This window comes from Phocoena sinus, chromosome 12, assembly GCF_008692025.1.
Source record: "Phocoena sinus isolate mPhoSin1 chromosome 12, mPhoSin1.pri, whole genome shotgun sequence".
NCBI classification, from domain to species: Eukaryota; Metazoa; Chordata; class Mammalia; order Artiodactyla; family Phocoenidae; genus Phocoena; species Phocoena sinus.
The window spans coordinates 2,944,138-3,088,316 of NC_045774.1; the positions used below are offsets into that span (position 1 = coordinate 2,944,138).

General features: G+C 45.0%; 1 protein-coding gene across 3 annotated transcripts in view; it reads left to right on the forward strand.

Moving 5' to 3' along the window:
- Positions 1-975, forward strand: part of TBXT (T-box transcription factor T) — an 8,228-nt gene extending 7,253 nt beyond the window's left edge. For all 3 annotated transcript variants that reach the window (XM_032651548.1, XM_032651550.1, XM_032651551.1), the window contains one exon: positions 702-975. In XM_032651548.1, coding sequence (XP_032507439.1) covers positions 702-975 — 274 coding nt within the window. The remainder of the gene's footprint in view (positions 1-701) is intronic.
- The last annotated feature ends 143,204 nt before the right edge of the window (positions 976-144,179 follow it).

Consider the following 144,179-nt stretch of genomic DNA (forward strand, 5'->3'; position numbering starts at 1 on the left):
ACATTTTCCTGAAACAAAATTGTAGCCTAATGTAATGCTCTGCAAGCCTGTGTTCCCAGACTGGGGGTTTCATACCCATTTCCAATTCCTTCTTTCAGAGATGGGGAAACAGAGCCTCAGAGGTGGTCACAGAACAAGCCTAACGTGATAAAGCTAATTAATTGGGGTTTGCTTCCGGGTCTCACTGCTGGTGCACTTCTTTCTGCCGTGGGTCAGGCTAACTAACGCGTGCTGAGACGTGCTGCCCGTACAGCATCCACTGGATGCTCACCACTCGGTGTTTGAGAAGCCTGTGGTCTCCCTCGAAGGAATCACTGCAGGGAGGGGGGCGTGCTAGTTAACAGATACTTAAACACATCCTCTGAAACATCTGATTCAGTATATGTGAGAATTTTGGATTCTGAACGTGAGCAAAGCTGGAGTGTTTTGCTCTGCCAGGAGCTATGTCTACGTCAGCAGCCTTTGTGACTATTGATTTTGTCCTGATGATTTTGTTCATTGTTAATACGTGAGACAATAACTTCTATGCACGTCAGAGTGTGCTTTAGTAACACAGAGGAAGTGGCCCGTTTGAAAGAAAGCTGCCATATAACCCACTTACCAGGAGTGGGATTTGGGGGGCTTGTTTTCCCCTCCTGCAGCTGATCTGGAGCCCCTTCCCAGGTCTCTGACTTGTCTGTTTTTCCATTTTTCCATTTCAGTCAGTACCCCAGCCTGTGGTCCGTGAGCAGCGGCACCATCACCCCCGGTGCCCAGGCGGCAGGGATATCCAACGGGCTGGGAGCCCAGTTCTTTCGAGGCTCTTCTGCCCACTCTGCCTCTCTCGCCCATCCAGTCTCCGCTCCCTCCTCCTCGGGATCCCCACTGTACGAAGGGGCCTCCTCGGCCACAGATATTGCTGACAGCCAGTACGATGCCTCCGCCCAGGCCCGCCTCCTAGCCTCATGGACGCCCGTGTCACCTCCGTCCATGTGAGCCGGAGCCTGTGTCTTAAAGATGCAATGACTTTCTCGTGGCAGCAAGTCTTGGCTTGATTGGTAGGCTCACGGGGAGGGGGAAGGGAATAAGGCCTTAAAATAAATAAGAGGAGAATACACGTTCGTTCGAGAGCCGCACTGACACCACCTTTGTTCACCCTCGGTGGTGGCAGTGCCGTCCCGGGTCCTCGTGTGCTGCAGGTGACTTCAAGTGTGCAAGCAATGCAGTTGGTCTAACTCGCCGTGATTCACAGTAAAAATGACTTGCTAGCATGCAGAAATTTTGTTTCTCGTACAGCACGTAGGTGACTCTGGCACATCCATATGTAAACTCCACTGGTCCTACTCTAGTGAGATAAAAAGCACACTTTTAATTCTCTTCCCTGTTGCTTTCCAGTAGCCTTCAGGTCCCGTTTGCGGCAGGGGTCACAGTTGGAGCTGAGCTGTGAAAGACAATTAAATCATAGTTGAGGACAGCAGATTGTAGTCAAAATGGAAATGTCCAGCTCTGCCCACTAGAATGTGTTTATTTTACGCATATGTAGCTAATCTCTTGTGCTGTTAAACCTACAACTGTTTATATTTTTCTCCTGATAATGTAGCCAAAGACAATCAGCAGAAAGCATTTTCTGCACAATAAAGGCAATGTGCAAAATTTGGTTGGTCTAGTTATTGTTCAGACTTCTCTTTCGGAATGAGATTTTGCTGTTCGTTATAGCTGGCGGTTAAGACTGTCCTGGAGAAGCGCTTTCAATCTGTTCCAGAGTTTAATATTTGACCTAATCAGTTGCAGGACTGGAAGTGAAATTTGCGTGTATTTATTTCCTCAATGCTAAGCGCCACAAAATGCAAACAATGTTAAAAGATTTTCGAGAGAGTTAAATAGTCGGCACTGAATCATGAATATGGTAATGGCAGAATGTAGAACATACAGATGCCATAAAGATTAATATGGGATGTCTACCCCATTCAAGCAAAAATACATAAAATGAATTGACAAAATGTTACAGCTTATAAATTTAAGGTGTAGTTGCCACAGTCATTTAAACAATATGGCACCTGTAAATATCTTTCCTGCAGGTAAGATTTCCCAGCAGTGAGCCAGAACCGCGCTTGTGCTAGACTGGAGCAATTTCTCCATCTAGTGGCAGAATCCTTACTTTAATCCTACTGGTTCAAGCTTGATATTCTGAACCCTCTGCTTTCTAACTTAGAATGAAAGTGCAAAGGGCTGTATTTTTACTGTGTGTGTGCCTGCTTTCCAAGTGGGACGTGCTTCTTGTAAACGGTTTGCCACTTAAAGTTTTTCTGGGGTTTATTCCTACTAGGTTTTATTGCAACTCGTAGAAATACCCCAGATCAGAAGATTTCCTGATATAAAAGTATTGGAAGAATATTTTTAAAAAAACCAGTGCCCAAGTAGGACTGGGAAGTAAACTGGCCTCAGTGGTCTGGTCCCAGGCGTAAGGTCTACTGGAGAAGGGTGAGGGGCCTTAGGGAAGGAGGTGAGGGGTGGATGGTACACGCTGCGATCCCGGGATCCTGTAGTGCAGGTGTTTCCCAGGAAGCTTGTCTGTCTCCTCCATCACCCTGACTGCTCTCTGAAGGCTGGGACTATATTCCGAGGACCTTCCTCAGCCCCCGTCCCTTCCCGGGCCTTACAGAGCGCTAATGAGCAATGACTGACCTGTAGACCAAGAGGAGCCTGGGTCCACTGAGCCTCGGATGCTGCGGCTTATTGAGGAGCTGTTCCCAGGAGCACCGCCGGGGGACGTGGCCCTGCCCCACGCTGGGGTCTGCGGGGAGACGGAGTCACACAGTCCTGACCCCAGGGACCTTCTACTTAGGGCTTTGACATGGTGGAGTTTCTAAAGGTGACCCAGAGTTCAAATTCAAGGAGTTCATATTTTAATATACCAAATAGCATCTTTTCAGCTACGCAGTGGGGCAGTGGCAGCCGCATGGCACCAGGAGTCTGCAACTTGGTACAAAAGGCCTGGATATGAGCGTCCATTTGCCTCCCTTGCTGTGGGACACCAGGGAAGTTAGCTACCACTCCAGAAGTTCAAGTTCCTTATCTGTCAAGGGGGAGAAAGAAAAAACTGGGTGGTGTTAAAATGGATCTGTTTTATCCTGAGCACACATCAGGGCCTCAGTTTGTCCCATCGGCCAATTGAAAAATGCTGTGAAATCGATACAAGAAGAGACTTAACCTATAAGATACCAGGAATTTTCATCAACAGCATACAAAGGAAAAGGATTGTGTCACACAAGAGGAGGGAAAGAGGCCACCAGGGAAAGGAGAAGTAGAAGTTATTGGAATGACAGCATCTGAAGAGGATTTCACGTTGTTGGGAGGGGCGCTGCATCTGAGCCTGGGTGACAGTAGAGACAGCAGAAGATGGCCACAAATAGATAGAGGACAGCTTACCCCCCTTTTATCCTTCCCTGCATTTTAACCTGTAATTACTGTCTACCACGGACGGACAGAAGACCTGTGTTAGCAAACATTATTCTTAAAATTTGGCTTTAAAAACAAGAAAGGGGGCTTCCCTTGTGGCGCAGTGGTTAAGAATCCGCCTGCCAATGCAGGGGACACGGGTTCGATCCCTGCTCGGGGAAGATGCCACGTGCCGCGGAGCAACCAAGCCCGTGCGCCACAACTACTGAGCCTGTGCTCTAGAGCCCCGCAAGCCACAACTGAGCTGGTGTGCCACAACTACTGAAGCCCATGCGCTTACAGCCCGTGCTCCGCAACGAAGAGTAGCCCCCCGCTCACCGCAACTAGAGAAAGCCAGCGTGCAGCGACAAAGACCCCGTGCAGCCCAAAATAAATAAAATATTTATTTAAAAAATAAACATAAAAACAAGAAAGCACTGTAATTACAAAGACATTTATTAACGGGAATAGCAAAATCCCCGAGAAAACCAAAAGTACAAGTAAAGCAGACAAAACCTACAGCTGGACACTTCCATGTGAGAAGGTGCAATGTCCCATGGCTGAATGCATGGAAAGGGGCCGTGTAAGACGTCCGATCCATGGTATAAGGGCTGCAAAGGGGCATCCACACCTGTTTTCTCTGCAGAGCGTCTTTCTCTGGTGAAAGTTTGTATGGACACATTTTCCCAGATCCTCAATCCCATATTTCCTCTTTCCTAAAGCCGGTCTGCTTGAGAAGGGCCTTGAGGTGGAGGGTCCCCCTTCCCAACCTTTCACTACTGCCCTTTTTCCACTTAGAAGAAAGGTTTACGGCCCACTCACCAGGATCTTCATTGACTCAGGTGTAAAAACCTCCGGACATCAAACGAAAAGGCAATTGTTCAATTCTAAGGCCTCATAAAGGTTCCCAAACTCCCCTCCCCAGTAGATCCCACTAAGAATCCACATGGTAGAGGGTGCTCGCTTCCCGCACCCAAACACACATCGCTTCTGGCTCCCAGTTTTAAATTCCCGGGAGAGGATAACAGCTATCATTTTGGGTGCTTATTATGTTCCTACCACTGTTCTAAGTACATTGCTTGTGTCACTTTGACCTCCTAAGAAACCCCTCCTCTTTTCACAGAAAAGCAGGTGGAGGTACAGAGAAGTATAATATCTTGTCCAAGGTCAGGTCATACAGCCAGCGAGTGGAGGGATAAGAGATGCTCCCGGGAAATCTGAGTGTGGAGCCCCTACTTGCTCCCCGTGTGCTTGGCCCAGCAAAGCAAGTCAGGCGCGCTTCCCTGGTCTAATCACGTGGGACCACGGAGGGTCAAGCGGGGTGCACAGAGGTGCCTGCCATAGTACTAGGAGAAAGGTCTGGTGAGCTGTTAGAATCCCAAGAGGCAGCGTGCGACAGAGACGTGGCTTACCCTGCCTTACGAGGACCTGAGACTGGATGCTGAGGTGTAGGTGGGGATAGGGCGCAGCGACCAAGATGCTGAGGTGTGAATGGACCGTGAAAGAGTAAGAGCTGCCCATGGGCCTGCAGAGCGTCCACAGCGAGTTAGTGGGTCACCCCGAACCTCCACGCGCTGCTGTTGCCCAGCCCACCCCCGGCCCTCCCTCCCTCCCTTCACAAGTCTGTGCTGAACACACCTTATGTGCCAGGCCTGGGCATGGCTGTCGGAGGTGGTGAGGGAGTTTGTTACTTTACCCAAAATTGTGAAGATATTCTCCAAGTTTTCTAGAATTTGTGTGGTTCTTAGTTTTATACTTAGGTTTGCTCTGTACCACACATTTTTTTTTTCTCAGTATGGAATGGGGTAGGGGGTTACTTTTCATTTTTTTTCCATGGAGATGTCTAGTTGTTCCACCTACGGTCGTTAAAAAAAAATGTTCCCTTCTACATTGGTTAACGAGTAACTGGCCATACAGGTATGGGTCTATGCTTGACTTTCTATCCTGTTCCAGTGATCTGTTTTCCTATCTTTATACCAGTGTTTCACTGTCTTGCTTTTCAATTAATTAATTATTTTTTGGCTGCGTTGGGTCTTTGTTGCTGCGCGTGGGTTTTCTCTAGTTGCGGCAAGCGGGGGCTACTCTTTGCTGTGGTGCGCGGGCTTCTTATTGCGGTGACTTCGTTTGTTGCAGAGCACGGGCTCTAGGCGTGGGGGCTTCAGTAGTTGTGGCTCGCGGGCTCTAGAGCGCAGGCTCAGTAGTTGTGGCGCACGGGCATAGTTGCTCCGCGGCATGTGGGATCTTCCCGGACCAGGGCTTGAGCCCATGTCCTCTGCAATGGCAGGCAGATTCTTAACCACTGCGCCACCAGGGAAGCCCCTCACCACCTTGTTTTATAATAATTCTTGAATTTAAAGAGTGTAAGCTCTCCAACTTTATTCTTCTTTATCACTTTATAATATATATATACACATACATATATATATCTCTTACAAATGGTTATTATTTTTGGTTTAAACCATCAACGCATGATGTAATATTTACCCTTTCTGGTAATCTTCACCTTTTCCTTCAGATCTGGAGTTCCATCTGGGAAATTTCTATTCGCATTTCTCATAGGATGGGTTTGCTGGAAAGGAATCCTTTCAGTTTTGGTCAGTGACTATCTTTAGTTCACTTTCGAATTGAATAATATTTTTACCAGGTATAGAATTCTAGTTTGTTTGTTTGTTTATATACTGTGGGTGTTTTTTGGTCATTCCCTTGTCTTCTGGCCTCCACTTTTTCTGGTGAGAAGCTGGACGTCATTCACATGACTATTATATATTGTGCTATACCTATACCTTTTTTCTCTGATGCTTTTAAGGTCTGTTATTTATCTTTTGTTTTCAGCAGTTTTACTACGACGTTCCTAAGTTTATTTTTCTCTGCATTAATCCTGCTTAGGGTTTGCTGAGGATTTTGTATCTACGAGTTAGTGTTTTTCACCGATTTTGGGAAGTTCTTAGCTATTGTCCCTTGATAGGTTTCCTCTGTTGCATTATCTCCTCTTCCTCTGGGACTCCAATTATTTGCATGTCTGATGTTGTCCCACAAATATTGTTTGCTCCTGCCTGATTTTTCTCTACTTTTTTCTCTTTTTATTCAGTTAGGATGCCTTTCATTGACCTGTCTTCGATTCACTGATTCTTTCCTTTGCAGCATCCAATCTACTATGAAACTTATCTAATGAATTCTTTATTATTAATTGTTTTGTTTCTAACATCTAGCATTGTAGATACTGGTTCTCATTTCTAGTGTTCGCGTGTTCGCGTGTCCGCTGAGTTTAGCTGTCTCTTATACGTGCTATCTTTTCCCACTGGATTCCTTAGCATTTTTAACATAGCCATTTAAAAGTCTCTGAAAAAAAATAAATAAAAGCCTCTGACTCTTAAAAACTCTCTAAAACTTCTGAGTTTATTGACAATTTCCTTTTTTAAAAAACATGGGTCTGTTTTCCTTACTTTTTCATGTGTCTTGTAATTTTCCATTTTCTGCTGGATATTTTTGTAGAAAAGAATAGTAGAGACTAAAGTAAATAATATTTACCTCCAGACAGAGGCAAGATCTTATTTGGTCAGGCTGAAGTGAGGGGATGAGCCAGTCTGATCTGTAATTCAGTGCAGTGTGGGTTTTGTTGCTGTCTCACTTTGATTCAGTTCACTGCTGGCTTACATATTTTGATGGATGGGTCGGCAGAGCCTGGGATTTGAACACTGGCGTGGTTCCAGGGGCTGTCTCAGCTGTTTCACATCTGAGCTGTTGCCCTGCAGTCTTGAAAGTCTCAGGACACCTAAGAAGGGATGCTCGCAGCTCTCTTGTGCACCTCTGGCCTTCTGAAAGTGATTCCCTGTACCTGGGTGAGACCCACCTGACTGGAGTCACTCTCAGCTCTCATTCCCTGATCAGCTTTTGCTCTCAGCGCCCAGTGAAGTGCTCGGTGGAGGCCTATGGAGAATGGCTGGCAGTTGGGAGCAGAATTGATTCAAGACTCCGGCTACTCAGGATTCTATGTAGCCCATCCAGCTCACGTGCAGATGTAAAAAATTTGACTATTTCTTCTTACCTTCAGCCATGGTAGATTCATCCTAGTGTTGCCATTCTGTCACGGATGCGAGCATTCTTGGGTGTCTTCCCTTCTGTGAATGGCTTGTCACTTTCTAGACTTTAGTTCATTTGCATATCTTTGTGTCCTCAGAAATCTGAACAAATTTTGTGATTTTGTAGCTTATCTCCTTTTTCTTATTAAGTTAAAATCAGTGGTCTCAGGCAACTTGTTTTTTATTCAAAACAGAAGCAAAAACTCCCCTGATGTGTCAATGTGTTATTCCCCTATCAAATGCTTTCCTCTGACTTTTTTTTTTTTTTTTTTTTTGAGATTTAAATGTCTAGGTATTGAGCTGGTTACGTTTTCATTGCTCATCTTTACATAAAATGAGATTTTTTTCCCGGCCAGCTATTGAAAGGAAAGTGTAAGATGACCATGCTTTACACTAGCAGGAATTTGCCTGGTTCCCCAGATGTGTGTGTGTACACGTGTGTGTGTGTGCACGTGTGTGTGTGAGCGTGCATGTCTCTAATGGAGACAGGTGAAAAAATGTATTGTGCTTATGATGTGGTGTCACTCTTCTGTCTCTATGACACACTTATTCCTTCCAATATAACCTGTCTCTGGATATCCTCACTTGCAGTTTAACTTCTTGACTTTTAAATTCCTAATTGAAGTCTGAAGTTCCTGAGCACTTCTTTTTGAAGCATATAATTTAGCATGTAATTAAATGTATAGTGATTTGTATCGCAGTCTGACTTTCATGGGTTACGTTAACCATGTAATCTGAGTTTCTGGGGCTTCATCCGAGTAGTAACCCAGCTACTATTGACTCTCATCCTCAGGCACTGAGGCAGTGTTCTGGATTCCTCAAGATTTCCGTCTCGTAATTTTGCAAGTCCTTGGGACAGTGCTCTTTCTCCACTGAACGGTGTCGTCAGAGCTGGCTTTAGCCCATATGGAATCCTTGTCATATCGGAGTGAAGACCTGCTCTGGACTGATGCAGCCACGTTGGGTGGGCAGCATGGGGTGCAAGCTGGCTTTTGGCCACAACTCCTCTCTCCCTGGTGCACTCAGACAGACACATCCTGCACTGTTATATACAGTACCTGCCTCACCTGGAGACTCCTGTAGTTTTAAAAATCTGGGTGTGCTGCCGTTTGTCAAATATTACATCTCTGGCTGAACACCGAGGGCTTTCACTGAAGCTGTCCTTGCCTGGGGGCCACCAGGTTTACCTTGGAACCCTTGCGGTGCCAAAGGTAAAAGATGACTGGCATATTTGGGGAAAGCGTGCCCCTCTCACTTTTGTATTTCACTCTGTAAGAGGAGCTCCAAAATTTTTTTTTTGTTTGTCCCTTAGGGATTAATAGAATTTTTAGGGAAATGTTTTCTTTTTTTTCTAATTCGAAAAACCCTTACAACTGTCTTCTGCCTAAAGAGACATTCACTGCAGCACACAAAATGACAGTTAACACCTTGTTCCTGGGTCAAGCCCATCACACCGGGCTCTTCAGCCGTCATAGAAACCAGCTTCTACCAGATCCTTGGCTAAACAGGTGCAGGTATGTGTGCATGCAATTAGGTACAACTTAGTACCTCAACACTGGGCCGTGCAGCAGTATCGCTCCAAAATCCACTGAAAGCAGGTTGCATGTAGGGGGCATATACCTACATGCCTTTCACTCTTGATTCTTCCTTGCAGCCCACCAAAATTCTAAGTCCACGTGGCTCAACGAATATTTTTACTTGATTTAATGTATATGGGATCTGAAGCTCTGATTAGAATTTATTTATACCCAAGAAGGGTATGAGTTTTGCAAAAACCACATGGCCCCAAATAGTCCTGGGTAAAGTTGGGCCTTCTTTTTGCATCACATAATGAGAAACTGGCGAGGGGTAGTCCAGGATTTACGATAAGGCTTCATGTTGCTAACAGGAGCCCAGATTCTTTTCTCTGCTCCACAGTCTTTGCCACGTTGAATTTAACCCTTATGTTTTCGCCTTGTTCGGGGGGGCTGCTACATTTCCAGGCCTCCAGTGTGGGAGGCTGAGAAAAGCTCTACAGACAGCTTTTATAATCTCTGTGGTAACAACAAACAAAGTAAAAGAGGGCTGAGTAAGCTAAGAAAATGTGCAGATTCCTGAAGCTTCTCTAGGAGATGGAGCTTCCAATATGACACAGGTGTTGAAATGTTGACAAGTGATAGTGGTGGCCAAGGGAGTATCTTTCGGGTCCTTCACGAATGATACCACCATCTATATAAGCTTTTGTCCAGCTCCTTCTCAGATGGTACTACATATTGTAGCTTCATCCTCATCCCTTTTCATTGCTTTGAATTTATGCCTAATTTTCTAGAAGCAAGAATTCTGCCTTATTTTCTACTTAGTAATGTTGCTTAATAATATACTAGAAGACAGACCAAAAATGGTTTGAAAAATTACAAGAAGTGTAGAACAGATTTCTTTCATGACCTTGCTCTTCAAATAATCTCCTCCAGCCCAGATAGGGCTTCCAGAGTACTTCTGACTATATCACGTTCTTTTAGGCAACTTCCCTCAGAACGTGGACACACCATTTCTACGGCAATACTTGGACATGCTATTTTCCTGTCAAAGACCAAGATTTTGTTAAAATCACTTTTGTTGATTCATTTTACAGAGACAAGAAAGCACTCCCCCGACACAGAGCTACGACGTCTCTCTGGTAGGAATCGGGGCTACCCTGAGGCCAGCACACGCAGGGACAGGGGGTGCGTAGCTCCGATCTCCCACTGCAGGCTGCATCTCCATCCAAGTTTTGTGTGTGTGCTCTGCTCTTAGAGGCCCAGTGTGTAAATGAATGCCATTCCTCACCTATGTAGGAGAATTTTCTCATCAGGAAAAACACATAGTTCAGACAGCGTTGAGGAAAATTCCTTGGGTTTGAGTGATTGATGGAAGGTGGGCTGAAAACCAGGAGGTGGTGCGTATTCCAGTTAAATGGTACATGTTTTTGAAGAAAGTGGCACATCTTCAGAGTGTCTAAAGGGCTCGTTTTTGACACAGATAACTAGCTATAGTTGAACCATGACTTATATCTGACTTTTTAAATAAAGTGTCTCATAAAAACCATTGGCATTCGTGTGACTTGTTTTTAACACGTATTTTCATATTAGGGGAAATGAATACCCTGAGGGACATACCCAGAGAACAGTATTTCGTGAACTAAGAGTGTTTCTGAGATGCTTTACATTGTTATTCGATATATTGAGATGAGATTAAAGAACGAGCACACAAATTATTTTAGAATTAGAAATAACCTAGTTTTGCTGTTTTCAAAAGAATGCTATGTTGAGAGTATTCAAAAGCAAGAAGGGACTGCATTTTTAAGAATCTTGTATTAGAAACATTGTAAGCACTCATGAAATATGAATTATTTGTTTGCAAGTTTTAGTTTACTGTACTACCAGAAATAAACTGTTTTGTTGTGTTACTTAATTCTGGACTTCAATTTTGGGTTTTGAAAATGTGTCCACTATACCTGTGTAAGTTTTGCAAGGAATAGATTAGCATAATGGCCTTAGTCTTAATGAATAGTTTCATGTATCTTGTTTCATTTCTGCATGAACACCGTTATGGAGAAGAACACTGAGTATAGTAAGATAAATTCTATTTTTGAATATGGTTATTCCCCTCATGTCTTCTACCTTGGTCGGAATTAGCTGCTTTCCATAACATGGATGGTTTTTCCCTCTGTTCTTCCCTTACTAACTTCTCACCTTCTGCTCCTTTCATAGCATCTCTTCCATAGTTTCATTTTCTGTTTCTAGTACAGATATTAACCTTTCAAAAAGTCAGACAGAACCTTGAAAAAGCGTCGTCATCATAGCTCACAGACTCACTCACTCTGTAGACTCACTTACCCTGTACCAGGAATTATACCTAGTAATGTGTTCTTTTTCTCTCCACACTAACCCGTTGGGGCAAGCGCCGTTCCTACATGCAGTTTATACGGCAGAGCCCTGGGACCTCAGAATACAGCACATTCCCAAATTCAGATGTGAACTACAGAAAACCAGAGGAGGGCAAAGGGAAAGCAACATGTCAGTCTTATGCTGGACAGTGAAATGCCCTGCCATAGCTATGTGTCACCACAACAACTTTGATGGGGTAGGGGTTACATAACTACTTTTATAACCCTACCGCATCTTGGAGTTTTCAGACTCTAGGCCAAGCTTACTTACTTAATGGGTCGCTGAAAGCGAAACCCAGGTCTGTGTCTGTCTCTAAAGCCCGTGACCTTTCTACTACTTCTTGCCCAGGATGCTTGCAGGCACAAGATAGTTACCATGGGACGTGGTAATGTAACTCACCTAATGTAACTAAGTTAAACTTAGATGGTTGGATTAGTCATTTTAAAAGTCATTCTACATAACCCTTTAAGGATGACAGTGTATGCTTCAAACGGGCTGACACTTGGCTCAATTGTTCAAAATTTCTTACCGTCTAAGTTTAAAGTACTATTGTGAAATCTGTTTAGTTCTTTTCTTTATCGTGGTAAATTAATGCCATGGATAATGCATTTGAAAACAAGTTCCAGTGGATAACATTGAACGTCACAGAAAAGATTTAAAAAATCCTGAAGATGTGATGGAACCATATTTACTGAGATGGTTTTCTAGCTTCCTGTAGGTAAAGCCACAGGGGTTTTTACCCCTGGTGTCCATGTGTTCTCGGGCGAGGTGATCAGTACAGCAGAGTGGCTGCACGTCCCAGAGTGGTGGCTGAGTTACCTTCTGTGGATGACGAGGCGGCCAGGGTGTCTAAATGTTGCTTTCTGTCCCGCTAACTGAAAGTTGGGTGGGCAGAAGATTCTCCCAGGGTGCATCTGGCACTGGTGTGGATATTTTCTTCACGTCGTGGCGACGACTCATGAAAAAGTTTCTGATGCAACTTTTAGGACGAGAACATGTTGAGTTAGAATTCTTTTTTTAAAAAAATTTTTAAATTTTATTTAAAAATATTTTTTATACAGCAGGTTCTCATTAGTTACCTATTTGAGTTAGAATTCTTTAAGATGGATTTCTCATTTGTTTCCAAAACATCTTTTAGGCCCCATAACTTTTAATTAGACGTGGCTGGCAGTGTAGAGTCGTCCTTCTGTGTGTGGGTGGGGTGGCAGTGGATCAAAAACGTCAAGGGGAGGAGGGTGATATACGCCTCTGCCTATTGCAGTCCTGACTGTGAGAACATTCGCTCCAGATGAGGCAGACAGAGCCCATGTGTGTTCTTGAACGCGTGGTTATTCAGGAGGGTAAACAGCTCTGACTGCAGGGCTCCTCAGGCTGGTTGAGTGACTTGCAGAGGTAACTGTGTACAAGTTAATAGTGGGCCCTTGTTCTGGAGGCTTTACTAGGTTGAAGGAAAGTCTTACAGTTCTGAATCCAAGGACAGTGGGGGCAGAGGTGCAGTGGGAGGGAGATGAGTTGGGGCCTGGGGCGTGGAGAGAGAATGACCGCCAGCACCCGGGGCTGAGACCTGGCCTTTGCCTGACTCGGTCCTAAGGATAAACGTTGCGATATGCAGCATTGCCCTCAACATTTCACATATCTTACTGTACTTGGCCGAAGCCAAATAGCATAGCTGTTGTGAATGTGGGTAGTAATTGGTTGGGATTGAATCCACGCTCATCCAGCTCCAAAGCTGGTGATTTTCTGTGACTCTAGGTGGTCTCTCTTTCAAGTGCAAAGCACGGGGGCAGATAAGGAAGTAATAATATGAAGCTCACAGAGCCATGGGACAGACATGAATTGAACTTCAGTGACTACACGCTGAGCCTCTCTGCTCACCCTCCGCACAGCCCACCACTGCTACGGCCTGACCTGCTCCTTCTTGGTCCTGCTGGCTCTCCCACAAGCCCCTCACAGACTGACCCCTTCAGAACTCTCTCCCGCCCCCCGTCACTCCAACAGTAATTTGACTTCCTTACTTTACCTCTTATGTAAAGATTTTTTTTCCTTTGAGTAAAACTACCAGGATCAGAGACTCTTGTCCTGTGTGTCTGACCTGCAGAAGCATTTCGTTTGGTCACCTAGTTTTAAAAATAATTTGAATTTAAATGCCTTTTCCAGGTAGGTCCCATCAATGCCTGTTATTCTGTTCTGCTGTTTTAATTAATTAGCTGTATCTTCCCGGTTCTTGCAAACACTGAATTGAGACCCTTTTATATACAGTGTCATCTGTGGAAAAGAAAAAGTCATTGTCTCACTTCAGATGGTGGTCCCATTTCTCAGGTGAGACCATTACCAGCTTCTTGCTCAGTTGTACTTCGTTTTTGGTGGTTTTTAAATTTTTTTCAGTATTGCATATGTTAGGTTTTGCCCTTTGATTCGATTTGAGAGTCTATATTTTACAAATGAGATTAGTTCCATTGCACTGATTGTTATGGAGGATGTTTTTAGTATTTTGTCATGATTTTTACGTTACATTTACTATTTTTATTGCTTATTTAAAACATGTTTTCCACTAAATCGATCTGTGTTTGTTTTTGTGGTTGTTTTGTTTTACTTGTGTACTACTAGTAAGCTGGACGTTTGTATTTTGTTCTAGCAGTTACTTTTTTTTTTTTTTTTTTTTTTGGTACGTGGGCCTCTCACTGCTGCGGCCCCTCCCACTGCAGAGCACAGGCTCCGGACGCGCAGGCTCAGCGGCCATGGCTCACGGGCCCAGCCGCTCTGCGGCATGTGGGATCTTCCCGGACCGGGGCACGAACCCATGTCCCCTGCATCGGCAGGTGGACTCTCAACCACTGCGCCGCCAGGGAAGCCCTAGCAGTTACTTTTATTACTATCCATTTATATTTCCTGTTCTATCCTTTTATATTTAAGTGACGATTTGGCTTGGTAGAAAATTTATCGGTCACATTCTTTCTTAGAAAACCCGCATACAGTTTTCCCCAGATGGATGGAACGTTTCTCGGAATTACTCTGGAGCCAGTCTGATACTTTCCTCTGACAGGTGACTTAGTCTTTTTTGTCTGGATGTTTAAAGGTTTCTTCTTTACGTTGCTTTTCAGTCACTTGTGAAATGTTCGGTGCCTGTTTTTCAGTGGCTGCTGTGGGCTTTTCAACCTAAAGAATATATTTTAAAAATTTCTTCTAACTTGTTGTGTATTTCTGTGTAATTTATAGCTTGACACTTGTCCTGTTCTTTTGGTTCCCTGTTTTGGGGCATTTGTCAGGCATTATATGCATGTCATTTGCACTCATCACTTTTACCTTGACTTCTTCGAATCGTTAATTCACTTCCCACTCTATTCCGCTTGCTTCTGAATTGTGTCCTAAACCTCACTCCTGTGTCTTAAGCAGTTTTCCATCCGCTGCCATCCCCATCTGAATTTCTGTATGTATTACAGACACACTGACTGTAGCTCCAGCAGTCTCTTTGACCTTAGATGGGAGCCTTGTGACAACAATGATAGAGAAGAAATCTAGAAGGACCTGGGCCTCTAAGACATCATGGACTTTCAGTACAAGCCTTGAATTGCCGCCTTCGAGATTTATACGTTAGAGAAAATTAAACTTCAATCTTTTCAATCTACTGTAATTTGAGTTTTCTATTTTGCCTAGTAAAACTTGTCTCTTACCTGATATGACATGGATGCATTGCAAATTACCGAATTATGGACATTTATCTTATCTGTAATATCTTGCTGTAAAACATTGCTGAGAAAAATAAAAGAAGATCTAGGTAAATGGAGAGATACACTATGTTAACGGCTTAGACTAGAAGCCGATATTGTTAAGACGCTGGTTCTCCTTAATTTGATCTATAGATTCAAGGCAAAATTTCAATTAAATCCCAGCAGGCCTTTTCTGTTAGGTGTTGAAAAGCTAATTGTAAATTTTAAATGGAAATGAAAATGACCTAATATAGTCAAAGTAACATTGAAAAAGGACAAAATCCGAAATGATTTCAAGACATATCATAAAACTACATTAATCAAAGCTGTGTGTTACTGGCATAAAGATAAAAAAAGATAATTAAATAAGAACTACAAAAATAGATCCACATATCTATAATCAGTTGACAAGGGTGCAACCGCAATTCAAGGATCATCTCCTCAACAAATGGTCCTGGGGCAATTGGTAGCCATAAAAACAAAAACAAAAGTGTAAACACCTACTTCTCACCATTTAAAGCATCAACTTGAAATAGGCCCCAGGCCCAAATGCAACAGATAAAACCATAAAACTTGTAGAAGAAAACAGAGGAGACAAGCTTAGTGACCTTGAGTTTGGCAAAAATTTAAAGAAATTTAAACCCCAACGCCACAAATTGTAAAAGACAAAAAAATCAATAAGTTTGGCTTCCTCAAAGCGAAAATGTTTTCTGTTTAAAATACCAATACGTTGTTATGAAAATGAAAAAGCAAGTCACAGCCTGGGAGAAAATATATATCCAGCAAAGGACTTGTACATATACAGACCTCTTACTGCTAAATTATATGAAAACAAACAACTCATTTAAAATGGACAGAAGATTTGGACGGACACTTCACAAAATAAGATATATAGATAAAAAATAAAAATATACTGTATATAATTATTATGGAAATGCAAATTGAAACTACAATGAGAAACCACCACACACCTGCTATCATGGCTAAAATTTAAAAGACTGACTGTAATAAGTATTGACAAAGATTTGGGAACTCTCACACACTGGTGGTAGCAATGTAAAAGTGTACACCTACTCTGGAAAATGTTTGGTAGTTTCTTTAAAAATTAAAGACATATCTATATGTGGTCCAGCTTTTCCACTCCTAGATATTTGTCCAAGAGAAATGGAAGTTTTGTTCCACAGAAATACTGGTGTACAATGCTTACAGAAGCTTTATTTGTACTACCTAGCAATTGAAAACAGCCCCAATGTCCATCAACAGGTGAATGGATAAGCATAATTTGGGTGTAGCCACACAATGGAATACCACTCAGTAATAGCAAAGAATAAACTATCTATACATGAAATAACACCGAAGAATCTAAGTATAATTATGTTGCATAAAAGCAGACAGACAACAAAAAGGACAAAGTATATTTTTCCATTTATATAAAATTATATAAAATACAGTTACAGAGAACACATCTGTGGTTGCTGCAGGGTGGAAGTTGGGAGGGAGAGATGGCTCACAAAGAGGAAATGTTTCGGTGTAATGGACATGCTCATGACCTTGATCGTGGCGATGACCTCACAGGAGCACACACATGTCACAACTCATCAAACTGCACAAATTGAACACGTACAGCTTATTATGTGTTACTTATATACCAGTAAAGCTGTACAAATTTGAAACAAAAAGAGCTTTCAGATGTGCAGTGGAAGGGTTTGGGAGTGCACAGAGCAGAGGAGAGGGTCTGGGTGAGGACGATCTGGGTGACAGAGTGACTTGGTGTGACGATCTCTTGGAGGAGTCAGCTCAAGCTGGACGGTCCTGGGGATACTGGCCACACCTTTGTCCTGCAGAGGCTGGTGTGGCACCCCCCCCCCCAGGATGCAGGAGGGCAAAGCCACCGCAGGGCACTGCTCTCAGGCAGGAGGGGGGCTCTGGGACCTGGGGTGGTGTGGGTGCAGGCAGGCGGCTTGGCCTACCTGGGGCAGGGGTCAAGGAGGTAATCCTGTGATGGTCACTTTACATACCACATACATACTCATATACGTATATACATACTCATTTAGACATACACACATATCCATATCCATACACATAGGTACATATTTATATAGGCTTACATGCACACATATATATTCATATAATGTACATATACTTATCTTATACATATACATAATGTACATGTTAATACACATATACATATTCATAAACATATATACATATCCACACACACATATTTTAATTTTTATTTTGTTTTACGTTTTCCCAACCAAAAGCTTTATTTCGGCAAGGGTGAAATTAAAAGGAAAATAGCGATAAAGGTCCTTTAACTGTGAATAGTATATACAAGTGCACAAAGAATAACACAAAGAATAAAATGTTTCTTGCTATTTTAAAAGTTCATCTGTCAGGAAAACCCAGTTAGGAAAAACTTAATCATTGCATTTTTAATCTTTATTACAATTAATGAAGTGGTTCTCTCCTCATTCTGCCATTCTGAGCAAAATACATTTTGGAGATAGGAGGGAATTTGCACAGTAAAATTCATAATTAATACTATGTAATTAATAATGAACACATGCAGTCCTGATCGCCCCCTTGCCTGAGTCTAGAAGGGGGGAGGCACTTCCTCAGCAGCAGTCCTGTGAGCCTGGCCCCGTGCCCTTGACCCTTGACCCTGTACCGGCCTGGCTCAGCCGAGGCTGATGAAGCTCACTGCCCACAAAGGACCCTCCTAACCGGGCTGCGGGCTGAGCCTTCCCCATGCTGCCGGCACTCTCGTTGTCCCCACGCCTCCAGACGGCCCGTCCCCTCCACTGCAGACCTGGCATCTGTCACGTACACCGTCCTCCGAGCCGTGACTCAGCTTCTGTACGTGCCCCACGGTGCCCCTTGGAATTCGGGGGTGACACCTTGCCAGGGTATCCCACGCGCTCTCACTGCGGCGCTGCTCAGATGGACGGGACAAGAAGCTTATGTGTCTGAGAAGCAGGTTGGCTTCATGGAGACGTGCACAAACAAACTGTTATGTGTTGTTTCTAAGTTGTTTGCCCTCCTCCAGGCCTACGAGGCCTTGGGGTGATGGGAGGGGAAGTCGGCTGTTTCAGGAACTTGCTGATTTTCACACAGCTGTCATACTCTGGGAACACTTTTTACCTGGGGGAGGGGGCAGAAAGTTGATCCCAGTAACTGGAAAAATGACGCATCACTCTCTCGCAGGCTTCCCAGGTGCAGCCTCGCAGCAGCAGGGACAGAGCTGTGCTCGGTGGGTGACACTCCCAAGTCTCCCACCTGCTGCAGGAATCCTGGCTCCCCTGCTCCCATATTCCCTCACCTCCAAGGAAGCACTGTGGAGGGAAGTCTCAGCCCAGCGTGCCCCCGGCCCCGGCCCCGGGCAGTCATCACCTGTCGCTGCTCTGGCCCCAGGACTGAGTACTGTCACCACCGTCACCGCGCCCTGTCCTCCATAAAGTGACGCTGGTGGAAACGCAGCCGCCCGAGACCTCTGTGGGGTGTCAGAAGGGATGTTGCCTCCCCTGCTGCCCCAAGGCACTTGCACTCCAGCCCCAAGAGGGAGATTTCCCTGGAAGAGTGAACAAGATTCGATGCAGCTGAGGCGCCAGGGGCAGGGCGACGGCGGTTGGGGGGGGGGGGTAAGCGTGTTGCTCAGCTAGGTCAGTTTGCCCCACATGCAGCAAAGCCAACACTGAGATGCAGAGGTTTGCTGCGGAAAAAGGGTTGAAACTCGAGGCAACCATACGAGGAGATGGGAGAACAAATCTCAAATCACTTTCCCCCAAGCTCCCCGGGCCTCAGACCACCCTTTTTCTTTTTCCCATAAGTATCCGGAGCCCTTTGCCTTCAGGAGGAATATTTGAGATCTGCGCAGATGCAACCACGCTACAGACTTCTTCATGGGATGCGTGCTCAGAAAATGGCAGCGTTAGCCAGCTCTGAGGGTGGATTTTCTGGCTCTCTGACATCAAATGGCCACCTGTTGGACACTCGACACGCCCAGTTGGAGGGTTGATGGGTCCCAACCAGTCTTAACCAGCTTGAACTGGAACTGGACACAGCTGACTCCAAGCTCCAGAAAAATAACTCAAGCAAACATCTTAATGTTTAGGCTACATGCCTCTTGGAGGACATGCAAGTTTTTGTGAAAACAGAGCTCAATCAGTGAAGGCAGGTTCATTATTTATTAAACCAATTACAGTTTAATGGATCTAATTGATGACTACCCTCACTTTCAAGAGTGACACCCAAGTCAGTTACGAGGGAGAAGGGAGATGATGGCAGGATTAGCGGAGGTAGTGAACACTGGGGGAGAGCACATCAGGTGGGAAACAGACGAGTGTAGACATATCGTTTGATGCAGCTGTGAGGTTTTCACATGGATTTGTCAAATACCATTTTAGAAAGTCTGAGCTGGGTATATAAATCTGGGAGTCGCTGTGCACGCGTGGATCATGAGGTCAAAGAATGGATGAGGTTTCTTAGCAGACTTTGAGGTGAGGCACAGAAGAGGGTTCTGCATGGAAATTGGAGGGACTTTTTTTTTTTTTTTTAACCAAATTGTGCGGCTTGCAGGATCTTAGTTCCCTGACCAGGGATTGAACCCTGGCCACGGCAGCGAGAACACCGTGGAGTCCTAACCACTGAACCGCCAGGGAATTCCCCAAGGAGGGACTGTCATTTACAGATCAGAAAGGGCAAGGAGCTGGCAAAGACCACAGGATGGTGACATGGAAGGACTAAAACAGCACTGATGCACTGACAGATGAGGGAAGAGAACTTCAACGGGGACTTAAGCCCTGCCCAGTATGATGAGGACTAAAATGTGGAAGCAAATCCTAAGAACCAGGTTTAAAAGAAGAATTGCTAGAAAAACAGCTCAATTTTCCTCCTGTTTATTCTTATCCGTCTGCAAATCTGCCGTGGCTATTCACCTTGCTCTCTGCAGTGTTATTGGATGCTCGATAGCAGTACCCAGAATCAGGATGCCATATGAACCTTGTGTGTCTGGTCCAGGGTCCATCCCGCCCCGGAGGCCAAGAAGCAGTTAGTAAAAGCCAAGAGGAAGCTGAGATGACTCCTCGTAGCTGTCCCTCAGGGTTGAAAAAAATACGAAGGCAGTCTGGCGGTTTGAGGGATTTGGGTTCACTACTGTTTCTTTCCTCTCGTTTTGGCTCAATCCACATCTACTCCTGCCGATAAGAAAGCATAAAAGCCGGGAAGATTTTGCTTGTGTCACACAAAGATTAAAGCAAGAAGAAAATAATGGTCTCCATAGGAATCTAGAGAAGTAGGAAACGTCTGGGGGGGAAAATGGTGCATGGTTGCTAGGGGCTGGCTACTGTTCTCTGTTGAAGCTATGAGTTATCAATTCCGACAAAAATAGTTCACAGGAGCCTGCTGAGCCCGGGCAGAGAATCTCACTGCACCCTCCTGGATGGGCAGATGGCGTCTCTCTGTGAACACAAGACAGCTCTAGGCACGGAAATCATGGTTTTTGAAGGATTTTCCCTCCTTCTCCATCTGATTCCACTTTCTTGCATCGCAGGGACACAGGGCATCCCTCAGAAACACTCTTTTCCTTGGAGGCAACCTGCAGTGGAGAAAAAAGTACCACCGCAAAGCAAAGGTATTTGCTGACCCTGTCAAGTTTTTCAAACCAGAAGCTTGAATCCTGGATCCTGTGGGAAGTTCCCAGGACATTCGTGGACTCATGACATTGATTGCAACCATTTTGTATTGTCTTTTTTCTGTGCACCTTCTTTTTCTTTTTAAAATTTTTATCGGAGTATAATTGCTTTACAATGTTGTGTTAGTTTCTACTGTACAGCAAAGTGAATCAGCTATATGATACATATATCCCCTCTTTTTTGGATTTTCTTCCCATTTAAGTCACCACAGAACATTGAGTTCCCTGTGCTATACAGCAGGTTCTCATTAGTTGTCTATTTTATACATAGTATCAACAGTGTATATATGTCAATCCCCCTCTCCCAATTCATCCCACCCCACCCCTTTCCCCCTTGGTATCCATATGTTTGTTCTCTGCATCTGTCTCTATTTCTGCTTTGTAAGTAAGATCGTCTATACCAATTTTTGTGCACTTTCCTTTTAATAATTTGTTATAAAAACATATACTAAAATTTCAAAGAATAATGCAGTTAGCACCTAATATCTACCATGCAAAATAAAGTCACCTCTCTAAACATCTTTCTGATCATATTCTCCACAATCCTGACTGCAGGGAACTGTTCTGAATTGTGTTCATTTCCAAATAAACACTTATTTTTTGGCTATTATGAATAATGCTACTATAAACATTTATATATATTTTGTGTAGACATATGTTTTCATTTCTCTTGAGTATGTTCCTAGGAGTAGTATTGCTGGGCCATACGGTCACACTATATTTAATGTTTATTTAATTGAAATATAGTTGATATTATGTTATAAGTGTACTACATATTGCTTTGACATTTACATACATTAAGAAATGATTACCAAGTCTAGTAACCATCTGTCCCCAACCAAGTTATTACAATATTATTGACCATCTTCCTTATGCTGTATATTACATTCCCACGGCTTATTTATTTTAGTTTATTATTATTTTAATTTTTATTTATTTTGGCTGTGTTGGGTCTTCGTTGCTGCGCGTGGATTTTCTCTAGTTGCGGTTAGCAGGGGCTGCTCTTTGTTGCGGTGTGCGGGCCTCTCATTGCGGTGGCTTCTCTTGTTGTGGAGCATGGGCTCCAGGCGTGCAGGCTCAGTAGTTGTGGCACACGGACTTAGTTGCTCCATGGCATGTGGGATGTTCCTGGACCAGGGCTCGAACCCATGTCCCCTACATTGGCAGGCTGATAATTAACCACTGCGCCACCAGGGAAGCCCTGGCTTATTTATTTTAAAGCTGGACGTTTGAACGTCTTAATCTCCTTTACCTATTTTGCCCAACACCACCCCCCCACCAGCAACCCACTGTTTGTCTTCTATTTCTAGTCATCTGCTTTCACTTTGTTTGCTTGCTTTGGTTTTTGACTTCCACATATAAACGAGGTCGTGTGGTATTTTCTAGAACATATGGCAGTTTGTTGTCTTTCTGTTGATAATCATTCTGACAGGTGTGACGTGGTATCTCATTGTGGTTTTGATTTGCGTTCCCCTGATGATTATTGATGTTGAGTACCTTTTCATGTGTCTGTTGGCCATCTGTATGTCTTTTTTGGAACAATGTCTACTTAGGCCCTCCACCCATTTTTAATTTTTTTTTTTTTTGATGTGCAGTAGTAAGGATTCTTTGTATATTTTAGAAATTAACCCTTATTAGACATATCATTTGCAAATATCTTCTCCCATTCAGTAGGCTGTCTTTTTGTTTTGTTGCTACTTTCCTTCACTGTGCAAAAGATTTTTAGTTTGATGTAGTCCCATTTGTTTATTTTTGCTTTTGTTTCTCTTGCCTGAGGAGGCAAATGCAAAATATATTACTAAGACCAATGTGACAGAGTATACTGCTTATGTTTTCCTTTAGAAGTTTTATGGTTTTATGTAAGTCTTTAATGGTCTTACATTTAAGTCTTTAATCCATTTTGACTTTATTTTAGTATATGGTGTGAGAAAGTGGTCCAGTTTGAGTCTTTTGCATGTAGCTGTCCAGTTTCCCAGCACCGTATTGAAGAAGCTGTCATTTCTCCATTGTATATTCTTATCTCCTTTGTCATAAATTAATTGACCATATAAGTGTGGGTTTATTTCTGGGCTCCATATTCTTTTCTATGGATCTGTGTGTGTGTTTTTGTGCCAATACCATACTGTTTTGATTATTGTACCTTTGTAGTATAGTCTGAAGTCAGGGAGTGTGATTCCTCCAACTCTGTTTGTCTCTCTCAAGATTGTTTTGGCTATTCAGGGTCTTCTGTGTTTCCATACAAATTTAAAAACTATATGTTTTAGTTCTGAGAAAAATGTCATTGGTGTTTTGATAGCAATTGCATTGAATCTGTGGGTTGCCCTGGGTAGTATGGTAATTTGAGCAATATTAATTCTTTCAACTCATGAGCATGGTATATCTTCCCATTTGTTTGTATCATCTTGAATTTCATTCATCCATCAGTGTCTTATAGTTTCCTGAGTACACGTTTTTTACCTCCTTGGTTAGATTTATTCTTAGGTATTTTATTGTTTTTGATGAAACTGTAAGTGGGAATCTTTTCTTTTCTTTTTTTCTCTTTGGCCGTGCTGTGTGGCTTGTGGGATCTTTAGTTCCCTGACCAGGGATTGAACCCAGGCTCTCAGCAGTGAAAATGCAGAGTCCCAACCACTGGACTACCAGGGAATTCCAAATGGGATTGTTTTCTTAATTTCTCTTTCTTATAGTTCATTGTGAGTGCATAGAAATGCAACAGATTTCTGTGTATTAATTTTGTATCCTGTAACCTTGCTGATTCATTTATTAGTTCTAATAGTTTTCTGGTGACATCTTTAGGATTTTCTCTATATAGAATCATGTCATCTGCAAACAGTGACAGTTTTACTTCTTCCTTTCCAATTTAGATTTCCTTTATTTCTTTTTCTTCTCTGATTGCTGTGGTTAGGGCTTCCAATACTATATTGAATAAAAGTGGTAAGAGTGGACATTTTTGTCTTATTCCTGATCTGAGAGGAAATGCTTTCAGCTTTTTACCATTGAGTATGTTGTTAGCTGTGTGTCTGTTATATATGGCTTTTATTGATGTATGCTCCCTATATTCTTGAGAGTTTTTATCATAAATAAATGTTGAGTTTTGTCAAAATCTTTTTCTGCATCTACTGGGATGATCATATAATTTTTATTCTTCAATTTGTTACTGTGGTGTATCATGTTGATGGATTTGTGGATATTGAACCATCCTTGGGATAAATCCCATTTGATCACAGTGTATGATCCTTTTAATGTATAGTTGGCTTCAGCTTGCTAATATTTTGTTGTGGAATTTTGTACCTACGCTCATCGGTGATATTGGCCTGTAATATTTTCTGTACTGTCTTTTTCTGGTTTTGGTATCAGGATGATGCTGGTCTGAAAGAATGAGTTTGGAAATGTTCCTTTGCAACTTTTTGGAATAGTTCATGAAGGCTATACTAACTCTTATTTAAATATTTGGTATAATTCACGTTTGAAGCCATCTGCTCCTGGACTTTTGTTTGTTAGTAATTTTTAAAATTACTGATTCAATTTTGTTACTGGTAATTTGTCTGTTCATATTTTCTATTCTTCCTGATTCAGTCTTGTGAGATTGTATATTTCTAAGAATTTATCCATTTCTTCTAGGTTGTCCATTTTATTGACATATAATTTTCCATGGTAATCTTTTATGATCTTTTGGATTTCAGTTGTGTTGGCTGTAATTTCTCCTCTTTCATTTCTGATTTTATTTATTTGAGACCTCTTTTTTTCTTAATGAGTCTGGTTAAAGGTTTATCAATTTTGTTTATCTTTTAAAAAAAGAGTTCTTAGCTTTGTTGAACTTTTCTACTGTTTTTCTACTCTTTATTTCATTTATTTCTGCTCTGATACTTTTTATTTTAGGCTTAGTTTGTTCTTCTTTTTCTAGTTTTTTTTTTAGGTGTAAGGTTACATTGTTTATTTAAGATTGTTCTTGTTTCCTGTGGCAGACTTCTATCGCTAAACTTTCCTTTTAGAACTGCTTTTGCTGTGTCCCATAGATTTTGGATCATTGTGTTTCCATTTTCATTTGTCCCCAAGTATTTTTTGATTTCCTCTTAGATTTCTTCAGTGACCCACTTGTTGTTTAGTAGTGTATTGTTTAGCTTCCATGTGTTTGTGGGTTTTTTTCTTGTAGTTAACTTCTATTCTTATACTGCTGTGGTCAGAAAAATGCTTGATATTATTTCAATTTTCTTAAATGTACTGAGACTTGTTTTGTGGCCTAGCATGTGATCTATCCTGGAGAATGTTCCATGTGCACTTGAAAAGAATGTGTATTCTGCTGCTTTTGGATGGAATGCTCCATATGTTTCTATTAACTCCATCTGGTCTAATGTGTCTACTGTTTCTTCATGGATTTCCTGTCTGGATGATCTGTCCATTGATGTAAGTGAGGTGTTAAAGTCCCCTACTATTATTGTGTTACTGTCAATTTCTCTCTAATGTCTGTTAATATTTGCTTTATGTATTTAGGTGCTCCTATGTTGAGTGCATATGTTTACAATTGTTATATCTTCTTCTTGGATTGATCTCTTGATCATTATGTAATGTCTTTCTTGTCTCTTGTAACAGTCTTTATTTTAAAGTCAATTTTGTCTGATATAAGTATTGCTACGCCAGCTTTCTTCTGATTTCCATTTGCATGGAATACCTTTTTCCATCCCCTCACTTTCAGTCTGTATGTGTTTTTAGATCCGAAGTGAATCTCTTTTAGGCAGCATACAGATGGATTTTGTTTTTAAATCCATTCAGCCACTCTATATCTTTTTATTCTTTTTTAACATATCTATTGGAGTATAATTGCTTTACGATGTTGTATGAGTTTCTGCTGTATAACAAAGTGAATCAGCTATACGTATACATATATCTCCATATTCCCTCCCTCTTGCGTCTCCCTCCCACCCTCCCTATCCCACCCTCCCTATCCCACCCCTCTAAGTGGTCACAAAACACCGAGTTGATCTCCCTGTGCTATGCAGCTGCTTCCCACCAGCTATCTATTTTACATTTTGTAGTGTATATATGTCCGTGCTACTCTCTCACTTCATCCCAGCTTACCCTTCCCCCTCCCCATGTCCTCAAGTCCATTCTCTATGTCTGCATCTTTATTCCTGTTCTGACCCTAGGTACTTCAGAACCTTTTTTTTTTAGATTCCATATATATGTGTTAGCATATGGTATTTGTTTTTCTCTTTCTGACTTACTTCACTTTGTATGGCAGACTCTAGGTCCATCCACCTCACTACAAATAACTCAATTTCAGTTCTTTTTACGGCTGAGTAATATTCCATTGTATATATGTACCACATCTTCTTTATCCATTCATCTGTCAATGGACACTTAGGTTGCTTCCATGTCCTGGCTATTGTAAATAGAGCTACAGTGAACATTTTGGTACATGACTCTTTTTGGATTATGGTTTTCTCAGGGTATATGTCCAGTAGTGGGATTGCTGGGTCATATGGTAGTTCTGTTTTTAGTTTTTTAAGTACCCTCCATACTGTTCTCCATAGTGGCTGTATCAATTTACGTTCCCACCAATGGTGCAAGAGGGTTCCCTTTTCTCCACACCCTCTCTGGCATTTATGGTTTGTAGGTTTTTTGTTGATGGCCATTCTGACTGGTGTGAGGTGACACCTCATTGTAGTTTTGATTTGCATTTCTCTAATGATTAGTGATGTTGAGCATCCTTTCATGTGTTTGTTGGCAGTCTGTATATCTTCTTTGGAGAAATGTCTGTTTAGGTCTTCTGCCCATGTTTGGATTGGGTTGTTTGTTGTTTTGATATTGAGCTGCATGAACATTTCTTGTAAAGGCAGTTTAGTGGTGCTGAACTCTTTTAGCTTTTGCTTGTCTGTAACTCGTTATCTCTCCTTCAAATCTGAATGATAGCTTTGCAGGATGGAGGTATAGAGGGTGCAATAGGTCTTCAAGTCTGTGGGACAATATAACTCTAGGTCAAATGTGAAAAGTTAGGTATGTATATTTTAATCCATAGGACAGCCACTATAAACACAAGGGATATAGCTGAAAAGACCATAGACAAATTAAAATAGAAAAAAAATCAGATTATCTAAAAGAAAGGAGGATCAGAGGAGCAAAACAAGAAAATAATAATAAAATGGAAGACAAAGACCCCACTATTTCAATGCTTACATTAAATGTTGATGGTCTAAACATGGTAATTAAAAATCAGAGATTGTCAGACCAAACTATATGCTGGCGACAAGAGACATACTTTAAATATAAAGACAAAGATAGCTTGAAAGAAATGGAACAAAAAGCATACACCACGAGCAAGAATAAGTACGATATAAGAAAGCTTGAGTGGTTGTTGTAATAGCAGAGTATTACCAGAGACATTTTATCATCATAATAAAAAGTAACCATTCGTCAGGAAGACTTAGCAATTAAATATGTATATATGCTTAACAACAGAGCGTCAGACACATAAAGCAAAAATGGACAGAATTCGGACATATAGACAATTCTGCAATTATGGCTAAGAGTTATTATGCCTCTTTCTGCAACTGGTAGAACAGACTGACAAAAAATTAGTAAAGACACAGATGATTGAACAAGACTATCTACCACCTTTATCGAATTGATATCTATAGAATACTGCATTGAATAAGTGCAGAATACAAATTCTTTACCAGTGCACATAATACATTCACTAAGATGGGCAATATGTCGGCACATAAAGCAAGTCTCAATAAATTGAAAAAGACCAAAATCTTGCAAAATGTATTTCTGAACACAATGGAATTCAGTTATAAATCACTAACAATAAAATATCTAGAAAACATCCCCCCCAAATATCTAAACAATACAGTTCTAAATAATTCATGGGCCAAAGACAAAATCAAGGGGAAATTAGAAACCAATTTGAACTGCATGAGAACAAAAGAAAGAAGCTTATATCTGTGAATGCTTAAATGAGGAGTCTGAGGTCAATGGATGAGATATGGAATTAGCGGTCATTAGCATGCAGGTGTAATGGGCCAACACACACTTCCCAAGGAGAAAGGCAGAGGCTGCACATGGACCTCAGCGAACACTGACTCTAAGGGATGTGCACAGACACAGACAGAAAGGGAGGTAAGAGAGAAGCAGGTGAGCATAGGAGATCTGATTAGCTTCTGACCTAGTTCCACCAGCCCATGGGCCAGCGCAACAAGAATTATCCTCATCTGGAAAACAGCTGTGAAAATGCAGTTCCGCTGTGTCTTCCGCTGCAATAGCCGAAAAGGCCACACGATGGCGGAACAACATCGGCAGTGCTTCCCAGGGCCCAGCGTCATAGAATGCTTGTGTGTTAGCGCACCCTCTTCTGTTGTGTGACCACACACTCAGCCACTTACTACGTCGCTTATTGTTCTGACAAATATTTATGGAGTCGTTGCTATGTGTTAGGTACAAGCCCTACTACTGAGAACAAGACAGTTTACTCCCCACGTGTGGGATTGGGGTGCAGACAAAAAACTGTAAGTCAAACAGGATAATTTCAGAGAGCAGTAGATGTCTGAGAATAATAGAAATCCACCTTCTGGACAGCAAGTAGTGCTGGTGGAGAAGCAGAGCTGTAGGCGAGACTTGGCTATCACTGTATGGTCAGGACCTGCCGATCACACACTGACGCACAAATGTCCAGGGCAAGCAACACACACACATCTGACTATCGAGGCTCGTGCTCACCCTTACTGCTCTTGTCACCCTTCGACACTGAAATAAACAGCTTTTATTTTGCCTAGCTGTGTTTGACTTTCCTTCTGATGTATGAATCCAGTTTACCTGTCTGTCTATCTATCTACCTACCTATCATCTTCTATCCATCTGTCTGTTCCCGTCTGCCCATCCATCCATCCATTTAAGACCCCATTCCACTATCGACCCCTCACTCCACACACACACTTTAGATGCCACTTGCATCTTCTTGGGGAGCGTCCCTCTATGTGCTGCTCAGATCCTCTCAGGCAAGCAAAATTCAGAGTTTAAATCTACATAAATTGGGACAGGCTCAGTGACAGGAGAGTGGAAAATAAGAAATCATATCTTGAGTTGCAGTTGAAGAAACTTGGGCTGTTATCTAGAGAAAAGAAATCTCAGAGTTTTGGGGCAAAGTCAGGGCAAGATGAGAGCCTTCTGTATCTGCAGTGATTGTGTGAAGGGCAGGGATGGGGTTTGCCCTTGGTGACCTCAAGTGCAGAAGTGAAAACGGCTGTCAGAAGCCGGTTTTGATGGGATACGTGATAGATCTCTCCACAGTGTTCGGTAGGCAGAGGTGCACTGCCCTGCGTGTGGGCATTTAGAGAGGGATATGGGGGGTGGGAGAGGTCAAACAGTGGATGGCAGTTCAACCAGGTAACTTTTGAGATGTCTTATCATCCTGAAATTATCTGATTTTTAAGAGAAAATGAAAAAGTCAGGAGTAACTAGAAAGAGGTCAGGAAAAGCAGTCAGACAAGATGACAAAGTTGGAGAAAAGCAAGAAGGTACAAGATGGGGTCAGGAAGCCAAGGGGAGGGGCTTGCACATATGTACTAGTAGCCAGATTGCAAAGGGCCAAAGAGAGGGGACGACACAGGGGCTAAAGAGCAGACAACATCTTATAAATGTGTGCCCTGGAGGGAAGGCAGGAAGGAGAAAGGGGTTTTTGTCTCTTGGTTTGTTTAAGGATTTTGTGAGCAGAGCAGATTTACCAGCAGAGAAGATGGACAGGGAACCGCTGAAGACAAGTGATCATGCAAATACTCAGTTTATCAAGGAAGAGACCTGTTGGTGTTATGGGGTATTCTTGGCAAAGGTCAGTGCTGTCTGTGAGGTCACCACGGTAAGACAGTGTGAGAAAGGCGGCCAGGAAGCACGGCAAGAGGAAGGACTAGGGATTGAAAACAGAACTGAACCTGGATTTGAACCCTAGCTCAACCTCCTCAAATTGTTGGGATCTTGGGCGAGTCATGTAACTAGAGCAATCTTGGGTTCCCATCAAGTAATATTCAAATGATTGCTGTGATTTATTGAATGTTTACTGAGACCCAGCCCTATGCCAAGTGAGCGCTCCCCATGTGTCAGCTCACGGAATTCTTAACACTGCACATCCGGTAAAACGATTTCCCAAGGTCGCAAAGCTGACCCCGAGCACTATGGGATATGGGGCCTCCCTAGCTGTCTGCCTCAGAGTTGTTCTAAGGGTTAAAAAAATCTTTAATATTCAGAGTAGTTGTGATTACTGTGGTGGGGTAAATATGCTTTATTTTATATTACTTACTGTTTCTTATATTACTATATAGCCCAGTGTTTTGTTTTTTTTTTTGCAGTACGCGGGCCTCTCACTGCTGCGGCCTCTCCCGTTGCGGAGCACAGGCTCCGGACGCGCAGGCTCAGCGGCCATGGCTCACGGGCCCAGCCGTTCCGCGGTGTGTGGGATCCTCCCGGACTGGGGCACGAACCTGTGTCCCCTGCATCGGCAGGTGGACCCCCACCCACTGCGCCACCAGGGAAGCCCTGTTACATCTTTTTGAATGACCTTGAAAAGATCCTGCTGCTTGTTAGCAGTTTACCAGCTGGAGCCACACTATGTCCACACACAAGCATCATGCAATATGCCGGGGAAACACAGGGTCTCAAGCTCCCAAATCCAGGGCTTTACCTGTTTCACCTTTTCTCACAGTGAAACATACTCTTATGGTTCTGGTGTTTCCTCCAGTGCTGTCTCAGAGGGATGGCAATAACTAGGTATCTGTCAAGAAAATAAATAGTGAGTAGTTTATTGCTTTAAAATATGCAACCAAAGCAAAGAGAATAAAATGCAATCTTAGGATGAGTAGGTAACTTAAGATGTGTTTCACAACCCGATAAGTGCTATAGTTATTAAAAAATGTTATGCTACAGTGCTTTTATGCAATTTTTCAAACATATTTTTTGAGCCCATAATGTATGTCAGTGGCCTTGCTACATGACAAGGGTAGAATGATGAGCAGGTAAAAGGGTGTATGTCTTCATGAAGCTTGAAGTCCAGTGGGGCAGGCCATATTGGTCACGTAATCAATCAACACAATGTCACACTTTAACGGTGACAAGTGACATGGAGAAGAATGCCCAGGTCAGTGATGGCTTCAGAGTGAGGTGTGACCTCATCCAGGAGACCAAGCACTCAGGGAACCAGTAAGTGAACTAAAATCTGTTGGATGAGCACAGCTGATTCTTTTAGAAGCTCTGAACCTCATTTTAGGGCTGATTTCGCTCGTTTATTCCCCACTGGTCTTTTGCAGATTACGATTTGCGATCTTGAAGGAAGGGGAGTAAAACCCAGAATTCATCCAGGTCGTTGAATTTCCCTAAAATTGCCAACCTTCCCTCCAGTTTCCCATAGAACTTGCCCTTCCTCCACATATTTAAAGAGTGCTTTATAAAAATCGCACTGTCTTTTTAACGCAACGTAAACAACTATATTGCCAATTATATAGATAGCACATCTATATGAAGAAAATTCAAATGAAACAGAAAATTAAAAAGAATAAATTGAAAATCATTTAACAACTCGTAGCCACTAAGATTTCAGTAAACTTTCTTTCCAGATCTGTCTCTGTACAAGAACAGACATGCTATTTTTTTAAACTTTATTGAAGAAAATTGACAGACACAGTTTTATATATGCAGTGTACAATGTGATGATTTGATATACATACACAATGTAGAATGCGTACCCAGATCAAGACAATTCACACATCCATCACCTCACATAGTCAACTGTGTGTGTGTGTGTGTGTGAATGCTTAAGATCTACTCCCAGCCACTGTCAAATCTGTAATACAGAATTATTAACCATGGTCACTAGGCTGTACATTGGATCCTCAGAACTTATTCTTGTAACTGAACAATTATATCCCTTGAGCTACATCACCCAATTTCCCCTCCCCCAGCCCCTGCTAACCACCATTCTATTCTGTTTCTATGAAATTTTATTTTTTTAGTTTCCACATATAACTGATACCACCCAGTATTTGCCTTTCCCTGTCTGGCTTATTTCACTGAGCATAATGTCCTCCAGATTCATCCATGTTGTTGGAAATGGCAGAATTTCCTTTTTTTTTTTTAATTCCAGTGTGTGTGTGTGTGTGTGTGTGTAAATATATTAAATTTTCTTTATCCAGTCATCCATTGAAAGACGTTTAGATTGTTTCTGTGTCTTGCCTACTGTGAATAATGCTGCAACAAACATGGGATTACAGATGTATCTTTGAGATCCTGATTTCACTTCTTTCAGATTTATACCCAGAAGTGGAACTGCTGGATCATATGACAATTCTAGTTTTTATTTTTTGAGGGCCTCCATACTGTTTTCCATAGTGGCTGCACCAATGTACATTCCCACCAGTAGTGCACAAGAGCGTTCCCTTTTCCAGCACTTATCACCAGCACTTGTTATCTCTTGTCTTCTCGATGATGGCCATTTTAACAGGTGTGAGGTGATACCTCACTGTGGTTCTGATTTGCATTTCCCTGGTGGTTAGTGGGGTTATGCACCTTCTCACGTACTTGCCGGCCGTCTGCGTGTCTTCTTTGGAAATGTAGGTATGGACGTGTTGATATCAATTGTGGCTCCATGCTGGGCAGCCTTCTTCGTGGTACAACATGCTAGGTCGGTGTTACTGATGGGTGTCACTCTCTCCATGGCTGTGTCATGGTCCACGGGCAGGGAGGCAGTCCCACACTGAGGACATGAATTCACTGACCCTTTGCCGCATACAAGGGCTGCATTTCTCAAGATACCTTCTCACCCTCCGGAAGGTTAAAAATCTGGTGCCCTGGGACCTTCTTATTCCTGGGAACTCATTTTTCTTGTCCCTTCTCTCTCTAAGGTACTGCAGATAAAGAATTTCACTGAGAGGAATCATGGGAGAAAAAGAGGAGACTTGGGTGAGGACACCCCAGCAGGATGAGAACGGCGCTGGTAGGAATCCTGCAGGCTGGCCGGCTTCCCTCACTGGAGCGCACAGCAGCCCTGGGGCTCCAGGTAGAACACGAAAGCCCACGCTGTCGCTGCCTTTCACTGCAACATAGACTTGGTAAGTTGTATCTTTCCATTGCAGTAAAACGATTGGTTTTGTAGAAAGGCGTTGCACGGGTAATTCGGTTTCAAGAGGAAGTGGGTGAAGACGGATGGGGTTTGCTGGCTTGTACTCTGTTAGCCTGCGGGACGTGCCTTCACGTGTGAGAAATCACATTCCCTTTGCTTTAGGAGGAAGCTTTTAGCCAGGGTTTTTTTAACAGGATCCCACCCAGGTTCCAGTGCTAACTCTGCAGCACACTTGGTCAGAATAAAATGGGGTATTTCCCTCCCACTCACGTGTTACTGGTTAAGAGCAGTCCTATAGATGTCATTAGTTTTGTTTCTTTTTAAAAAATTTTTGTGTTATATTGGAGTATAGTTGATTCACAATGCTGTGTTAGTGTCAGGTGTACAGCAAAGCGGTTCAGTCATGTATATACATGTATCTATTATTTTTCAGGTTCTTTTTCCATATAGGTTATTACAGAGTATTGAGTCTAGATCCCTGTGCTATACATTCGGTCCTTGTTGATTATCTATCTTATATATAGTAGTGTGTATATGTTAATCCCAACCTCCTAATTTATCCCTGCCCTCCCTTTCCCCTTTGGTAACCATACATTTGTTTTCTAAGTCTGTGAGTCTTTCTGTTTTGTAACGAAGGTCACTTGTATCATTTTTCTGGATTCCACATATAAGTGATATCATATGATATTTGTCTTTCTCTGTCTGACTTACTTCACTTAGATAAGTTTGGTTTCTGAGTTATAGAAAACTTCCCTTCTGGGGAGTGAAAATGTGTTTTCTGTTTATCCTCTGAATCTCTCCTGAGAGATGTTTGGTGATTTCCAGCGCAGGGCGGTAAGCTCAGAGCCCAAGGTCCCAGTGACGCACGGCACCATCTGTAGCACCACTTCAAGTTAGTTCATAATAGGAGTCACGTAAAGCCTCCCAGCTTTGGAACTCTTTGGTCTTTTTTTTAAACTTTTATTTTATTAAAAATTTTGCATACGGTAAAATTCACCTTTTTTTGGGGGGGAGTACTGTCCTATGGGTTTTCACACATAATGATGTCTGTCACCACGACACAGACAGGATACAGAGCAATTCTCACACCCATGAATTCTCCCCCGCTGCCCCTAATCGCTGGCAATCCCTGACTTGTTCTCTGACCCTAGGGTTTTGCCTTTTCCCGAGAGTCGTATGAATGGAACGGTGGGGTGTGTGTGACACGGCTCCTTCTGTTCTCAGCAGAATACACTTGAGGCAGGCCCGTGCCATTCTCTGTATCAACAGCTCATTCATTTTTACCACTGAGTGGTGTCCTTGGCATGGACGGACCACAGTGTGTTCACCCTTTCACCCACTGAAGGCCATTTGTGTTGCTTCCAGTTTCTGGTGATTATGAATAGTAGTGCTATAATTATTCATGTATAAATTTTAGGTTTTTGTTTCTCCAGGAGAGATACCTAAGACAAGCTGGGCCGCGTGGTCAGCAAGTACTCACCTCTGTGGGAGACGGGCCTTTCTAGCCACTGTCCCTTCCGCATCTGCGCCTTCCTCGGGTGACCTCGTTCATTCCATCTACACACGAGAAGGCTCAGATCATGTCTCCATCTTTTGAAATGCAGGTCTGATTATTCCACTGTCTTATTCATGTCTCTTCTTGACCACTCGAACGTGACCTGTCCACACGGAGCTCTCCCGTCTTCCTCCCAAACTGTGTTCTCCCTGCCTCGGTAAACGGCACTGCCGTTACCCAGTTCCTCAGGCCAGAAGGTCCCCCTGGACCCTCCCTTCCAATCTGCCTCATCTTCACATCTGCCATCCTGTCCACACCACCATCGTCTGGAGCTGGATTATCACAACAGCTTCCTGATAAGTTTACCTGTTTCCATCCTTGCTTTGCTTACCAATCCAGGCTCCAAACATCAGCCAGAAAGAATTTGTAAAGGTATAAATCAACCACACTATGAGATGCCCCAGCTTCAAGCTCCCAGTGGCCTCCAGTGCAATGTTAGGCTCCCGCCCTCCTGTCTGCCTGCAGCTCCTAGTATCTCTGCTCCCCTCACTGAGCCCAGCACTCCGGACTCTGTCAGGTTCTAGAACCGCTGCGTTCCTGCAGAAGGGCATGGCAAGGGGTGGGACCCCGTCTCATTGCATGGCTTGCCTTACTCATCCTTCAGGCCTTCCATAGCCACCCCGGGCCACACTCCCAGCAAAGATCGCCCTGCCATTCTCTATTGGAACCTACTTATTTACTTCTCTGGACTAAAAACAATCTGTCACTACTCGATTCTCTTCATTTTTGTTTGTTAGAATCGCTAGACTCTGTGCTCTGTAATGTGCATTTACTTCTGAGGGTATTCAATTCTACTCTAAAAGATGAGTAAGTTCGTGAACCATAGGTAAAAACTTTTAAGGTATTTTAAGAATGGAAAAGGAGCTAGTTAAGTACAAATTTGTATACGTGGGCAGAGTTCATAGGTTGTGCTAAGTATAGATAAGTCGTTAGTAGCATGAGAGTGTTAGATAGCAAGTAGACAGCCCATATTCGTGAGTAGCCTGGGTACTGAATACTCATAATACATCAAACATACAAAGGTCTTAAATATTCATAATATCCTGAACCATTATATGCAGAATATGCATGACGCTGAATGCCTACGTCACTAAATACTTAAGAAACACTAAACATACATGAGCACTTAATATGAATGAGCCCATGTATCAGTGATTCCATGTGCCCTCTTCCCAAGGAGCACAAATTAAACCCATAGCTGTTCCTTAGGCTAACTGGTAAATCACAGCCAGGCACGCTTGCCCCCGAACTTACCTAATGGAACGACTGTGTGTTATTGGCCTGAGGCACCTTCTTAGTGTGGGCTCCCTTGCTCAAAATTCAACTCTGGTCCTTATAATGGCATCATTAGTGGGAAAGTCTGACGCAGCAGAGTGGGCGAAAGGGAGAGAGAGAGAGAGATGTATAGAAATACAGATGATAGACAGATAGATAGATAGATAGATAAACGGGACGGAGGGAGAGAGAGAGAGATAGACAGAGAGATGTATAGTTATACAGCTGATAGATAAATGGGATGGGGGGAGAGAGAGAGACAGACAGACAGATAAACAGGAGAGAGAGAGACCACCATGTACCCAGGTTTCAGGTGGTGCGACCCACCTGCTTGCACCTTATCCTAACTAATGCTAACTTTCCCCAACTCTTTCCATTTACTTCTTGCCCTGTGTTTGTAACTGACGTTAGTAACCTGTGTGACTTGAGCGTTTTATTCTGCCTGTGACCTCCGGTATAGCTTACCCAGTAGTGTGCCTGGAGGCTGCCATTGCGTCCGGGTGATTTCCTACATGACCTGCTCTCTGGGGGCGGGATGGTCAGCTGTCTTCCCCTCTGTTGCATCCCTAGCAGAGTTGTAAGAGTCGCTGTGGTTGAATCCCCAACAAACAGCCATTCTCCCCCCAAATACTGGGCATGAGCTGGTGGTGGCAGTCTCGCGCTCTTTAGGGATGGGCTGTCGCCCCAACGGGATGGGAGTCTGCTCCATTGCTTTGGGAAAGGTATCTTCGTTCTCAAGAAAGACACGTGCTCCTTTGGTTTCCAGGGTTGCCATGGCAAGATCTGACCCATGGAACTGCTTTGGTCATTTTGTGACCAAGCTAAGAAGAAAGCCAATAGCAAGGTGTAATAGAAAAATTTTGCACCGGACACTTATTACAAACAGCAAGACGGATTTTATTTGAGCTCCTGACTTTAGTACAGAACTGAGCTCAACTCTGAATGCAGCAAAGACAACTGGGGACTGATAGCCTAAGAGCAGAGTGAGGGGCTCCGTGGATGGGAATTTACTAAGAGGAGCTTGACTAGACATCAGGGTGGGGATTCTCAATAAACTGACTTAGCAGGAGTCTTTGATAAAATTGGGTTCAGCAGGCCAAGGGCAGGCAGGCCACGGGCAAGGCTGGTCAAGACGAGAGCTCAGAGGAGACTGACCGCAACTGGTCAAGGAGACGGTCTTTGTCAAAGGACAGCAGAGTGGAAAGATCTTTCCATCTGGGACCTTGGGTCTCAGACGACATCCCTAAGAGATTGTGGGCTAATCCCGGTGTACAATTAACCTCTGGTGTTCTTGTCATATGAGATTATAAATTCCTTATATTTTAAGTCACCTTGAGTCATGTTATTGTTATTATTATTTTGGTTGTAGTTTTGTTTGTTACTTGTAGCCAGAAACATCCTAACTGATGAAACACGGCTTGCCACAGAGTAGGTTGTTAAATATAATTTGGGGTGAATAAAAGAATTCTCCCACGTAAACGGCGTGGGTATTTAAAATTAATTTGCTGGAGAGAATTTTAAAAAATCAACATGTGTATTCTTGTAAAAAATTTCAATGGTTTTTATTATTATGGGATTAGACATCTTATATATTAAAAATTTACCAGTATATAGGCATAGAAGGTAAAGACCTAATATACTTACTTAAATTGTTTTACAAAGTATTTTCCAATAACGTGGTTTAATTAGATTTGCCTACTCCTGAAGTATGCAGCATGAGTTTTATTATTAAGGATAATGATTTTCACTCACTCTTCAAATATTTATTAAGTGCTTGCTGTACATGAACGTGTTGTGCTGGGTGCTGGAATGGAAGGTTGAATTGGACATTCTGACCCAGCGCTCATGGCATGATGCTCTAGAATGGTATGTGTGGGCGGGGGTCATGGAATAACTTCACGTGGTGTGATATTTCGTTAAGACATAAAGCATGAGAATATGACTAGTCACACAAATAGTTCAGTTGCAAGGATTCCAGAGAGAGGAAACACAGTGCAAAGAGCCCTTGAGGAAAAATACAATTTGGCGTATTCCAGGAAGTGATGAAATTCCACGTGAGTGAGTGAGAGAGACAGCAAATCAAGAAGAGGGTGGAGAGATGGGTCAGGGCTTATCCAATAGGCAGGGTCTTAAAGGACATGATAAACCATTTAGGAAAAAGAGATGGGTTGGTGGGGGAGGGGAGCACAGTGAATGCGGAGGACATGTTAGGGGCGGGCTGCCCTCCCTGTGAAAGATGAGAGCCCAGGTTGTAGGGCCTGGAGAGGGATGAGAGGTGGACCGGCATTCATTCTGGGAGTTGGTGTGCCTGGGTTTGCTGGGGATTGGGTGTGAACACGAAGAGAAAGGGGCGGGGAACTGAGCTGTTTCTGTCTGTTTCTGTCTTGAGTAACTGGATGAACCCCCTCTGTTTCTGTCTTGAGTAACTGGATGAACAAAGGCCCTACTGACTGAGTTGGGGGGACTGGGTGTTGGGTGCATATTTTAGGGGAGAAATCCAAAGAGTTTCCTTTCAGACACCTGAGTTTGAGTTGCCTGTGATTCCTATTGGGTAATCAAGTTTGAAGCTTAGAAGAAAGTGTGGGCTAGACATGAACGTTTAGAGTCTCCAGCATGAAAATGGTAATTGAATTTCTGGGACAGATGAGAAAAAGGCTTAGAATCAGGCAACATTTAGGGCTCAGGAAGGGGAGCAGAAGCCCGCCAAGGAGAGAGCGATGGAGCTGCTGTGCAGGTGGGGAGTCCCAGGGGAGAGCCAGAGGGGAGAGGTCAAGGGAGGAGGGGTTTCCAGCTGGTGTCAGCTGGGGAGATGCTCCTCCAGTTAAGATCAGGACAAAAACATAACGAGATGGAAGGTGTGGTGAAGACTGAGAGAACCAGGTCCGGGCATGCTGGGGATGGAAGCTAGACCCAAGGGAGACCAAGGGTACATGGCCCAGAATGTGCAGACAGAGTGTAGACAGAGTGTGTAGACAAATCCATGGAAAGGTTGTCCATGAGGAAAACAGGAGTGGAGTGTCAAATGAAGCAACAGCTTTTAGAACGTGCTGTCCTGGAGAATGACTGTGTCCTGATGGGAACCGTCCAGTGGAAACAGAGAAACTGCTAACGTGGGACATCCCTGGGATGTGCCTGTGCCGGGGCCCAGGCCACGGATGCGATGTGCTGGGTCCCTGTTGACAGCCAGCACGATAAGTCTCAAAGCCGTGCTGATCGGCCCCTGATAATCCCGCTTGCAGGTGAAGAGAACAAACTCGCAAAGAGATTAGTGGATTTACCCCAAGTTATGCAGTAGCGGGACTCAGAACTGGTTTGCTCAGCCTGGCCTTGGTGTCTCCGCTCGTGGTTCCTGCAGTGACAAGTTTCCTTACGAACAGTCAGCCACAGAGCTTCCCTTGAACCTTCTCAGATGAGAAACCTTCTCTGCCTGTACCTGGGCCCTGCTCTCCACGAGCCACAGGCAGACGCGCTGGGCGGGGACACTGCTGCCATCGTGCGAGGTCATCGGGAAGGGGGCAGACCAGGTAAGGAGGTCCCACCCAGACCTCACCTTGGTCACACTGTCCTCCAGACTGTGGAATGAAGGAGGTCTGCATATTCTGGGTGGGGGGGATCCTGAGGGGAGCCAGAAGACCCTGAACGCGAACCTTTGGCAGACTGAAAGTAGTTTTCATTATTTGAGATCAGAATGTGTGGAATATTCAACTGGAATAAATAAATAAATAATCAATGGAACCCATTTATTCAACTGGAATAGCTTCAAAATATGACCAAAGATCAAAGTGAATGCATTGAAAAGTCCGCTTGTAATACTTTCCCAAGCCCACAGCTACTCTGATTTAATTCTAAGGTACTTAAAAGTAAATCCATGATTAGCCTTGTGTGTTTGTGATTTTGGGGTGGCCTTTGGAAAACAGATCTGGACTCAAGATTCCTTCCTCCCTCCCTGCCCCCTTCCTCCCTCCGTCCCTCCCTCCGTCCGTCCCTCCCTCTTTCCCTCCTTTCCTTTCCTCCATTCCCCCCTCCCTTCCTTCCTTCCCATCCCCGTTTCCCTGGGAAGCTAAAGAGCTTCTTGGGAAACTGGACCTCGGAAAGCTGACTCTATAATTTATCTTTTCCATCTCTACCCCTCTCTTGGCCCATCACATTTTTTCTGAGTCTGTGTTTGTCATGATAAGACATTCAAATGAAAAAGGATGATTCCAGATCGTTGTCAAATAAAAATTGTCAAATTCACACTAAGTCTTATTCTGTGTTCCCTCTCAGTGTTTGGAGACGGTGAGGAGGGGTCCCCGAGGCTGGCACTCCTGTGGGTGACAGAGGAACAAAGCTCCAGGTGGGGGCTTTTGGCTGCCAAGTCCTGTCTATTGTATGTCCATCTGGATCAAACCATTTACTAAAATTTCTGGATGTTACCTGAGATTTTCCAAAAGGCAGTTGACTTTGCTCATGTTATGAATTAAATTTTTCAAAGTGGGAACGTGCGTCTCCTGCCATTGGCTCAGTTCTTTCAAACTCAAAGAACTAGAACTAGTCTGCCCATGTAAATTTTTTTTAATATTTATTTATTGCCCATGTAATTTTTTTATAGCAGGGCTTTTATTTCACACACAACCACGCGGGCTGAAAACATGATTCGGATCAGTTTCAATTTAAAACTGAAGTAAGAAATGAAGGCCTCTCATCTCAGATGCGGGCTGGCCTGCGGTCTACGTGAGGTCACAACAGTCATTTTTCACTCAAATTTAAGCTGGAAATTGTCTCACCTAAGTTGGCATCTGTAGGACACATTTGCACTAAGCTATGAAAACACATTTTGGCGTTGTCAGCAAATGTTTCCACGTGGCTAGGTTTTCTGTGTTCAGAGTTTGAAGAATAATTGGGCAGGAACCTTGGTGATCTGAACACGCTGAGTCTAACACGTACATTAACTATGACCAGCCTCTTCTGCCCTTCCTGGACACACGTGCACACTCACACATGCACACACACACACGCCCCTGGGGCAGTCCAGTTAGGCTTGTTTAACAGTTACTTCCACGTCCTGAGGAGCAATGCCCTGTATGTTTGGCCCTGGGGTAGAATAGACCTTTGGAATCCTGGCTCCCCGTCTTGGCGAGAAACTTCCAGATCCTTCCTGATTCTTCATGTGTTTAACTACAAACTGGGGATCGTATCTCCTCCCCCTAGACTATTGTGAAGGCTGTTTGATAAGCCCTTCTTCCCTGCTGAAACTCCTCTGAGTTTTGGGGGTGCCCCACTGCAGGGATGGACTTGGCCAGGGTTCCTCAAATATCCACCTCCCCGGGTCTGAGGGGTGGCGCGGGCACATCCCAGAACTCTTCAGATCTCAACCCTGCTACGCGGTTAGGATTCACTCCTCCAAGCCCAGTAAATTTGTCTTCGTTCGGACCGATAGGATGGCTAAAAGTCAATTAGGTGGCACCTCGGAGATAACACTCTGTGTTTCCTTTCCTCCTGGTCACACGGCTGGACCAGGGTCGCTGAGTTAAGGAGCCACGTGCCTGAGTTCTCCCCGATGGGTGGGGTGACGTCCACACTCCAGCCTGGTCCCCACTCTGCCAGCCCCCTGCTCTTGCCCATCTGTCACCTGAAGGCAGAGGACCCAGGGACCCTGGGGTTCCAGGGGAGGGAGGAGCCGTGAGCCACCAGACGGAAGACCCTGGGCCCTGGAGGGACCACCTGCAGCCCCCAGTGCCTCGCCAACCAGGGCTGGATGTGACGCGGCAGTGACACGGGTCAGACTACCGGGGCCATTATTTTCTGAATCAAAGGCGAGGATTTACAATCTCACTGAAACGTGTGCTAAAAGGAGCAATGAGGTAAAGCTTTGAAATTAGGACTCTTCTGTGAAATGCGGGAATATGAATAACGTTCCTTTTCTCAGCCCTAACTAACTGAATGTCAGCCAGAGGCATGAACTGGATGGCACACTGAGAAACTTCCACGGCTCCTCCTTGCCGTCCCATCTTATCTCTAATAAAAGAATTTGCTGCGGTTTGACTCTTGAGAGTCATTTTGGCATTTGCTTATTTCACTTTAAAATGTATTCACTGTTCTTTCTTCCCATCTGGGAATGGCTGTTGCTGCCCCGTCACCCTGCTGTTCACCGGGCGGGCCCCAGATGAACAGAATCAGCATCTCCCGGGAGCCCGTGGGAAATTCAGAATCTCTGTTCTCACCCCAGATACGCCAGATCAGATCCTGCATTTTAACAAGATACTCAGGTGATTTGCATGCACATGAAATTTAATGTTTTTTTTCTCTCTCTCACAACACTCCATAATGTGGTATCTGGTCACCCGTTTTGTGAACTAAGAAATTGAAGCACTTAGAAAATGTATTTCTTCCCAAGAACCTTATTCCTAGAATCAGAGTAGTTTTTTTTTTTTTAATTAAGAAAACACAGAAGCTGTTTTATTAGACTGTAAGGTCGACATAGATTTAAACCAACCCTCACCGTACATTCAAGTATGAGAGTGATGGACGGACACTATACGAGGCTGACATACAAGCCCAAGAGTTGTAGGCGCCAAAGGCCTTTGCTTTTTATTCCGAGCCTCACCATCGCCTCGCTGTCTTTTCTCTGACTCTCTGTAGCTCCGACCTACCTGGAGCCCAGAATAAGTTGATTTTGCTTCTTTCCATGAGAGCGTTCCATGTTTCCAGAACAGTCTGGAAACTGCAAAGCTGGCCACCGATGACCTGAAATGTGGCCACTGTCACAGCCCCTGCCTTGCACGCTCCCTGTCCAGTGGGTGCCGGTGCCCACACTTCGCAAGAGCTGGGCCCCAGAGCAGGTTACCCCTTCCCACCTATGCTGGGGACAGAAATGGCTTTTCTCTGCCTCAACTCTCCTGGAAAGAAAAGGTGATCAAGTGATTCAAACCATAGCAGATGTCCACCTCTATGCTGGCCCTGAAAAGGGATTTGGAGGCTTGTAACATGACCAGTCATGTGCCATGACTGACTTGAAGGAAGTTGGGTTGTTTATTTTTCCAAGTGGAGGTTCTACCCACGTTTCTGGAAAAATCTAATAGCTGTGTCTCTTAAAACATATGGCCTTTTGCTTCTACACAAAAGGGGTGAGTCAGCACTTTACCAACCGTCATAGCTATGGGCAACCTTTCAAAGCTTCGGAGAGGCAGTCGATTTTGTAATATTGATTCCAAAACTCAGATTTTTTATTCCTAAGCTGTTTCAACAGTCAACAAAATTGGCCAGAGGAGGCTGCTAGCTGCAATATGCTTAAAGATATTTAAGGGTTTCATCTGTTAAGAAAATCAGATGCCGAAGAGAGAAAAAGGGAAAGATAGAAGATTGGCAAGGACATATCATTTGAGGTTCTTAATTTTACAAGAGCATGTAAGAGGAGACTTTGGGTAATAGAAGTTCCATAACAAACATGATATCACTTATATTTTTACCTCTTTCCAGAACTAACATTTATAATAATACTCCGTGTGTGTGTATATCCCCTAAAAATGCAGAAATTGATCTCTCATTTTAAAGTAATTCTGCAAGTTTGCCTGTCTAATCGGTAAGCAGTAAAGCCTGGATAGGTACTTGTTGTTTTAAAAGTGTATGGTTTTGATAATTCAAAAAGACACATGTATCCCAATGTTCATTGCAGCACTATTTACAATAGCCAGTTCATGGAAACAACCTAAATGTCCAGCAACAGATGAATGCATAAAGAAGATGTGGCACGTATATACAATGGAATATTACTCAGTCATAAAAAAGAACGAAATTGGGTCATTTGTAGAGAGGTGGATGGACCTAGAGTCTGTCATACAGGGTGAAGTAAGTCAGAAAGAGAAAAACAAATATTGTGTATTAACATATACACGTGGAATCTATGGATGAACTTATTTTCAGGGCAGGAATAGAGACGTAGACATAGAGAACGGACATGTGGACGCAGCGATGGGGGGGGATGAATTGGGAGATTGGGATTGACATATACACACTATCATAAAACAGGTAGCTAGTGGGGAACCTGCTATATAGCGCAGGGAGCTCAGCTCAGTACTCTGTGATGACCTAGAGGGGTGGGATGTGGGGCGGGATGGGAGGGATGTCCAAGACGGAGGGGGTATATGTATACATATAGCTGATTCACTTCATTGTACAGCAGGAACTAACACCACATTGAAAGTAATTATACTCCAATAAAAAAAAGTATATGATTTTGAAAGATCTAACGCTCTCCCCAGTAGCTCAAAAAATATAAGGGCAGAATACTTTATATGCCTATTAACACTTAGATTTTTAAATGCTTGATATAGACAAAAACTACCCCTTACTTAAAAAAGAAGTCAGATGGGTGTGTTACTCTATTGCTACTCAGCGTTTTAAATCTAATTTTCCGTTTCATTAAAGAGAATATGGTACAATTCAAAATAAAATTTTTTTATTGATGTTGAAATCTGAGGGTAAATTTTTAGTAGAAACAGCAACTCAAGCATTTTTGTATTGATGCAAACAGAAGGGATCTTTGCCATGTTAAAGCTACCAGAATTTAAAATCCTTAGATTAATCTTTATTATTTTGGAGACTAACTTATTCACAATTAAAATGCAGTTGCCTGCAGGAGATATAGCTCCTTGGTAAATAACTCCACACATAAGGAACTTGTCTGGTATATTTGTCAAGGCTTCACCTTTTAGTTGGTGCCTTAAAACCTGCACTGCCCATCACTCTAAATATGTTTGTAAAAGTTTCAGCCCACAGCAGGGCATGGGCGTTCACTCATGGGCTGTTTAAAAACCAACAATCCACACCAAGAGCTCCACTCACGACAATGGGGTATGGTTTCCCAAGGGAATTACGTTCAAATATGACTTCTGTGTATTTCAGGACTCAAAATTAACTTTTCTCCTTTTCATGTCTTTACATATTTTTCCTTACTCTTTTCTTGGTGTGTTTTTCTATTTAAACATTTTGATCCTTTTAGGTAACAGGTGTCAGTCCCTGTGAAACCGGCCCTGCCATAATTTGGAGGGTTGTGTTTTAAATGTGTTGTTAGGATTCCAAATTATAAAACAGTAATAAAAAACACCCATTAAAAAAGTTTACACGCTCTTTTGAAAAAGTATAAAACCACATTGATGAGTAATATTAATTCATTTATGAATTTGATTATAAAATTATAAAACCACATCGATGAGTAACATTAATTCATTTATGAATTTGAAATATTTTGCATCTTACCACACGCCAGGAGCTGTTCTAGGGGGGATTGGCCTAAGGACAAATACCCAGTTTACCCTTAAATATGTCAAATACCCAGAAACGGTAAACACTATAAAACCACCAGATAGCAAAAGAGTCATTAAGAAGAGTCTTCTGTGCACGTAAGGACAGTTTGCAAACTAGGAGCTTTCAAACCCCAAACTGCTGGGATACTCAGAGGCATGACGGCACAGGGTGGCTTATAAAGAGAAAAGGTGGAAGTTGTTTACCCTTTACAGTGACTGGTTACTACAATGGGCAGGGGATTCGTTAAAAGTGATTATCTTATACCATTTTAAGAAGATAATCTAAGTTTCTTTTATGAGTATCAGAGACACTCATAAGACATAACCTAAGTTCAGTTTTGCTTATGTTCATGAAACAAGTTAGATTTAGCTTTGCTTACCTGGCCTACTTGGTTTTGTCTGCTTGGGAGGGTTTTAAGCCTGGGCTCCCTTTTATTTTATTTTAATGGGGTTAATGCTCTATTGGAGAGACGGGCTTGTGAGTAAAGTTGATGTCTGTGAACAGCGCTGTGCTGGGGGTGTGGACCTGGTCACGTCTGCTTCGAGCTGACTTGCTTCTTGGGGAGAGAAGACGAAATAGCAAATGCACGGGTGTTTCCCACACAATTTGTCTTTGCACTGTGCCAGGCACTTGAACTTTTACAGTCTGATTTTAGTTTGAACAATCTTGGGAGGTGGATACCATTTTCATCGCTATTTACAGATATGGGCAACGATGGTACTGAAGGGACACAACATCATTTAACTAGTAGATGCTAAGCCAAGTGCTAAGTCCTGACCTGAATGCCAAAGTCAAAATTATTTTTTAAAAATGTTTAAGGCATATTCATTTCTTTTTTCTTTTTGAGTATTCATTTCTATTATAGAAGCAAAGATGTTCATGAAAAGATTCAGAAAAGCATAAGGAAGAAAAAAAATAATCTAAGTTTCCACCGAACTATTTTCTTGCGTAACTTTAATGTTTATATGTTTTATATACATAACTTTTAAATTCTGACAGCCACGTGGTCCACTTGCATTCAAAGAAGCACAGTCTAGCAATGAGTACAATAATTTGAAAGGAAATCCAGTCTTAAACAGTCTTCCTTGAAGCCCGTGAAGAGAGGTCATGGCAACACTGACCCCTCCCACAAGACCTCTTTCATTGTCAATTCTTGTTAAATGCTGTTGAGGTGCATGTGTGGGTTCCATAAAGGCAAGTAAAATAGTCAAACTTTATTGTGTGTGACCTTGGGGAGGTCTCAAAACTTGTCTACTTATCAGTTTCCTCATCTGGAGGGGGTCTACTGACGATTAACGAGATAATTTATGAATAATGCCTGACACAGGGTGGAGATTCAATGTATATTGTTCTATTCCTGGTTTCCTTTCACTCTTTCTTTCCAATAGTTTTTCATGCTGGATGATTGCACAGTACATGGATGAAAAATAGTGTAGGTCACAATCCCTCCACAACCCTCTAGTTAGGGAGAAAACATATATACAAGAGTTAAGAAGTAATACATAACTATCTATGATTACAAAAGAAATATAATGACCATTTCTCCATTCATAGAAGGTCCTGACATGCTCATCCCTTTTGCAGTAATTCACTTAATCCCTGCTCTGATGGGGCAATTGCGAGCTCTAAGAATCCAAGAATCTTAATTAGAATTGAAGGTTGTACTGGGTTGAAAAGTGTCCTGAATTATGAATGCCTAGAACCTCAGAATGTGAACTTATCTGAAATAGGGTCTTCACAGATGCAATTAGTCAAGCGAAGGTGAGGTCATGCTGAAATAAGATGAGCCCTAATCCAGTGATGTCCTTATATGAAGAGCTATATTCGCACATAGATACACAGAGAGGGGAAGACCGCGTGAAGACACAGAAACACACAGGGACAACACGTGACAACGGATGTAGAGATTGGAGTTATGCCTTCACGGGCCATGGAACGCCCAGGATTGCTGGCACCCACTGGAAGAAGCTGGAAGGATCTTTCCTTAGAGCCTTCAGAGAGAGCAGGGTCACGCCGACATCTTGATTTTGGACTTGCAGCCTCCAGAACCATGAAAGAACAGGTAACTGTTGTTCTAAGTCACCTGGGTTGTGGCACTTTGTTGGGGTGGCCCTGGGAAACAGATGCTGAAGGCCTCCAGCCGGTTCCCGCCTGTCTGCAGCTCCCTCACCCTGTCCTCCTCTTCGCCTTGTTGCCGAGCTTTTCTCCATCTGGACGGAGTTTCTCTTCCTACGCTCTCTTCCATCCACATCTCTAGCTCTTCTATGTATTTAGAGGCTCTTCACTAAACCCACTAAATGCAAGGGCTTTAGAGCAACTATTTCAAAATCAAGTCCCTAATTTTGGGCAGATATGTGTCTTTTGTGAGGGTTGTTTTACACAGTTCTTTACTGAAAGGACTTCCGGGCTCTGTAACCACAAACAACTGTGCTGTCCTTCAGCATGTCACTAGTGTCCAGGCAACAGCCTACACAGCCCTTTGATTTATTGAGTCAATCAGGAAATAACAAGGCTTAACAGTAGATGGTTGATTGCCTTTTTGGATTTGGGGAGGAGGTGGTCTTCGTGGGTATTTGGATATATGTGCTTTACATTTTTCCCAGTGTGGAGCTCTTTTAGTAATCTAATGCCATTTGGCAAACTAGCCCAAAACTCAGCGGCTGAAACCAGTAACCGATGGTTTGCACAGGACCCTTCAGTGTGGACTGGGCTCAGCTCAGCTGTTCTTCTGCTCCTCCTACTTGGTGTCATTCGTGTGGCTGCAGGACGACTCCACTCACATAGCTGGTGCTTCTGCTGGAATGGTGGTTTCAGCTGGCAGCTGGCCCAGCCTCTTTCTCTCCGTGCGTGGTCTCTCCAGCAGGGTAGCCATCCTTCTTTCCACGGTGTCAGACTTCGGTTACATCTCAGTGAGCAACTGATAAGGGTCAGGAGCCCTCAGGCCACGTGGTTGTACCCCTGGCTACTCTGTATCCTTCGCAGTGCTTGTTTGCTCTTCTGGTCGTAAGACAAACTGCATAGAAGCCTGGAACCAAGTCTTCATTACAACCAGTTCTCGAACCCAGCCTAGACTTTGTGGGATGGTCTTATTTAAGCTGAAATCGCCTTGGCCATTCTCTGTGTTGTAATCAACCCACAATTGCTTTCTGAGGAAAACTTTGAATCCATCTTTAGATACTGCTTCAGAACTCCTCCCTATGAGGGGGAAATGGCCCCTGAATGGTCCAGGGGTGGCACCCATCCTGCATATTGACTAGAGGGTATGCAGTCCATCAATTTCCCCTGCCAGACCTTCAGAGAGCTGTGGGCTTGGGTTGCATTATTTTGACCCCCAATAGAATGTCTTTTACCCAGTTATGCTTTGGTTGCTGTGCCTTAAGTCTACATTAGGGAGAGCTGTTTTCCTTTCAAGCTCTTCTTAATGTACAGAAGTTGTCAAGGATACTATTCAGTACATCACAAAGAATCATCCCATGTCGGGGCTCAGTTAGGTTAACTTGTGTTTCTCTGCAACAACTAATTTTTAAAAATTTTGTTTGTGCTGTCAGTTAGGCAATTGATTGTATTTTCCTCTTTTCATTGGTTGATTGGAAGTATGGAGCCAAATTTTCAAGTGTTCAGCAACTTATGATACCTTTTTTGTATACTGACCCTGCTTCCACATTTATTTTGTTTTCTCTCCTATTGTCTCATGTCCCCAAATTCCTATTATTTATTTCCAATTATATAGACATGGTTCTTTATCTTTTTATTCTCATGACTTCTGGTACAGTTTCTTGGGCATGGTAAGTACTTTACGATACATTTTCATTGCCTCTCTTCTGCCAGGCATACTCTCCTCTTACTTAGCTGCCTAGAAAATCTCGAATTACTTTCCACGTTTTAGTTCAACAATGGTAGATAAGCTTTGTGTAGTTTTCACAACTCTTTCAGGAAGAGTTAGGTACTCGTTTTCCTATGTAACATGCATTTCATCCCTCACCTCCCAGCCCGAAGTTCTGACCAGAGTGTTATTGCATCACAAATACATATATATATGTATATATATTATTTCTTGGGGTGGGGGCGCTCGGGATCTTAGTTCCCTGACCAGGGATCGAACCCCGGGCCCTCAGCAATGAAAGCGTGGAGTCCTAACCACTGGACAGCCAGGGAAATCCTGCATCACAAATATTGTTGGGAATTCCCTGGTGGTCCAGTGGTTAGGACACCATGCTTCTAATGCAGGGGGCACAGGTTCAATCCCTGGTCAAGGAACTAACATCCCGCATGCCATGCAATGTGGCCAAAAAAACCCAACAACAACAACAGGGGCTTCCCTGGTGGCGCAGTGGTTGAGAGTCCGCCTGCCGATGCAGGGGGCACGCGTTCGTGCCCCGGTCCAGGAAGATCCCACATGCTGCGGAGCGGCTGGGCCCGAGAGCCATGTCCGCTGAGCCTGCGCGTCCGGAGCCTGTGCTCCACAACGGGAGAGGCCACAACAGCGAGAGGCCCGCGTACCGCAAAAAAAAACCCCAATATTGTTGAATGATTTATGGAGTGATCATAGTTTTTGCTGGGTGTAGTTCAGACGTGATCTACTTCTCACATAACTGGGGAGTGCAGGGGTTCTGTTTTCAGTGATGACAGCTGTTAACCCTCCCCTTCTATCCCCACCAGCAGCCCCCAGCAGCCCCACCAAGACGGTACCAGAGAAATTCCTATGTCCATAACTGTATTGACACACATCAAACGGAAGCCTCAAGAAGCTCAGTGCTGTTTGCTTTGTACCCCTAAAACTTTGAACCAAACTAAAAGTGTATCCATTATGATAGGAAGTAATGACTATTATAATGTAACTTTTGCTAAAATGTGCTTAGGTTTCCCGTTCAATTAGTTGCTCTCGGCTGTGTGCAGGGTTTCAGTGCAGTACTAATTTGATAGCCATGAGTTTCCTGAGAGCTTCAACAGTTGGTTCTTTATCCCTTCTCATGTGTAATGCTGAAATTGTAGAATGCGTGATATTTTTAAACTAGTTATTTCTACATGGTACTGAAATATATCATAGCCAGGCTACAGGCTGTGAGCTGAGACCATTCACACCTCCCACATTTAGCATTTTCTTGTGTTCCCATAAAGAACTGGTTTTCAAATATAGGAGGAAAAGAAATCCATGAAATCGGAAATATTTACAAAATTCGGAGGTACATATGATTCTGGTTATTTTAACTACAGAAGTTTTGTTCAGGAGAAATCTGTGGAAAAAAATGATTGATGGTTGAAAGCTTTAGCATTCACGTATTTATGCATTCATGATTTTAAGAAATACCCTCAGTTTCACAATACTTAATAGTGCCATATGGATGCTTATTAGAAATTGCTTAAGAATATATGGTCTGAGATAACTTTCTATAAAAAGGGGGGAAAACCCAAAGAAATGGCTTATTTTTTGAATAGTAGCAATTGTTGGAATGTTTAGTTTGTGTCAAGATGCTGAAAATTTTGTGTTTTCTATAGCTCTAGAAGAGTATATAAAACAGCCATATAGGTAGCCACTATTTTATCATCAATAATGTGGGAAAATTGCAGAGGAGTTTTATTATGTGGTAGAAAGAGGACTGGGTGGGCAGTTGGGGACATGGGTTTAACCCGACGTTGACCACTGCCCTTTGAGATGTGACAAAATGGGCTCCAGACACTCCTTTCTCTGATGATCGGTTGATTTCCACCAGCGGAGGTGACTCCCTGAGTTCATTTTTAATTTAGAGATTTGAGTGGGCATTTCCTCAGCTTTAGGTGCTGGTACCAATGGTTCTTGCTTAACAAAGAAAGGTGCAAATCGAGGAGGGGCAGCCCATGGGTCTGTGGGCATCGCCACCTGCAGCCCTGGCCACTAAGGCCCTTCAGTCAAGGGGTCACAGAGACGTGCCCCTAGAGCAACGTTCCAGGACCTGGTGACCTTGCGTCTGTTAGAGCCACCCATCAGATACCAGCTTGACAAGCCAATTCTCACCTGAATGAAAGGAAACTGCACCAGTGTGTGCTGAAACGTGTTCTGGGTTTAAAATGCCACCTGGACGACAGTAGACATCTCTCAATTTCTAGACCAAGATAGGGAAAAAGCAGAAAACTCAAAAGACCTCCGACTGGAAGATTTTTGGTCAAATTCTTTTCCGGGGACTTATGAACCCTGTAATTGATGGCTTTGTTTCCCTTTCTTGAGGGAATAAAATGGAATTTAAAAACTATATCCATTAAGGCAGTTAGACCAAGATCTGAGTGTTCTCCCTGAGACAATAACTTATACGCAATGCAACAAGGGAAGAAAATGTGTACTCTTGCCAAAATTCTGGTGAGAAGTCTGCTGTTGTCCAGAAAGTCGGCTTGTTTGCTGACTGTGTTTCAGCTGGATGGGGCGGCGAGGGGGGCGGAGGGCGGCGGGAGCGCCCCTCCGTGCTGACCATCACCCCAGCCCACTGCTTCTGCCTCAGGGGGCACAGAGCCCAGCCCTCTGAACAGTTACTTGATGGTCTCTCGAGGTGCTGGCCGTGTACAGGAGCCACTGCCCAGTTTTCTGTCCCCCTGGAGCGGATTCTGTGGGTGCTGCTACACGTGGGGTGCTGCTTCGGTGAAGTTGCCCCTGGAGAGATTCCTGATCAGCGGGGCTGAGTCTAACCCTAAAGACAGAAGGCAGCTGGAAAACAATGATTGTACCGACCTGAAGGTGGTCAGATGGTGCAGTTGACTATAAAGGGCCACGTGCACAAAGTGAACCAACGAAAGCCTGAAGGAGGGTCAACTAAGAGCAAATTCCAGTTGGATCAGACCAGCCAAGCAAAGAAAAATAGAGAATGCACTGTGTTTCACACCAGACAAAGGTATCTAGTAAATAAACTAACTAACAAGAAGCCCCCAAAGCCCAGACAAACAGAAACCTTGTTATTTTATCCAGAGCTGGGAAAGCCCGGACCATAGTATATGGCCTACTGGGACACCACAAGTTGGTTGTACCATATTCTCACTGTGACAGTTTTTCCTAGTCTTTGATTGTCTCCAACACCTACCCCATGATTTGACTCTACATAAAATAATTGGTGTGTACGTGCTCAAGTATAAAGCTCTCTTTTTATCCCTTAAATTGTCAACTGTATGTTTTGATCAACAGCAACTATAAATGAGGTGAGGGGAAAAACTGGTTCTCCGAAAATACGCTCTTTTCTTCACTAGTGACATGCTTATTCAAATTTTTAATGTTTTTATGTCAGTAAGTTATTTTCATCTCAGTGTTTAATGATAAACACAAATAAAAACCCTTTATACATTCCTTGATAGATTTTGCTTTTAATTTTTTTATATATTCCTGTCAATTGTAGGGCATTCTCTGTCTTTGAATAGGACTAAATTATCCTAACAAAACTGATACTGAATAAATTCTCCTTCAAGTCAAGCATCTTGTTGAAAAATTGTACAGGCCACACATTCTTTAAAAAATCAAGTTCATGAAAGACAAAGAAAATCAAGGAGATGTTCCAGATTAAAGGAGGCTAAATAGACAAGACAACCAGATGTGGCACGTGATCCGGGATTGGAGTCCAAACCAGGACTTTGTCTCCTTGTTTGTTTCTCCATCAGCAGCATTAGTGGGACACTTGGAAAAATTTGGAAAAGGTCTGTAGATTAGATGTTAGTCTGTACCAAGTTTACCTCCTGATTTTAATCATTGCACTCTGATTAGATAAAGCAAGCACTGGTTTTTAAGAAATGCACACTGGGGCTTCCCTGGTGGCGCAGTGGTTGAGAGTCCGCCTTCCGATGCAGGGGACGCAGGTTCGTGCCCCGGTCCGGGAAGATCCCACATGCCACGGAGTGGCTGGGCCCGTGAGCCGTGGCCGCTGAGCCTGCGCGTCCGGAGCCTGTGCTCCGCAACGGGAGAGGCCACAGCAGTGAGAGGCCCGTGTAGCGCAAAAAAAAAAAAAAAGAAAAAAAGAAATGCACACTGGAGTATTCATGGGTAAAGGTGGCATTATGTCTGTGGCAGTGTGTTTGTGACGGTGGCAGGTGGAGTTCTAAAGATAAGGACCACCAAGAAAATAAGAGAAAAGATGCAAATGCATGATGTTAAGATTGAGGGTTGCTACGCAATCATACGTAAAGAAGAGATCAAGAACGTTATAAACATATGCTCTGCACAATTCTATAATGATAAACTGGAAAATTTAGTCAGAATATCAAGTCAAATTCTCAAGAATCAGAAATTGCACTCGTGGACTTCCCTGGTGGCTCAGTGGTTCAGAATCTGCCTGCCAACACAGGGGACATGGGTTCGAGCCCTGGTCCGGGAAGATCCCACATGCCGCGGAGCAACTAAGCCCGTGTGCCACAACTACTGAGCCTGCGCTCTAGAGCCCACGAGCCACAACTACTTAGGCCCACGCGCCTAGAGCCTGTGCTCTGCAACAAGAGAAGCCACCGCAATGAGAAGCCCACGCACCGCGACGAAGAGTAGCCCCCGCTCACCGCAACTAGAGAAAGCCGGCGTGCAGCAGTGAAGACCCAACGCAGCCAAAAATAAATAAATAAAATAAATAAATTAAAAAAAAAGTAATTGCACTCATTATTAAGCTTTACTAGTGATTCAAAAGGTACAGGTGGTCATGAGACACTGGTGAGTCTCTAAATGGCAATTTGCTTAGAATGAGAGAAGGCAGGTAGATTTCACTAGGGCTTTTGGCTAGAAAAGAGGCAATCCACGACAGCTGCCTAAATTTGATCAGTTCAGTTCAAGCTCTGCACCAGGCAGTGTGACTCATAGAGGAATATAAAGAAGAGGGTGGTATGTCGGGGGAGAGGGATAGAACCCTACAGACAGATTATACAAGAGATAAGTGGTCCACTGAATCCCTTGACCAGGGCCTCTGAAATTGTTTTAATCATACTTTCAGGTGGCACCCAATTCACACACATAAATATAACACTTAAAAAAATCTCCCTCCTCACCAAAACGCTAAATCCCAGATGGCTTTATTGATAAGTTCTATAAACCTTCAAGGAACAATTAATTCCTACTTTATAATGTTATTTCCTGCCAAATTTAAACTGACACAAAATTGCACTTTTCATTCTATAGCTAGAAAAGGACAATTCAAGAGAAGAAAATTATAAGTATAGTTTATTTTGAGCACAGTTGTAAATATCTTAAACAAGATACAGCTAAGAAAATCCAACAGCATATTAAAAAAGACACAATAATTAAATGACATTTTCACAAATGCAGGATGGTTCACCATCAGGGAACATGTCAGTGGAACTCACCACACTAACTAAGACTCAAGTGTAAAACACGTGATTATCTGAGTTGATGTAGAAAACATTCTTGGTAAATTTGACACACATTTGTAGTGAAAACTGTTAACAAACTAGAAGTAGAAAGAGATTTCTTCAACTTGTTAAAGTTATATACCTTGAAAGTTATAGCATACTTTAAACTTATGAAGGTCATTTTAATATTTCCTCTAAAATTGTGAGCAAGAAAAAGACATCCATCACTACTCCTATTATTTAACATTTTTACTTAAGCTTCTGACCAATGTTATAAGGAAAGAAAAAGAAATAAGGATTGGAAGGAAGAGATAAAGCTGTTGTTATTTGAAGATCATATAATCATTTATCCCCCCCAAATCCAACTATTAAAACTAGGAAAAGAATTCACCAACATTTTCAGATACAAGACTTGTGAAATCTTAGTATCTCTCTACAATGACAATACTAACTTAAATATAATAAAAATACTATTCCAAATAGTAGTCAGAACTCTAGAGTATATAGGAATGAATCATTAATGCATAGAAATGTTACAGAAAAAATATTAAGTGTTAATGAATGACATAACATGAAATGGAGAAATGGGGAGACAATCCATACTCTTGGACAAGACCTATTAATGTTATAAAGATGCTAGTTTTCCCCAAGTTAAAGTACGAATCCAAGACAATTCCACCAAAAAATTCCAGTCAAATTTTTTCAAGGGATGCAAAAACCTTACTGTGAAATTTGTATGAAAGAATAAAGGTCCATAAAGGTAAGTAAAACTTGAAAAAAAAGTACAAATGGGGAGACCTGCCTCACCAGATATTAAGACATACTACAGTGTTAAGATCCTAAAAAATATGGGACTTCCCTGGTAGTCCAGTAGTAAAGAATGCGCCTTCCAATGCAGGGGACACGGGTTGGATCCCTGGTCAGGCAGCTAAGATCCCACATGCCGCAGGGCAAGTAAGCCCGTGCGCCACAACTACTGAGCCTGTGTGCCTCAACGGGAGAGCCCGCGTGCTGCAAACTACAGATCAAAGTCTACTCTTCTTACTGCATTGAAATCTTTAATAATTTGAGGACAGCTATGATTTCTTTTTAAGCTGAACGTTACCAGTTACTTGAGCCTTGCCCAGTCAACAAGGATTTTGTTATTCCCTGCCCTCACCCCAGGATTCGGGCTGCTCATAATGGAGTTTATGCAAGTTTGCCAACATCCCCTGAGAAGGGTGCCCGCAGACCCCACTGCAGATCTGGGTGGAACAGCCAGAGCAGGATTAACATCCCCTTTCCTTCTGGAAATACTTTTAACGTAGCCCAAGAGCACAGTCAAACTTGGGCTTCCGGTCAGTGGATTATGCCAAAGTTGCCCCTGGAATTCTAGAGTTTCTTAATCCCCAAATTTCTTAATTATAAACTGCTGTTAAGTTGTGCTGTCCTGGTGCAGAATTCAAATGCAAGACTTGATATGGTACTTATTAAGTTTCATTTTTTGGGATTTAGACCAATATGTCAAACTGCCAAGGTTTCTACTTCTTGTTTTATTTGGTTTTGAAGCCAACCTACAAATTTTACTATCCATGAGAGCTTTCCATATTGAATAAATGCTACACGCAGATCATTTTATTCCAAGACTGGTTTCTAAGACTGTAGACCATATTAAAAGCTTTGTGGCATTCCACTGGAAACCTCCTTCCGTATGGCACTATTCCATTAACCAGTGCACCAAACTTGCTATGTATCCACCAATCTGTACAGTCGTCCAACCTTTATAGAGATGGTTTCCATTAATGAACAAGGACAATGCATTCAAAAATACCAGATGTACTGGGAAGTGAATTTCATGATTGTTAATGTGATTTTTATTATACCTGAAAGTAATTTTCTTTCTGTAGGAGAGTATGTCTGAAATTATAACGGAAATTAATGAGAAGTGTGACTCAGTGTATAAGCTTTCACTGACACTTTCTGGAAAAGCCATGTAAAGATGTACAGACGAGATGTGGATGAGTAGACGAGCTGCTAGACACCGTAGAGCTGTTTCTTCAAAAAGATTTCAGTGGAAGTCAGAATCAAAGAGCTCGAGAATGAACAGAAGGAACTGGAAAGAGGAGGTATCCATACATTCAGGCAGGTCTGAAGTGAGTAACAGGGAAGCTGGTTTACTACTCTAACCTGTGCAGCCTGATAAACATCGTTCAAATTAATGCTCTACTTTATTTAAAGGAACAACAGGAGGAAAAAGAAGGGCTGATTAAAGTCACAGATTTTAAAGGAACAAAAGTTTGGGGTGACAGTCCTCAGAAATTGGGAACAAAATGGGCTGAAATCTTAGAAGAGGTGAGACTAAGGGTGAGCTCATAATTAAACAGGGATGAGATGGAGACAGAGGAAACCAGGGAAGATAGCAATTGTACTGTCCGTCTTAAAAACTGATCAGGACATGCCGGGAAGTTTCCCAGAATAGGGTGAGTGGGGGGAGGGAGGAACATGGAGCGAGAGAATGCACGCTGTGGAACTGTCCCTGAGAATATGGGCGAGAGAATTCCCAGGGATGATGGCGCCATGTTGCCTGCTATGCGGCAGGAACGCTGAGGACCCAGGGACCCTGGGCTCGCCGGTCAGCCAGGTAGCTGTCCATAGGACTCCTTCACTCTTCCTCTTCCTGTTTCTGTTTTTGGATCTTAGGCACTCATGTCCCCTAATTAAACTAGACAGCCAACATAGCGGGAGAAATGTCAGATTAAAGCAAATGCTAGAATAAATGAGATTCTTTAAGAAAACATTTCCTATTTATATCATGAACTGTGTTAGTTTGGGGCTCCCCCCCACACTCAATTATACACTAAACTCTCATGCGTTTTGTTGTGTGATTTTTCTATTTGATTTATTTGCACACCATAGTGGCAAAGAGGTATACTGTTCAACGAGCCTAACCAAGGAAACTATTGGTCTTCACACACAAAGTGAGAAAAAATAAATTCACAGACGTTAGCAAGCAAGTGAAGAGAACTGATACATCAGTTGTCATAATCCTCCGCTTTGCACTGCTTGACAGCTCGTCTCTGCAATGCTCTTCATCCTCCTTTCAGATAGAAAACCTAAAACCTTAAAAGGATGGGTTCGGGTATTCTTTAAAAGTTAACATTAATACCTTGAGAAATAAATGGCTAACTAAAAGTGTCATGAATTGTTACTATTCACACTTAATTCCTATCTTTTTCACTGACCTATTCACAGGTTGAGAGTAAGACTGAAGAGTCTAGAAAGGTCACAGATTTCCTTGTTGAGGAAATTGTAGGAGATGAATTTGAACACTGAGAAGCAAAAGTTAGCTGATAGGACTGGGCAGAAAGAGAAGCGCATGGGAGGAGGTGGAGTGGGGGCTGCTTCCAGGCTGGGCTCTGCCAATGACGTCAGCAGCCGTGAGCTTCCCCAGCTCGACCAGCTGGGCCGCCCAACTGTGCAGGCCGTGGGGTTGGCGTTAAAATATTTGGATGCGGCCGAGGAGCGTGAACAGACTCTTAGAATCGCAGACTGTTTTTAGCAGAAGCCCTGGAGATGCAATTCCTAGGAGAAAGGATGTTGTCCTGAATTCATTTTTGTCAGTTATATAAATCAAACGATTCTTAATTTCCAATCAGATTTGAATTTAGGAGTGAGGTTTAGGAGTTAAAACCATTTGTTTGAAAAACAGTTATTTATTTATTTATCTTTGACTGCGTTGGGTCTTCATTGCTGTGCGTGGGCTTTCTCTAGTTGCAGGGAGCAGTGGCTTCTCTTGTTGTGGAGCACGGGCTCTAGAACGCAGGCTCAGTCGTTGTGGTGCACGGATTAGTTGCTCGGTGGCTTGTGGGATCTTCCCGGACCAGGGCTCAAACCCGTGTTCCCTGCATTGGCAGGCGGATTCTTAACCACTGCGCCACCAGAGAAGCCCCTAGGAGTTAAAACCTTTTGAAAACAAATCATTTTGGAAGTTCTTGTTTTAGGGCTCAACTATGTGACCTTCCATTACGTGCATGAGAATGTTTTTTAAAATGTGGGTAGCATTTGGAGAGAAAGCTAGTCAAGCTCAGTGAGCCCGGGTCTCCATGTCAGCCGCTGACGGAGCAAACAGTTACTGAGCGCCGCCTGTGTTGAAGGCACCCAGCGTACATCCGTGAACAGCACGCACAACTCCCGCCCCTCCTGGGATGGAGAGCCCTAGCGGAGGGAAAGAATAACAGAAAAGAATAACATGAATAGGTGAACTGCTTCGTATGCTGTAAGATGGAAATACTACGAACGACAGAGCCGGGTCAGGGGGTTTGGAAGAGGTGCTGGTGAGGGCTGTGATTAGAATGATGGAGTGTGGGCCTCACTGCTGGACAGTTATTTGGGTAGCAGTTTGGAGAGGGTGACAGAGTGAACCAGGCAGGTGTCTGGGGAAGGTGTTCCAGGTAAAGGCCCCCGGGTCGGACCACACGCAGTAGCACTGGGAGATGTGTCCACGGAGGGGTCGGGGGACCTAAGGGGCTTCGCCATTGTAAAGTCTCAGCCTTTGACTCAATGGAATGGAGCTCCACAGAGGGTTTTGAGCCGAGGAGTGATATTATCTTATTTACATTGTTGAAGCATCCCTTTGGCGGAAGTCTGCCGCACACCAAGGCAGCGGCAGTGAAAGGGGAAGAAGAGTGCGGGTTCCGGATACACCGCATTTTGGAGGGGGAGCAAACCGGAAGAGGTGGAGGGATGGGTGTGGGAAGCGAGAGCAAAAGATGAGTCAAGACTAGCTCAACGTGTTCGGCCTCGGCTCCTGGAGAGAAGGCGTTTCCATCAGCAGAGCTGGCGTTGCAGTGTGATTCTGTCACCCGCTCCGCATCAAGCATGGTGCCACGTGCCAGCTGAAGCAGGAGCTAGGTCAGTATTTTTCCATCTCAGGACATGACCAATTACAATTCAGCGATTCGCAACTAGAATTTTAAAAATTCAGATTGAATGCTGTGGTGGGTACTCTGATGCCCCATGACATACCTGGGAGTGCCCTCAGCTCAGAGCTGCCTTCCTCACTGGGTGATACCTGTGACCACAGGGACCACCTTGCTTAAGGAGGAGCCAGGGCCTGGTTGATGGGGGCACAGAGTCTGAGTTCTTGACTTCAGTTGGGTAAGCAGGAAGGATCCACCTAGTGCCAGGGTTCCCCACAGGATCGGCCGAGGCCCCGGGGGAGAAGAGCTCCATCTTCTATTCTGGGAACTAGACGGATATCAAGGGTCAAAGCCTAGTGAAGTCCAATTGAGGATACGCTGGGCTCTCCAGGAGCAGAGAGGGGGTGTGGGTGGATGGGGAGGGGCGCTAGGATCTAGAAGATCTCTGCTGGCGAGGTCCTGGGGCATAGGCGGAGCAGGGAGAGGTCTGGAACCACCAAGGAGGCTCTCTGGGGCTTTCCTTTCCACAGGACATACAAGATGATGACCCAGGGCAGTAGCTGAGGTCTCCAGGTAAAGTGTAGGTCACGTCACACAGCAGGGCATGTCATAGGCTATGAAACATCCCCATTTTATGCCCAAAGGGTTGTATTGCCTATGTGACATTTTCCAGGGAGCTATGGGCCATAAACCCACAGATTTTAGGTTTGTTTACCACAGGTTTACATTCAGCTAAAAACATTCAACAGTTAATGACTCCTCTAGAAAATGCCATTTGTCATGAGGTCCAGTTATCAGCGTGTTCAAAAAGCGATCAGACTGGGTCACCTAACTTTTTCCTTTTCTTTTAGTGTCTCCCTGCTAATTGCCTACTGTACCTGGAGCGCTTTGCGGTGACATAAGGTGTAACACCCTGGCAAGGACCCCAGAGGATAGTGGAAACAGACAGCTAGACTGACCTGGAATTTTGGAAAAGTGATGGATTTTTCTATTAAGTGAAGCAGGAATGCCAGAACTACCGTGGTAGACGATGGAGGGAGGGATCTTAGAAAAATGGTCACGAGCGGCTATCCAGCCGAAGTCCAGAGCGCCCGCAAGCGGCTTATGTTTTGTGCAATGTCCAGAGGACACCCATTCACTATGTAAACACGGGAAGTGCTGGGAACTTCCAATTCTAACTCAGATGGAGTAATAGGACCTGGATTTACCTTCTCAACTAAAACAACTATAAAACCAGACAAACTGTAAAACAGGGTTTACAGGTATTGGACAGTAGGCAGCGCAGGAATGAGAGCCCTGGGGGAAGGAGACAAATGAGGCTCCAGAGGGAATTGATTTCCTTGCTCTTTCCATCTTCTAAAGCCACATTCTTTGCATTACTTGACTCCTGACCCCTCCCTACATCTGCAAGACCAGCAGTGTATCACCTTCAAGTCAACTTCTGCCTCCCGGTCACAGGGTTCTTGTGATTACGTTTTAGACCCATCAAGATAATCCAGGATAAGATCCTTAACTTAATCCCATATGCAAAGTTCCTATCACCATATAAGGTAACAGTCACAGGTTGCAGGACTTGGATTTCTTTGGGGGGCATTATTCAGCTTACAACGACCATCCAGCTTGAGAACATTGACTTTTGTAGTAGACGCTATCCAACAACAGCAGTTTTTCAAGTACAAATAAAACATTTATCAAAAAAGACTATATTCTGGACCATAAAGCAAGTTTAAATAGATTTAAGAGAACTGAGAGCATAAAAGCATATTCTCCTTTCACAACAGCAAAATACCAGAAATTAATAACAAATTATATTGAAAATATCCAAATATTTGGAGCCAGAACAACACATTCTAAATAACCATGGATAAAAGAAGTCACAAAGAAAATTTGAAAATACTTTAAATTGTATAAAAATGAAAGTACAACATGCCAACATTTGTGGCAGTCACATAAAACTGTGCTTACAGAGTAATTTTTTAGCATTAAATGCTTATATCAGCAAAGAAGAAAGGTCTTAAATCAATCCTAAGCTTCAACTCTGAAAAATTAGGAAAGAAGGCAAGTTAAACCTAAGCAAGAAGAATGAAGAAAATGTTAAAGAGAATAGATCAGTGAGATAGAAAACCAGTAAAGAAAACCAGTGCAGCCAGAACTGTGTTATTTGAGAAGGTTGATGAAATTACTAAACTACAGTATAATCAGACTGATTAGAATAAAATAAAGAAGACAAAGTTGACCAAAATCAGATATGAGAGCAGGTCATCACTACAGAGCCTACAGGCATTGAGGGGATAATAAGGGAACTACTTTATTTCATAGGAACTAATATGTCAACTTACATGAAATAGATTCCTTACGGACAGGAGCTACCAAAGTCACTCAAGAAGAAATTGATAACCTGAATAGCTCTATAACTAGAAAGTAATTAAATTCTAGTTAAAAATATTCCCACAAAAACACCCCAAACAAGCAAAACCCTCCAGGCTCAGGTAGCTTCACTGGTGAATTCTATGATACACTTAAGGAAGGAATAGTACCAGTTGTACACAAATCCTTCCCGAACATGGTAGGAGTTGAGACGCTTCCTAACTCCACTTAGGAGGCCAGTATGACCCTGACACCAAAAGCAGATCAATATACCTCATGATCAGAGACCTTAACCAAATGAATGCTGCCTGTTAAAAAATATAATACATCATAAATGGGTGGGTATGATTTCATGAAAGTAAGGTTGATTTGACGTTTGAAAACTAATTAATATAATTCACCGTATCAAAGGACTAAAAAACCCCACTATATGATCATCTTAATAAATTTAAAAAAGATGTTTACAAAATTTACTATTCATTTTTAGTAAATAAAATTCTTGGAAAACTAGGCATATACATTAATTTTATCACATGATAAAGCACAGCGATAAAAAACCTACAGTAGCCAACATTGTACGTGATGGTGAAAGACTGAATGCTTTCCCCCTAAGATCTGAAACAAGGCAAGAAGACTCACTCTAGCCACTTCTATTCAACATGATTTTCGAGGTCCTACACAGGCAAGGAAAAGAAAAAAAGAAGCATATAGATTGGAGAGGAAAAATTAAAGCTGGCTTTCTTCACAGACTACGTGATTGTCTACATAGAAAAATCCCCGAGAAACTATGAAAAAGCTACTAGAACTAATTAGTAAGGTTGCAGGTTACATGAGCCATACACAGAAATTAACTATATTTCTGTACGCTAGCAATGACTGATTGGAAATTAACATTTAAGTGTGAGCATTTACATGAGCATCGAAACGTGAAATACTTAGGGATAAATTTAACAAAATGTGTCCAAAACCTCTATACTGTAAACTAAAAAAAACAAAAATAGTTGAAAAAAATTAAAGACCAAACAAGTGTAGAGAGATTCCATATTCACGGAACAGAGGAATCAATATTGCTACGATGCTTCCTTTCCCAAAACTGACCTATGCTTTCAATGCAAATCCCAATCAAAACCCAGAAGGTATTTTGGTAGAAATCAACAAGCTGATGCTAGACTTTATTGACAAATGCAAAGGACCTGGAAAATCCAAGGCAGTTTTTAAAAATTATGACAAAGTTGGAGGACTTACGCTGCTGATTTCAGGGTTATTACAAACAAATTGTGGTGTACGTATGTAATAGAATTCTATCAGGCAGTATAAAGGAGCAAATCACTCCACCCGAACATGGCTGAATCCCAAAATCATGAAATTAAGCCAAGGAAACCAACCATGAAAGGCCACATACTGTTTGAGTCATCTCTATGAAATTCTAGAAAAAGCTGAACTGTGGTGACAGAGACCACATCGGTGGTCTGGGGGAGTTGGCATAGGGGTATGGGAACTTTTTGAGGTAGTAAAAAATTCTAATCATGATAAAAATCCATGAATTCTACACTTGAAACTGTTGAATTTCATTGTGTGTAAGTTACACCCCAATGGAGTTGATTTAAAAAGTAAGGAATGCCCTCGTAAGAGGAGCACCAGTGCTACTGCAAGTCTCTACCCTAATCAGTGACCCCTAAGTGGTGCTATGTCCCCAGCAGCTATGCTCTATGGGGCTGGGGACAGGGCAGGAAGGACAGTGGTCCCACCACCATCTTGATCCAGTGAATGATCCCAATCTCTCAGTGGAACGTGTTTGCAACGTTCTACAAGTCCTGGTTCCCAGAGGGCAGACATTTCTGAATTCCCATCTGGGGACACTATGAGAGTCCTATTAAAATTCAAGCTGTGGCTGTCACCCAGGTGTTTCAGGGTCCTGGTACCAAGAAAGCAGCAGGCAAGGAAAGAGGAGCTGAGCTGGCCTCTGGGAATTGATGGATCTTCGGGAAGAGCGAGGCTGTGGCTTCACGTGGGGAGGGAAAGAGTGTATTTGTTGTTCAGACGAGCCACTCGTGCTCCTATGCTCAGCTCTTAAATTGAAAAAGATTAATCTCAAACTTACAAAAAAGTTGCAATTCAGAAAATACACAGGATGGTTTTTACCTGCATCTATGGAGAGTAATTTGCCAAACTGATGCCCTGTTACCCCCTAATACTTTAGTGTGTATTTCCTAAATATAAGGGTATTTTCCCACATACCCACAATACGGCCATTTAAAAAATTAGAGTTGATTTACAATGTTGTGCTAGTTTCTGGTGTGCAGCGAAGTGATTCAGTTACACATACCTACATATATTCTTTTTCATATTATTTTCCATTGTATGTTATTACAAGATATTGAGTAGAGTCCCCTGTGCTAGACAGTAAGTCCTTATTGTTTATCTATCAATATTTTACATATAGTAGTTTGTACCTGCTAATTCCAAACTCCTAATTTATCCTGCCCCCCTTCCCCTTTGGTAACCATAAGTTTGTTTTCTACGTCTGTGAGTCTGTTTTCTATTTCGTAAATAAAAACAGCGACACACGCCTTCTACCCGATCTGCAGACCTCAGTCAAGTTCCACCAGGGCAAGCTTGTTGGTGACAGTTGCAGCCCTCGTGAGGTGGCATTTTAGTGGCAGATTCAGAGCCAACGATGCAGCTGTGGTGCGGGCTTGGGAACCCCAGCTCAGGGCTGTTAGCTCCCTGACCCTCGAATCAATCACTTCATTTTTGATCTTCCTTCCCTCTCCTCCCTTTTCCTCTCTCAGCATTTCCAGCGCTATAGGACTAAATTCCTCTAGGCTTGAAATACCTACAGTAGCTTCTGTTATCTCGAATGGATCCTGGCTGGTATGCAGATTTAAAGGATAAAAGAAAAAAGGTTTGGCTGCAAACCTTGGTGATACTCATGAGACCCTACAAAGTCCAGGGCTCCGTGGATCCTTTCATCTGTCCCCGTGGTTTTCATTAGGTTTACCCGTGAAGATCTCAGTTCTCTTCTGCTCCCAGGCACTTTCCCACCCACTTTGAACTTAGCAGTGACCATGTCACTTGCTTTGACAAGAGCCATGTGTCACTTCAAGGAAGAAGGCTGAAGAGTCACTGCAGATCCTCCACGGCCCTTTTCCTCGCCCAGCTACGGTGCAAGCACGTGCTAAGTTCGGTCCCCGCTGAGCTAGTTCCTAAGTGACCACAGTGAGTAAAGACCCGCCACCTACACACAGTGAACAAGAGGCATGAGCAGGAAATACATACTGCTGTTCCAAGCCACTTAGCAACAGGAGCGGTTTGTCACCGCAGCATAGCCAAGACCACTGACGCACACAGTCAGGCTGCACCTGACCTTTCCCGGGGGCTGCTTCCGACCGGAGCACTAATATGTTTGGACTGGGCTGCAGGAATCGGCGCAGGGTTTGGTGAGGGATCCTTGATTGAAGAGTGGAATTCCCACCTCCTAGAGGTTTGTCTCCCTCTCTACATTTCTGGCCCCCACACTGGCATAAGGAAACTGTACCATCGAGGACACCTTCTCGGGGTAATGGATTTCCCTGAGGCCAGAGAGGCCTTCCCTGGGCACGTTGCAGGCTTGTTTCTTTGTTGCTGTTTGACTTTTGTTCTTTACCATAGAAGAGCTTTTGTTACTTATTTTGAGTGATTTTAAATTTTAAATAAAGAATTCAACATTGAGGAATGCATCATGACATAAAATAATCAATAACCGATCATTCAGGTCTCTTCGTGCATTTAATGATTACACATGTTTACTCCGGCCTCATAAAAATGATGACTTTGACGGACTCTAGTTAAGATCATCTTTGAGGAGACAGAGGGGCGTGTGTCCTGTTGGTTACACCAAGCTCTTTCCAATCCCAGGGGTGTGTGGATCCTGAAATCCCTGTGACACTGCTTCCCCCATTCTTCCTGCCACTAACCCCTACTCAGATAAAACCTTCTGTCTTAGACAACTTAAATAAGCCCGCATTCACTTTCAGTCCTCCTATGGTATTTTTTCTTCTTAATCTCAACAAATTGGCCATTGTTTATTTCCCTTCACGGTGACATGTTTAATGTCTATATCCACACTAGATTGTAAAGACCAAGAAGAGAGGGACCACGACAGCAGAAAATAGCTCGCCATGGTATCTTCATCACCGAGAGCACTCCCTGGCACACGGTAATTGCTCAACCTGTATTTTGTTGAATAATTTAGCTGATTAATGAAAAGGCAGGACATACTCATTCCCTTGTGCCTCTGTTCATCACTTAACATTGCAATACAACTTAGCAGCTGTGTGGCTTTGGATGAGTTATATAACCTCTCTGAGCCTCGATTTCCTCCTCTGTAAGATGGGAATAATAATAATACCTACATCTAATTGGCTTTCTTTTTCCTGCCCAGGATATGAACACACATCCTTTTGGATAGTAATGGCTTATATTATGAGTCTTGGTGGAGGCAACCCGCCTCCCCCCAGAAAAGCCCACAACCCTGGCAGCAAAGACAAGAGCACATAACCTAAGCCCACCAATCAGATGCTCTCAGCCAAGCTGCTGAATCCCGAGGGAGGGTCACAAAGACGGAAGGTCAGGATGGACAGCAGAAGGGGGTCTTAAGCGGACCTCCTTCTTGGAGGTGACATTTGCCCCATCCCCGAACCTCGACTGGTTTCTGCTCATTGAGCCTTTTTTCCCAGTCTTCTCGTAGCTTTTATAAAATACATAGTATGCATCCAAAGTATTCCCTTTCTGTACGTTAGGCACTTGATTTTTATGAGTAACGACCAGGACCCCTGACCATGTGAGACTTGTGAGGGATCCATTACACGATCATGCCAGGAGCACCGTAACTTGGTGTCTGATAAATGCTCGGTACATGTTAGCTTCTGTGTTATCCACAGGCTGCTCTGCCTAGAAATCCCTCCCAGACACCAAGTGAATAAAGAGGATAGCCCTGCATGTACTGTCTCACTTTTAATTATACAAATGGGACAAAATGGCATGGCTGAGACTGTTTACCTGCAGAGCCACGGTAAACATTCCATTTTCCATGTGTCTATTTACGCAATCAATACAGTCATTCAGTAAATATTTACAGATGTCTTCTATGTGTGACGCCCCATGCTACTAGTCAATGGGAAGTGAAGCAAACAAGAAAGAAGAAAAAGAAGAAAAGGAAAGAAAGACAAAGAACTGGTGGGGATGGTGACCCGTGACACATCTGGGAGAGGTCTGTAGCACCCGGATGGATTCTGGTGACGTCCACCCCGGGCAGCAGCCTCATTAGCTGATGACATCTGGTCTGGGAAACAAAGCGCTCGGCCCAGAATCACCTCTGGAGGAGCCTGGCGTCCACACGAGCACAGGGTGCTGCTTCCTTACTTTGCACAGCTGGAGAACGCAGTCATGCAGCCCACTTCCTCCTAGAGATGTAGCGAAGAAAAATACGATCATAAACAGATAGCTGCTCAAAAGTTCTCAGATGAAAGTTATTCTAGGTTGCATGTGATCATCATTGTTACTAATATTAAAAATAACGATGTACAGTTATGATATAAAGATGGACATTTTTGTCCTAACCTCAAATTACTCATTCCTAATTCTCTGGCTGATGATGAAGAAAACGTTTCTTTCCTCTCTAAACAAAATTCGGTGGACACACACACACAAAATGCCTTGCCATTTTATGGTAAATCTTTACAAGATAGTTTTATTTAAAGCCCTTTGCTTTTGGGAAACTGAGGAGGAAGTATGTTATAGGTTATGTTCTCTCCTGAGAAAAATAAGATCTTCAAAGGTAGTTTCCAGTTTACATTTCAGCATTTAACTGAATTCCAACAGAAGTGTAGCTAATATCACCCCAGGTGTCACCGGCCAGGACTCTGCCCAGCGTCTGAGACCTGGTTCCCAGGACAAAGCCACGGTTTTACTTTATCTAAGACGAGGAAGAAATACAATCTTAAAGGAGGGAAGAACTTTAAATATGATCTGGCCCAGCTGCTTCACTTTACAGGTGGTGAACACAATGCCCAAAGATAGGAAGCAGCCCCCCCGACCAGTCCCCAAGTAACAGCCGAGGCCGCTCTCCTCTCCTCCTCCGCTTGTGCTCCGTCACCTCCTGGTTCCGACTTCTGTCCCTTCTCGTTCACATCTCCTTCCCCTCAGGTGGGGCCGGTTGCACCAGAGGAACTTCCTGTGGAAAACGTGCACGGGTTTGGGGTTTGTTCCGTGTCCTCTCCTCAGCAGCTGGCGTTAGCCTTTTTGCTAACGCAGTGTCCTAAACCAGTCTCCTCACTTATCAGATTAGCTTCCCTGGTCTTTTTTTCTCCATGCACCAAAGCAAGTGACAGAACTTTGATTCCCTGGCTAGTCCCTGGTTTGCCCCCTCTGAGGAACACCACTGACCTAAGTGGGTGGAAAATTGCTACCCCGTTGTCCATCATGCATGAGACAAAGATCATGACACCTGGAACCATTGCTTAATTTCCACTTATTGATACTTCTAAGACAACACAAGGGTCCCTCACATGTTTAGCTGCTTTAGGAAGACGACCTGTACAGTCATCAGTCTTCCTGAAGTAGTCTGATCAGAAACAATTTGAAAGGGACTACCTCCACTTCGGCTGTTTCACCAGAGGTGGAAATTCCAGGACCACCCTTACACGGCGCTCAGAAAAAAAATTCTCTGCACCTTTCACCAAAAAGTCCTCTGCTACATGTTTACTGTCAGCAGGTTTTCCAGGATGCTCTCTGCCTTTGATGCTAAGCTCCCCTGGCTGAAGAGTCAGCTCCATAAACTCACTGGGGAACGTGTCCTCTGTGTACACCAGAAACCAAGCATCCCTAAACGTGGGAGTGAAGGAAGGAGGAAAATAAGTTGGATTAGTTTCTGGTAAGGATATTATTCCTGGGGACAGAATATACGCGAACACCCAAATCATGAGTTTGCTTTTATCTATGACAGCTGTGTGTGCTATAATACACAATAAATATTTGATCTTCTGGTCCCTGGCACACAGCTCCGATAAGCCTTCGGATTCCCCGAGTGCTGAGTGCCTCGTGTGTGCTAGTGAGATGTGTCTCGGCCCTTAGATAGCTTCAGGATGGAGCTGGTTGCCAGAAAGACCACAATTAGAGGGATGGAACCTTCAGACCCACACCCCCCTCACCTCCAGGGAGGGGAGAGCGGCTGGAGATTGAGTTAATCACCAACAGAGAGTGATTTAATGAACCACACCTACATAGTGAAACCTCCACTAAAAAACCCCTAAACAACGGGGTTTGGAGAGATTCTGAGCATATTCTTGTGCTGGGAGGGCGGTGCATGCAGCTCCACCAAAGCGCCTGTGTTGGGACCCTTCTGCACCTTGTCCTATGTAGCTCTTCATCTGGTCATTCCTCTGTATCCCTTATAACAAACCAATGGTAGTAAGTAACCGTCTTCCTGAGTTCTGTGAGCCATTCCAGTAAATAACCGAACCTGAGGAGGGAGCCACGGGAACCTCCTGATTTATGGCCTGATGGTCAGAAGGGGGACCAGTCTTGTGGGACTGAGCCATTAACTTAGGAGCTCTGCAGTAACGCCGGGTGGTTAGCGCCAGAATTGATGTGAATTGTAGGACACCCAGTTACTGTGCAGAGAGAATTTGTTGGTATAAAAAAAAAAACGCTATACATTTGGGGTCAGAGGGTTGTGAGTAAACACAGCTCACGCCATATACAGCATGTAGCCTAGATATTCCACTCTTAGATGTCTACTCTAGAGGTACCTTCCGTGCAGGATATAGAAAGCTGCTAAGATCAATCTCATCTTATTAATAAGAGAAAACTAGATAATCTACACATCATAACTGTTCATCACGCTGAATTTGCAAGGCAACCATTTCACCTGAATTCCACAGACAAACACTTCCAAGGAACGATGGGCACGTGGACGGCTTTGCTTTAGGAGAGCAGGGGAGAAAGATGGTTTCGAGACAAGGGGGAGGAGAAATCACCTAGATGTCACCAAAGTGCTAAAAGCCAAGGGTGGCCAGTGGGCAGCGTGGAACAGCTGGGTGTCTCCAGGCGCAAAGGTGCCTGTGCTCACTGGGCGGCCCTTTGGCAGGGCCTCCCCTTCTGCCCGGCAGGCAGGGGAAGAGCGGCAGGTGCTGAGGGAGAGGCGCACAGCTCTGCCTACTTCCCGGATCCTTTTCTCTTAAAAACAAAAGTCTCAAGTCGCAGGAAGAGAAGTGGAAAACTGTCACCTCCAGGACACAAGCGAAGATCTGTGACAGCCAGGGAAGGGAGAAGAGACGTTTTCTACTCCTGGATAAGGGGCAACCCTAGGAAACGAATACATGTGGCAAAGTATCAGGCACCTAGTAGATCTGCAATAAACTAGGTAAATAGCTAGGTGTTCTCCCACATTCAGAGGCGATTTCCGAAGCCTGTGCCACAGGGAATCTTTGACATAAAGTTCTTACGTTGTACAGGCAATTCCATATGACTTTCAAATGTAAGCGTGAGATGTTTTTATCTCCTGAGGATGCCGTGGTGCTTTTCCGTTTTCTAGTACTACTTTTTGATCTAATTGTTAGTGAATATGTTCCTTTCTCTCAGACTATAAAGAGCTGAAAAAGAGGGAGGAATGAGTGTGATGTCTATTTCAGTCAAGGACAGACATACACAGCAATAGCTCTGCTGGTGTATTTGATTGACTCATATAACAACCTTAGGGAACTCAAGACAATTCTCTAGAAAAAGGACTTTGAAATACTGAAACCAGAATGTCCACAGGTCCTGGATCGAGCAGTGAAGCCAGGACCCCACCTGCCAAGCAGACCCCCGTAGCCGGCACCCACGCTCCACACCACACGGCCGCTGCACCCTCTGTTTCTCTCGGGCCTTATTCTGCAATAGCTGGTTCTTAAAAACTGATCTAAACACTGAATATAAAAGAACCCACTAATCTAAAGAAATAGAAGGAAGCTGTGTCAATCAGAGCAAATCCTTAAGATTCTAAATTCTCCAAGGACCCTAAAACATCCCCAGAAGGGGCAGTGTCATGAAGCCAAGAAACTCAGACTGAACAGACGTTCCTTTGAGCAAAACTTATCCAGTGGATGTAGTTTGTTTGTTTCTTTCTCATCTCTTCTTACAAAATTGAATGTGTATATTTGCACACTTCTGTGAAGGAGAATAGGAATATAAAATACGACTTCGTTTTCAAAAATATTGATGATTTCCTGATCTGAATATTTTTTTCTAGGTCTAGTAGGAAAACCAAGAGATTTTGGAAGTCAAGAGTTGCTAAATTTTATAAAGTTTAAATTCTTAAAATTCTGTTTTCAACCAAAAATGTAAAGCATTTTGAGATACATTTATTATTTCTAACTTTATTTTTAATAAACCATTGTTTCATATTTAATGAATCATTTGATTAAAAATCAAGAAGGGTCTGTATCTACATGTTATCTTTCAGAGGATTTAACTGTGAAAATGAGTTATTGATCTGGAAAACAATAATATTTGATCCATACCTCACACCATAAACAAAAATCTAATCCAGATGGATTAAGAACTTAAACGTCAAAAGCAAAACTTTAAAACTGTCCCTGTCATTTGCCTGCTTTTTCTCAGGTCAATTCCCTCCTCCTTCCAAGTTCTTCTTTTTTGTTCCTCGAGGCCGAGGGATGTTTGCGAACTTTTGATGCGGTTGATCTCTGGGCTGTCTTATACTCCTAAATATCTTTTCAACTCTTTCAACATCTTTGTAAGGAGTTCCCCATTTAACATGCCCTCTCTTGAGCTACCTGACAGGCACTCCTCTATCCTGACTCCACCTGGTTGACTGACACAAACTCTAAAAAGAAAAAATAAGAGACAATCTTTATTCTATGATGTTAAAACAGGACTTTTGTTTACCAAATGAGACTTTAAAGAAGGTGAAAGTGAGCTAAAAAGTGGGAGAATGTATTTGTAAAGTGTAACCAACAGAGAATCGATATAAAGAGTATTTAATAACTCATACTAATCAATAAAAAAATGGAAAATCCAACAGGCAAATGGGTAAAAATACAGAAGCAGACACACAGAGGCTAAGAGTCATGTGAAGAGCTGCTCCGTGTCACTAGTCATCAGGGAAATGCAAATCAAGGTCATGGTAAGAGACCCTTTTATATCCACGTGATTGACAGAATCAATCAGATGATCAGTTCAACAGACACTTATATCTTACTCATGAGAGTGTGCATTTGGAAAACAGTTTGCCTACCCCAGCGATTTCACACATGTTCTCTAATTGCCAGGAATTTCTTGTTTCATTTTCCCCTGGGATAAATCTGGCATATGCACTGAAAACTTCCTGAAGTTTAGATCTCTAATTTGGTATAATTTAGAAAACATACACCTTCTGGGCTTTCGGCTGTCTGATTTCCTGTGGAACATTCAGAATAATGATATTAACAAACTTGAAGTAAGATTCAAAATTGTGTGACACTTGGGGAAAAGCAAGTTCCTACTGCAAGGTATTATCGTTGTTATTTTAGTTGTTATCGTTATTGTTTTCTGAAGTGTTGTAAGGTTTTGTCCTTTGGGAATCTTGCAAAATTTCAATCCTTTTGGAATGATCTTAAAGATCTAAGTTTGACAAAAGTGCTTTGGTTGCTCGAAGAGAAGGAAGACAGATATTTTTAGATATTGATGGAGAATTTGGAAAGTGTATCTCAAGAAGTTTTCCCAAACATCATGAAAGAGACCTTGTCGCTAGACAAGGAGGCCAGTAGACAGGTGGCCCACACGCCTCCTAGCCTAGTAAGCCAGAGTCCATGCACTTGAACTGGAGAACAATGGATCCCAAGCAGCCAATGGGCTTTCCCAAATAAGGCAACCACTTGGGCTGTAGCCAGTCAATGGTTTCCTTGCTTTGCTTCTGCAACTTCTCTATAAAAACCTCCCCCCTGGCTCCTGTCAGAAGAGGCTCCTAACCACTTTCCATTTTGTGCTGCCCGCGTGGATGGATGTTTGCTCAAACAAACCCTTAAAACTTTAACGTGCCTCAATCTGCCTTTTTCCAGGCCCTTCTTTGTCACTGTTTGAGAGATGTTAGAAAACTTTAAAACGCTTTTCATCATTATGGCTCTGTGGCTGATGCTTCTCGGAGTGAGACCTGCACCAAGGTGGCCGCAGGCAGGGTAAGCCTGAGCTACAGATCCACACGAGAGAGAATCAGAGCTGACCCAGAACTGGGGACCTGCTGCCAACTGATGGAATCGAGTGTGGTCAGATGTTGAACTTAGCAGACAGGCCTTCAAAGCAGCACTCCAAATAAATATGTTCAAAATACTAAAGGGGAAGTTTATACTATTAAAGGGAATTTGACAAACTCAAGTATAATGGCAATGGTTGAGCACCAACTATGGGTTCTGATTTTTCCTTCTCGAAGGTGTTGTTGCTGGTGTCCTTATTGTAGCTTGTCTAAACTAAATCTGTGGAATCAGTTTTCCCCACGGTGTCTTGGCTGAGTTTTTTATTCTTGTTTTCATTTTTAAGTGCGGTGCCCCAGGGGTCATCAACGTGGAGCTCAGTGGTCAGCCGATGACCGCTGAGCTCCGACAGCCGAGCCAGCAGGGCTTCCACTATCTGCCAACAGATGGGAGTGTGATGTGGAAAGCACATTCAGGTCTGTCCTGGCTCTAGCCTTCAGTGGGCCCCTTTGCGTCTCCTCTGTGTGTCTGTGTAGGGTCACGGTCAGCTGCTAGATAGCTTGTGTCTCTCCAGGTTCCCCCATGGAGCTGTCTCGTTTCCTGGATCACCCTGCCGTTTCCTGGCTAGTCTGCTTGTGTGTTGCTTGTCCTGTCAGGACTACAGCCTCAGGCTAGCTGACCGTTTCTCCTCCCAATGTGTTTGCCGCTAAGATCTCCACTGTTACTGACAATACCACTGGGGGTAGGGTTGTTGTTTGCTTGCGTTTTGCACTCCATTCCAAATCAAGTGAGTCTCCTTTAGCAGCAAAGATGCTGGCTTCCATTGCCTGCCCCAAACTGGTACAACTGCCTCACTGATACAGTGGAGAGGGATGGGATCAGCCACAGGCACAGACCCTTCGGTCTCCCGCTACTATTATCTGAGCTTCTCTAGGCTTTCATGAATTACCACTTCTCAATTTGTCATATGTTTTTGGTCAATTGTTAGAACCATGAAGTTGTTTTTTTTTTTTTTTTTTTTTTTTTTTTTTTTTTGTGGTACGCGGGCCTCTCACTGTTGTGGCCTCTCCCGTTGCAGAGCACAGGCTCCGGATGCGCAGGCACAGCGGCCATGGCTCACGGGCCCAGCCGCTCCGCGGCGTGTGGGATCCTCCCGGACCGGGGCACGAACCCGTGTCCCCTGCATCGACAGGCGGACTCTCAACCACTGCACCACCAGGGAAGCCCTGAAGTTGTTTTTTAATATAATTATGTCCAGTGTTATTTTTAATCTGGGGGGAGAGAATTTACCAAGCTCTTCACTCTACCATATTAGAAGTCCTGTCCCTTTACTACTTTCCTTAGGCTGGAAGTTAGATCATTGATTCGAAACACTTCTTTCTTAATATAAGCCTTTGATGCTATAAACTTTCCTTTAAGCACTGCTTTGCCTGCATCCCACAAATTTTGATAGACTGTTTTTTATTTTTATCCGAATCAAAATATTTTCTAATTTCTCTTTTGATTTCTTCTTTGAAACATTGCATATTTAGAAGCATGTTGTTCGATTTCCAATATTTGGGGATTTGCCGCATATATTTCTGTCATTGACTTCTAATTTAATTTTATTTTTTTCAGAGAATGTACTTTGTATGATTTCAATCCTTTTATTATGGATACTTATTTTTTGGCCCTGAATATGGTCTGTCTTGGCAAATGTTCCACATTCACCTGAAATGAATGTGCATTTTGCAGTTTTCTGCAGATATCAGTTGAGACAAGTTGATGTTAGTGCTTGTTAAGACTCCCATGTCTTTATTAATCTTCTGTCTCCTTGTTTTGTCAGTTATTGAGAGAAGGAGGTTGTAAGCTCCAATGATAATTACAGATTTGTCAATTTTTCCTTTCAGTTTAATTTTACTTTAAATATTTTGAGGATATGTTATTAAGTGCAAACTAATTTAGCACTATGTCCTCAGGATGAATTGACCCCCTTGTCATTATAAAATGTCCTTCTTTATCCTTGGTAATATTCTTGGTTCTGAAATCTACTTTGCCTACTGTTAATCTTGCCACTTCAGCATTCTTTTGATTGGTGTTCTAATAACATATGTTTTTCCAAAATTTTAGTATTAGCCTCTCAGTGTCTTTCTATATATATATCTTTGCCTTTTAATTGAACTGTTTAGACCAGATGACCGTGAACTATGACCCCTGCCCCAAACGCCACCACCTGGATTTGTAAATAAATATTGTTGGATCACAGCCACACCCATTCATTTGTGGAAGGTCGATGACTGATTTCTTGCTGCAAGAGCAGAGTTACGTATTTGCAGCAGAGATCGTATTGCGTGCACAAGTGTCAAATGTTTACGATCTGGCCCTTGGCAGAAATCCCTGGTTTAGACCGTTTACATGTACTGTGATTGTCAATATGTTTGTGTTTAAATCTATTCTCTTGCTTTTGTGTTTGATTGTTCCACCTATTATTTGTCTATCTTCCTCTTTTCCTGTTTTCTTTTGTATTGACAGTTTTTACAATTCAATTGTATTGCCATAATTGGTTTATTAGTTGTTATTTCTTTTGTGTGTATACGGTTGTCCTGGAGTCTACTGTTTATCTTAAATCGATCAAATCTACCTTCAGGTAACATTTATACTACTTACTGTATAATATCGTGCATATTGGAAGGAACTTATGATTGTCTACTTCCTTTTCCCAATCCTTGTCCTCTTTGCTTCTGTTCTGATACATTTTACTTCTTCATGAGTTATAAGCCCTAGAATACGTTTTTATTCTTTTTACTTTAAACAATTAATATCTTTTAAGTTAATTTTTAAAATGGGAATTATGTTTTGTTTAACTTTTTAGTCTTCTGGGTTGAAAAGTAATCTCATCCCTTTTTCCTGCTGTGATCTTTGACAAATCTTGATGACATTTCAAATTCAAAATCCACAAATGAAAATTGAGTGTCTGTAATATCCAGTCGCTTTCTGGGTGTTTCCGCATGTGATGTCTCACTCAACCCTCCTATGGGGATCATACCGTTATTCATATTTTATAAATGAGGAGATGAAGAATCAAAGAATTAAGCAACTTGTAACATCAATCTCAGAAAGGCACGGATATTTGAAAACTTATCAGGAAGAAGAAACCTACTAATCATTATCACTGTCAATTTTAGTGATTCTTAGAGGTAATGCTTTGAAAATCCAACCTTCAGTTGGGAAATGTGGGTTCTGAGTTTTTCCCTACTTACAAGCTAACATGTCAGCCTGCCCAGACCATGGGTGTTGGTCAACGCGAAGGTGGTTCCTCACTCTCAGCTTTAGCTACAGCCAGTAGCTCAGACCCCCAAACCCCACTCCCATTAGGCAAAACCCAAAGAGGACATTTTAATGTGCAGTCGCTTGTAGTCCAGGAGAAGAACCCTGACTTAGGAAACGTAAAGCGTATGTAATGGGCAAGGGTGCCGTTCGCCGGGAAGGGGACATTATCTTCTTTACACTGGATGCTAAGCACGCCTGCTCTTTGCCGGGGACGAAGATCCTAGCTTTGTTTCCCAAGGCTGTTCACACACAAACATCCTTGAAAAGCTGTCCAAAACAAACGCAGTCAGTGCCTCCCGTGCAAGACATTCAGAGACACAAAAGACCCACAGAGAACTGTCTATCAACATTCAGCTCTTAAAAAATTTAAGGGGTCTCAGGCATTAACTTTTTTTCGTTATTCTAGCTTCAGGGCTATTTTCTATGTGTAAATGCTGGATCGTTTACATCTTGTAGGCATCCATCTTACGGTCTGAATGGTTAAGGAAAGCATCCATATGGGTTGGATGTTATGTTTTATTTCTAGATTTGTTACGGTTACTTGCTTCTATAAAACTCTGTCCTTCTGAGTTGAAATTTATTTTGAATTAGCCTTCAATAAGTTACATTCTCAAGACAAGAATGCCATGGCATTTTAGAAAGTGGACTCACAGTTGGCCTGGACCTAAACTTCAACAATGATGTGATTACATGGGACACCCAGCTGTGAGCGATAGAGGTGAGATGAAACTCTAGGCCACTCAAGTCAGCCCAGAGCTCTTATTGTTGCACTCCCCTGCCAATCTCAGGCGTGTCAGCAGAAGATAATTTGTTGCTATTTGACAGTGGCAGTCACTGGGCTTATTATCTTAACCAAAGTGGGGTACAGTGTTAGTAATCATCAGATATCAGATGAGTAAACACAGCTAAAGTATAAATTCTAGATTTTTCTAACCTTAAATATACAACTTGATGTCGACATCAATGAGATTAATATGATAAGAGGTGAATCTTCACGTTTCATCTTGTTACTCAGGCATGCTTGTATTATCTGTAAAAAATAGACCTGCATTTTGAGTTACTATATATGAAATAATCAGCATTGAATACAACCTTAGCATTTTACTATAATTTGGAAAATGCATGAGACCAATATCCTCTTTGCTTTTCTCGGTCTTTCTCTGAGAGTGTCTGGAGAAACCACACGTAGCCTACAATATGTTCAGTAGTTTGATACACAAATAATTCCTATCACACAAGACTGTTCATTTTAGGTGATAACTGTATACTAAAATGTCTTAACTTTTCATTAGAAGCTCTCGGTTTTCATCTACTATGATTTTTGTAGCTAATGGAACAGGCTAAACATAGAAGAAAATGTTTACAAGATCTATTGTTTTTCCCCTCACACGTGGAAAAATTTAGAACCAGGTCATTCATAAAACTTGACTCATATATACCTCCATGCAGACGTCAATAAAGGCCTAACACCCACCCTTTCTCAACTTAGCCCTTGTGATTAGAGACGATCTCTGTCACGTGCTCACCGTCTGCCCTGTAGGCAATCTGACGGGTGCAGAAGTGTGTAAAGTGAAAAGGACACACACACACATCACACACACGATCTTCTTACCCCAAAGCACCCACAATTAACACTGGATGTGTTAGATGAATTGTTCTTTCTGGTGAAAAGCATAAGAGGGAGAAAGAGGAGGGGAACCTAATCATGTCACTTCCCGAACCAGAGCAAGGAATCCAATCGAATGGGCTTTCTTTTCTTTCTTCTTTTTTTTACTTTTACTTTTATTTATTTATCTTGGCTGCGTTGCTGTGCGTGGACTTTCTCTGGAGCGGGGGCTACTCTTCCTTGCGGTGTGGGCTTCTCATTGCGGTGGCTTCTCTTGTTGCGGAGCACGGGCTCTAGGTGTGCGGGCTCAGTAGTTGTGGCTCGCGGGCTCGGTAGTTGTGGCGCACGGGCTTAGTTGCTCTGCGACACGTGGGATCTTCCCAGACCAGGCCTCGAACCCCTGTCTGCTGCGTTGGCAGGAGGATTCCCTGTGCCATCGGGGAAGTCCTCGGGCTTTCTCATTGTTGGCTTGAGTAGCTGCCTCTGTCTGAGAACCGACCCAAAGGCTGCCAGGACTTTACCTGCAGGAGAGATTGAGGAGTCTCCCCAGAGAGGTGGCCTTGGTCCTTAGTCCTTACCAGCCATAGGAGGTGTGGGAACAGGGGAGATCCTGAGAACATTGTCACTTGGATAAATGCGGCCCATTTCCCCCACCACCAGGATGTCATCTGACAATAGGCTGGGGATGACGGAAAAACCAGAACAGATATTTCACTAAAAACTCTGCGTGACCGCTGTGGCAAAGAGCCCTGCTTTGCAAAGTTTGTGACGGAAGGAAAGCGTGTCTCCTGCCGGCTGAGGTCACAGGCCAGGCTCTGCAGCTGTGGTTTCCAGTGTGAGCGGCCCTGAGCACCAGTGCTGGGTGGGTGGGTGCGTAGGTGAGGGGGGAAAACACCCCGAGATCCTTGAGCCCAGAGGATGCGAGGAAGGGTCCGCCGATGCTCGTTACCGCACGACAGTTAGAGCCAACGACACTTCAGTTAAAATTCAGTGTGTCCCAATCTTGGCCGCAACTGGAGTCCCTGGGAAGTTTCTGGAAATGACCTCTGTCTGGGGGGTGGATCCTGGAAATCCGTGGTGGTGGGAAGATCCCTGTTGCTGACGCGCTGGGAACCAGAGCTCTGCGCGCAGTGTGGTCCCGAGACCGGCAGCAAGGAGAGCAGGAGTTGGAGGCATCCCAGCCCGCCCTCCGGGGCTCTGCCGCTGTGAAAGTCCACTGAGAGCGGCCGGAAGCTGCCCCCTCGGGAGTACGGCCCTGCGAGGTTGGGGAGCTCTCCGCCTGCTGAGGGCAGTGAGATGCTTGCTCCAGAGCCCCCTGGGCTCCGGTGGAAGCTGGCCTCCCCCTGAGAGCACACCTTGGTTTCACTCATCCCGGCCCTCTCCTCCTTTCCTCCTCCTGACAGCTGCTCTGGGAACTCAGTCGCTACTGAGACAGGAGCCCAGCGTAAGACAGGAGGCTACACCCGGAGCTGGTGAGAGAGGCAGAAGCTCCGGGCCAGCCCAGACCTGTCCAGCAGACTCCACACGTGAGCAGGATGGATGCCCAGCATGACAGGCCGGATGCATCCTGGAGGGGCAGGTGACAAACTCACCTGCCCTGCCCACGCACCCAGTTCTCTGGGTGAGCTCTCCTTAATGGAAACGGAAACTTTAAAGAAAAGAATAGTCTAAACAGACAGCCAGAAGCCGGTATGTGAAGGGAAAGACCATTTTATATGTTAGGTGTGGTGGGCACAGAGGCCCTGCTGTACTAGGGTTTTTGAAATTTTTAAGAACTACAGAGGGAAAAATATTGTCTGCAATTTGTGGTGGGAAAAACACAGAAAATTTGAACTAAATGTTTAACTAAATGTCCACACAATATAACATTACACCAGCTGGTCTCCTGCAATGTAGCTAAATCCATATATATTTAATGTTGGATGTGAAGTTTTCATCTGTTTGCTCTATAGTGGCTTGGGACCCCTGCAATGAAGGATGCCCGAAGGTATAAAAGGTATAAAAAAAACATAAAAAATGACTCTGAAAAGAGGAGCGCCGGGGCAGCTTTCCCTGGAGGGGTGGCGGGCTGACTCAGCTCTCCCCGAACACACCCGTGGGCCGCCCTCCTCCCACTGCCTCTGGGCTCAGATTCCAGGACTTGGAGGCTGAGCGGAGGCAGGGCCAGAAAGAGGCCCCACGTGGAGGTGGGCGCTGGGCCATTCAGTGCCTCCTACTTGCCTCCTGACCTCCGGAGCCCCGTGTAAGGTGGAGAACCAGGATAAGGGTGGGGATGAGGGCCAGGGTTCTCTGTGTCTGGTTTCTGGCTTTTTCTGTCGATTTGAGCACGCTGCCCACCGACCAGCACCTACCTTCTCTTCCATTAAATAGGAATTTTAATGTAATCTGAGTTTGGGATGGTTTCTGCAGAGCTCCCACCATCCCTGCCAGCACTCCCTGGCTGGGGGAAGGACCGTTATGGCCACGGGGGAACAACTTGTCACTTGGCAAGATTTTTAGAGCTTGGCTTGGTGTCTTGAGCGTCACATTTCTTCTTTTTTAGGAATCGGTTTATTAAGTGGACTTTAACTTTGTTAAAGTATAATTTGCACACACTGAAACACACCCCATTTAAGTGTGCAGTTTGATTAGTTCTGACAAATGTATACAACAGTATAACTGCCACCATAATCTAGTTATAGAATATTTCCATTACCCCCAAAAGTTCTCTCTGCAATAAATCAGTCCTCCACTTCCAGGCAAGCCCTGATCTGCCTGCAGTAGTTGGACTTCTCCTCTCTAAAATTTCAGATAAACGGACAAAAGTCTCTATTTATCAGATAAATACGTACTGGGGATGTAATGTATTAATATAACATGATGACTGTAGATAACATTGCTGCATGTTATATAGGAGAATTGTTAAGAGAGTAGGTTCTAAGAGTTTCATCACAATGAAAAAAGCATTTTCCCTCCTTTTTTTGTATTTATAAGAGATGATGGATATTAACTAAACTTACTTTGGTAATCAGTTCAAAATATATGTAAGTTGAGTCATTGTGTCATACGCCTTAAACTTTTACAATGATGTGTGTCAATTATGTCTCAACAAACCTGGAAGAAAACAAACGGACAAAAGTCAATTCCAACACCATGTTGAAACAATGATGAGAGGGGACATCTTTGCCTTATTTCTAATCTTAGTAGGAGAGCTTCAAGTTTCTCACGAATAAGTACGATTTTAGCCGTACGTTTAAAAAAATCAACCGTGGACTGTACTTTGTTCTTCGGAAGGTTCTTGTTTTGTTTGTTTGTTGATAATTAGCTAACCTGGAACTGAACTGAAATGTCGTTTTTGCCCTGTGCATCCGCTGATATCTCAGATAAATTCTTTTTTAATCTGGCACTTGGAGCACTTATTATATGTGATAAGGTTAATCTATCGACTGTAACCAAAAAGTTTATAAAAATCTAAAAATAAGCTTTTATTTTCTCTTATAACTTTTATTTTTAGAATCACTTTAATTCTTAAACTTAATTTTAAATTTACAGTTTGACATTATTATCTAAATTAGAGAAGTAAATTTACCCCTGCAGTGTTCCTTAGGGTACCTCTTCCCAGCTCTAGGATTCTGTGGAAGACAGCTAGAAATCACTGGCCTGGCTGGACTTCACCTGTGAGTTATTTCTATAGACTAACACGCAACGTGGTCACGCATGAGTCTTTACACGACATGGCACACATCAGGATGAAATAAAAGATCCAGCCACTCATCTGGTTAATTTGTGCTCAGCACACGGGTGGTCATTCCTGCTTCCCCAGATCTCACCAACTGGAGAAGGACTGGAGGGGCAAGGGCGGAGACGGGTTAAGCTGTTGGCGCTGAGCCTGCACCCAGAGTCACTAGGACCCAAAGACCCACAGGTCCCCCCTCTTCCTCTCTTCCCCTGGCGTGGGCTCTGCTGTGCCCAAGTCCTCCCGGGTGTCTGAGAAGCCAGCCTCACTGTCGGCGGGTCTGCCCCTTCATCGCCCCATCAGTACCCGCCCCAGGGTCAGGTATCCCTGTAGCTGCAAGCTGGTTTTTGTTGCGGTTGCTAATGCCATCAGGCTTGAAGCACTGAAACCCAGACAGTGTGAGAACTCCCGACTTAGTCCCTCTGTTTCTCTTAGTTTCGTCTTTTGAGAAACTCAGGACTAGTTCCTCATGGACTGAGTTAGTTGCCATCCAAATGGTGCAACCCCAAAGCATTAGTTGTGTGTTGAATCATGGCCTCTGAAAAGTTATGCTGAAGCCCTAACCCCCGTACTTGTGACTGTGACCTTATATGGAAATAGTGTCTTTGCAGCCGTAATCAAGTTAAGATGAAGTCTCTTGGGTGAGTCCCAATCCAATATGAGCAGAGGACGCACAGAGAGCAGGCCATGCGACCACAGAAGCAGGGATTAGAAGCTGGAAGAGGCCAGCAAGCATCTACCCGGTCTCAGAGGGAACACGGCCCTGCCCACGCCTTGATCTCGAACTTCCAGCCTCCAGAACTGTGAGACCATACACTTGTTTCCTCCCAAGTGTGGCCCTCTCTTACAGCAGCCCTGGGAAACTGATCAATGCTCATTTGCTGTCATCTGTTAATGGTTCCCAACATAGACACCAAACACCTTGGCTTTCCTTCTGCACAATGATTCCCCCACCTTCCTGTCTCCACCTCTGGAAACTTCCTCAAGGTTGCAGGAAACACCTGCTGCCCCTACTTATTCAAGAGCATTAACCCTGTAATTAATCCACACGTACCCAGGCCCAATGACCAGTTCTCAGAGCAGTCGCTGTGATCCTTCCAGAAAGTCCCCCGTGTGCCCGCATAGACAGCGTTCCCACTGCTGTTACCTTACAACCTGTAAGAGCTACGCAAATATTAGTTATGGTTCATTTGTGACCATTTGTGCTCAATTCGTATCTCCCATTACCTTTACACAATGTAATACATTAGAAAGCAAATGTAATCACACTTAATCTTAAGTGGTGAAGCCCCTCAAAAATAATTGAGAATAACACGTAAGGATTGACAACACATTAAAAAGTTTTTTCCACATAGTTTTAAACACTGATATACAAAGAAAAGAGAAGCAGTACCATCAAGAGATTTATTTCTTCTCGGGAAGAAATACTGACACAATTCCACAGAACTCAATTTGACACTCCATTTAACAAGAACATTTTCAGGCGTGAAATCTCTCTCTAATCTTACCGTGTCAATCTTTCACACAGGAAAAAGCATTTTTAAAACACAATCCTAAAGTCCTTTAGTATTTCCTTTTTTCTCCTCCTCCTTTCAACTAGTAAAATTAAAATATACCAAGAGTACGTAGCTAAAGCCACGGTAAGGTGGAGGATTTCGTAGCCAGCGGCGCATGTGTATTACTGCAGTGGCTGGGACCTGCAGTCACTTTGATGGCAGCGGAACAAAGCACGAGGTGCAGACGTCAGCGGAGCTACAGCCCACTTCCTAACGCGCAGATTACGTATCTTGCTCCTGTGTTCCCTCCCTCCACACACCGCGGAGTGTGATAAAAATGAAGATGTAGAGTGTGTACTGAAATATCTAAAGGATACGTATGCACTGAAAAATAAATTATAGGCCGTACATGTTTTCTATACAGGACTACTGTTTGCTTTTGTGAGTGTGTACGCGCAAAGGATGTGCTTACAAACGCGTGCACGCACACGCTGTACAGTCCTCCAGAAGGGACAGGATGGGAGATGGCGCATTTAACATCTCGCTGTAGAACGTACATAGCACAGTCCTCATTTTGGCTTTCCCTCCCCTAAGGGCAGTGCTGCAAACGATGTCTGTTTACCGTGCGTCCCCCGGGTGCCGTGGCGCAAACCGCACCAAGGCGCCCTGCTCACTCGCCCTCCATTTCTTAGTCTCCGCTACAGCGTGAGGAGGCCTTGCAGCTCCGCGCCGATTCGGCGGGTCTCTCCACCCGGTGGCCGCTTCTGCGCGGCCCCTTAGAGCAGGGTGTGTCCGAGTCTCCAGGGCTGGTATCCGAGCTGCGCACGGGACGCTCTCGGGAACCGCATGGGCGGAGCCAGCCGCTAGCAGGCACCTCCCACCCCATCCGGTCCTTGGTGAATGTCAGTGGCAGGACCCGCTCCTCCGCCCTTACCAGGCGGGTTTCCTCCCCTCAAAACAGATCCTACTCCCCTTTCTCCTCTCTGGCAACCATTTACGTCTGTATCTTCACGTATTTGCAGAATGTATCATTTCTCTCCTTTAGATGCAAAAAGTAAGCGAATAATTTTCTGGTGGCATTCGTTATGTCTGCTGCTCGAATTGTGTATCGAAATCGTTTTGCAGTAGGACCAAATTTAACTTATTTTGTGCAGTATGCAAGCTGCCTCTTGGTATCTTCCACTGAAGTCCATCAATCCACAAGTTAAGATAGGTTTTATATGTATTGCACCTAACCTACTTTTGTAGTGCATAGATATTATTCACATCAGAATATGGGCTTAAACACTGAAATGATGGAGGTTATATTTGAAAGTGTCCTAAGGCTACAATGTCTTCATGCCAATTTCTTCTGTTGTGCACCCCAAATTTCTGGGTACCACATTCAGTGTAAAAGATGTCATCCTGGGGGGCTTCCCTGGTGGCGCAGCGGTTGAGAGTCCGCCTGCCGGTGCAGGGGACACGGGTTCGTGCCCCGGTCCGGGAAGATCCCACATGCCGCGGAGCGGCTGGGCCCGTGAGCCATGGCCGCTGAGCCTGCGCGTCCGGAGCCTGTGCTCTGCAGTGGGAGGGGCCGCAGCAGTGAGAGGCCCGCGTACCGCCAAAAAAAAAAAAAAAATGTCATCCTGGGCATCTGTGGGTTACATCCGAATGACGCAAACGAAGCTGTAAGTACTCCTTTTTCTTTTCCTGGTGTCCTTCCTTCAGCTGCTCCTGAGGCCTCTGTAGGTGGCTCTCTCCTCAGTGTTTTTGTTTCCCTCTCTGCTGGCTGCAGTGAAACACTGTGGGGAATCAAGGAGTCGCTGTGATCCCTCTTTCAAAACCCGCCTCCCTTAGCTGGCAATAGTTGACTTATTAACTCCTATGAAGGAAGTTCACACACATGCAGAGAGCTTGTCCGCTGTAAAAAGGCAGGGAGAAAGAGAAGGCTTGGCTGAAGCCATCCACCTGGGCACAGCAGTGACCAGAGGCAAGCAGACAAGCCTCTCCCTTGTTGCAGTCTCCGGCTGGGACCGCTGCAGTTTTAAGATGAGAAACGTCTGGAATTGGAAAGAACAGACACAACCACTCTGCTCCTGGTTGTTATTTATGGCCATTGAAGGAATTTGGAGGAATGGAGGCCACAGGTTGAGGGAAAGAGAGTTAAAATTATTATGAATTTACAACAAATTCGGCCACACTCTTTATAGCTATTTTATTCCAAGGCCGCTGTGCTCTGAATGCTCACTTGTAGTTGAAGGCAGTTTGCTCTTTGTTCTGAGCGGGTAGATGTGGCCCAGGGAAGACCCAGGAGACAGAGCGGTTCTATCAGGGAAGCTCCCGGAGACCTGCTTAAGGAGTGCCCAGATCACCTGCTTGCAGAGGCTCTTGGGTTCTTTGTGGATGACAGGCCTGAATATATGGAGATTTTCCTAAGGGTGGCTTCCAGAGGTGGAGCTCAGTTCTGCATCTGGTCCACGTCTGAAAGCCGGGATATCCCCCCTGAAGGTACCTACCCCCACTAGCTTGATCCCTGGGCCTGCCTGTGAAGTTGCTGGGCTTCTGCCTGTGGTCGACCCTACAATGGAAATACCAAAGGGGCTCCTGGGACTATGCCCCTGGGGATTAACCTGGCCTCCCACCTTCCAGCGCTCACAGGGGCTCCCCAACTCTCTTGTTTGCCTCCAGGCCTTGATTAGATACATCAGTGCCTATTTATCTTATTAGAAATCTGCGTGCACCGGGCATTAGCATGCAGAAGCATGCAGGATTCCTGCCGCTCCAGACTGCTTCTGCTGCTGACGTCTTTGCTCCCTGATTTGCATTCATAGCTGGTGTTCTGTTTTGTGTCAATAACACACCCACACAAAAGAAGACGGGTAGGAGAAGCTACCGACTCTGCACCAACAGCTCCCACCGACACGACGTTTAGCAGCGGTTTGGACTAGTGGTCGGTGGGTCTGAGCCCCCCATTTGCCTGCAAATCCTGTTTTTACTCTGTTCTTGTGTGTGTGGTACACGCAGGACCCACAGCCCTGCAAAGGCTCTTCCACTGATGGCGAGGGCCGGCTCCACCGCGGTCCCCGGCACCCCAGCCGTGCTGGGTGCAGAGCTGCGGTCCTCACCACGCACAGATGAAATATTTAAAGCTTTTTCTATAAAGGAGGAAAGGCAGCTCCGCCCCTCTTTGCGCGGGGGGGGGGGGGGGCGGGGGGCGGAGGAGGGGTGCTAAGCACGTGCCAGGCGTGATGGTCCCAGCGGTTTGATTTATGAGTCTGATAATAAAAATCCCATTAGGCTCCTCTCATTGAGAAAAAGGAGCAGGAGAAAAAAAAGCTGTGTGTGTCACCAAGCGGCATTGACGCAGGCAGCTTTGACGGCAGCAGCCGCGAGCGGGGGACGCGGGGATGGGGGCTCAGGGGGCCCGCGAGGGGCGCGCGAGGGCCGGCTTCCTGGGCGCCGCGGCCCGGCTGCCCCGGGTCCGCGGCCGACCCCCCCTGGCGCTCCCCCGTGCGCGCTGCTCCCCCTCTGTCGCCCCCGAGTCCCCTGCAGCACGCCCCCCGCCTTCTCTGCTGCGCCTCCCCTTCTGTAGACCTGCATCTCCTGCGGGCCCTTCCCCTCTGTGCCCCCCGCGCCCGCCTCTGCCGCACCACCCCGAGATCTGCCAACCGCCCCATATCTGCACCTGCTCTGCAGCCCCCCAAGCCACGCTGCCGACCCCCGAGCGTCCCCAGCGCCGTTCCCCCTTGCCTGGGAGAGTGCTGGATGGAGAGGGAGGGGTACGGGCCTGGAGGCCGCAGGTCACAGCCCTCAGGGGAAGGGAGCTAAGGTTGGAGACAGGGAGGCACCACATTTCCCATGTGATCCAACGGGATGCCTAAGCCCGGGGGTTCCTGCCGCCGGAAGCCCCTGCAGACCCGCACACCCCCAGACATCGCCTCCAGCCCCTCTCCGGCAAGCCCATTGGGCATGGCCAGAAACCTACCGGCGTCAGGGTTATTTATTTTTTTAACCTCTTTATTGGAGTATAATTGCTTTACAATGGTGTGTTAATTTCTACTGTGTAACAAAGTGAATCAGCTATACATATACATATATCCCCATATCCCCTCCCTCTTGCGTCTCCCTCCTACCCTCCCTATCCCACCCCTCTAGATGGACACAAAGCCCTGAACTGATCTCCCTGTGCTATGAGTCAGGGTTATTTTTATGTTAAAAAAAATTCTTCAGGATAAGAAAAAAGATGAGTGACGCTGTGCTCTGAGTGTGCCTGTCGGATCCAGGGCCCTGCTATCATTCCAGCGTGTTTCTCATGCAAAGCTCTGGGGCCAAGCCTCCTATGCTGGGGCCACGTGGGGACAGCCCAGAAGAAGGGTGTTGGTGGGGGAGGGTCAGATGCAGCCGTTGTGGCCTGCAGGTAAACGCCGCTTCTCTATTATAAGGAGCAAAGTTCTGACTGAAGGGAAACATCTAAATTTCCAAATCAATGGGTTTCCACACACTCTCCACAACAGAATAGCTGGCCAGGTCTACCCTTCTCACAGTGTGCTAGAAAGTCCATCATATACGACTGACCTTGGCAGCTACAAGTTAGCCTCAGCCGTAAATTCTGACATCTCTACTCTCATATCCACCTGGTGTGGTAGATATATTACTCGTGATGTCCTCGTGGCATGGAACTTTCCAACTCAGCTGTAGCAGGCAGCAGCCTCGCTGGTGGAGACAGATTCTGAGAAGCCCTCTTGTTAGAATTCCCTTCTCATCCCCAGCAAATCCTAAGTATACCTTAGAATTCAATAGACGTAAGTCTGATACTTGTACACCAATATTCAAAGCAGTGTTATACACAGCAGCCAAAGGGTGGAAACAACCCAAATGTTGATGAACTGAAAAACAAAATGTGGCCTATCCGTGCAGTGGAATGTCATTCAGCCATAAAAAGGAACACATTTCCAACACGTGCTACAACATGGATGAACTTGAGGACAATATGGTTAAGTGAAGTAAGCCAGGCATAAAAGGACAAATACTGTGTACGTCCACTTATATGAGGTCCCTAGAGTAGGCGGATTCATGGAGACAGAAAGTAGAAGGGTGGGTGCCAAGGGCTGGGAAGCGGGGGATGGGGACTTATTGTTTAATGGGGACAGAGCTGCTGCTTGGGAGGAGGAAAAAGTTGGGATAATGGTGACGGTCGCACAACGTGGTGAAAGTGACCAATGTCGCTCAACCGCACACTTACAGACTGCTATGTTATGTGTACATTTCACCATAATAAACAAACAAGCAAACACCAGCGTCTTCTGGAGATGCTACTTCCCCCGGGGTTTCCTCCTCAAACTGTCGATTCTAAGGACGGCACCCCTCAGGCAGGGCACCCGAGTTGCAAACACCAGCTTTAAATGTACCTTCTGTTGCCTTAGAACCCACATGAGGTAAGATACTAAAGGTCACTAAGGGTTTTCTAGGCCTTTTATATCGATTTGAGAATGTTCCAGAGTGGACTAAATCCTTACACCCTCTGGATTTTCCCTGTGATAGTGCCCCGCCCCCAAGGCTACTGCAGACATACATTAACGGAATGGATCCGGGGGAAGAAAAGTAATTTCCACTTTTTTGGTTACTGCTAACCTAAGTGCACTAGTATCACACAGCTACGGTAAGATGGACTCAAATCTGGGGGCTTAAAGCAACATAAATTGACCATCTTCCGATACTGGAGGTCAGAAATCCAACCCCGGTCTCACTGGGCTAAAATCAAGGTGTGGGCAGGGCTGCGTTCTTCCTGGAGCTTCCAGGGCAGAATCCGGTCCTTGCCTCCCCCGCATTCCTCTGCTCCTGGTCCCTTGCACTGTCTTCACTGGCAGCAAGGCTCCATTTGCTCCATCTCCTTCTGCCCACGGCCGGGAAAGGTGATGAACTTGAGCTGGGACCACCTGGGTGATCTGTTATTCTCCCCATCTCAAGGTCCACACCCCAATCACACAGCAGAGTCTTCTTTGCCATGTCAGGTGCCACAGTCACAGGTTCTGGGGTCTAGGGTATGGACGTCTTTGGGGCCGTGATTCTGCCTGACTCACCAAGGCTCCTGTGAGGGCTCCTGATTCTATATTAAGGAATATTGCTCTAGGTGAACTCGGCGGCACCAAGCAGTTGCTCACAACTCAATACTCAGGAGAGAAATTAAGTGAAGCTCTCCTGTGTGCTTGATTTTTCAGTGGCTTTGTTCCTGTTTTAGAGCCCTGGGAGTCCTCCTGGCACAATTGTGATACCCTGGAATGAGTGGTGGGTGTTGACTGGGAGCTCATCTTTGCAGCTGAGACCCCAGGAGACAGTCACCCACCCTGTGTGCAGCTTGCTGGGGGGTTGGGCAACACAGGTCCCCAGGTGTGGACTCCGTGGAGAGGGAAGGTGGATGCAGGGCACCACCGGTGACTTGTGTCTCAAGTCACCGAGGGTCTTGCATCGGTGGGGCTCAGGCTTGTTTATTACTGGCCTGTCACCTTCTTAAAATTCTTAGTGTTTTTGAACAAGAATCCCCGAATCTTCATCTTGCGTGGGGCCCAGCCAATTGTGTAGCCAGCAGGGGGTGGCTGGGACATGCTGCCCGCTGGGGGTCACGCGGCTGGTCCTTCTAGCTGAGCCCCGCTCATCACCCTGAGCACTGCATTGTCCTTTCTGCCCTGAGCGCAGTCGTGCCTGGATATTGACGAGGCTGGCTGCCGGGTTCCTGCCGTGGGTGCTGCATGGGGTCCAGGATGGGGCAGGCCTGCTGCCCTTTGGCACTTAGTAGTCAGAGAGAAGCGCTCTGCTGCTGTAACGGGTGACCTGACCATGAAGCCACTCGAGGCTAAGACGAGGGTCACGGTCCTGAGGCTGGCAGCTCGTGGCCTCCAAGGTTGCACAGATATTCGGGCCACAAGGAAAGGAAAGCCCAGAGCAGACACGCCCACCGGGTCCCTCCTGGGCTTCTGCTTGGACGGGCGGCACCTCGGCTTCTACTCCAACTACTCAACAGAACTCAGCGTGGCGGCCACATCGAAGGGCAGGCGAGGATTGGGAAATATGTCGCCCCGTGTTGGGCTGTATTTCTGTTCCTGGGGCAGCAGGGGAGGGTGGGGTTTGCAGGTGGTCTCAGCTATGCCCTCTGCTTCCCCGTTGGTCCCCCACTGCTGCTCTGGGCCTGCACTTCTGGACCGAACCCCACGGTTGGTCCTGCCCTGTGTTTCCCATCTCCCCTGTTGGCTCTGCCTCTCGGAGGATGCTAACAGTCTCTGCCTCTGAGTACAGCCATAATTAAATCATTTTTTTTTAAATTCATCTTCTAGCTTTTGGTGCAAGCCAGGGAGACTATAATGCATTTTGTTTGCTCTCTAAAAACTTTGCAGAGATCATCTTGGATGGTTGGTTACATGGATAAGAGGGAGGGGAAACAGCTGGACCTTGGAGAAAAGAAAGCTCATCTGAGCCTGTCACCTTACTGAAAACACTTGATGCCCACCTGTTGCCTTAGGATAGACCTAATTCTGAGTACTCTCTCCTTTCCAGCTTCTCTTTACTTTCTTCCTGCTGGATGAGGGACTTCTTTTTTTTTTAATTTATTTATTTTATTTTTTGGCTGCATTGGGTCTTCGTTGCTGCGCGTGGGCTTTCTCTAGTTACAGCAAGGGGTAGCTACTCTTTGTTTCGGTGCGCGGGCTTCTCATTGCGGTGGCTTCTCTTGTTGCAGAGCACGGGCTATAGGTGAGCAGGCTTCAGTAGTTATGGTGCGGGCTCAGTAGTTGTGGCTCATGGGCTCTAGAGCACGGGCTCAGTAGTTGTGGCACACGGACTTAGTTGCTCCGCAGCATGTGGGATCTTCCCGGACCAGGGCTTGAACCCGCGTGTCCCCTGCATTGGCAGGCGGATTCTTTCTTTCTTTCTTTTTTTTTTTTTTTACAGTCTTCCTTTGTTAGCCAGCTAAGCTCAAAATAATTATCCTAGACCTTAGGGAAAGACAAGGGATAAGAACCTAAGTACTTTCCACTGGATCAAAGGTGGCTGGTTCTGCACTTTCTGGTAGAAAAATGATCTTAGACCTTCAGGAACTGTATCGGCCTCTTTGTTAAAAGTTCCATTTTCAAATAACTTATTTCTTGGTGAAGATCTTTAAAGAGGGGGCGTGGCATTCTTCTCAAGCCTCTGAGTCCTCTCACTGCTGGCTTAACATAGCCTCCTTGAAGAATCTGAATGCTTTGGGACCAGAAAGAATATTACAGGCAAAGAGGTCAACCCTTTTATTGTATAAAGATGGAAGATACAATCCAGAAAGATGGAATAGCATTTCTAGATTCAAACGGTGTGTTAACTGTAGTGGGGATGAAAATGAACAAAAAATGCAAATTTCTTAAATTTCAGTTAAATGTTCTTTCCCCTCCCTCTCTTAGAAGTGAGACGTTTCAAAGACTGTGGACGTATAGAAACGATAGATAGATAAACAGATGGCACTTTGTCATTTATGTCTATAAATGACACACACATTTGATCCTTAAACAAAACTATTATGTAGTCGGGGAACATATTGTTTTATCCCCATTTTACAGGTAAGGAAATAGAGTCTTAGTGACATCAAATGACTTCCCCAAATTCACAGAGCAAGAACTTGACAGAATTGAGAACACAAATCATGCCTGGTTCCAAGTGATTTTTTCCAGTATATTTATTACATAATATAGAGGGATACAAGGTTCAAAATGTATGTGCTCCTAACAATGAAATATCAGAAAGAGAAATTAAGGAAACAATCCCATTTACCATTGCATTGAAAATAATAAAATACTTAGGAATAAATCTACCTAGGGCAGCAGAAGACTTGTACTCCAAAAACTATAAGACACTGATGAAAAAAATTGAAGATGACACAAACAGATGGAAAACTATACCATGTTCTTGGATTGGAAGAATCAATATTGTTAAAATGACCGTATTACCCAAGGAAGTCTACACATTCAAGGCAATCCCTATCAAATTACCAATAGCAGTTTTCACAGAACTACAACAAAAAATTTTTAAATTTGCATGGAAACACAAAAGACCTGGAATAGCCAGAACAATTTTGAGAAAGAAGAATGGAGCTGGGGGAATCATGCTCCCTAACTTCAGACTATACCACAAAGCTATAGTAATCAAAACAGTGTGGTACTGGCACAAAACCAGAAATATATATCAATAGAACAGTATAGAAATACCAGAAATAAACCCACACACTATAGTCAATTAATCTATGACAAAGGAGGAAAGAATATACAATGGAGAAAAGGCAGTCTCTTCAATAAGTTGTGCTAGGAAAACTGGACAGCTACATGTAAAAGAATGAAATTAGAACATTCTCTAACACATATACAAAAATAAATGCAAAATGGATTAAAGACCTAAGTGTAAGACAGGATACTATAAAGCTCCTAGAGGAAAACATAGGCAGAATACTTTTTCTTTTCGGTACGCGGGCCTCTCACTGCTGTGGCCTCTCCCATTGCGGAGCACAGGCTCCGGACATGCAGGCTCAGCGGCCATGGCTCAGGGGCCCAGCCGCTCCGCGGCATGTGGGATCTTCCCGGACCGGGGCACAAACCCGTGTCCCCTGCATCGGCAGGTGGACTCTCAACCACTGCGCCACCAGGGAAGCCCAGCAGAATACTTTTTGACATACATCGCAGCAATATTTTTTGGATCCATCTCCTAGAATAATAGAAATAAAAACAAAAAATAAACAAATAGAACTTAATCAAACTTCAACGTTTTTGCACAGTAAAGGAAAACCATAACAAAACAAAAGTACAACTTTTGGAATGGGAGAAAATATTTGCAAATGATGCTACTGACAAGGGTTTAATTTCCAAAATATACAAACAGCTCATACAGCTTAAAAAACAAACAAACAAAAACCAACCCAATCAAAAAATGGGCAGAAGACCTAAATAGACATTTCTCCAGAGAAGACATACAGAGTGTCAGCAAGCACATGAAAAGATGCCCAACATGGCTAATTATTAGAGAAACGCAAATCAGAAATACCATGATGTATCACCTCACACCAGTCAGAATGGCCATCAGTAAGAAGTCTATAAATAATAAATGCTAGAGAGGGTGTGGAGAAAAGGGAACCCTCCTGCACCGTTGGTGGGAATGTAAATTGGTGCAGCCACTATGGAGAACACTGTGAAGGTTCCTTGAAAACATAAAATTAGAGTTACCATATGATCCATCAATCCCACTCCTGGGCATATATCCATAGAAAACTCTAATTCAAAAAGATTACATGAGACCCAATATTCATAGCAGCACTATATACAATAGCCAAGACTTGGAAGCAACTTAAATGTCCATCAACAGGTGAGTGGATAAAGATGTGGTACATATATTCAATGGAATATTACTCAGCCATAAAAAAGAATGAAATAATGCCATATGCAGCAACATGGAAGGACCTAGAGATTATCATACTAAGTGAAGTAAGTCAGACAGAGAAAGACAAACGTCACATATCACTAATATGTGGAATCTAAAAAAATGATACAAAAGAACTTATTTACAAAACAGAAATAGACTCACAGACATAGAAAACAAACTTATGGTTACCGATGGGGAAAGCAGGGGGTGGTGGAGACAAATTAGGAGTTTGGGATTAACATATACACACTACTATATATAAAGCAGATAAACGACAAAGACCTCCTGTATAACTCAGGGAACTCAATATCTTGTAATAATCTATATGGGAAAAGAATCTGAAAAAGAATATATATATGTGTATAACTGAATCACTCTGCTGTACACCTGAAAATAACACAACATTGTAAATTAACTATACTTCAATTTAAAAAATGGTTAAAAATGTATGTGCTGAGTTTAGTAGACGGGTCATAGAAAAATATGTTTATATTATATCCTGTTAAGTTCATCACGCCCCAAGTTGCCTGAGGATAAAGCAGTCCCTAGACCCTAATCTTTCCAGTTCAGTGAACCAAATTACTTCCTTAAAACATTTTTTTCCATTAATATAGATGTGTTTACACTTGGGAAATTTTATTTGTTTTTCTTTTAAAAAGAAAATGACTGGTGGATTGTAAACTGATGTAAACCCTTTGAAGAGAGTTCGACAATATCTAACAAGACTATGTATTTTTTTTCTTTAGTTAATTTATTTTATTTTTGGCTGCGTTGGGTCTTTGTTGCTGCACATGGGTTTTCTCTAGTTGCAGCGAGTTGGGGCTACTCTTCTTTGCGGTGCATGGGCTTCTCATTGCAGTGGTTTCTCTTGTTGAAGAGCAAAGGCTCTAGGAGTGCAGGCTTCAGTAGTTGTGGCATGTGGGCTCAGTAGTTGTGGCTCACGGGCTCTAGAGCGCAGGCTCAGTAGTTGCAGCGCACAGGCTTAGCTGCTCCGCAGCACGTGGGCTCTTCCTGGACCAGGGCTCAAACCCATGTCCCCTGCATTGGCAGGCGGATTCTTAACCACTGTACCACCAGGGAAGCCCCTAACAAGACTATGTTTACATTTACTTTGCAGCCTAGCAATTCCACTTCGAGGAATTTACCCTGAAGTTATAACTTCCATAGTATGAAAATGTAAAAACAGAAAGTAATTTATTGCACTTATTTGTAATTGTAAAGTATTGGAGATTGCCTAATTGTCCAAGCATAGGACATGCACACAGTAGAGCTGCTGTTAAAAACTGAGGAAGATACTGAAAAACAATAGGGAGTGATTTCCAGGAGATGTTACTAATCCCAGACAGGAAATTGCAAAAGAGCATATAGAGTATACATTTTGTGGAGAAAATAAGAAAACAAACACATCTGCCACCTTTACAAAAGGAAACAGAGTTGAGATAAACCAGAAAACAGTGAAATTGGTTTCTAGCCAGGCCTGGGGGTGGTGAGGGGAGATGGAATGGAAAGAACTTAGATGGAGGGGCCCTCTCTCTGTGCATTTAAAGTACAGTTTTGACTTTCAGAAGCTTATTCAAAAATACATGCTCAGAGAATAAAATTAACTCGATAAGAACAGGAAGGGGAAACCCCTGAACCTGAAAGGGCAACGCAACAAAGGAATCCTGTCATCCATCAAAGGAAAGGAAACGGAAAGTAAATACAGAAGACAGAACAAACTGAGAACTTCTGAGCAAAGTGTAGTTTATAGATCACCTGGATTTCATATCATGTGGTGAGAGGTGCTGGGGGGAGAATGCAAAACTAATCTTGACCTCCTTTAGTTGTTTTTGTTGCAGGGGTGAGGGCAAAGCAATTATGAAACTTTCAGACACACTATGGCATTGAGCAAGTAACGAAATATGTTGATGTGGTTAGAGTGGGGTCAGGAGGGCTCTCACTGTGATAAAGGGACATACACAGATGCCATGAGAAGGCAAGAAAGACTCCTGAAATATGTAAATGCGTGTATATGTGCACACATATGTGTGTCTATGTATGTGTGCGTGTGCATATATTTGTGTGTGTGTGTGCGCTCACTAATTGCCTAGATCTGTCTGCTCAAGGGTCAAGAAGGAAGGACACCCCACTAGCAGTGAGCAACCTTGGTACCCAGATCTTGGTCTCTAATACCACTACAAGGACCAGCGTTCCTTGGAGGAATGGCTGATTCCAGGCTGGGGCGAGGAAGGTACAAGATGGGTCTGTAACATTTTACTGTGCCAAAAGCAGGGAAAAGCTCAGAAAATGACAGGGCATTTCGTGTGGGCAGGAGCCAGCTTACCGGGTTCTCACTGGTCTTTTTTTTTTTTTTTTTTTTTTTTTTTTTGCGGTACGCGGGCCTCTCACTGACGTAGCCTCTCCCGTTGCGGAGCACAGGCTCCGGATGCGCAGGCTCAGCGGCCACGGCTCACGGACCCAGCCGCTCTGCGGCATGTGGGATCCTCCCGGACCGGGGCACAAACCCGTGTCCTCTGCATCGGCAGGCGGACTCTCAACCACTGCGCCACCAGGGAAGCCCGCACTGGTCCTTTTATGGACCAAACATGAGGAAACTAAGTGCATGCAAAGATGAATTATAAATCATCAGGCCTAGGACTCTGTGTCCTGAACACTTTAATGCTTGCAACATCACTGATACGCAGATACATAAAGTAGTGAATGAGGGAAGAGGGAGGGTTCTTTCCCACCCCACGGCTGATGAGTGAAAGTGGAGGGTGTGCTGGGTTCCAGCGCTAAAGAAGCAGGAGTGGGCCAAGTTGGAACCCTCCCCTGAAGTGGATTTGGGGCAGAATATTAGCCAGATCTTCAGGTGTCTCTGCACAGACTACTTATTAGTTGCAAGTGAAACAAAAAGAGTGATTACACAGTGGAGACATCAAACAAGAACCTCATCAGGATTCAGACCCCCAGTGAGAACTGGGTGGACGTCAGAGCCTCCGACGTGCTATTCTGAAAAAGACACAGCCTCCTCTCTGTGGTGTTCCAGCTGAGAACGCATAACCTGAATCCAGTCCTGATGAAACATCTAACTAACCCACACCGAGAAACGGTTTATTCAGAAATGGGGGGAGGGGATATCTATAGTCTTCCAAAATGTCCGTGTCATAAAAGACAAAGAATGGTTCAGGAAAGTTCCAGATTGAGAGCATCTGAGAATAGAGCAATTAAATGAAATCCTTGCCCCTAGACTGCATTCTGCTCTGAAGGGGAGGACGTGTCTAAAAGACATTGGATCAATGGAAAAAACTGGAATATGGATGGAGATGAGATAAAAGTACTTTATCAGTAATGTTCATTGGCTGAAGTTGACTACAGTGCTGTGTTTATATAAGAAAATATTCTTATTTTTAGGAAATACACACTGAAGTATTTGGGTAGTAAAGGACCAAGAGGTACAACTCACTCTTAACTGGTTAGAAAAGTAGAGAGCATGCAATTGACAAGGAACATGGAGGTAAGAGTTCACAGGAGAGTCTGAGTAACAGGTGCATGGAGGTGCCTTGTACCATTTTTATCCTTGCACGTTTTCTGTAAATTTGAAGTTATTTCCAAGTAAAAGTCTAGGGACTTCCCTGATGGTCCAGTGGTTAAGACTCCACGCTCCCAATGCAGGGGGCCTGAGTTCAATCCCTGGTCAGGGAACTAGATCCCACATGCCACAGCTAAGAGCCTCAACTAAAAAGATCCTGCACACGGCAACGAAGATCCCGCGTGCTGCGGGGCGCCAAAGAAATAAATAAATAATTATTTGAAAATAAATAAAAATGTTTAAAAAAAAAAAGTCTAAAAAATGTGAATGATGAAATTTAAATAGATGAAATATTTAGGATAATTAAGTCACGCCACTTATGGAACAGATATGACGTAACTAAAATTTCTGCATTTATATGCTCGGTTTCAAAATCTGAACACAATCCACAGCTATACTGTCCTTCCTTTAAAAACAAGAGCCTACTCAGAGCTCCACTACTATCTGGCTGTGTTACATTATTTACCCTCATTTTCCTCATTTATAGCACAGCATTTTGGGGCTAGGGGATTAGTCTCATTAGTTAATTGAATGTTCTTTCTACATCTGCAATACCCCTTTGAAAATCATTTCCAACAACTTAGAAATTCTTCCAGGCACAGAGATGCTTGCGCTCAGCTGGTTGGACCAGAGATCCCACCCATGCTCGCCAAGCAGGCCGGGAAGCCTACTCTGATTTTGCTTGTCTTCCCCAGACTGTTCTTGGAGGTGGTGAGAAATAACGCTCTGTTATCCAAAGATCTCACTTCTTCTTGGAATGAGAAGAACCTGGAAATGCTCTTCCAAGAACCAGGGGAATGGAAAGTCTCTGTGGGATGCAGCTCCACTCACAAGCTGAGCCTCACAGGGGTCAGGAGAAGCCCCAGGCTCCCTCAGAGCCTTTTATTCTCATGGCTCTCCTCAAGGTGTCCAGAGGACAACGGTCATTTTGGAAGCAGAAATGTGGAGGGCGCCCCGAGGAAGCCAGGTCACCGTTGGGACGTCCTGACTGCAGTCTCGAAGGGAGTCCCCCTCAGAGCCCATGTGACTTTCGCTGGCCGACACCACCGGTTCATCACCCCTTTCCACAGCTTAGACAAAGTGGCCTTGAAGCCCATAGAGTGTCCTGTAATCTGATGTGTTCGTGGGAAGGGGTGGCCGGGATAAAGGAAGAGGGAAGCCCAGCCCTCACAGACTCTCCTCCCTGGGATGAACGAGGTGGCCTGGCTTATACACCAGTGTCCCATGAGTCTTCACCCGAGAGCCTCCAACCCCCATCTGCTCCGGCTGGCAGGTAACGTGGAGTCTCCAGGTGTGCAAGGTGGGTGACAGATCTTAAAGGGAACTTATTTGTAGCAGCCAGTGGAGCCAACCTGTCTGCCCCTTGCCGTCAAGCTCCCTGGAATCCTCAGCACAGTTCGGCTGAATTTTCAGATCCTACTTCAGAAGATGGGCCACCACGTGTGCATTCTAGAACTACTTCCGTCTTCCTCACCTCCTACATCCTCTCACGCACACTGCCAGCTCTGCCCACTCCTTCAACTCCGGATCTGTGAAACAGCCTCTCAGCTGTTCTCCCTGTCTATGGTCTCAGCCCCTCTCCACCGCTCCCCAGTTGTCTTCCTGACACAAATAGGACTTTATTTCATTCCTTTCTGAAAACCCATCCAGGCCTTCAGAATACACCTCCAGCTCCTCAGCGGGTCTGAGCCTGGGGCACTGGGCCTTCCGAACCACCGCTGGCTCCTGCCTCGGGCCCTGGCCGGCCTCCTGGGTGGGGCTCCGCCCGCAAGGCCACCTCCTGCACAGCACCCACCCTGGGGCCCCTTCTGTGCCCCTTCCCCTCCCCCATCAGAGAGCCTGTGGGGAGATCTGGGCCTTCAAGCTTTGGCCCCAAGAGCTCAGTGGCTGCTGAATGAATATGATGTTTGGCACATAGAGTGGATGTTCTACAGTTTCAGGATATTTACTTGCTGGATGAGAAGGGGTGTGAACACTAAAACAGGGCTGAGGGGCTTCCCCGGTGGCGCGGTGGTTGAGAGTCCGCCTGCCGAGGCAGGGGACACGGGTTCGTGCCCCAGTCCGGGAAGATCCCACATGCCGCGGAGCGGCTGGGCCCGTGAGCCATGGCCGCTGAGCCTGCGCGTCTGGAGCCTGTGCTCCGCAACGGGAGAGGCCACAACAGTGAGGGGCCCGCGTACCGCAAACAAACACACAAACAAAAAACAACAACAAAAAAACAGGGCTGAAGGGAAGGATTGTGGTCTCTGAGGACCCAGGGCAGCTCAGCTCCCCTTTACCTCCTTGTGGCACATGGCAGGCTTAAGGCTTGGACAGCAAAGAAAAGGCCAACAGGGAGAAAAAAAAAGAGAAAGAAGCAATGGAATAAGAAAGTGAGTGGGGAGCGAATGGAGTCACCCAGAGGCCTAACAGTGGCCTCGGGCGGGGCTCCCACACTCTCAGATGGAGAGTTTACCTGGGGACCACTGTGGTGGAGAAATGCCCCGGACAGTCTCTACGCTCACCTGCTTCTATTTGTCACCAAACAAACCCAGCATCTCCTGAATGTGTGGTGAGGTGAGGAACTTCGTGAGGCTAAGTCTAGTTTTTAATGCAATTCTAAGCCAAAGCAAAACTCCCTGTCCTCGTGAAGCTAGCATTTCAGTGGGGAGATAGAATAAACAAGGCAAACAAGTAAGCCAGAAGGAACACCAAGAGGAAAGTGAAGCAAGGATGGGGGACAGGAAGTGAGTTGAAGTTTTAAGTGAGGTGTCCTCTGGAGGCTTCTCTGAGGAGGCCCCAGAGTAAGTGTGAGAAAGAGGAAGAGAGCTAGTTCTGTGCGTCTTTAGCAGAAGAAGGTCTGGAGAGGATCCGCGGACGCAGAGTTCTGAATGGGTTCTATAAACGGCCAGTGGGGCTGGGGACCGGGGAGTGGGGCTGAAATGTCTGTTGACGGAGGTGGGAAAAACTGTGGGCAGAGCAGGTTTGGGGTGAGGGTAAGATCAAGAACCCACTTTGCCCTCCTAAGTTTCGGATGCTTTCTAGACACCCAGGTGGAGGTGCTAGTGAGACATGAGTCTAAAATTTAGGGGAGAGGTCTGAGCTGAATATATAAATGCAGTCTTCAGCGCTGAGACAGGACTTAAAACCAGGAGGCAGAGTGAGACCACCAAGGGGGCAGGTGGTGAGAGAAGGTAAGGGGGCCCTGGGCCACTCCAACGTCAAGAAGTTGGGGGGATGCAGATTCATCAAAGGTAACCCAGAGGGAATGGGCAGAAAGGTAGGATGGAAACCAGGGAGTGTGCTGTCTTGAAAGCCAAGTGAAGGGTGTGTCCATTGGAGGAGGGAACCGTAGACTCAGACCCACTCGGCCGGGAAGTCAGGCAAGGGGAGGGCTAAGAACTGACCTTTGCACTGAGCAGCCGGGGGTGGCCGCTGACCTGGGGGAGAGCGGGCTTTTGCTGAGTCGCTGAGCTAGAACATCTAAGACGGTCTTGTAGGCCTAGGTTCAAGAGCCAATGAGACGAGAGAAACCAGAGACAAGAGTCTAGGGCAACTGCTGGGAGCTGTTTGTTGTAAAGGGGAGAGAAAGCAGTGGGAACAGCAGAGAAGATGGTCACCTCTAGCAGCGAGAGGGGCTGCGGCCAGGGCCCAGGTGGAGGGTGGCCTTCACGGGGGTGGGGAGCAGGCGCACGGGGAGAAGTCCCCCTGAGCGGCAGCTTCTCGAACAGCCTGGGCCAAACCGGGCTCTGAAGGGCTCTGCGGGTCGGTCTCCACACTCCTGGGCTTCTGCTGTCACCCAGACCGCGCGCGCGGGTCCTGGGGTAGCAAAGGCGCTCTCGGATTCCCTCGGCCACACTGTGCTCTGGGTCACATGGAAGCTTTCGTGCGCGTCCGTCAAGCTCCAGCGGGGAGCAGGGCGCCTCAGAACTCCATCCTGCGGGATCCTGAGCGAGAAGCGGGGGCAGCGCCCAAACGGGGGCGCCGCGTCCCGCTCCGGGACGGCGCGGGCCTTGCCATCCCTCAGCTCCCAGCAGCAGCACGCGGGAGACGCGCGCCCACGACCCCTGCGAGCGGGGCTCTGGTGGGGCATCCGCCCTGCGGTCCTCCGCAACCCCACGCCGCGCCATGGGGTTCGGGAGCGGAGAGCGTGCCGGCTTGTGCAGCCAAGGGTGCGCACAGCGAGGTGACACCCTCGGCCCCAGCCACTGCCCTGCGCCACATGGCCGCTCCCCTCCGCCGCGTGGCCGCGGAGGCTGGTCCGCGTCCCGGCTCTCCATGGTGCTGGGGCCGAGCGCAGCTCGATTCTGCGGTTTGCGTTCCAGCAGGGGCAGAAAAGAACTCCGGGGCTGGAGGAGCCAGAGGGGGCAGGCCCTGGGTCTCTTCTTAAGGATGGTCGTTTGGGGTCCTCCCACCCGCCCCTAGGCGAGGGAGCAAGTTCCCGCGTGGGAGGAGCGCCTCCCGCGAGGGCGACACCCTGCCCACCCAGTGGTCCCCGCGCGCGGTTGTCCATCCATTCACTGCGGCTCCTGGAGCCGAGCGGCGGCCCCAAGACTCAAACCGAATCTATGAATGGGAAGAGGGAAGAGAAGCAACGTCCGTTTCCACTCCCTGCTTCCCCGCCCCCTCCGCGCCTCCCTCCCGGCCGAGCGAGTCCAGCGCGAAGTGACAGGGGCAGGGGCGTGGGCCCCGCGGGGGCTGCAGCGGAGGGGTCGAGTCTGGCTGGAGACAGCGCTATTTATAAACTCTGGAGCTCCAGGATAAAGAGGGCAGAGCGGAGTCCCCTCCTCCTCGAGCCCCGGAGCCTCGCCGGGCCCCTCCCCAGCGACTTTGATTTCATTACTCCCCCTCCTCCCGCCGCGGGCGGGCTGGCAGGTGCGGGGGTGGGAGCCGTCTCCGCCCAGCAGCTTTGCCAAAGGTCCGGCTGCTGACGTCGGAGCGCCCGCTCCTGTCAATGAACGGCAGCGGCAGCCTGGGGACTGTCTGGCAACGAGGCTACAGACGTCATCGCCTCCTGTTGGACGCGGGGGGGGGGGGGGGGGGAGGGGGGGGTGTCCGAGCAGCAGCTCCGGCTTAAAGGAAAACTCTCCAAGTTCCAGGCAGCCAGGGAGAGTCGTTCCCGAGAGCACATGCGCCCCAAAGCCCGGTGCGCGCGGGCAGACAGGCTGGCACACTCACGCGCACACACTCAAACACACACGCACACTCGCACTTAGGTTCTCTGTAGGTGTGTGGGTCCAAAGTTCCGGCCGCGGGAGGATGAACTGAAATGGACCGGTCTTCCTTGGTGCCTAGAGCGCTCAGCGCGGCTTTCCCGGAGACCCCCAGATGGAGAAGAGGGAAAGAGGAATGCCACACACCGCTTAGAGTTGTCTGCTCCTTTTCAGGGGAGATCAGCGCGAAAGGCAGACTGCCCCACGCCTCTGGAATATGCCTGCCGAGTGGAGCAGAAGCGAGTGTTCTTGGAGAGGTCATGAACTTGGGCCACCTGGGCTCACTGGCAACTTGTTGTGCGCAGTTCTCAATGGAGCCCTGGACCCACGGGGCTCCGGGCCCGTCCGCTTTTTCTTTTTTTTCTCTTTGCTTTTCCTCTCTTTTTCCAGTGTGTGAACTTGAAGCGGAAAGCAGACAGGCGCTTCGCATACTTCGGCGGTAAGTGGACTGTTCCTTGTACCTATTATTTAACCCTTGAGAGTCCAGAAAAACTCCAATCCAACCATTTAAAAAAAGTTACCATCGTTTCCCTCCATCCTTTTCGGCAATAAGAAAGTGTGTGTGTGTGTGTGTGTGTGTGTGTGTGTTGTTTGGGGACATGACTGTTTTGGAAGAGGGGTGATGAGTGGAGGTGAGAAGAGAGACCTGAGTGCATAAAACCAGAAGACTCAGGGGTGCCAGAGGAGGTGAGAGGGAGGGCAGCGGAGCCCAGCGCCTGAGCGATTGCCTCCGGCTACTGCTTCTTGGACCGAGTTTCCAGCTCCAAGTTCCCTGCAAGGCTGCCCTCCAGCTGCAAACGGCCGCCCCTGCAAGGCTAGACCCAAGGGGGCCTTGGGAGGAGGCCCCCACCCTCCTGCCTCCTTTCTGGGCCTCCTTCCTCAGTTCTGAATGGGGACAAGACCCCTCCCCCTCCCGTTTCTGCCTCGGGCCTCTCTCCTTGGTCCTCCCTGCACCTCCCCCAACCCCTTTTGCAAAAGCTCAAATGATGTCACAGAGGAGGAGGGGGTCCTGTGCCCCTAGCACCTGAAGGCATCACTATATTGCATCCTGCAGCATTCTACCCAATTTTCCTTGTAATCCACTAAAAGTATTCCCTTCCAAACACCACTAACACCCCCCCCTCCCAACACCTCCCTTCCCAGGACACCAGTCCTTTACAGACAGGGTTAGAAGTCCCCATACCCAGCACCCACGCTATCCCCCTCCTAAATTAGAAAGAAATCAGCTGAGCGCCCAAAGAGCCTCTCCTCCCTAGCGTTTTGGTCTCTTTTTCCCTCTGGGCTTACCCTTCTAGTGGAAGGAAAAAGAGGAAGGAGGAAGGCGAGAGGGAGAGAGGGAGAGGGAGAGAGAGGGAGAGAGAGAGAGCAGAGAGCCCCCTAGACGGAGGACTGCTGCTGAACTGATTGTAGGCTCTCTGTGCCGCCTGCACGCCTGGTTCCTGCTTCCCCAAAGTGCCTTCCCTCCTTCAGCAGCAATTCCTCTCCAGCCATCTCCCTCCCCGGCCTCTCCTCCCCACCTCTTTCGCCCGTCTCTCTCCCCTCCACCTAACCCCACCTTCACTCTCCTCTCCGAGGGGGGAGGCTGGGGGTGCGGAAAGAACACCCCAAAGCCCCAGCCCCGGCAGAGATGTCGAAGAAACGCAAAGCCCTGGAGGGTGGAGGACAGTCGGGGCTCCCAGAGGAGGAGCCCACTGCCTGCTTTGAGGGCGGCAGCCAGGAGGAAGGTAGGGAGAGCCAGGCTGGAGGAAAGGAAAGGAGCCTGCAGGGAAGGTCTGGGAGTTGAGATGCTCTGCAGGAATGCTCCAGCCGGTGCTCGGCAGCTCCCTGTGTCAAGGCAACTTGAGTAGACTTTTTTCCCCACAAATGGGATTTTCCATGTGCCTCCAGGAAATGGGGGGCGGGGGAGTGGGAATGTGCTGAGCAGGCTGACATTGAAGACCCAAATTTGGGTGAACTTGAAACTCTGTGTGGAGAAGAGGAGGTGGGGTGGAGTGGGAGAGGAGGCTGGAAGAGGCTGGGTATGGATTGGGGATGGCTGGCCATTTCCCGTCCTCTGCCTTGCTGTCACATACATGGGGGTGTCGAACTGTCCTGTGGTTCTGTGGCCTGTACTGACGTCTGTGCAGGACGCCTGGGTCTGGAGAGTGGGTGCTGGTGCTGTCCCCTCATGTGTGTTGCTGGCAAGGGGCGTCAGGAGGGCTGCTGCTTCTCCCAGGCTTCTCCAGTCCAGGGATGCTCAGGGTTGCGTCATGTTGAATCCCCATCTGCTCAGGCAGCCCTTTGCATCCTCCCGAAGTTGGAGGTGAGGCTTGAGGCAGATCTAATGGTGGACTGATCTCGAGGGGAGGTGCTGTGCCACAAGCATCTGGGGACTCCTTTCCCTGGAATCAAACCAACGAAAAAGTGAAGATGGGAAATTTCCTATGGAAGCAAAAGTAATTCTTGGATATCTGATTGCCACATAAAAGCAACCCAGTCAGACACCTTCTGTTTCACTTACAGTATTCTGGATTTGGTTGAAAGTAGGCCCCGATGAACTAGTCAAGTTCTTTTCTGGACTGTAGTTTAAACACAAAGGAAATATGAACCAGATGCAAATGTTTTGTTATCGGTTAAGCTGTGGAAGGGGAGGTGAAAGGGCCTGTGGGGGAAAGGTCTGAACCCAGGCAGGGAGAGGAGCTGTGTTTTGGGGTTGCTCTTCTTTTCAGAGGGGAGCCCTGTGGCCTGGTCGGTGGCAGGGGCTGGTCGGGGCACCAGGGGACTGGGCGTGTACCTCCAAAATGGAGTCCATGGCTTTTCTCCTTTGACGTCATAAGAAATACGAGGTCATCAAAGTCCTTCCTGCTCATAAGACATGAATCTCTGTGTCCCCTTGCATGGCTTGTGTGCGTTTTAAAGCAAAGGGTCTGGTTTTGGTTCTCCCTGGTCAGTGGGATTTAATGGAAGCAGGTGAGAGCAATGTCTCCCACTCACCTCAGAAGCGGTTGTATTTCAGTGTCTGCCCGTGTTTTGACTTTCTTTGCTCAGTTGTGATCTTAGAGCAAAAGTTAGTACAGCTCTTCAATTAATTTTACTGGAAAAAAATGGCATTTGGTAAGACATTCAGATATGGCAATGATTCTATCTGAATGGTATTTTGGTATTTTTCCATCTTTGGGGAGAATAATTCGGTATCACCATGGGTGTCTGACAGATTCATCGGCTCTATACTCAGCATTCAGTTTTGGCCCGAGGTTACTCTCAAAGGTGCATACTATGTTCTTTTGGTTAAGCAACTAGTAAAGTCTATGGGAACTGACGTGATTATCCTGGTATATAACAACCTGGATACATTTTATGCCATTTTCTAATAATTAGTGAATGCATGGCTGGCATTTATAAAAGCAATAAGAATTGTATTTTAGCAAACATTTATCGTCCTTTTGGTGGAAATGTGTGGTATTAGAATTTAAAAAGCTATGTTCTGGAGGTCCTGTACTAGCAGTAGTAGCAAAATTCCCACATTCCCTAGTGTGATAGGACCCGGCCGAGAATATTTTGTAAGTCATAACAGGCAATAGTAAGTACCTGTATCTATGTTATTCAGAGATTATCACAATTTTGAAGTGACTTATGGTACAGATTGGTTTTGTTAGAGCTTAAAAATGTCTACTGGTTTTACTGTTTCCTTTGCATTTGGCAAATAAAAATGCTACTAGATAATTGCCTATGAATATGTAACTGTAGAAACCATTAAGCGTGTGAATACTCAAGTACCATAGGATTGTGAATGCATTTCCTTGGGAAATGGTAGTCATGGCACTCACCGAACGTGATGGAAACACATCTCTACATATGTGGGAGGGTGTATGGCTGTGGGTACTTTGACCATGGAAGATGGGGAGGCCAGGTGTAAACCAGTGTTTGAGTGACGGGTGGCTATGCACCTGCAACAAAATATACAAGGACACTTACACGTGGTTAAGGACCTCGATCTTATCACCTCTCCAACTCAAGGCTGTGTCTTTCCTTTGAGTCTCTCGGCCAAGCTTGACAATATGCATGCACTGAACAGGAGAGAAAAGCATTTACATCAGTTTTGCTGACCTTGTATATCAGAAGGGCTTTCTTTTGAGCTCCAGCAAGTTGGAAGGCCGACGTGTTTGTTCATTTCAACCACTGAAAGCACATTATAGCATCTATTAGATCAAGGCAATTGGAAATTAAGTTTCATTGGGAGTCATTGATTTGAAGACCGTCTGTCAGCAGGTTGGCTTGGTCTAAAGTTTTAAACAGCCAGTAAGCATGCAGGCTGCCTGGAGGGAGTGGAGTGGGAACTTTGAACAGAAGAACGGAAACCATTGCCCCTATTCGTGCCCTCACCTGCCACCAATCTGTGCCCCAGTCACGAGGGTAGGTGTCCATTCAGGCCCTAGGTGGCTATTTCCTGTAACGGCTCCTGTCCTGTTAATCATTTCTCTTTAGGAGATTCCTTATGAGATGAAGGTAAGATGGTGAACGGGTTGTTGTGAACACACATGGATGGTTTCCTTTTTCTCCCTGACTTATTTGCTCAGCTGTGGCAAGGGGACAGTGAAGTGCCCTGTCCTAGTTTGGCTGAACGTTTATTTGGAAGTCCGCTGAAGTTATCTGACGTGTGTGCGTATGTGTAAAATCACCATCGGGACCAGGGTATGGTCCTCTTGTGGGCCCCAGCTGGCTCTGTGTCCACCGTGTGTTCAGACTCTACTGATGGGAGATATTTGCATAAAATGTTAAACATATAAAGATTTTGTCTTTACAACTTAGAGAGATCTGGTGTGCAATTGGACAATGCCGGCCACAATTTTTGCTTTGCTTTGCATCTACTGTCTTTCATGGCCTTGAACTTAGACATGAGAGTATGTTACAGCATTCATCTGGCTGTGAAGGTGATGGGTATGTATGTCGAAGACCATGTGGGAAGAGGCTCTGATGGAAACAATGAATAATTATAATTATTGATCTTATCCCATAGGAAGATACTTCTGTTTTTTCATTCTCTTCACATTCCCTTCATATTGGTCCCTTTTCAAGGAATTGTTATTTACTTAGATACTTTGGTCTAATCACATGATGTTGCATTAGTTACTCTACACTGAAATATAACATTAAAGCCTATATTCCAACACTTACCCTCTAGTTAGAAACCTGTTCTCTCAGCCCCGTGGGCTCTTCCTAGGCTCTCGGAAACCCATTTCTGTTCTCCCCTTTCCCCACCCACACCCTAACAGTTCTGTATTGTTTTGTCTTCTGACTTTAATTCTCCTCTCTTTTAAGATGATTTTTGGATATAAAATGATGTCAAATGTTTATTATTGCATTCAGTTAATCTCATGAGGGTTTTAAAAGTAAGTAGTTTCTATCTTTGATGAGCTTGGTTAAGATCCTATCCAACCCAGTTTTCTGGTTTCCTGTCACTCTGGGGTGTAAAGTCACCCGAAGGGGGCCTCTGCAGTGAAGGAGGTCAGGGGAGGTTTGAACAGAACCCATGACCTACTCATGTTTTATACTCCTCAAGTTTCTTGAGCCACAGTGAGACTGTATATGGGTAGCTATTCCTTCATCTGACGAGGTAATGACTGAAGTAAACGTTGGTTTCTTAAAATTGTCTTCCTGTTTGACGTCACACTGGCTTTTGGGTTTTGTGGCTTCCCTGTATTATTCACAGGCCATTGGCTTTGGGGGCATCTGGAAACAGGGGCAGGGGAAGCCTTAGCAACTCTGTACCTCTAAAACCAGTTAAAGCTGAACATCTAGATTGTTAACTGCCCTACGTCTACATGACCCCCTAAAACCAGTTGAAATGATTTTTTCCGAACAGATTAATTGTTTTAGAATAGTTGATCAGATTTTTAATTATTATAAGAAAAATCTCTTAAAGGGTTATTTATAATCATTAATAGCAAAGAGTGGGCTTGACCCCTGGAAGAAAATCTTGACCCCTGAAGAAAATCTCACAAGCACACATTCCACAGAAGCTTGATGGCGAAGAGCGTACAGTCCAGATGTTTTTCAGCTCTCACCTTAGTTTCTCTGGCTCCCACCAGGAAGGCCGTTTTGCCCTCCAGTGTGCCAAAGATGGTTGGCGGGGAGAGGAGAGTTTGGGGGAAAAGAAGGACAAGAATACAGAGTAGCATCCAGGGGTGCGTCCTCACACGTGGACCAGAAAGGAAGTCCCATTAGTCTACAAAGACATGCCTGTTGCCGGTTTCCTCATCTGTAACATCAGAAGGTTGAATCAGATGACCTGGATGGTGAAATTTTTAAGACTTTGAATAGGATTGTGTGAAGAAGCAGGTAAACCATAACCGACTCCAAACGAAATGGTAACTCGCCAAGGAAGTAGATGAGCAGCAGTTCTTGCTGACGTGAAAAGCTGGGGAAGTCACTTAACATCTGCACAATTTGGACAGGCTGGTGGCTGGGGCAATGCTTTCTCTCCATTCTTTCCAGAACTACCAGACACTCTGAGCATGGTGGGGTGTTAACTGAGGGTACCTTCTGATCTATGGTTTAGAAGCAACTCTTTACGTTGAAAGCAGTTTTGTTTATACTCTGATTTGCTAGCCCCTTCCCTGCCCCCCCACAAACACCCACCTTCCCCCTTCCCACCAGTGCAGAAACAGGATTGCAAATAAACAGAGGTAAGAGCTCTGTGGAGATGTTTCCTTCAAGTGCTTCCATGACGGGACTTAACCGTGCAAATGGAATCTTGTCTTCTTAGGTAAGCTGAAGTTATCTTCACTCTCTTGGCTGGAGGAGCAGCATTGTTTAGTATAAGAACTGCTCAAACGGGATATGAGATTCTTGTTAAAAGCTCTTTAACTTTCTGTCCTCTTCCTTGATGAATGCAATGTGGCAATCACAATGATCAACACCATCATATTATATATATACACACATATATATTATATATACACACACATACATATTATACACACACACATATATTATACACACACATACACACACATACACACACATACACACATTATACACATACACGCACACACATATACACATACACACATACACACACATATACACATACACACATATACACAACACACACATATACACACATACACAACACACACATATACACACACACATACACAACACACACAGATACACACATGCACACACACACATATACACACACATACACAACACGCACACACACATATTATACACAACACGCACATATACACACACATTATACACAACACGCACATATACACACACATATATTATACACAACACGCACATATACACACACATATTATACACAACACGCACAGATACACACACACATATTATACACAACACGCACATATACACACACACATATTCACAGCACGCACATATACACACACACATTATATACAACACGCACATACACACACACATATACACAACACGCACACACACATATACACAACACGCACATATACACACATGCACATGGTAAAAAGTGTAAATATCACGGCAGGCCTTACAGAAAAGATGCAAAATATGTCCCCCTCCAACCCCATTCACCCTTCCCAAAGGTCACCCACGTTACAAGGTTCTTATGACACCAACCAGAAATGTTCTGTGTGTATACAGTCGTCCCTCAAAATCCTCAAGGGATTGGTTCCAGGACCCCCTGTGGATACAAAAACCCAAGGATTCTCAAGTCCCACGGTCAGCCCTCCCTATCTTTGGTTCTACATATACAGATTCACCCAACTGTGGATCGTGTAGCACTATATGTATTTGTTGAAAAAAAATCTGTGTCGAGGTGAACTTGTGCGGTCGCTCAAGGCTCACCTGTGCAGGAGTGCATACATGATATCCCTTTCTTACACAAACACGAGCATCCTCCACCTACTTTTCTCCTGTACCTTTCTTTATTCACTACTTATGTATTGGAAATTTACCAGCATATATAGATCGACTTGATTTTTATTGTCTGTATAGTATTCCACGGCACAATGTAACATAACTGATAATTCTTATGGAATTAATCTTTTTATACATAATGCTATAATAAGCAACCACGCAGTATATTTTTGAGCACGTGTATAAATCTATCTGTTGGTGAATTTCCGGAGAGGGAAGTTGAATCAAAAAAGATGACAACAATTGAAACTCCACCAAAGGCCTATTTGCCCACACCTGCCCCAATTTTCTTTTGCAGTGATCTACTATCACTATGGACACTACACTTTGGGGACCTAAAAATGGAGTGATTAGCAAATGTAAGCAAGCTCCTCAAATCAGTGGGATAGCATATTTGAAGTCTCAGAAGTACTAGATATAGGGCAACCGTAGCACCATGGATTTATGGGACAGTTTTTCTTCTCCAATTCTCTGCTTAGAGCAGATGTGGATACGATATTGCGTTCTGTCCATGTCAGTTACTATAAATATGCACAGGTTTGTGATTTTTGCTATAAATTTATGTAATAACAGAGAAAGAATTATGTTATTTAACATATGCGTTATTATAAAATAGGACACGAAAACACCTTCTGGGAAGCCCATGAAAATTATGATTGGTATAAGTATGACGCTTAAATTCTCATGTAACTGTAATGGTATGTCTGGGTTTTGTGACTTTTATACATTTTATATACTTAGATTCTTAAATATTGACAGAATATAAACTCACAAAGGGCAGAGGGGAATGTCCTAACTGGTGTGTTAAGACACTGAGCTTCATCGAGAACTGATAATTCCCGTCTTAGTCTGTTTGTTTTATCCCTGCCCCTGATACAATGCCTGTACATATTCTGCACTCAATCATTTCTTCTTGAGTGAAATCTTAAAGTATTGAGTATTCCATTTAATAGTGACCATAATAATTATACTTGTAAACGGATAGAGATAAGAAGGAATATTTATATTGAGCCGTAAAAATCTTTCATTTGTGAAAGAACACTGGCTTTGAGATTAAGCGTGCACAGATGATTAGAATGTAGCATCACGTATTTACAAAAATAGCTTTCCTTAAGACTAAATTGATTTTAGGTATTAGTGCCTGGTACTCATGTGAGAGGACAGTAGGCTCATCTTCCCTCCTCCCACTTTCTATTTTGAAAAGTACTCCATCTACAGAAAAGCTGCAGGATGTGTACAATGCGTGCTGAGGTCCTCTTCACCTAAATCACCAATGTGACAATGTGATACAGAATCTGACTCCATTTCTGATGGTTGGCTGCCGACTACTTCCAGATCCCACCTTCACAGCCAGCTTCTTGTCTGCTCCAAACCTGGGCAGGCTGATGCGACAGCCCATGTGGTCCTTCCATTGGTGCCAGTGGGAACTCAGTCCGCATGAGCCCTGACTCCTACGTGAGAATCTCCCAGGACCACCTGTAACCACAGTGAAACCTGCACCTGTTGGCTCTCAAGCCATTTCCAGACATGCTTGGGAGTCTGCACTTCTCCCCTAGCAAAGCCTCGTTATGAGAGCAATAAACTTTCCCACACGCTCTTGGTGCATGTGTGGGATCACCAGTCTCGACATTCGAACCAAATTTTGGGTTGAGGTGGGTCCATCTCACTCCAAGTGACGGGGACAAACGTTTGGCTGTTTTCTCCTCTTCCTTCACCTCCTCCTCTTCTTCTTTCTCTCACAATGATTATTATTTTTGGCTGAACCACGTGAGAGTTATTTGTAGACATTATGATGATCTAGAGAGTTCAGATTTATTTTCTAAGAGCAAGACATTCTCCTAAAGGACCACAATCCAGCAACCACACCAAGAACACTTAATGTTGATATAATATTATCTAGTGGGAGCACATGTTCACATTTCCCCAATAATAGCCCGTTTTTTTCCCCTCGATCTAGGATCCAGTCAAGAACCACACATGGCATTTCGTTGTCACATCTCCTTTAATCTAGAAATGCTCCCTGATGTTGACATGTTTGAAGGGTCCAGGTCAATAATCTTTTAGAAATTCCCTGTTTGGATTCATCTGATGTTCCTGAATGATCAGATTCAGGTTAAACATTTTGGACAAGGATACTATCCAGGTGACATTGGGTCACATCAGAGGACACATGATGTCATTAGCGATGTTAAGCTTGATCACTTGGTTAAGGTTGTGTCTGCTAGACTTCTTGCTATATTGCAAAGAGAGGTAGAAACATATTCTGATAATTCACTACTTATGCCATGACAAAAAGCTCTTTCTGAAAGTATAAAATGTTGAACACTCAACTCTGCAGTACAAGTCAATTCATAACTATAGAAATTTGGATTTTGCTATATATATATATATTTTTTTTAATGAATTATAACATTTTCAGAAAGTTCACTTTCTTAGGTGAAAAGCTTAATTAACGTTAACATATATCCATACCCAGATGAAGATACAGGACATTTCCTGCATTCTAGAAAACTCCTTGTGCTCTGTCCCAATAAAACCCCTACTCACTGTTCTGAACTCTATTGCCATTAATTGGTTTTCCTTGCTTTGGGGCTCACATATGTGGAATCAGACAGCACATAGCCTTGTGTCTGGGTTCTTTTCTTCAACGTTATGTCTGTGGGATTCACCTACGTTGTTACAGTTGTCTGTTCTTTTTGAGTGCTAAGTAATATTGTATTAATAGTCTACAATCTACTTGTCCTTTGTACTACTGATGGGTATTTGGGTTTTTTCAATTTAGGGGTCATTACAAATAAAGCTGATATGAAACAACTTGTGTGCATGCCTTTTGGTGGACATAAAACTCATTTGTTTTCAATATATATCCTACACACTCATTTTTGTAATAATTTGTGGAATGTTCTTTAGCAGTCATTGGAGCCCATCAATGAAGATGTATGGTTTTCTGTAAACATGTCTGAATATTATAAACCTTATATTCATGAGAAAAATCCCTGATGCATTCCAAGCCCTTTAACATGGCAACATTTGCAATCCAGATGTAGGATCTTGATAAATGAACTAGATCTTGTTCTTAATAGTAAAAGTCTATACATAATTTTGATTCACAAATATTTGTCATTCTTCTCTACCGTGGATGTTGACGTTGATTCTTATTCATTTTTTAATATATTTTAAAATATTTATTTATTTATTTATCTTTGGTTGCGTTGGGCCTTCGTTGCTGCGTGCGGGCTTTCTCTAGTTGCGGCGAGCGGGGGCTACTCTTTGTTGTGGTGCGCGGGCTTCTCATGGCGGTGGCTTCTCTTGTTGCAGAGCATGGGCTCCAGGCACGCAAGCTCAGTAGTTGCGGCATGCGGCCTTCAGCAGTTGTGGCACGCGGGCTCTAGAGCGCAGGCTCAGTAGTTGTGGCACACGGGCTTAGTTGCTCCGCGGCATGTGGGATCTTCCTGGACCAGGGCTCGAACCCGTGTCCCCTGCATAGGCAGGCGGATTCTTAACCACTGTGCCACCAGGGACGCCCTGGTTCTTGTTCATTTAAGAAGTATATTGTGCTTGCTTTGCTGGCTCTGAAGGAGGAGGTATTGAGAAGGAAGATGAAATATCCACCAGGTATAGAGTCTTGAGGTGAAGTTGCTCGTAAGGAAGATCCTTTTACTTCTGTTTGGGAAAAGCTTACCCAACTTAGGAATCTCTGCCTAGGAAGGTCCATAACTTCCTTTCAAGAAGGGAAGTGTAATCAGGAGGCTTAGTTTTCTTTTCCGGACTACCCTTGAGCGCTGTCATGATGTTGATTTTTTCCTCTTTCCATTTTTCTACATCAAGACAGTCACTTGCCTGTCTTATCTGGGGCTTCCCTGGGCTAACTGTGAAGGAGAAGGAAAAAGGGACAGATGTGACTTTATGCCACCCCCTGACCTGCAATAATAAAACCCATGTTTACATAACAGGTGCTGTAGCTGGTGGAGGACTTGCAATCATCCTAACATTTAGCTCCAGAGTATCTCTCGGGAAGGGAACTGTAGAAGGTGAGACCCTGGGGCCTCAGGGGCAAGGGCTTTGGTTGCTCCAGCAAAAGGGAGAGTCCCTGCGTGTAAAGAAAAAGAGAATGTGAGAGAGAACAGAAAGGAGGCGGCTGTGGGGGCCAACTCAGAGGAGGACCCCTGCTAGTGGTGCGGTTGACATGGAATCAGAACCCAGGAGTGACTGATGGTGACTGCATGTTAATTTGGTAGGTGGTGCAGGCTGCGCTCCTCAGTGTGTCCTGAATTCTTTGATAAGCCTACCAACTTCTTCAACCTCTCATTTGTAAATGGAAACTAGTGCAGGGCCTGGGTCTCATGTCTGGGTTGACGTGGAGCAGACCTGAGTGTGTGGAAGTAGCAGCCAGACACAGGTGAGCCCATGGGGTCTTAAGTCCTAGAATATTTTTAGGGCTGTTGGTAGGGCTTTGAGTATCTCCAGGCTATAATACTCTATTCAGGGCAAATCTCTCAATCCCAAGCCCTGACTTTGAGCTGTATTTGGCCACGTGTTCCCTCTAACTTGAAGTTAATTGGAACATTTTGGTTGTTGTTACAGCTTAGTCTCTTGTTCTTAATACAGTATCACCTCTGGCTTGACATCCAGCAAAAGATTGCACGGCATTGTTAAAACCCTGGTTTCACTTAGACCCAGTGGATTTTGATGACCCAGTTTAAAATCACTGGGATTGGATAAAAACCAGCTGCCTCCTGTAAGTGATTAAAAGGATAGCTAACACATACAAATAACAATAACTTGTAGAGCAGTAGGAGTTTCATTTAACTTCGTTATGAATGTCCAAAGTAAATATAGGGAAAAATAATTTGTTGTAACATACAAGAAAAATCCATTATCAACTGATAGCATGTTAATTTAATCCATCCCTCTCTCTACTTAATATTAAGCAGTTTTCCTGCCCATTCCCTTTAGCTTTTGTTGTTCAGTCTCTCTGATTGTCAGACTTGAGGTCATTGTCATTTGACGGTCTCAAGTGCAAAAGAATCGCAAAGTGGAACTGAAATGTTGCAGTGACGGGATTTCATGAAATCCGTGAGAGTGATGTTGGGAACAGCTCCATTTCTGTGCTAAGTCACAGAACATGAGTTAGACTTTCATCTGAAGAAAGAAAACCAGCAAGGATTACTCAGTGTCCCCCACTACAATATATTTCTATCCCATTCTGTTTTCTTTTGTCAAACATCTTCTGGGTAAGCGCTTGACCTGTGCTGTCTGCTGGCCACACAGGGTCCTGGAACCTTGGGTCACTGTGGGGATGTGATGTTTCACTCATAGGACAAAAATGCTATCTGAGATTTTCTTACTGTCCTTACTTTTTTATAGTCTGCCTCTCCCTGTGAGAATGTGTTCTCCATAAAGACAGAAACCTCTTTGGCCATTTTTTCCAGTTAGAGTAAAGCCTGGCAAATATTAAGTGCCCTGTAAATATTGTTGAATAAATGTATGAATGAACAGTGGAATTTCCCTTTTTAGTAGAACCTTTCTGTAGACTTAGGATGCCCAGAAGGTAGTGTAGAAAAGGGCTAAGGGGGACTTTTAGAAGAGCCCCCTAGATGGACTCTCTGCCCCCAGCTCTCCTGCTTCAGCCCATCTGTGCCGAGGTCCCTGTCAGTTACAAGTGGCAAAATCCGAAGAGAACAAATCTCAGCGGAAGCCGGTTTTCAGGGAGTCCCTGGGGGAGAGTCAAAGATGGAGCAGGGGGACCTCCAGGGCTCCTTTGCCTGCATGCCCACCCCCAAGGTAACAAGGCAAATGGCAGCTCCAGGTCAGACCTTAGGACCCCAGAGCAGAGAGGAAAGAAAACCTTGACCCTGCTGGCCTGGCCCAAGTATCCCAAAGACAGAATTTCTCGTTCTGACAGACGGGGCAGAGTCCACTTCTCAAAGAAAGTATGTGCATCACACGCAGCATCGCTACCCCTCCAACAAGTGCAGGCAGCCTATCGCTGGCCCTCCTCCTACCGGGAAGTCTCCAGCTCTCCTTTTATTCTCTTGTAAAGTACTAACGCTCTCCTTGGGCGTGAGGGTCTGTTGTACTGTAGTCCTGAAGAGATGGCACTGAGATAACGGATGTGCCAATGTGTGGTCAACGAAAAGTAGCCACACAAAGGGAAAGCCCTAACATTTTGTGTGCTTCTCCCAGCCCTCCCCTTACAGGACCCTCCCATTCAGCTAAACTGATACTTACTTTCTAGGAGCGCTTGTGAAGTTTCCTCTTCCCAGGACTCTGCTCACCACTCAGTCTCTCTTTGTAGAACCCTTCCGCATCCTTGGAGGCCCCTTGGAACGTCTACCCTCTCCATGAGGCCGTGGTCATCTCCACGAGAAGGATGGGGGTGCCTTTCCTCCTGGGTCTGGGGCTCTGCGTGGCCTGAGGCGCTCACCACATTCTGTGTGGCATGAGGGTCATTTCCATAGTTCTGGGATCCCCGTTGGCCTGAAAGATTCTAGAGAAAAGGGGCTGTTTCATATGCATTCGTGTAGTCATTCCAATAAAAGTTATTACTCCATGCGTAAAAGTAGAGGAAAGAGATGAAGAAAGATAACCACATATATTGGCCTTGATAAGCTCTGCATTAATTACTAGTGATAGTCTATATATGGTGTGGGAAAGCAATTTTTAAATTACTACAAACTTTTTTTTTAACATCTTTATTGGAGTATAATTGCTTTACAATGGTGTGTTAGTTTCTGCTTTATAACAAAGTGAATCAGCTATACGTGTACATATATCTCCATATCTCCTCCCTCTTGCGTTTCCCTCCCACCCTCCCTATCCCACCCCTCTAGGTGGTCACAAAGCACTGAGCTGATCTCCCTGTGCTATGCGGCTGCTTCCCACTAGCTATCTATTTTACGTTTGGTAGTGTATATATGTCCATACCACTCTCTCATTTTGTGCCAGCTTACCCTTCCCTCTCCCCGTGTCCTCAAGTCCATTCTCTACGTCTGCATCTTTATTCCTGTCCTGCCCCTAGGTTCTTCAGAACCATTTATTTTAGATTCCATATATATGTGTTAGCATATGGTATTTGTTTTTCTCTTTCTGACTTACTTCACTCTGTATGACGGACATGCACATATAGTCACCTTATCTTTGATAAAGGAGGCAAGAATATACAGTGGAGAAAAGACAGCCTCTTCAGTAACTGGTGCTGGGAAAACTGGACAGCTACAGGTAAAAGAATGACATTAGAACACTCCCTAACACCATACACAAAAATAAACTCAAAATGGATTAAAGACCTAAATGTAAGGCCAAACACTATCAAACTCTTAGAGGAAAGCATAGGCAGGACACTCCATGACATAAATCACAGCAAGATCCTTTCTGACCCACCTTCTAGAGAAATGGAAATATAAACAAATGGGACGTAATGAAACTTAAAAGCTTTTGCAGAGCAAAGGAAACCATAAACAAGACGAAAAGACAACCCTCAGAATGGGAGAATATATTTGCCAATGAAGCAACTGGCAAAGAATTAATCTCCAAAGTATACAAGCAGCTCATGCAGCTCAATATCAAAATAACATACAACCCAATCCAAACATGGGCGGAAGACCTAAATAGACATTTCTCCAAAGAAGATATAAAATTACTACAAACTTTTGTAGCATTATTCAATAATGTAGTAGACTGATTCAAGTGGTATTTTTCAGACAGCAGAAAGTATAAGGGTAAAACTTCTTTGCTCCAATGACTGGTTACAAGGTGGCTAATTCATAAGCAAAAATGCTTAAGTTTTGATAAGAAATTCTGTCATGTTATTGAAGAAGGAAATTGCCCAGATATCCAAGAAGCTGAATTGTGATAAAGAGAAAAAAAAAGAAACTTACCTGGAGAACGGTTACTCTGTTTATAAATTAAGACTCGTAATGGCCAGTCATTCCACATTTATTTCGATATTTTTGTAAAGGTCCTGCCTTCACCCATCCTTGGATGGTGCTCTCGACAAGCTAACGATGTTGTTAGTCCATGTTTATCTTCCAGGGGCACCTCACTGTACCACGTACATCTTTATTTTTTTATTTATTTACTTTTTATGAGTTATGCGGGCCTCTCACTGTTGCGGCCTCTCCCGTTGCGGAGCACAGGCTCTGGAAGCGCAGGCTCAGCGGCCATGGCTCACGGGCCCAGCTGCTCCGCGGCATGTGGGATCTTCCCGGACCGGGGCACGAACCCGTGTCCCCTGCATCGGCAGGCGGACTCCCAACCACTGCGCCACCAGGGAAAGGAAAACCCTCATGTACATCTTTAGACTGTCAAGGACTGTTGGATGTTTCTTCAGTACGTTTGTTTTTTAAAAAGACTTCAAGCTTTTGTTAACATAATGCCCTTCGTAGTCAACTTCATCTAACCTCAGTAAACCTTCCTTGTATCTTTCACTCACAAACCATACGCGGGGACCCTCAGAGCCCTCAATTCCATAACATTTTGGAATGGTCTCAACCAGTGTTTTTTGGATTGTGGGTAGCAACCTATTTGTGAGTCATGAAATCTATTTTTAGTAAACCCAAATTGTATTTCTAAAAACTGAATAGAATGGGGGAAAGGGGGAAGGGGATGGGAGGAGGGCAGAGGGGAAAGGATGGGGGAAGAGAGGGGAGGAAAAGGGAGGGGGGAGGGAAGGGGATAAGGGGGAAGACAAGGGGTGGAGAGCGTGAGGGTGAGTCCCACGAGCGGCAATCATTATTTAGTGACCTGTGTGTGTGCTCATTTGGTCCTATTGTAAAGATAAATTTCATATTGTGAGTTGAAAAAGTAACAAAACTCTGGTCTAGACCACATTTTACAGATATCTTCATGACAACGGACAGCCCACAACACTGGAAATTTTATGGCCCCTTGGTGAAAAATAATAAATAATTTAAATGAATCCATGCAAATTTCTTTGGATTCAGGACCATCTGAAGAGGGCTCTGAACTGCCTGTGTTAACTGGAAGTGAAACCCATTAACATAGTGGCACCTACGGGGCCTCAGTCCCAGGTGGTTTATCACATCCCTGCTCTGGTAGCTGCAGTCCTCTCTCTGCTTTACTGTCAGCTAACACTCCTGTGTGAGCCTTGCCTCCCCAGCTAGATTGGAGACATTGTCAAGTCATGATCAGGTCTTCATTCCAGTTCTTCTTCCAGTGATGATCACGGAGTAGCTGTTCAACAAATGATTTTATGTTAATCACTGAGAACCTGGAACACACCTGAGAAGTGTGTCCCTACGAAGAGGCGGAAGGTGACAGGGAAGGAGAACAGGAGGACAGGGGAGAAGGTCCATATTTGGCTGCTCCTGTCGGGGCAGATTAGAAGGCAGTGCAGGGAGCCTGGGACCAGCTCGAACTGCGAACCCCTCTGGGTCTTTGCGGGGTGGCAATCCCCACCAGTAACTCGAATCCTTGTTTCCCAGTGACTCCACCTAGTGACTAGAACAAAATGTGCTCCACCTTCCACGATAGAATGAAAGGCACACTTTCCTTTCTAAAATCATTTTTCCATTCTTGAAAACTTTTCATGCCTAATTCGCCATCTTTATGTGCTTGGGGAGTAATTATCAGCGTGTGCTTTTTAAAGTTAGGTTCTTCTAGGCTTGTTTGAGAGAATGTACCTTTTCACCTCACCCCCTCACAGGGGGTGGACTTAGCCTCTGTTATTTATGCCTTGATTGCTACTTTGTCTAGGCTTACTTGTTATTTTATACTTTAAAATGTTTAAATTTACATCAGAGTCAACATGATGGGTACATATAGTTCTTTAGTTTTCTTCTTTCAGTGTGAAATCTTACTACTCTAGATTTGATAGGTAAAGAGGTAAAATAATGAGATAAATAAATAAAAGCTTTGTGGCTGCCTACATGCCCATTTGCAAAAATTAATGCCAGATTATCTCTGGAAACATCTGGAGCAGCTGTGGTTGTCAGTATTGCTTCACCCCCCAGGTGTGATGATTTAAACTTTCCGCTTCTCTTTGTAAAAATTAGAGAAAATAACTGACTATAGCTTTACTCCCCTTCCTCCCATCATCAGTAAAATATATGTAAAACTTGGTTCTGAATTGGTGAAACACCATTTACAGTTTGGGTCTGAGTTGGGGTCAAGGGAGAAAGAAAAGAAAAGGAAAACTTCACAATCACACAATCACATGTTTACTATGTGCAAAGCAGCAGAGAATTGCAATGAGTGATGGACCAGAGTTTATTTTCTCAGCCCTAAGGAATTTTCAGTCTTTATGGAAGACAAGCCTGTGTTACAAGAGCCATTAAGTGAGCGACTTCATGGAAGTCATTCAAAGGGTTACAGAGATTTCTGAGAGGGGGTGATCCATTTCTCCCAGCCGTGGGTGAGTTGAATCATGGACGGCCTTGATGTGCTCACTGGGTAGTGAGGAACCATTCCTCGTGTTTAAGCACATTGGATCTTACAACCAGAGTCTATTTCTGTGCAATTTCTTTCTTTATTTAAAAGAGATTTCTTTTTTAACAACTTTCAGTAGATTCAGTAAGGGGTCAATGCATGTTTTCCTCAATGCATTGTCTTTGCTGTAAATTTCATTCACTTATTCTTGAATAAAAACAAATGCATTGGTAAAAATTCAAAAGGTACAAAAGCCATATAATGAAAAATGTCTTTTCTGTGTTACTTGGTTCTGCTTCAAAGTTTTCTTCATATAGATATTGCCAGTTCCTCTAAGTTCATTCTTAGGTATGTTTATCCTTTGTTCTGAGTTGCCCTTATAAATGTAATCATTTCTTGCACTAAATATTTTGGAGTAGTTCCTTATATATGGTGAATGCTATGGATATTTTTATAAACTGATTTTTAAATTTTGAAATAATCTTAAACTTACAGAAAAGTTTCAAGCCCAATAGGAAGATCTTTTATTCCCTGAACCATTACCCTGTGCAAGTTCTACAAACTAGGACATTCTCTTACATGAACACTGATACATCTCTACCTTCTAATCTTCCACTCCTTCATGTTTTGTCAGTTGTTCTAATAACGCCCTTAATTATGAAAGGATCGGGTCCAGAGCCACACATGGCATTTGTCACTTTGGTCTCCTTCAGTCTGGAGCAATTTCTCAGTCTTTCATGGACTTTCATGACCTTTGTGGTTTTGAAAATTATGAGCAAGTTATTTCATAGCAAGTCTCTTGGGGGGGGGAAGAATGTCATAGAAATGATGCTGTGCTCTTCTTATGCACCTTAACAGGTGGCTCACGAATTCAATTTGTCCCATTAGTGAAGATGTCCACTTTGACCACTCAATCAACTGATTACGGGAGTGTCCTCCAATTTTCTCCATTGTAAGTTACATTTTTTCCCCCTTGTGAGTTAGTAAGGAATTTGTGGGAAGGTACTTTGATCCATGTAAATGTTCTTTTCCTTTTCAAACTTTCAGTTATTAATTTGCTGATTTACATAAGTTTGTGTTTTTACTAATAAGTTGTATGAGCTGTTTGTGTATTTTGGAAATTGAGCCCTTGTCAGTCGCATCATTTGCAAATATTTTCTCACAGTCCGTAGGTTGTCTTTTCGTTTTGTTGATGGTTTCCTTTGCTGTACAAAAGCTTATAAGTTTGATTAAGTTCCATTTGTTTATTTTTGCTTTTATTTCTATTCCCTTGGGAGACTGACCTAAGAAAACAGGTACAATTTGTGGATTTACGTGAGTTTGGACTCTTGCTTTCCTATTTTATTCAGTGGGTTACAATACATTACTACCACTGTTCATTTTGAAGCTCAAGTAGTCCCAGATTTGGCTGGTGGGAGCCCCTTCAAGGTGGCTTCTGTATCTTTTGACATATTTATCTCTACCTCAGTCTTGATCTCTATATCTATCTACGCTGAGAGACCAAGGGATGCACACATATATAAATGCACTTACATCTGTACTTTTTCTATACTTGTCTATATTCAAAATATGGAGTTCATGCCATCATCTTCATTCCAATCCAGTGTCACAAGGTTAATTCTAAGTTTGCTCCTTTTCCATATTTTCATCTTTCTTCTCTGATAAAGGGAAGGAACCTGGCTATATGTGCACCTGTGTGTTATTTGGTCAGCTTCTCCATGTGTAGCCAGCGCCCCATAACTGCGGCTGCTGCTCCCCTGTGTGGCGCTCCCCTCCCCTGTGTGGCGCTCCCCTCATCCACCCAGCCCTGACTCCCAGATCTTGGCACCACAACTTCTCCCCACCTTTGGCCTTGGCGGGGCTGCTTGTCTTGTCGGCCCCTGTCTCATAGCTTTGGGACTGAATTGTTCAGGAAAGGAAAGGGTAGAGGAAGCAGAAGAGAAAGAGGAGGAGGGGTGAAGGACATTTGAATGCTGTCTTTGTACTCATCTACCTTACTGACTCTTACGTCCTTTATATTTGTCCTTCAGATTAGTTTTCCGAGTACCTCAGGTGGTCAGTTACAAGAAATGGTAATTTTTCTTCCTCTTTCCAAACTGTATACCTCCTTCTTCTCATCTGATTGTACGGCTTATTCTTCCAGGAAGTCATTAACATGAACAATGATAAAGACGCTATGGGAATGCTTCTTTCATTTCCCCACTTATCATAGTACTTACTGGCTTTTGGGTAGAGACAGGTATATCCATCAGGGTGATCTTTCTTAAATGCAAACCTGGTCACATCACACGCCTGTATCAAACCTTTAGACACATTGACAGATGAATAAAGAAGATGTGGTACATATATACAATGGAATATTACTGAGCCATAAAAAGAAAGAAATAATGCTATTTGCAGCAATATGGATGGACCTGGACATTATACTAAGTGAAATAAGTCAGACAGAGAAAGAAAAATGTCATATGATATCACTTGTATGTGGAATCTAAAAAAAAAATGATACAAATGAACTTATTTACAAAGCAGAAATAGACTCAAAGATGTAGAAAACAAGCTTATGGTTACCAAACGGGAAGGGGGAGGGATAAATTAGGAGTTTGGGATTAACATATACATTCTAATGTATACAAAATAGATAAACAACAAGGTCCTACTGTATAGCACAGGGAACTATGCTCAATATCTTGTAATAACCTATAAGGGAAAAGAACCTAAAAAAGAATATATATATATGAATCACTTTGCTGTACACCTGAAACTAACACAACATTGTTATTCAACTATATTTCAATAAAAATTTTTAAAAACAAACAAAAAACAATTTAGACAGATTCCCATTGATCTTAAAACTCCCAATGAGGTCAGATGCGCTGCGTCTGCAGCCTTGCCTCCGGTCTTTTATTTTTATGTTAAGATATTTATTTATTTATTTAGTTTTGGCTGTGTCGGGTCTTACTTGTTGCACGCGGGATCTTTTGTTGTGGTGCGCGGGTTCCCGACCAGGGATCAAACTCGCGTTCCCTGCATTGGAAGGTGGATTCTTAACCACTGGACCACTAGGGAAATCCCCCGTCTTTTATCAATAGCTTTCTTTTTAGTAGCTTTCTTTTTAAAAGAGTGGACATTGAATATAGAATTTTTTTATCAAACTACTTTCTAGCTCCTATAGGTATAATCATATGATTTTTCACTTTTGATCTATTAATTATTTTCAGAACATTTTAAACTCCTCATTCACAAGAAACCTCCCGATTAGATACAACTGAGGCTTCCCATGTCATTTGGTCAGGATAGGTGACAAAGAATGCCATGGGACTGAGTATATTTCCTTCTCCTCCCTTCTCTCTCTCTGTCTCTCTCTGTCTCTCAGTCGTGACAACTCACCATGGTTAACATCTTAGAGGTGCATGCCCGATTCTGCTCCTTCTTGACTAAAACATAATCAATGTCTTGTGTCTTTGGCCCATTTTCTAGAAATGCATTTGGGTACGGGACTCCCATGGTGACAGTGGGTCACCGTGATGGGCCTTACTGAGCGGTTTGGCATGTTGCTAAGGCTTTCTGCTTGTGCTTCACCAGTGTGGATGACCCCACACCACACAGCCCAATAGGCTTGGATCCAGGTGCCGTACAAAATACAACCATGGCTGTGCATTTGTTGTATTGAAACCTGACTTTATGCAGGTGTACCCTGTACCCCCCACTAATATCGAGCTTCTTGGCGAGTCATCTTCGCTCGCCTGCTTCTCCGATACCTTCCTCAGAGCTGATACCCACTGTCCCTCCTCCATCGTTTCCACTGGGACAAGGACATTGCTGCAGATCAACTGCCTTGATTTCAACATTTTGTGTCACTTTCCTATAATTTTTGAATGACTGTCAACATCTTTTACCTGCATTGTTTCCAAATCTTGGATTTCTCTGTTGGATGCTGTAGCTGATATCCGCCTGCACCAGGATTCCTGTATGTATATTTAATATTGACATCTACATTCCGTGTTTGAGGATGGTTAGCAAGAGTATAATTTTGAGGAACGCTGTTGTGAAACCTAGGAAGAGACGGAGTTTGTGGGGAAAACAGCTACCCACCTACTCACACATTTAATGAAGCAGGGGAATCTCTGTACAAACGCATAAAAAAAAGATTAGAGCCTGGGAAGATAATACCTGAGCAATCGCTGGCCTGTCTCTCAGGCAAAGTTGGAATTCAGTCCGAGAATTAAAGATAGACATGTAGGGGACTTCTCTGGTGGTGCAGTGGTTAAGAACTTGCCTGCCAATGCAGGGGACATGGGTTCGAGCCCTGGTCCGGGAAGATCCCACATGCCGTGGAGCAACTAAGCCCGTGCTCCAAAACTACTGAGCCTGTGCTCCAGAGCCCGCGAGCCACAACTCCTGAAGCCCACGCGCCACAACTACTGAGCCCATGCGCCTAGAGCCCGTGCTCTGCAACAAGAGAAGCCACTGCAATGAGAAGCCTGCGCAGCGCCTCAAAGAGTAGCCCCCGCTCGCCGCCACTAGAGAAACCCCGCGCGCAGCACTGAAGACCAAACACAGCCAAAAATAAGTAAATTAAATTAATTAATTAAAAGAAAAGAGATAGACATGTTACACCCAGGAAAATGCCCCAGACATTTCTTTCTTCTGCCCTCCGTCTCATGTACAGATGTCATTTCTTAATTTAAATGACCTTTTCCCTCATATTTGTTTTAAACTTTTTTTCAATCGTTCAGGAAGGAAGATTAGTAGTGATGGAGTTCAAAACTTATGGCAGCAAAATAATTTCTTTTTCTTTGTTTGAGTCAACATTCCTTTTCTCTCAAATCCTGCAGCCTGTGACACAGCCATCGGAGTGAGATTCGAAGTCCAGAGCATCTCTGAGCCTCAGCCAGGCCCTCGGTGAATAGTGAGCACTTTATGATCCTGACTGTGTCCCTCTGCTCGTTCAGTTCTAGAAACCATGGGGCCCATTTCTGTATCTCCTCTGAAGACTATAGAGGATTTTACGGCGACTCTTTAGTGCACGGGCCTCACCGCCTTTCTCCTCTTCTCCTTCCTCCTCATTCTCCGCCGTTGCGTCTTTCTCATCTATTTATTTTATTTTCTTTTGCTCTGGTGGTTGGGTGTATATTTGTAATCCGTGTGAAATCCCTTTTGGCATAAAATCAGGAGAACGTGAGTAACTATAATGAAACAAACAGATACATTATTATGTAGCACCTGGCACACACTTTACCTAATTCCTGTGCCGTGAGGCCAGGGACATGACTGTTATCCTCCCATCTTCCCCTGGCTACAATGCCTTGCGAAATCGTACCAAAGACTTAACAAATGTCTGGTAAGTTGCAGAGAATTGTTTCTGAGTCCATGTGGCAAAGCAGGGGACTTTCTGCCTGGTGACGGCAGAAAAAGTGAGTGGGATTCCAATACCAGTTACGTCTGAGCATCTTCGGTGTGCTGGCCTGTGTGTGTGTGTGGTGGGGGGGCGCTGCGCAAGCCCCCGGGGGCCCAAAGCCCCGTGGTGTCCCAGACACAGGGAAGTATGCAGACGGCAACGGGAAACACAGCGAGGGCGCAAAATGCAAAGGAGAGGATGGCCGGGGCGGGGGGGGGGGGGGGGGGGGGGGGGGGGGGGGGGGGGGGGAGGGGCGGGTGATGTTAACTCCCACGGGTCTCCCGCCTCCGTCTGAATGCCGTCTCTGTGAAAAACACAGGAAACCAGGGTCCACAGCCGAGAGAAAATAACGCACAGCAACGCCGACTTTCTCAAGCCTCCACGCTGCAGCACACGGAAGAGGTAACTCTTCGGCTCTTCCTGCAGATGGTGTAATTCCCCATCCCCTACCTCTTCCCCACCGGACGCTCATCTGGTTCTGAGAAGTGAGGTGTCATTGAAGTTCAAATGTCTTAGATCTCTTGGAAGACAAAGACCCATGTTTGTAGCTCTCTGGTCTGATGGACTAAGCCGTGATGTCGGTGTTCAACCATGTTTTCTGAGGACCTCTATCTCCCTAAACTCACACATCCGATGGCATGAAGCAGGGTTGGTGAGTCGTAACAGATAATACGGTTTCCTGAACATTTGGTGTGGTTAAGGCCGAACCCCAGGGACTCAGGAGCCACGGCAGCATCCTCTTCCTCGGCCCGTCCTGAGCGGCTTAGACGGCTGCTCCGCCCCGACACTGACCCCACCGCCTTCCGACGGAGCCCCAGCTGCACGCTGGGTGGTGGACCACATCACAGAGTCAGCCCGCGGCTCCAGATTAGAGTCCAAGGCCAAACTCAGACTGGCCCTGGCCCAGACACTTCTCCGTGGAGATGCACACCTGGGAGTCAAGAGCACAAACACCAGTCCACACCAGGTCTATTTTCTAAGCGGCAAGACGTGCAGCCGTGTGTTAAGTGACGGAGAAATAGGCAGGTGAGGCCTTGCTAGCGAAGTCCTGGGTGGGAGCGCAGTGTCCCGGTGGTCACACCCCAGGGAAAGGTTAGGGTCTAGACTACAAAACCCTCCTGTCCTTTTCGGACAGGGCTGTGGGTTCTGCCTCCAGAGCTCCTCGGCCCCCATAGTCCCAAGTTCAATGCCATGGTGCGTCCATACCTGGGTTTACACTCCAGACTCAGGCGAAGTCTGGTTTATCTTGTGTGTGCTCAGATCAGCTTTTCCTACCGAGCTCTCCACGAGGGCACGGCCACACCCTTCACCGTGTCACCCACCAAAAACCTGGGCCGTCCCTTTCCTTGACAGTTGTGTGAGTCCTGCCCCTGTATCATCTCTCTCCTCTGGGTGCTGACATCTTCCCCGTGCCCGGGCCCCAGCTCGGTCCCTCACCGTGTCACTCGGAAGGCTGGTTTCCCAGCTCAGGCTCACGTGCTTCCCATACCATCTCTGCGCTTCTGCTAGAGAGCTTTCTAAGATAGAACACGTCCACAGGATGCCCTGCTAAACACCAGTGGGGGGTCTTCAGGGTCAAGTTTGGCAAAGGGGTCCTTCATTTGCACTCCCCCCACTCCACCCTCTTGGGCCCACTCGTGCTTCCCACCTCTGGGCCCCAGCACCACCCTCCTCTGCACTTTCCATCTCCTCATCTGCCCGGTGAGCTTCTCTCCTTAGTAACCGCGGTGGCTTCTCCTTGTGACGTGCTCCTTGATTTTCTCGAGCAGAGGTGCCTCACCCTTTTCACCATCATCACTATACCTGACACACTCTTCTAATGATTGCCGGCGTTGACCTGTGTGCCCAGAACAAAGTGTTTAAGAAGTACTTTAGCTGTTACTGCGTTTACACATCTACCTAGTAATTACTTGTTTCCATGGCTGTCCCCTTCAAGTTTGGGCACTGCTCGGTAACAGGGGCTGGGCCTCATAAAGTTTGATATCCCGTGGGCCTTGTGCCGCAGCTGGCGTGTCGCCAGGGCTCTACATTTTTGATGATGACGGGAGAGGAATCACAGCTAGTCTCGTGGTAAGTTCCATTAGCGTCACTCAGCTGAAATTGGTTGGGTGTTTTTAAAAATTACGAATATTTCAGAGGTATTATGTCCAGATCTTCTCTCTGCCTTTCAAAAAGGAAAGTGGTAAACTGGTAACGATACAAAAAGAATAGAAAAACCAGTGATTAGAGGATAGTGAATTTTGGTCCCACGAGAAAGGAAAGAAGTAGCTTAGTTGTGTGTTCCTTGCCCTCCTGGATTTTACCTCTTTTCTCTCTGAAACAAGGAGTTGTGTGCTGTCTGGGCCACTCCCAGGTCGGAGGGACCCTGATTCTAAGCGCAGCCGGCGGCTTCCAGAGGACAGGACACAGGAGTTTCTGTGGGTGAACTTGGACAGGTTGCTCCCTGTCGCTGCAGGTCTGATAATGAGGAAGTGGGTTACATTTATAGGGAGGGTTTATAGATAAAAGGAAGCATTTCTTGGCGATAACAGAGAGAAAATAATGAGATAGCTTTGCCTGTAGATTTCAAAGGTGACTTCCTTGGATCGCTTGGGTTTTCACCTGCTGGGAACCTAAGTAACTACGGTGTGGCCAACACCTCGGCTGTCCCTGCTCTGCCTTCCTTCCAACTCGGTGACCTGCTGTGACCCAGCGGTTCGAATCCAGAATTAAATGCACAGCACCTGCCCTCAGAGTGCAGCCTGTGAGGTGCCCGCACGGCCCTTGCTGAGAGAGGGCAGAGGGGCTTTACTGTGGCTCCGGTGGGCGAGGAGGTGATGTCTGGACTGGGTGAGGAAGTGCAGGGCAGTCACCACGTTTGGAAAATGAGGAGGGGATATCTAGACCGAGAGGGAAGCCTGGAAGCAGGAGAGCAGGTTGGACACGCCTTCCAGCGAGGCCGAGGGACATCTCTGCGCTTCTCACCCAGGGCTCTGGCTCCATCACTGATGCTCCCTGGGCCACTTTCTTTCTCGGTAAAACCACTAGTCCATTTTCATGCTGGATGCTTTAAATGAAACGTTCACCACAGTCGCTGGGGCTGGCTTTATCCTCCTATTTTAGACGAGGAAATTGTGACCCAGAGATGTTAGGTCACTAGTGAGAGGTCACACAGCAAAGAGGACGTAGAGCCGGGCTTTGAACCCGGAACCGTTTGGCTCTTGCTATTTTTTAAAGCACCGACTCGTCCTCCGTGAACATGATGACCATACACACTAGGCCTGCGTGTGTACCAAGGAGAGGATGTCTGGGGAAGTATCTGGAAACCTGTGAGGCACTTTTCAAATGTAAGGTCTTAGGAACGGAGGCAGATTTACTTTACAGCCAGAGATTTTGTGCTGCCCTGGACTCTAGTATTAAGAATACTTTCCCTCTTTCCTTGTGTGAGTGTGTATGTCAGCATGTGTGTGAGTTCGTGTGTGTGTGTGTGTGTGTGTAAGAGAGAGAGGGAGGGGGAGTAGGAAACCACGCAAATCTTGATCAATTACTTCAAAACGTTCATTTAAAGGGCGGAAAGGTTGGTTGCATTCTTGCCAGCAGCTGAAAAATTTCCATTCCTGGCGCTTCTCTGTATTTGTCAGATCGGGTGGCTAGAATAGCAATCACAGCTTGGTTGTATGTGTGTGTGTATGTGCGTGCATGGGGCCACATGTGCTTATTTTATATTTTAACTCGCGAAATAATCAGGTTCAATGTACAGAACCAGCAATGCTACAGGGCACAGTGGACAGCTATTGCTGGTCACATACGTGCCTCTGGTACATGTGCAAAGGCTTGTCCACAAGCAGATGGACTTTGCTCCCCCAGGGAGGGTGACCGTGGTGCCGATAGTCAGTGACTGGGGCATCTTGCTATAGTCTCATGACCCTGAATTCATACAGATGATAATAAAGACAGTTGATCTTTTGCCTTTACTGGCTAGTGTAGGACTATTTGTGATAGCACCCACTGCCCATCTGGGAGCCCACGCTCTGACCGTTGTCTTCCAGACACTTTACAAACCACTTGCGGCTGACATCCCGTAGCAGGTGACCAGAGTCTGGAACAACTTGGACCTCATCACATCTTGTTTTAGGGCCCAATGGAAAACATCTTTCTTCATGATGTTGTTGGACTGTTCCTTCCCACCTGAACTGTATGGAGAAGCAAAGCTGAACGTAGCCAAGCCATGAAGAGTGAGTCAGGGGTGGGCATCCACGCTCCCGCCTGCGGATGTGACAAGCGGGGACGCAGCCTGGATGCCCAGCAGCCTCTCGCCTGTTGGTGGCCCCTGTCCGAGCAGACGCCCAGCTGGCCGGTGGTGTGGCTCCTGACATCTTTCATCGCAGGTTAAAGGTCTTCCCCAAGGGATACACCAACTCCTGATCAGTGCTCCTTGTGATGGTTTGCGTTGGCACAGGTGGTCTTGCCCAGTGGACAGGCTGGGGGCGAATGAACTGGGTTCAAATCTCCAGTGCCTCTCATCCACTATGAAACCTCGGGCAACATAAGTTCTAAGCCTCGGTTTCCTCATGTTTCTGTATCTCCAGGGCTGTTGTGGGAACGATCCTGGAGCACGGGGTCATTGTAAGGATCTGCAATCACACGTGTGAAATGCCTCGGGTAGGGCTTGGTAGTGGCAGTCAGATGACATAAAGTGACAGTACGGTAATGTCCAAGGATCCAGGCATGAATGTTGGCTGACATCTTGGGCCAACGTCCTTCCTTCACTGCCCACAAACTACCTGTTCACCACAGATAGAGAAGGTGCAGGGGGATTTCTGGAAAGGGCTTCGTGGGGCTCTGTGCTCTGCAGGAGGGCACGTCTTGCTTGAGAACCTGCTGAAACCTTGGGTCTGGTGGAACCTGAGCCCAAGCCTTGCCATCCGGGCCAAGGAGCCTGTGCAGAGCCCGGGAAGCCCACTGGAGTGAGGGCTCTGGTGGACAGACCGCCTCCTAGCGGCTCCCAGGCAGGTCCAGGGGCCTCTCCAACCAGACCCGGGGGAGTGGAGGGCTGTTGACCAGGCCCTGGCATCCGCCCAGCCCGCAGGTAAGGCTCTGCTACCGTGGGAAGCCAGCCACGTCCTGCCCCGTTTGTTCGTTGGGATGAGGTGCCCCCTCATGTTCGTGTAGCCCGTTGGGGTGTGCACAGCTTTCACCTGACTCTGCAAGGTGAGCCTCGCCCCTTGTCAAGCAGGACGGGAGCCCATCTTACAAAGAAGGAAGGCAGCAGGCCGGCCTGCCGTCACCCGGCTTGTGACCTGGTGCTGAGGACCCAGGGCGGGGCCGCCTCCACGCCCAACTTAGTGCTCTCTCTGGGCACTCACGTTCCGTGGGTGTCAATGTTTGAATGAGAACTATTTTTTTTTGGCCGAGCTGCAAGGCTTGTAGGATCTTAGTTCCCCAATCAGGGATCGAACCCGGGCCCTCAGCAGTGAAAGCGTGGAGTCCTAACCACAGGACGGCCAGGGAATTCCCAGTGTTAACTTTTGGATGAGTAAACTTTGGTGGCTCTCAGCAAATGTGTCCACACGGATACCCGCTGCCCCTAGCCTGGATCCCCCCACCCCATCCCCAGACACTGGCCCCCGGCTGGCCCTGGCTCTGGCCCAGCCCAGCTCTTCCGTTGCCACGCCCTGGCAGTGCCTCTTCTGTCTTCCTCCTTCTACCCCACAGACACATTGAAAGCAAGGGGGCAAATTCCAAAGACTCATACCTCATGCCCGCCCGTCTTCATGCTGAGCCTTCCCCTCCTGGGGCATCAGACATGAGCTTCTGTCTCGTCTTCTGCTGTCACTGTGTCCTCCTTCTTCCCTCCCTGCCTGGACTCCACCTGTCCTCTGCACACACCTCTGCCTTCCCAGCATCCAGGGGCCACTGGTTGCTCCTTTTCACTCAGATCTTCATTTTCACCTCATCCGCTGACTCACTCCCCCTCGTGTAGAAATCTGCTGGATCGTCACCTTGTTCTGAACAGCTTCACTGGATTTCCAGCTACTCCCCACCTCTCCCTTCATGACAACTAGCTTCTCTTGGTCCTTAATGTTCTGGAATTGAGTGACGGCATGTCTCGGTGTGGGCTTAACATTTTATCCGGGATGGAATTCAGTGGAAAATGACCTTCGAATTCGAGGGCTTTCCTTTCTCAGCTCTAGATGATGTATTGCTATTTGTTTGCACGCTGTGTCTCTTCCATTCTCTGTTTTCTCCTCCTAGAACTCCTTCCTGGTCCTCTGCATCCCTCACGTGTATTTATACTTTCCATTTCTTTATGGTGTGTTTTTGGAACACATTGCACTTTGCTCTGGGAGAGCTGCTTTGCAATAATTCTCACCACATTATTTTGGACTTTGTATGCTATTAAGCCCTTATTAAATTTTTTTCCTTTGAAGAATTCTATTTTCCTTTCCCATAGTCTTCATGGATTCTTGCTTCTTTCACCTGTTCTCGTTCGATTACCCCTTTTTGTGGCTTTGGAGATGCAGTCCTTGCCCTCTAAGCATTCACACTTACAGAGCAGCCCGGTTTTAACTTTGGGTGGTGTTCACTCTACCCTGTGTATTGGGCTTGTTGCTGCTCTCTCATCTCAAGGGCTGTGCTTTCTTGCTAGACTGTTCCTTGCTTCTATACATGGCAGGCTGACCGCTGGGGAGTGGGCTGAGGTAGCAGGAGTGACCTCACGAGCATATACCCTTGCTGATTTCAGGAGCTGTGCTGCCTTGTAGGGAACCTTGGCTGCCAAACTTTTGGGGTCACTGCTTCCAGTTGTCCCCTTGGTTGTCCATCCCTGGGCCTGGCCTGTCTGCCGGGAGGCCGACAGCTAGGGACGGAGGGAGCTGGGGAGAAGGGGCCCCCCGAGCAGCACGAATTACTTCCAGGGAGTCCTCTTCTCTCACAGCTTTCATTACCCTCTTCGTGTTCTTTTCTCTAAAAAATAGAGGATCTGGATGAAATATTACCCAGGGAATCAATTTTCTAGGCTGATTGCCACAAATCTTCCAAAGATAGCCAGTCTCTCAATGTGAATGAGAAAACTAGACATAAATTATTGTGTTTCTTTCTAGAATGGTATGTAATATGTTTCATAGGGAGGGCAGTGGATAAATGGCTCATTATATTTTTATGGCAAAACACTGTTTTTTCTTCACAAAATTATTAGAGACAGAGGGAAAAGCCAAGAACTTTGAAATGGCCCCTCTCCCATCCTCCCATCCGCACTCCTCCCAGCTCGAGAGAAGACGGTTTCTTGCTCGGCAATATGGAAACCATTGGTTGGAGGAACATTTTTTAGGAATGTCCTCACCTTGGCTTCCCACTCCACTGAGCATACTGCAAATTTACACTCTGTTCTCTACGGGCCATGCCTGCCAAGAACAGCCTGCTAGAGGTGTTGAGCCTGAAGCTCTGTGATGCTTCCAGAAGTAACTCTGACACGTCACCACTCCACATGCGGCCCGACCTGGCTGCTGGTCTGACTCGCCGAGCCTGGTCCAAGAGTGCCTGTGGCTAAAGACTGCATTTCTACCTTTTCCTTTCAGCCATCCCGTGAATGCTATCACCTCTCATTTCTCCAGAAAAAGTGACGAGAGAGGCATCAGGAAACAAAGGCCTATTAATATGTGTAGGGAGCTGAAACTTTTTCAGTCATAGGCCAAAGGGATAATTATTGGTCAATACTTCTTTCCGCAGAACAAAAGTTTCTTTTGGCTTTTCCCGTTCACCCTGGGCCGCTTTGTCCTTCGCTTGTGTGCACATGGATGTCCAGCCCTTCCGCTCTGGGCAGGTCCTGCTGTCTTTGGTGACGTGAGGCCGAGGGATGAGATGCTGGGAGATCCTGGCTTGAAGACACACATGCAGCCTATGGTCCTGGAGGTGCCGGGTCTCTGTTCATTAAGCCAGCGAATCCTCCTTTTTGCTTCTCTTGCAAGTGAGAAACTCTCCATGTGAGTTCTGATCTGGGAAGGGTCAGAAATGCAAGTTTCAATGCTTTTCTACTGAGCTGCCCCAAAGCTGACTCTAGGCTAACGTGAGCTGAGTCGGGCCTGTGGTGCCAGACTTGGACTCCGGTCCCCTGCCTGGCCCTGAGCACTGCAGTGTCTCCAGGGTGATGTGGGCCTGGACTCCTTCAAACAAAACTATTTCAAACCAAGGTAGAACAAATCTGTTTAAAAGACGGTTGCTGCTTTTGTGTTATTATCTGTCTCTGAACATGTTTTCCTCCTTCAAAAGCCTTTAAGGTCTTGGCTGGGGGGCTGTATCTTCCGCACGTTCCTCATTTTATCCTCCCAAAGCCCAGGCACAGCGCCCTGGGCACCAGAAGCCCTTAACTAATAGGGGGTCCTAGAGCGAAGCTGTGTGGGCTTAGACCCCACTGGGCTCTGGAGTCCAACTGCCTGAACGTCATTCATGTGAAGAGCTTGGCACAGTGACGGCCAGAGGGGGCACCTGGAAAATGTTAGTTTCCATTATTAGTAGGGACGGATGTTCCTTGAATGAGTCCTTAAGCAGTTTTTCAGGGAAAGGTGTTAGAGAGAACGCTCCCACCCCCGACATCTGACAGCCTCCTGCCCACTGCACGATGTCTGCACCTCGAGCTGTTTTGGCAAATGCCCCCCTCCTGCACGGCAGGGCTGGGCAGCTGTGGGACTTGCTCCCGGTCCAGCCGCATGGCTGATGGTGACTTATCATCCACCTCCGGGCCGCCCATCACTCCATCAAATGCTCCGAGAGGGCAGAGGTTGAATCATGACGTATGCAGTTAATCCCTCTTGAGGAAAAGATACATTTGAAAACGCACCACCCTATGTCTACGGCAGAATCTTAAGATCCCTCTCACCCTTTGATTCTATGGCACGGTTGAATTCTGAACCACAGCAGACATGACTTCTCTTGTGCTCAGTGGACAGAGAATGATGTAAAGAGAAAATCCTATAATTCACTGCTTTCTTGTACGAACAGTTATGTTTTGAAAATCAAGTGAGAACCGCAAGAAGATGTGGAATCTGGTGAACTGGGCCACAGTTTAAATAGAAAGTTTTAAAATATTCCTCGCATGTGGATGAAGGGTTAGTTTCTCCACTCACAGAAACAAAAAGGATCCTGCAAGTGAGCATCGTAGGATTTGCAATTCCGCACATGCTGAAACTCCACAAAAATTGCTTTTCTTGTACGACTTTCATCATTCTTGTTAGGTTTGTAGAGACATCAGTAAACTTTGGAGCTGGGTAGAACCACTTGACAGAATTAAATCACAGGAAACCACAGAATTAAGTCACCCAAACAGAGGTTTTAGAAAAGGACTAAGTGAAATGGAGAGAAGCTGCCAGGGGTATTGAGTCCTTCTCTTGACTCTTAAAAACAAATGCTGAGAGGGCTTCCTTGGTGGCGCAGTGGTTGAGAGTCCACCTGCCGATGCGGGGGACACGGGTTCGTGCCCCGGTCCGGGAAGATCCCACATGCTGCAGAGCGGCTGGGCCCGTGAGCCATGGCCGCTGAGCCTGGCGCGTCCGGAGCCTGTGCCCCGCAACGGGAGAGGCCACAACAGTGAGAGGCCCGCGTACCGCAAAAAAAAAAAAAAAAAAAAACCGTGGAGAAACAATAGCAACCTAGGTATTTCTCATGCTAATGCGGTATTGCTCCCTCCAGACTAGATGCCTGTGAATTAGTCCTGTGCTTACACAAGTTAAGGAGAGATTGCTGGAAATAAGAGGCTACTATTATGAAACAATTAAATAAATACCTAATAGTATTGGACATTTTAAAGCTGGAAAGACCTCCGACAATTTTTTTAGTCTCTCTCCCTATCTTCTGTTCAGTTTATGAATATGCCCATTTTATAAATGTGACAGTTGAGGCCCAAAAGATTAAGGAATATGCTCAGAAATTGCAACAAAGGAGTATAAACAATACGCACTTCTCTATGTAGCTTTAAATTTTTCATATGAATGAAAGTGTATACTGTTATGTAAGCTACCAACATATAGCTCAGGAATTGGCAGCTTTTCCATTTTTATTTGTTGTAGTACCTTGTCTGCACTACACGTTATTACTCTACCAGGTTATTGAGGTTTTTTTAGGATACAGAGTCTTTAAATTCTCTGGTCTTCTGTAGTTCTTTTTCCTTGTCCATATTTTAAAAACACGTCTATACTGAGAAATGACTCTTGAACTCACATTTAAAATGCTTTAATATGTGTCTTATATTAGAGTTTTCTAATGTGGATTAGTGTTTGGTTTTCTATGCTTTGTGCATTGAAATCCTGGATTTTTATGAGAAGAAGAACACAGTACAGGCAGAGGGAACAGCATGAGTGGAGGCTCAGGGGCAGGGCGCGTAGCCAGACTGGGGATGGAGAGATGGAGACAGATTGTAAAGATGCTGGACGTCAGGCCAGGGCATCAGGACTGCACCTGGCAGGCGGTGGGGAGGCAGCAAAGGTGTGTGAGCAGGTGAGGGACCGAATTGTTTTGTGTTTCAGGAAAGCTCAGCTTGAAACCCTGGGAGAAATGATTTGAATGTGGGGGGACTGGCAGAGGGAGACAATTCTGAAGTCATCGCAAAGATCTAAGTGAGGGATAACGACGCCGAAATCAAAGCAATGGAAGTGGCAAATGCCATGAAAGTGAACATTTTGCCTCTTCTATGCTCTCTGTGCTTCCAGCCCTACGTTCAGAGGCTGATCTTCAACATCAGAAGGCGGGAAACTTGGGTCTTGTACACGACAAGCGACTAGTCAAACAGGAGGTTGCTTTGTCCTGGCACGTTCAGTGAACGTATTGCTGAGCAGTGATGGAAAACGGGACTGTGGTAGCCACCAGGAGATGTCATGGAGCACGGCAGCCCGTCTGAGCATCTCTTTCCAACCAGGTCTCCCCAGAGCAGCAGGAGATCCTTGGGCGCTGCGAGGCGCTTAGACGGAGCCCAGCTGGAGCTGTGTTGAGTGTGTTTGCTGCTGTTGTTGGCTATTTATTCACCTGTGGGGTTAGCCAATCTGATAACCAGTCCCCTTGTCCTTCCCCTTGATCTCCTCCACCACAGAGCTGTGAAGAACTGAATGCTTGCCTCGGAGCCTCCCTTGGGTCCAAAAGTGGCCATGGGATGCTGCCTGGCCAGTGAGATGCAAACCAAAGAAACCCACGTGGAAGCTGCAGGGACACCGGGTGCTTCCTTGTAAAGGCCATGCTGGCGCCGCCCCTTCCTGTCTGCCCGGCTTGAATGCTGCCACGCCCACTCGGCAACCCTGAGCTGACAGGGAAGAAGGTGGCAGAGATGGTGTCAACACTGACGGTGGGAGGGAGGATATGGGGAGACCAGGGGTCTGAGGACGCCACCGGCGGCCGCCGCCCTCCCCTCCTCTTATCTCAGAGGCACAAAGCCCCGTTGTGCAGGCTCTGAGAGCTGGGTTTTCTGTTGTTTCAGAGTGTGCTCCTACCTGACGCACAGTGGCTTTTCTCCTTCCTTGGGAGCCAAAGGCTTCCTAACAGGTAGATGTTAAGCCCTGAATATCTAGAAGTAAATCAAGCGTCCCTGTGGATGCGGGACTATAAAATAAAATATAAAATATGCTTCTATAGATAAAAAGTATCTATAAAATATGCTTCAACTGTCCAATTACCACTGCTTTGGGCTCCAGATTTGCTAACACAATCTTAATAACATCAGTTATCACAATAGTAATAATGTCGGACGTGGCATCTGCTGTAATACTTTTATTTTTTAAAATTTAACTCAGAAATTTCCTTCTCTCCATACAAAAGCCTGCACATGGATGTTTTTAGTGGTTTTATTTACAGCAGCCAAAAACACTACAGAAGCAACCGGGATGTCCTTCAGTAGGTGATGGCTAAATAAACTGTGGTGCATCCAGGCAGTGGAATATTATTCAGCACTAAAAATAAATGAGCCCTCAAGTCAGGAGAAGACATGGAGGAGCCTTAAATGCATATGACTAAGTGAAAGAAGCCAGGCCGAAAAGACTACATACCGTATGCCATCAACCGTATGACACTGCGGAAAAGGCAAAACTATGGAGGCAGCACAGAGATCAGTGGTTGCCAGGGGTTAAGAGGGAGGGAGGGATGGACAGAAGGAACATAGGATTTTGAGGGCAGTAAAACCACTCTGTACGTGGTTTTGCTATATATGATACTGTAATGGTGGATACGTGACATACGCATTTGATAAAGCCCATAGAATGTTCAACGCCAAGAGTGACCCCCAACGGACCTAAGTTAATCATAATGTATTAATATTGGTTCAGCAACTGTAACATAAGTGCCACATCAATGCAAAGTGTTAATAATAGGGAACCCAAGTCCGGGGCAGGACGGGATGTATGGGGACTCGCTGAACTTCCTGCCCAATTTTCTGTAAACCTAAAACTGCTCCCAAAAAAGTGTATTAATTTAAGAAAATAATAAACTGCTAACAAAGAAACAAATTTCCCTTTCCTACCTCTTGAAGAAGTATTTTAGAAATTAATATTTCATCATTGAATGTTGTAAGGGATAAGTTGGGAGAGCTATGAAGTAAGTGGTTTAAAAGCACTTCTGTGAGAACAGAGAGAAGAAAGGCTCAAAGTCGCAGAGCAAAGCCATGGAATCAAGCCTAGCATATAAAGCTCAGATACAGGGTCTTCCCTGGTGGCGCAGTGGTTGGGAGTCTGCCTTTGCGATGCAGGGGACGCGGGTTCGTTGCTCGGTCTGGGAGGATCCCACGTACCGCGGAGCGGCTTGGCCCGTGAGCCATGGCCGCTGAGCCTGCGCGTCCGGAGCCTGTGCTCCGCAACGGGAGAGGCCACAGCAGTGAGAGGCCGGTGTACCACAAAAAAAAAAAAAAAAAAAAAAAGTTCAGTTAGAAAGTTTCAGTGAACGCCAAAATGGTAGCTCAGCAGCAGCTTAAAAAATATAGATTTTTCACTTTTCAGGTCTCTCTGTTTCGGTTCATAATTTCCCCTAACGCTGGATTTGAAATATAATATGAGGCGGCCAGGAGAGAGGCTGCTCGGCTGTTTCAAAGTTAGGAGAGGTGTTGGGAGACACACAACTCTGGGTTTGGAATGTGCTGTGGCCACTTTTTGTTCTTATAAAAATAAAAAGTGGCCAAGGAAACACACAGAAAAGTTTTCCTTAGCAAAGTGAGTGGAGCTGCGTTTTCGGGCCTCGTGGCCTTGGGGGACCCGGGCGAGATGGTTCAAGGCAGCCGCAGACCCAAGTCCACACCGGGCTGTCCTGCTGGGGTGGGGTTAGAGGGGTGTGGTTTCCTGCCGCTCCCAAAGCCCTTAGGCTTCTGGTGACTTTTCCCTATTTCTTTAAGATGACAGAATGAAAATCTAAGGCAAAAATGTCGCAGGTTTTATTGTCATAGTAATATTGAAGGACAAGCTCGATAGAGGTGGCAAGTTTCAGGGGAGGTGGGAAGTGTAGGTAAAACCGAGGAGCTGTATGATTTCCCAGTGTTCTCCCCACATACTATAAAACATAAGCAGTTCATGTCATACACTTATTACCATGATTCCAACATGGAATTCCGGCAAAATCTCATCATGACTGGGTGAACCCGGCTGCCCTAGATGCTGTGCTGTGGTGCTCATTGAGAGACACGGAATTTATTAAAGTTGGGGAGACAGGATATGCTCGAGTGAAACACTAAAAATGGTGCCAGGCAGCCCATGGCAGGGGCAGTGATGGCCACGTGGGGAGAGACCAAGCGGGATAGTGGCTGAGAGGGGGGTTCCGGAGCCGGAAAGCCAACTGTGAATCCCGGCTGGGAAAATCATTCAATTTCTCTGTGCCTCACTGCTTCGTCTAAGAAATGGAGGATACCAGTCCTCACTTCAGAAGGTTACTGGGAAAAGGAAATAATACACGTCGGGAAGTACTTGACACACTGCTGGGAGCAGTGCATTGCTGATGAAGGTTAACTCTGTATTATAAATTATTAGAGCAAGTGTGTGAGAAAATGCCAATTGAGGAGTTTTGACTCTCTAGCTAGAACAGTGCCTGGCACATAGTAGCTCTGCGATAAAAGTTTGTTGACTGAGTAAATGGATCAAGCATCCTTTATTAAAGGAAAACAAGATCACCACTTGCACGGAGAAGGCGATGGCTTGATCTGGATCTGAAAGACTCAGAGTTGTGGAGAGTTGGAAATTAAACCAGAAGAAACAGAAGGTGGAGGACACTGCTGAAGGGGGTGATCAGACCTCTGTAAATGGAAGAAGTGGTGTTGGGAGGAGACCAAACCAAAAAGGAGGATCGGAGCCATTGAAGAGGACCTTGAACCTGAGGGTGAGGAGTTGGAATTTCACATCACGCACATGTGGGTGAGGTTCCAGGAAGAGTAATCTAGCATCGCTCATGGAATCAATTGGAAGTGCAGCCGACTGCTGGTGGGAACCAAGCAAGCGAAGGCACTTCAGCGGTGAGATACTGAAGATGTGAACCAGAGCGGCAGCCAATAGCTCAGAGAAGGTCCCGAGGAAGGGGTCTCAGTCTGGACAGGACCAAGTTTGATCTAGCTATTCATCCTAAATTGAAGTTCTGCGAAGCCTCAAAGGGAAAAAGGGTACAAAGGTAATACCCTACTAGAAGACATAAAATAAATTCAGAAACAGAGTCAGCATATTGATGTTTGTTCCGTTGCTTGTGACCTAATTTGTTATTTTACAGAGCTGGTGAGTCTAGTATGATTCTATGTCAGTTCAGAGGTGGTTTTTCAGACCCTTCGCCAGCTGATGGGACACCACGAAACAGTGAGTGTCGCTTATGTCGGTCTCGAGAAAGGCCTGTAGGGCTTTGGTCCCTCCCATAAACTGACCTTTAGAGCTTGAAGGCATATACAATGATGTGACATGTTCGAGCCAGAGAGAACCCACATCTTACATCATTCGCACTTATATGAGCAAATAATGTGCAAAGAAATCAGTAACTTTCCAAAAAGGACACAAATACTTTCTCAAATCTGGATAAGAGACCAGATCTCCCAACTTGTACTCCAGTTTTACATTATTTCTTTGAATTTTCGCCATTGGTTTCGTTTACTGTGTGGTCTGCTTCACATCCGAGGATTTAACCAGATCAGGCTGTGAATCATCCTTTAATACGGATTTCCCGTTTTGCAGTGCTTTGGACTTCCCAGGTTCAGCTGAAGACTGGTACGGTTTAAATTTGTTCTCATGACCACTTCCAGGCTGGCTGCTGCCTTCCTGACTCAAAAGGCCCCTTTTTGCATTCCAGATGGATCTGCTCTTCCTAGGTATTGGGAGTCTTCATGAATGCCCACTTGCAGAAAGAGCTCTCTCTGCGTGCAAAAAAAGAAGGCGCTAAGCAGAAGGAACCACCCATGGGAAGGCTTTGAAGGAACCACAGCTTTTGCCAGGATGTCCTTTCTAGGGCACTAACAAATGCAAAACAGGTAGGCGATGCTCCCACCTTAAGACAAAATTACCAGAAAGCAAGCTCATCTCTCCTCCTCTCGACACAAAGCATAAGATAAAGACTGCAGAAGCGCTCGGTGTGCAAACTGAAAATGGTAAAAAAGACTATAAACCACGTTACTGTGAGCGAATTATGTTGGATTAAAAACTTAACATCAAACCACATAAGCCTGTTAAAACAGTTAGTGAAGACTGGACTTTTTGTATGTAAGGATAACTGTTGAAGCATTCTCTGGGCTCTCCTACTCAGATCATAGAGCACATTTTAAATTCTGGAAATTGGCCATATTTTATAAGTCAGTCTAACTTCACTTTTTAGGGGAGATAATATAACTATAAGGAAGTCCAGCTTAACAGCGATAAAGGAAAAACAAGAGATTGGACTAGATTCATGCAAAAAATATTTTTTAAAGAAATCTCTTACACCAACATTCTTATTCTTCCTCATATTTTAGCCCTTATTATTATTCTATAATTATATAATATTTTATTTTCCCATTTTTTCCCCCTAAGTCATTTTTACTTCCTATCAACAACAAAAAAGCAGCCAGAATGATGTTGGAACTCAACAGATAACTACAAAAAAGAGAAATTTTATAACATCTGACTTTCTCAGCATTCATATAGGGTTATTTTGGTAAAAATAGTTTTTTTATCAATTTTCTTAAGGACTGGACTGTTCATCATACTTTGATATTCAAATCATGTTGTTTGAGGACCCTACCCCATCGTCGTCCTTGTTGATTCTCTCTTCCCCGATCTGGTCTGACTGTCAGCTTCCACCCTGTCCATTGAGCGTATGGTTAGGGCACATCTCTCGCATGACTCACAGGCTTCCTGAAATCTTCCAGCTCTTGAAAGAATTGCAGTTTCGTTTTGCAATCCATTGGCATTGAATTCTGTCTTAACGTATCCATTAGCAAAAGTAGCAAAGACTGACAAGCAAAGGTATTGATGAGATGGTCTGGGATACACGTTCCTGTGGAGTGGGGAAGGCTTGAGTGAGGACTCAATTCCTTAGGTATTCAATTTCTTCGGGAAAATGTGTTACAAGGACTTCTGCTTTCCTACCCAACCTTGTAACTAGGGGATCAGATACCAATTTATTTTCACAACAATACTTCAAGCAAGGTATTATTATCCCCACTCTACAGAAGAAAAAACTTGAAGCTGGGAAAGTTCGTTGATCTGCACGAGGTCCCGCAGCTCATAAGCTGGTGGCCTGTGGAGCGTGGATGTAGATCCAAATGGAGATGACTCCAAGGCCAGCTCGCCAAGGCCAGGGAGAAGGGGAGGGTCACTGCTCCCTACTCTGGAAGCAGAGGAGTGCAGCCCAGTCTTCCCAGGCGGTGAATCCATCAGTGTAGACACCACAGATGGGGCTTCCACTGGGCCTTCCTCAATTCCTCTCACCCTGTGAGGGTAGGTGGAGAGCAGGGGTGGTGTGGCTCCCAGCTCCCGCAAAAGAGAGGCACAGGGGGGTCTGACCCTCAGGCAGTGGTCCTCGAAGTCTGCCCCAGCAGCATCAGTGTTGCCTGGGAATGATAGAGATGTAAATTCTGAGTCCCACGCCCCAAACACACTCCCACTGGTGGGTTTCAGTTACCACTGTGACGTCACTAATGGAGAGTTGGGGAGAGATATACACACACAGCCAGCTCTTCCAAGGGGAGTGGGCAGTTACTTCTGCTATCACGTGACGTCTGCATTCCTCAGATTCAACCCACTGGCAAAACTGCATTAAAAACCACGGGACTTAGAGTAAAATGCAGTCAGGGCCACAACACTCAAGAATTTGTAGTGCCACTTAATAGAAAGATAGTAACTCAATAAAAATAGCGACACAGTTCGTCCATGTTAACTGGTTAAGAAATGTGTGGAGGCTGTGATAAATGTGTCACTTCGGAAAGGTCACCTTGATAAAGTCTGAAGTTTGCTTGTGGAAGTGAGTGCTTACAGTGCTGGGGCCCCGCCATGCCCAGCACCCTGTCTGCGAGGGGAAGAGAATAAGAGAGGGGGAGAGAGAAAAAAGATCCCAAGAGCAAAAGAACAGGAAACAGAGGGAAAAATACAAAATAGGGGAGAGTACAGGGGAAATTGAGAACAGGGAGGACCGAGGGGGAAGGGGTGCAGCTGATGTTACACAGAAGTAACATCCGGAGGGTCTTCTGAAACCAGACAGAAAGGGTACCACCAGCTGCGGTGGGTGTGGCTCGTCGTCCTGGTGACCCGAGCGCGTGTGCCATTTGTGTGCTCCTGCTTCTGTCACCTGGGCTCTCAGGGATGAAACGCACGTGAGCAAACTGAAATTCACTTTACGCTCAAGTTGTTTCCTAATATATCAATCAGGCTGGGACAAATCCTCAAGCGTCAGAGCAAGCATCCGAGCAGAACTGGCTGCATTTACCTGGAAATTGGCAAATCCTTCAAGTCAGGGCTGCCCCCCGCCCCCGCCCCGCCCCGTGCACCTGTTAAATCCTTACCAGCACGCTGCTGGTTGTAAAACACTGAATGGAGTAGTTGGTATGTACTAAGTGCCTAATAAATGCTCAGAATTAATGTACTTTTCCCCAGGCGGAAGTCAAGTGGGATTCACGAAACAAACTGAAACTAGAAAGTAGACAAGGCAAAGCAGGTGCCCCAGAACCAGAGCAGGGTAGCCAGCACAGATGTGTGGGGTCCCACTGCAGACAGAGAGGAAAATAGTAACTTCCAGAACACATCTACTCTACCATCCCCTGCAGATGCAAAGAGACACTAAAGAAAATGTGTCACAAATTTTTAGCATCTTTTGTAATTATTTTCAAGGTGGAAACAAAACAGGGAATGATAATAAGCTCCAGCGAGACTTTAATTATTTTGTGAAGATCTTTTTTTATCATAAATTGGCATTTTAAACTCTCCTGCCAACTCCCAGTGCATACGTGGTTTACTACGCTTGCTTGTTGG